The sequence below is a fragment of the Stegostoma tigrinum genome, chromosome 3, assembly GCF_030684315.1.
Source record: "Stegostoma tigrinum isolate sSteTig4 chromosome 3, sSteTig4.hap1, whole genome shotgun sequence".
NCBI classification, from domain to species: Eukaryota; Metazoa; Chordata; class Chondrichthyes; order Orectolobiformes; family Stegostomatidae; genus Stegostoma; species Stegostoma tigrinum.
In genome coordinates this window covers 56,792,464-56,936,642 of record NC_081356.1, presented here as the reverse complement: position 1 = coordinate 56,936,642, position 144,179 = coordinate 56,792,464, and the positions used below count along the sequence as shown (strand labels likewise).

Below are 144,179 nucleotides of genomic sequence, written 5' to 3'. Positions count from 1 at the left end.
TGACAGCGCATGTTACAATTGCAAATGCAGTTGCAAATCAGTGACAGCTGCACAAGAACGTACAATAAGAGTAGGTTACCTATATTAGAAAATTAAAACTACAATGAAAATAACTGGCACTAATACAAAGAATACAACAATAGGATGTATCATTAACTTAATGATTGCCGTGGCTTTTGGAGACCGACATTTAAATATATATATTCCAACCTGATGCATGGTCAAGGCCATGATGGAACCAACAAATCATGCCACCTGACTGAGTCAACCAGAATATTGTCTACATTTTTATTTCAGTTAATCTGTTTTCATAATTTGCTCTATAATTCAGTTTATTCCAGATTCAGGTTCCTTCATTCGTGTTTTTTTTTTAATCCTCTAATTCCCTATCCACAGATCACCTCACCCAATAACAGTAAAATAACATCATACATGGACTCAAAATTTCTCCAGTTCTCTTCATGTATATCTGTCTTGTGGATACTTCTTCCCTATGTTTCCTTCTCACCAATTTTATGAACGATTGTCTCATTGAGTAGTAACCACCTCCAGATGCTAGCACCCCCTTTTGAGCTACAATATACATGGAATCAAACAATACAGCTCTATGTTAATCAGGCTTTACCGTCAGCTTATCCTTCTCATCTTCATTTTACCCCGGCGTTCCCTTACACCAACACTGCCTGAGTCTCAGTTCAGTCTTCTTTCTCATACACTAAATGCTCTAACGCATTACAATTTCACCTACTGGTTTAGCCATACAAATGCTCAAGATAGGATACCTATATGTTATCCAAGAGCCCTTTCACTCAGTCCACTATTACTCCTCCCAGAATCCATATTCTTTCATTTCTGTAACATTTTGACGTATTAGCCGATCACACTTTTTATTTTAATTGTAATTGTTTTAAATCCCCTTCACTAATACTATTTTCATTGTTTTAAAGTCAGTTTCTCTATGAATTTTGTGTCAGTGTCTTATTGTTTAAACTATGTTTTTGTGCTCTTCCAAGCCACACTAGTCCTTTCATCAAGTAGGTGTACATGCCTAAGACCCATTCTTCAGTGCATGTTTTTTGCCATCTCATGTTCATTGCCTCCGGGGTAACATTCACATTTGCACACTTACATTGGTATCCCAAGACCATGCCACGTGTTCTTGACTCCCACATGATATTACCACATGGTCTATATATTTTACTTCTCACTCCATGTATGATCCCTATGTTCTGGGTAGTGATCACAAACATCACCAAGAGAAAATTATCAGTTTTGTACTCTCATCTAAACTTCCTTTTCACTACTGTAAGACTTTAAACTGAATTGCCACTATTATTCTAATTTTTTTGTCTTCTGCCACCAGTCTCCACCCTTAATTTTTTCATCTCATCCAATTTTCCAACTTAACTATTACCAGCATATCTAATTCCAGAGATCTGTAAAGATTTATAGACCATGGAACATAATTTTATAATATTTTAAAACACAAGTTAAACATTTCTGTTTGATTCAGACACAACATACTTTGTTTATTTGCTTTCTAAGATGACCCACTTTTTAAAAATGTTACTTGATGATTAGATATTTGGCATATTGTTGTGTAAAAATTGTCCAAATTCAATATTCTATTTACTCCCTTGAAGCTACTAACCATTTTCGTGCATTGAACCCATTGAGACTGTGTGCATGCGTATTATTATTTCCCAGAATCCCTTCAAATTTTCACATAACTATTCCACTTAATGTTTTAGAATACCCAGCATGTGAGTCTTAACATAAATTGTGTCATGGTGTACTTAAGTGTATCCAGGCTCAGAAGTTTTGAGATTCCTGACACTCTCACTACCATCAATATTTCCACAGTACTTCCCCAACAGTGAAATGTGTTATTGATGAATGGCCTGATGGGTTGGAGGTGTCTAATCCGTCATTGTATTGTGATGTTGAAATTGTGCAAATGGGTTCAGCCTTCAGTATCTCCAATTTCTAAAAAAAACTAACAAGTTCTGTCTGTTCCACAAAAAGCAGAATGGGTTAATTAGTATTAAATACTGTGGATTCAAAGAGGGAATGGAGCATAAACTCCTGCACGTAATTATGTCATCCATCTCGCCTCCTCCTTGAAGGAAGGAAAAGCCCTCCCATTGTCAAATTTGCCTTTCCTAAACTCCTCACCCACAGAGAGCTGTATTTTCAACATTCCAATACTCCTATCACTTGAATCTTATCATCCGGAATTAAAAATTCATTCATGTGTGTCAAAACAATATTTGGAAGTTCAGTCTGGCCAGAAAATGAAATTCCAAGCATTGTAATTTCTGGGATTAAAATCTACTCAATATTCTTTTTGTCTTTATTTTTTCCCAATTAATGTTAATCACCTATGTCCCATTTCAAGAAATGAATTCTTACCATACTTTAAGATACTAATTCAAGATCAATAATTTGTCGCAGATTTTTGCTTTACACAACCATTGATGGTTTCTTAAAAGGACATTACATTAGCCGTACGTGCGCCACACTGAAAGAGGCACACAACATATGTTCAAATCACCAGACATTCCCAAAATTCAAACTAAAATTCAAAGAATCCCCAATTCTCAAGCTCCAGGGAACCAAAAGACACAAGTTGTGCAAGATGACATTTAGCAACCAACAAACAAAGGTGCATTGAAACTAGATTGCACTTCTGTATGCTTGAAAATATTCTGAATGGCATTTTAAGATCATTGTGCGATTATTTCCAACATTGCTCATTAAGAAACGTATGGTCTTGAGCCAATTGATTTTTGTACAGAACGTGGCGTTTCATTGATTTATACTATGTTTCTCGGAATGGAGACCTTTCTTAAGTGAGCTGCACTGGTGCCAGATTGAATCACTTTCAATAATGCAGTTTGTGCCTCTTCTACATTTGCAAAGATTTGGTAGTGATCTTTTCAGTTTTTGGAAAATCAGGAGCAGGAAGAGGAGTACAAGATGCAGTAGCTGGATATCCTTTTTGAGAATATTCCCTTATATTCTTTAGCTCTTTTGATACTAACGGAAGTTGTCTGTTTCAGTTTTGTAATTCCAAAAGTGCAAAGTGTTCATTCTCTGGTACAATAAATGAATCTTTTTTTAAGGTTACCATTTATCACAGTATCAGAAATCTTTCTAAGCCATTCTTTGTTTTGCCCTGATTGAATAGTTTCCACTGGAGAACTGTGTAAGGTCTCGTCTTTCTGTACAGGCTTCTGAATGATGGGTTTGAATTTCTTGACAGGCCCAAACATGTTGGTGTTGGGTTTGATATTGAACCAACCTGTTTGAAAGGAAGGTGAAGGTTCTGACTGCGTTACAAATACTGTTTCAGTAATGGGGAGGGCACAGGAGATATTGTGGGCCACTTTGAGGCACATAAATTATGTGAAATGCAATTACCTTGCTTCATAGCAGTAACATGCCTTTTAACAGAATCTGAAAATCAAGGTGTAATTGGATTATTGCGAAGGTCATAGATGTGTTAACTGACTGATCACATGGAGTACAGGAAATCTTGACATCTTTCATGGAAGGTAAATGCGTTTTACTTTGCAGAATCTGCCTATTTGCAGTGGGAAATTGCTTGTTAGTAGGAAAGGCATACACATCTTTTAACGATTGGACTCTGATTTGGAACAGCTTTAGCTTCCTTGTGTATTATCATTTTTTTCACCATTTTCTGTGTTAGAGTGGAGTGCAAACCCTGTCTTCTATTGGTTTTCCTTTCCTCCCACCATATCGCTCTTGATCTCTCTTACTCATAGAACATAGAACATTACAGCACGGTACAGGCCCTTCGGCCCTCGACGTTGTGCCGACCTGTCATACCAATCTGAAGCCCATCTAACCTGCACTATTCCATGTACGTCCATATGCTTGTCCAAATGCTTTGGAGAGCAGTGTGTTCTCCATATATTGTACATGGCACCCGTAGGTATTCTGTCTATTTCACTCCTTTCTATTCCTGCTTTTAGTAATGCCAGAAATGTTTCCCTTCTGGTTATCTTATGTTTCATCTTCGAACCCACACCATTTCCAACTTGTTGACCCTGTTTGTTGCTTGCTGGGGTGGACTTCACTCTTCCCTTATCAGCCTCCATATTTTCTAACTGGCCTAACAGCAACATACCTATCCCACTGCCTGTCCCCGGGCTGGCAGGGCTAACAGGGCACCTCCCATCCAGCCTGGACCACTTTGCATTAGCTGGCTCCTCATTCCAGCTGTGAAGGGTTCCTGGTCTGGACCCTGAAACTGTGGAGAATACACTTGTGTAGCCGAATTCATCAAATGTTTTATACCTTCTGGTATGCTTTCTCATTTTTCAACATCACCTTCCCAGTCTATTGGGGAAGGGTAGTTGCTTCCTACTGCTAATGTCAGTGTATTCCACCATGATCCAGTTTGCCCTATGTTTTTGAAGATACTATTCACATGTGAATCAACACTTAGTGCTCCCAGATTCCCTCACTCAGTAGCACTCAGCATTAAATGACAGGACCCTGGTCCCATCACTATGCCAACGAAGAGGCCAAGGGTTCGTCCGGCTTCTGCTTAAAGCGTGACCCCAAATCCTGCAAATCAGACATACAGTAATCTCTCACCATTCTTGAATTTTTGTGGGTTCCGTCTTCCTATCTGTTTTGCCGTATTTGTTATTAGGGGTTGTGCTATTAGTACCTTCTCAGTAATGGCTCCAGAGGTGGAGCATCCACTTCCTGGTCTGTTTATTCAGACTCTGAATCAGATGAATACCAAATTTCTCCATCGCAATGGTCGGGGTCCCATTGTGAGGTTGATAATGCACGCACTTTGACAGGGTCAACTTTCCAATTGTGCCAGTTTGCTTTCTTTTTCTGCTGTACTGTCACCAGACAGCATACTAGCTGGTAACAAAGTGTGAAGCTGGATGAATACAGCAGGCCAAGCAGCATCTCAGGAGCACAAAAGCTGACGTTTTGGTGAAGGGTCTAGGCCGGAAACATCAGCTTTTGTGCTCCTGAGATGCTGCTTGGCCTGCTGTGTTCATCCAGCTTCACACTTTGTTATCTTGGATTCTCCAGCATTTCTGCAGTCCCATTATCACAGCATACTAGTTGGTTCTGGCTTTCCTCTGCCTTCTCAGCTCTTTCTTGCACTGTCTTAACTGCTTCTGTTAAAATAATATTTGGCTGTTCTGCTGCTAGCAATGCAGCCTGAAGCTGCCTGTTTTTGGCCTGGCACGCTTCCAATTCCCTTTGAGAATGCAAAGCTGTTATCAACATCCATCCCATTTGCTGTACACTGCCCTTTCTTTTGGGGAAGCTTACTCCTGTAAGTAGTCATGAGCACAGCCTGTATGAATAATCCCCCATTCCTGCGGGGATCCTAACAGTTCTAACAAGTTAGCTACAGACCTAAATCCAGAATCTGCCACATTCCATCCTAGAATACAGAAGGTCTCTGGAGCATTAGGTTGCCTTTCCATTCTCTTATATATTTTCCTGAATCCCATTCCTTGTCACCAAAAATGTCCTGGAACACAACGTGTATCCAAGCGGTTCTTTTCAGATTTAGATAAATGTAATAAGAGAAGGCTTGCCTAACAGCAATTTGCTAAAATATGAATGTTTATTAAGTAATAATAAATTATTATAGTGGTAGTAACAAATGAATAATACATAGAAAAGAAAAGAAGAACAAGTATCATGCCCTTCTAGAAAAAAGCAACAGGTCTCGTGCCCTCCTGCCTATCGGGGGCTTCTCGATGATGGCTGGTTTGGAGGCTTAAGTTCATTCCTGGCACATTCATGAGGTCCCAACATGGAATGAAAGCCTCTCTCTCTTATACAGTGTAACAAACAGCCAGCGCAAAAAAAGCAGATACAAAAAGACAAAACTGCTGGCTGGTACAGAAACACGGGTGGGCAAACAAGCTGCAGGTGTGTCTTTGGCTTGTAAAGGAATGTTCATAGGACTCTTTCAAGGTCATGCAGCTTCTCGAGTATCATCAACAATTTTAGCCCTTCAGCCCATCCTGTACAATCTATTTTCTCATGCAGCTGTCGAATATCATTAACTTTTAGCCCTTCGGCCCATCCTATATGCATTGGTGAAATGACAGTGGTGGGAATGTTGTCCTTCTAAGAAAGGACGGCAGAGTAATGCTCAATTGTGCCACGCCATTTTCCGGGGTGGTGTTTCAAAATTGCTTGCAATCTGCCTGAGCTCAGATCATGTTTTGGTGTGAGATCTGTAGAAAGGAGAAGGACAGAATGTTATATGAGTCTGAGTGACGTGGGCTATGGTGAAATGTTAGTGTAGTATCAAAATGAGAAATCCACTTAAACGGATCTTGATTGTGGGAGCAACTTGGTCATGTTTTATGCTTTTCACAAGCAGTATGGCAAGTTACATGCTAGTTAGCAGTAAATTGCCAATTAAGAGTGATTGTTGCTCTTTATATGCCTCATTTTTAACCCTACACACCTCATTATTATTCAGATTTCTATCTTAATAAACTCAATGACAAAATAGATCAGAAATTTCAGGATGGAAGACATGAGTGGGGGCCTGGTGGATTCAGCTCATTACTTGCTCTGAACAACTTCTATGATGCTCAGCACCAAATTGCACCTCACAGCATGATCCTTGGTCACTAACCCTCATCCATGGGCATTGGTAGCTGTTGGATTATCTAACACTTTACTTGCTTTTACTGGTGATTAAACTAGTATTAGATTTTGTTTCTACTTCCTTTCAGTGGTCTAATCTTCCACGCAATGAGGAATTTCCGCAACTAACAATAGCTGCAGTTGCTGTTGCAGCATCTCCTTGGTGAAATAAATAGACAACTTCACCCTTTCTTCACTTATTTCAAGAAAGGTATGATTCTCTTCTCCCATTATTTGTAGCGTCTCTTTTAAAAGAAATGGCAATTCTGCGTTATCTTTTTGTAGTACTAAGTCTGGAATGTCTGTGCTGGATTCCATGATGAATTTTAATGTCTCTGGTGTCCGATAACTTAAGAATATTTAAAGTCACACACAGAGCTTCACTTAATAAAGAAGTGCTAGGGTAACACCTGTACAGGGTACAGATTGGATAAACATCATGGTAGTATTGAAAAAACTTGGAAAGTGAGGATATGCATCGATGCAAAAGATCTCAATGATGCTTTGAAGAGATCTCACTACTTCATGCTAAGCAGTGAAAAAAATGTTGTCAGACTTATCAAGACAAAGGTCTTTACTGACCGCAATGTGAAGTATGGTTGCTGGCAATTGATGTTAGATGAAGGCAGCAATTTTGTAACTGCATTCCAGACACCATTCAGGAGATATAAGTGATTGTGCATGCTGTTGGTAATTCCAATCTGTGGAATAGGATCAATACATAGCATAAGATAGTCAGTAATCTTATTGGAGCACATGCTTTTGTTGATGATCTACAAATCTATGTATATGGAGATACAATGAATGTATTAGATTATGCTTCAACTCCATATTTCATAAAACCTCATTACAATTATAAGACAATTCGTCAGTGGGGGAACACCTCAGCAGTCAAGCACATTTGACCTCTAATTTTCAGATAGCATCCTCCAAGGTGGACTTTGAGATACACAACAACTTTGCTGAACAAAATTGCTGAGTAGAGGCTGATAGCCAAATTCCATAATCATGAGGACGGCCTTAGCCATGATCTTGGGTTCATATCAGATTACAAGTGACCCCACAACACTGTATGATCCCAAACACACCCACTCACACATGCACACACATACACACACTTACTCACACAAACACACACGCACACACACATGCACACAACTGCACTCTTACACAGACCCTCTCTCACGCACACGCACTTACACATATACTCTGTCACACACATGCACGCTGTCACACTGACACTCTCTGAAGCACAAACACATGCGCAACTCTCTCTCTCTGTCTCTGTCTCTCTCTCTCACACACACACACAAAAGCACCTGAATTATTTCATTAGACAGATTCTAGGCAAGCTCTCAATCCTAACATGCATTGTCGGATCTGAGATGTCACTTCTTGTATGCATTGATAAAACCTTTAAGAATCTCAGGACAATGATGTGAAAGGAATCTAGATTTTGCATTTTAATCAGTAGTCTCCTTCCTATCCAATCAAAGATTCGACAAGGGACAGCCAGTTTTAAGGTTGCTACCTTTCTGCTTATAAATTCTGATTCATGTACCCTGTCTCTCCCTCACTACATCTGAGGAAGGAGCTAGATCTGACAACTTGCATTTTCAAATAAACCTCTTGGACTATTACCTGGTGTTGTATGATTTTTTTTTACCTTGCCTCTTAAATATCTGCAATATTACATAATCAGAATATGGTGCAATTGCTTGATAAAACATGATACATAAATCTGAAGCAAAACTGGACAAGAAAAGATGCATTTGAAGATGGCTGAAGTCGAGCGCAAAGGTGTACGCAGACAACAAAAGGACATTTCCCAGATCCCAGTATGGTAAGAGCTGTAGCAAGGATGCAGTTACCAATGGGACTGAAAGTGGGGCAATTATTTGTTAGATTCATTAACTTCCAAACAAAGTTCTTGCCTCAGCTCTATTTAAGAGAGGCCTGTTGAAAGTGCACAGCTAGTAAGCTGTGTACAGTCAGGGAGGAGAGATCATGTCTAGAGTTAAACACAGCCAGAGTAAATACATTGTTCAGGGAATTTGGAGGCAGCATGGGAATTCAGTGCATAGGGGAAAAGGTGCTTTTTTGTTGGGTTATAGCTTGTAAAGTTTTTTTTTAATGGAATAACTGAAGAGATCATGGCCAAGGGCCCAGCAACAAAAGAATGACATCCCAGGTAAATTTTATATTCATTGGTTGGTAATAGCTACTAATTTGACTATCTTTTATTCGTTATTTTCAGATTGAACGTAAATAAGGGAAATATTTGCACGTTACAAACTAAAAGACCAGCAGGATTTCTTTTTTAAAAATCAAGATCTAAGTAAATTAGGTAGAGATGTAGTGTCAGGCAATGTGTTGCATGATGTGGGGATCTTGTGGACTCCATTGTGGCTCATAGTGACCACATTTGTAGCAAGTTTTGGTTACTTGAGGAACTGTGGTTCAAAATTGATGAGGTCAGAAATCAGACGACATCAGGTTGTAGTCCAACAGGTTTATGTGAAATCACAAGCTTTTCAGAGCATCAGGTGAAGTGAGAGGGAAGCATACAGGCACAGAATTTGTAGGCACAGAGATCAAAGACAGAGAGATCGAAAGATTGTACAAATGGTGTGAGTGGAGTGTCAAATAATAAGTCGCAGCAGGTTATCAAAAGTTCATGTTGCACTACATGTGACCCCACCACACTGTTTTGCATCTGTAAAATCTTCTTTACTGTCCTATTTTGACACCTTCACCTTGTTAAATTGTTATGATCTCTCTACCTTAATTAGTTTGGATTACTTATTACTACGGTTAAACTCTCGGCATGGGAATCTTATACCTATCATGTTATTATAGTCAAGCAGCATCAGGGGAGCAGGAAAGCTACGTTTTGTTTCTGGACCCTTCTTCAGAGAAAGGGATCCTGGAGAAGGGTCCAGACCCGAAAGGTCAGCTTTCCTGCTCCTCTGATGCCGCTTGGCCTGCTGTGTTCATCCAGCTCTACACCTTGTTATCTCAGATTCTCTAGCATCGGCAGTTCCTACTATCTCCGGATGTTATTCTAGTCATTTGATTTGTGACCAGCACCACCTTATTTTTTAATTTTTTTGTAATTATCTGTCTGTTTTATTTAATTAGATTATAGGCCATCCCTTACTTGATGTTCAGCAGCTGACACTTCTACATCAATATACTGTATCTGCTGTTCCCGTTGTGGCCTCCTCTACATCAGGGAAGCCAAACGGAGGCTTGGGGACCACTTTGTGGAACACCTACACTCTGTTTGCAACAAACAACTACACCTACCAGTCGCAAACCATTTCAATTCAACCCCCCCCCCACTCCTCGGACGACATGTCCATCCCGGGCCTCCTGCATTGCCACAATGAAGCTACCTGAAAGATGCAGGAACAGCATCTCATATTTTGCTTGGGAACTCTGCAGCCCTAGGGCTGCAATGTGGATTTCACAAGCTTCAAAATCTCCCCTCCCTCGACCACATGCCAAAACCAGCCAAGCTAGTCCCCGCCTCCCTAACCATTCCTCCCACCTCAAGCCCCACCCCCACCCCCTACCTACTAACCTCATTCTGCCCCCCCACCCGACCTGTCCATCCTCCCTGGACTGACATATCCCCCCCAACTCCCCAACTACATTCACCTTCACTGACTCTAACCTCGCCTCTTTGACCAGTCTATCTTCTCTCATCCTATCTTCTCCTTTATCCAAATTCTATTTGCCTCCCCCATCTCCCTGTTTATTTCAGAATCCTCTTCCCCTCCCCCATTTCTGAAGAAGGGTCCCGACCTCAAACATCAAGCTTTCCTGCTCCTCTGATGCTGCTTGGCCCGCTGTGTTCATCCAAATTCACACTGTGTTATCTCAGATTCTCCAGCATCGGCAGTTCCTACTATCTCTGGAATCAGATGAAGTGGTTTTATAATTGAGTATAAGTAACTACAAAGGCATAAACGAGGAACTGACCAGAGTTGATTGGAAGGGGGCGTCTAGCATACAGCAGCAATGGCAAGAGTTTCTGGGTAATTCAGGAGAAATTCATCGCATGGAAGAAGGAACATACTAAAGGGAGGATAGACAATAGGTGCTGGAGTAGGCCATTCGGCCCTTCGAGCCAGCACCACCATTCATTATGATTATGGCTGATCATCCACAATCAGTATCCTGTTCCTGCCTTATCCCCATAACCCTTGATTCGACTATCTTTAAGAGCTCTATCTATCTCTTTCTTGAAAGTATTCAGACAGTCAGTCTCCACTGCCTTCTGGGGCAGAGCATTCCATATATCCAACACTCTCTGGGTGAAGAAGTTTTACCTCAACTCTGTTCTAAATGGCCTACCCCTTATTTTTAAACTGTGTCCTCTGGTTCTGGACTCACCCATCAGTGGGAACATGCTATTTTATGGTCTTATTGTCTTATTTGTCATCAGAGTGTGAATCTTTATTGAAGGTCACTTCTAAGGATCCGTTGTGATACTGGGGCACAAAACATGAAGCAGCTTTCACGCAATTCAACCAGCAACAACAACACGCACACATCCCATTAAAATGATTGAATGTTTTAATGATTATGGTTGAATGCTTGTGCAGGTTCAGACTAATATGGAACTGACTAGAATGAATTCACATTTTTAGAGCGTCAGAGATCATTTTCTTTGCAGGCCATGCATCTTGGATAAATTTAACTGCAGATGACTGTACAAATGTATTTTTTTGTTTTTTATTTGTTTTTTGAAAAGGTTGATCTTTGGAAAGGTGCAATTTAAAAAATACATGCTTGTGGTTTGCTACAGTTATGCGGCCTCTGTTGTAATCTTTTAATTTTAGAATAAGTAGCCATTAAAGACATGCCATAAACTAAAGATGGCAGATGGAGAATAATCTGAGCAAATGTGAAGTTACTTTCTTTGATAGCAAGAGGAGAAAAGCAGAATTTTTTAAAGGATGTAAAACTTCTAAATGTTGATATTCAGAAAAAAGTTGGTGTATTCATGCAGAAGACAGTAAACATTTATGTAAACAAGCAATTTGGAATGCAAATAGCATGCTGAACTTTACCGCAAATGATTTGAGTTCTGGAACAAAGAAGTCTTGCAATAATTATGCTGAGTGTTGGTGAGATCACACTTAAAATGCTGTGTCAAATTTAGCTTTCATATTTAAGGAAAGACAAACTTACTTTGGAGATGGCACACAAAAGTTCAGTAGATTTGATCATGTGATGTGAATCTTGTTCTATAAGGAAACAGTCCGTGAATTGGGCTTATATTCTCTGGATTTTAGAAGAATGAGAAGTGATCACATCAAAACATAAAAGATTAGCAAACGGCTTGTCAAGGTAGTCACTGAGAAACTGTTTTACTTGGCTAGGTGATCAACACTGGGACATAGTCACAGGATAAAATGCTGACTATTTAGGAATGAGGTGAGGAGAAATCTCTTCACTCAAAGTTGAGAATCTTTTAGAATTCTGTACTCTAGATAGAGTTGTGTAAGTTTCATCATTGAATATATTTACAGCTGATACAAACAGATTTTTGATTTTTCAAGCTAAGAAAATATATGGGGATTGGGAAGGAAAATGGAGTTAAGGCAGATGAAAAATTGTAGTGCATGATGGAGTAGGCTTGAGTAGCCGTATGTCCTACTCCTGCTCCAACTTTCTTTTATAGTAATCAGATATGCTCCTCTGAAATTGATTGAATGATTAATTATTAGAATACATCCATTACAAGAGAAAAAATAAATACACATGTCAACAGAATATCTAGATGTAATCAGGTAGATCCAAATTTTATCCAGATAATTTAGTGAACTTCTTTTCAGGTAAATTATTTGGTGTATTTTATTTTTTTGGCACTATTTATTAAGAAAATCAGTATTATATTTAAATGTGGAAGAATTGTGATTCAAACTGCCTGAGATGTCAAGGCTGACAGCAGTACCTTAGCAGCAGTCAAGGTTTTTACAAGAATTCCAAGCATTTTTTTCTTGCTCAGTGTGTGATGTTATTATTTTGAGAGTCAGTTCCTGAGAGTATTGATTCATATTAGCTTGTAAAGGCAATGTGGACTCTGTGACCAATTGAAAACAGTGGGACTTCACTACTAAGTCTTTGAGCATTTTAGATGGCTTCTATAATTACCTGCTGAATAAGTTATAAATGTAACTGTATCACTATCAGTTTCTTTAGATCCTCAAAGTTATTTTGAGCGTGGGGTTAAAAGGGGAGAGTTTTCATTTGCTACGTTCCCAGAAGTGGGCAGGCACATTTCTAATTGCTGACTTGTATTGTAGGGGGACCTCCTGTTATTTTCCAGTGTTCAAATCTACACACTGGTGCTTCCAAGGGAGTTTGGCCCATGAATGGCAAATCAACAGGTTGTGTTAGGGACTGGTGAGGGGATGGGTTGGGATACTGAATGTCTGACACTGAAGAAGGAAGAAACTACAGCAGTGCCTTAAAGGGGCAATGGCATTTTTTGTGTCTTGCAAGTGCAATGTTTTAAAATTGTTTTTGCTTTAATTTTAAAGATGCAAAAGAGAATACAAAAGACCCTGGAACCAGAAACCTTCTCTTGGAGTCATAGAGTCATACAGCATAGAAATGGATCCTTTGGTCCAACCAATCCAAGCCAAACATAATCCCAAACTAAACTAGTCCCACCTGCCTGCTCCAGTCCCAAATCCCTCTAAACCTTTCCTATCACGTACTTACCCAAATGTGTTTTAAACAATGTAATTGTATCCACATCCACACATCCTCAGGATGTTCATACCACACACAAACCACCCACTGCAAAAAAATTGCCCGTCTTGCCTTTTTTAAATCTATCTCTTCTCACCTTAAAATTGTGCCCTTGGTCTTTAAATCTCCCATCCTAGGGAAAAGACAACCACAATTAACTCTATCTGTACTTTTCATTATTTAAAAACTTCTAGCAGATCGCATCTCAATCTCTGATGCTCAAGTGAGAAAAGTCCCAGCCTATGCAGTTTTTCTTTATAACTCAAACTTTCATACCTGGCAACATCCTGGCAAATTTCTTCTGAACCCTCTCCAGCTTATTAACATCCTCCCTATAACTAGGTGACCAGAACAGGACATAGTATTCCAGAAGAGGCCTCACCAATGTCCTATATAACTTTAACATGACTTCCCAACTCCTATACTCAAAGCAGTGAAGGCTAGTGTGCCAAACGCCTTTTTAACCAAGTAGCATCAGAGGAGCAGGAAAGTTTGATATTTTGGGTTGAGGCCTTTCTTCAGAAATTTCTGGGTTCATTGATTTCTGAAGAAAGATCTCGACCTGAAATGTCAAACTTTCCTGCTCCTCTGATGCTGCTTAGCCTGCTATATTCATCCAGCTTCACACCATGTTATCTCAGATTCTCCAGCATTGGCAGTTTCTACTATCTCTGTAAGCCTTTTTAACCACCCTGTCGACATGTAATGCAAACTTCAAAGAATTATGTACCTGCACGCCTAGGTTCCTCTGTTCTACAACACTACCGAAGGCCCTACCAATAATTTTATAAGCTTTGATTACTGTACCAAAATGCAATACATTGCATTTATCCAAATTGAACTTCATCTGCCATTTTCACCCATTGACCCATTTGAGCAAGATCCCTTTGTAATCTTAGAAAATGTTCTTCACTGTCTGCTATGGCACCAATTTTGTTGCTGTCCGCAAACTTAGTAACTATGCCTTGTATATCCTCATCCAAGCCTGGAGATATTACAAGACGTGAAGATGAAGCCATTTTTGGTGTGAAGGGCATCCTTCTCTGCAACTGTCAGACCTGCTAGGGAAGGTGAACCAGAGCATGTGTTTACAAACTTAGACAGGACTTACATGTAGATGAGCTATACTGCATTGAAGATGTTCAGTCTTATGTTCTTGTATTACAACAACTCATGCTGACACCTAACAAAATCGAATACCCACTTGGAAGAAGGAAAATGGAGGAGTTAGAATACCACCAGGCCTTAAAAAAAATGCCTTGAACTTCCCATCGATTGGCTTTCCCTGCCTGTTGCAGTGTCAAAATCCTGGAACTTGCTTCCTAAGGCAATTTGTGTCAACCATCAGCACCGCAGTGGTTCAAGAAACAGTTCACCTCCACCTTCTCATGGGCAACGAGGGATGGGCAATAAATGCTGGTCAGCAAGCAATGTCCATGTCCCATGAATGACCAAAAAAAAACCTGAACAAGCTATCCCTGCAGGACGACACTCAAAACTGGTTGAGATATCTATCTGTTGTCAGTGTGCACCTCTGGGCTGTGAGATTTTCCATTATTTCCCATTGACACCCTGTCTATTCACTGTAGAATGTCAGCTAGTGGGAACTCAGGATCAGGATTTATGCCATTTAGATTAAACCAGGCTCAGCTTCATTTCGGAAGCAGTCAGTGTGTTTCTCAAGACACAGTCCCAAATCTACTTCAGGAGCCGATGTAGAAATAGGATTTTGAGGGAGCCAGAGGATGTTAAGCGTGGATGAATATTAGTCGTCTTATCTCAATTCAAGGATAATGTCTACTTGGGGTTATGAGTGTCTGTTTTTTATCTTCATTTGATTGTGCAGGTTGATTCTTGAATGTTGCTCTGGTAAGTTATCCCTTGAGATAGTCAGATCTAATCAGCTAGTCAGGTCTAATAAAATGAGGAGATTTGCTGAATTGCTATGATCTTGTAAGTTAGCCCTCCTCACTTCATGTCAAGCTCTATCATTAGGGGAATGGTGGAGTACAGTATTATGAGAATGTCTGCCATGAATATGCGATTGCTTTCAAGGATCTTCAGAACGGCTCCTAAATGAGCCTATAGAGACCATGACCATGCCATGTGATGTTTGGATACAGTCCTCAGCATGATGACACTGAATGCCATCGAGGTTCCAGAAATGCCCATGGAAAGGTAACCACCAGCTCTCCAGCCAATGGATGAGGCCGCACTTACTGTCTTTAAATTCAACTCAGTGTCCAACTGATCACATGCTGAATGAATCAGCAACCCCACCACCAGACATTCTGCCTTATGTCCCAGTTGTTGTGTTGACCCCAGTGGTCATTGGTGGAGGCCTTGGAGGAATTTGGAATCCAGAGGGCAGATACCAAAAGTATCTCTTAAACCATAGCAGGACTGAGCAGTATGCTTTGCCTTTGTTGAAACCACATGCAAATGTAGAACCTGTTGAATGTCTATTGTAGTTCCTAAGGATGCATTGTTGGGACTGACATACATTGCCAAGTTTCATTCCTTTTATTATGACATGTAATTTATTGATCAGTGCAATGTCATGCCCATTGTTTACTGCCAAATACTAACTCACCTTTTCATTCGTTTCATTCCGAATGTCAATACATGATGTGACCCAATAGGATATGTGCATTGGGTGGACACTTGTACTTAGAGCTGCACAGTTCAGAAGATGAGTCTGGTGATACAGTGGCAAGATTTAGTAGTGAAGGCAGGCTGTATTGTTGTCCTGTCTGAATCATCAGTGGCTGACTGTTTGCACTATGAGTAATCCCTTGCAAATATTTATGTAGCTATTCTGGCAATGCTGTCTTTCTTCTATCTCTCTTCTGTCTTTTCAATATTGTCCTCAACTGAAGATGATTGATGAGAGCCTTTTCCTGTTCAACAACAGTCTGTTGTTCAAAGTCGTACAGGACAGAACACATTACTATTATTTTGGAGATCATCACTGGAGTTCTGAAGGATGACTCTCAAACTTATTTAGTCATGTGAAGTATTATTTCAATCTAGTTTTTCGAATGACACACCTGGTTGTTGTATTATATCTTATAATCAGTGTGTCAGTAAACTTAAAGAGATGTTCATGATACTGTAACACAGCATGTGATTTTATGATATAATGGTCTGAAATGTCAACTTACTGGGGATCACTTGAAGAATGAAATTATTGAAGGTGTGATAACAAAGTGTGAAGGTGGATGAACACAGCAGGCCAAGCAGCATCTCAGGAGCACAAAAGCTGATGTTTCGGGCCTAGACCCTTCATCACAGAAGAGGCGTGCTGTGTTGTGTAACTCCTTATTGGATCTCGCAATACCATGTTATCCATGCCTAATTCCTGTTGCTACATAAAATAACATAAACATTGGTACATTAGGTAATTACCCTGCTGGTGGCAAGGCCTGCAATATTGGTTATGTCGCTCTCCCTTGTGCTCGATGAAAACTCTTGTTTGATGTGGGGCTGCTTTAATTGCCACATGTGCACAGTTGATGTAGGGCTATATCTGCCAAAATTCGACTGTGTAGGCTACTGTGAGTGTCTGGTTATCCTGTCTATTGTTATCTCATTTATAGAATTCCCAACACAAGCAATCCATCGAACACTTGCTATGTACATGCTGGAAGGCTCCAGATGGATCTGTTAGTATCCAGGAAAAATCAAAAGCGAGGAAAATTAAAGGCAGTGGTGATTTTTACAACCATAGGCAATACGTTTGTTTAACAAGTCTGCTAACTGACAGGTCCTCATCTTGCAATCTGCCAATCTCTGTCAAATGATTAATGGGGTGTGGAGACTTCATGAATATTTGCATCCACATTGACAATGAAGCCCAGCATGTTCAAAACTCAAAGCTGATGTTATTGGCAGAAGCGATGTACGATCCAACTTGACCTCCTTTTGAAAATTACAGCACCAGAGTTGTCAATCAAATCAATTCTCTCTAAGTGATATCAAGAAATACTGAATGAAATAACAGAAGTATTATGGTGCAGAAGGCAGCCATTCAGCCCATCAGATCTATAGCAACATTTCAATGAACATCATTAACTAATGCCATTCTTCTGCATTTGTTCCATTTCTTTGCATTGGATACAACAAGGATACAGACCTCAACAACATCTTAGTTGTAGTATTGAAGACTTGTGTCTTAGACTAGCCAGAAATGTCTCAACATGAGCTATCACAGCACAGCAGCTACAAGACTAGCATTTAAATGACAAAGTGGAAAATTGCCTGGGCATGTCCTGTCCACAAAAAGCAGGACAAATCTTATTCATCCAATTATTGACTTTCAGAGTCATAGAGCACAGAAACAGACCCTTTAGTCCAACTAGTTCATACTGACCATAATCCCAGACTAAACAAGTTCCACCTGCTGGCCCTTGGCCCATATCCTTCCAAACATTTCTTGTTCATGTACTTATCCAAATGTCATTTAAACATTGTAACTGTATTCACATTCACCACTTCCTCTACAAGTCATTCCACACACAAACCACTCTCCGTGTAACTAAGTTGCCCCTCATGTCTTTTGTCACCTTAAAAGCATTCTCCCTAGTCTTGAAATCCTCCATCCGAGGGAAAGGACAACTGCCATTCACTTTATCTATGCCCCTCATGATTTCATAAATCTCTATAAGGTCACCCCTCAAACTCCTATCCCCTCAAGTTCCCGTGGAAAAGAGTTCCAGCCTATTCAGTCTCTCCTTATAACTCAAACCCTTCATTACTGGCAGCATCCTGGTAACTCTTTTCTGAACTCTCTCCAGCTTACTAATATTGTTCCTATAACAGGGTGACCAAAACTGGAACAGTACTCCAGAAGAGGCTTCACCAACATTCTGTACAACCTCAACCTGATGTCCCAACTTATTAAGAAAGCAATGAGAGGTGTCATCAACCATGCTATCAAGTATCACTTACCTGTAAACTGGTCACCAATACTTACTTTAGATAGGGCTCTTGAGGTACAATAGTAGTGCCCTTACTTTTGAGCCAGGGGACCTAGGTTAAAGTGCCATATGCTCTAGAGATAATAAAATGTTGGAACAGGATAATTAGAAAATAAGGCTCTTGTGGTACAGTGGTAGTGCCCCTACCTCTGGAACAGGAGGCCTGGGTTCAAGTCCAGTCTACTTGAGGGGCATGTTATAACATTTCTGAACAGATTGATTGGAGAAAATATTTACTTATTTTGGGTTCTAGCAGAGCAGCTCAACTCCTATCCGTGTTATAGTCTTGGATCAAACATAGACAAAAGTGCCAATTCACACAAATGAATGAAGTGAGAGTACCTGTCATTGACTTCAAGGCATTACATATCTGAAAATATGCAGCAGGCCTGAAAACATCTGTAGAGTGACAAAAACAAAATGAATATTTTAGGTCTGTGTCCTGAGATCCATCTTCAGAGGTGCAATCTGTTCTGTTGCATGTTTCCAACATGTTCAGTTTTCATTTCAGATTTCCAATATCTGCAGTATTTTAACTTTTTAGTGTGTTAGAAGTCTTCTTTCTAAAAGAATTGCATGAATGTGTTCTAAATGCCAATTCCAAGGATAAAACTGTGGCTAATACAACTCTTAAATATCACTGATTTGCAAAATAATAATGTCACAATTATTTACAATGCTGCGCACTCTGAATTTTGGATTAGGCATTGAAACTATAACAAGTTGGTCATATCTGTTTTAAGCAAACATTTTATTATGAGCCAATATTCCTTGGTTGTTCTGTGAAACTTCTGTTGTTTCCAGGAGTTTCTAAATGTTCTGAAGAGGCAGAACATTAATGTTCCCATGGCTATTATAGCTATGAGTGAGGACAATCAACCTAGATGTTTATCTGCCTCCGGCTCCATTGGGAATTAGCATAAACTGTTATTTTCTAGAATGAAGGTTGATCAATATCCTTATGATTCTGAAAGGATTTATTAAGTTAGACATAGGGATGCTTCTATTTATAGATGAGGTTAAAAACAGGATTCATAATTTTGTGATTTTACAAACAAGTGTAGTAGGGAATTCAGGAGAAACCTCTTTGCTCTGAGAATGGCTAGAATATGGGCTCAGTTACCGTAAGGAACAGCTAAGACAAATACTAGAGACACATATTTGCAGAAAGTTTAAACTTATGAGGCACAAAGAAATAGAAGGATATATTCAGGGGCTCAATGGCCTACTCCTGGTTCATACATTCTTTATTTAGAGGGACATGGTGACAGGGCTAGATTACAAAGGTTCAAAGGTGGCTCGTGTGCATCATACTCTGTTGGATTATTCATGTGCTACAAATGTGACATAGAACTGTCACAAAAATATTAATTTAATAAAACAAACAGTTCAAAACTGTAACATTTGTTTTGCTTTTCACATTATTTTGTGTGATCCCATAAAAAAATTATAGGCCATTTAGTCTTATTTTGGTGGTGGGCAAATTGTTAGAATCAATCCTGAGAAATCGGATAAACTGTCACTTAGAAAGGCACTGGTTAATTATTGAATCATAGAGTTGTACAGCACAGAAATAGACTCTTCAGTTCAACTCATCCATGCCGACCAAATTTCCTAAGTTAACCTAGTCCCATTTGCCAGAATTTGGCCCATATCCCTCCCTTTCTATTCAGATACACATCCAGGTGACTTTTAAATGCTGTAATTTTACCAGCCACCACCACTCCCTCTGGCAGCTCATTCCATACATGCACCACCTTCTGCATGAAAAAGTTGCCCCTTAGGTCTCTTTCATATCTATCCCCTCTCAACCTACACCCTCTAATTTTGGACTCCCTCTCTGGTGAAAAGGCCTTGGCTGTTCACCCTATCCATGCCCTCATATTTTTATAAAGTTCTATTAACATCAGCTTCTGATGCTCCAGGAAAAATAGGCTACATCTATTCAGCATCTCACTATAGCTCAAACCCTCTAGCCCTGGTAACATCCTTGTAAATCTTTTCCAAACTCTTTCAAGTTTCACAACATCTTTCCTATAACAGGGAGATCAGGATTGAATGCAGTATTCCAAAAGTGGCCCAACCAATGTCCTATACAGTCGCAACATGACCTCCTGATTCCTATACTCAATGCACTGACCAATAAAGGCAAGGGCCCTGAATGCCGTGACTCCATGTTCAAAGAATTCTGAACATGTAACACTCTCCAGGACTTTAATACTAAGTGTATAAATGATTTTTACCAAAATCACTTGGTGGCCCATGGTGGTTTTTCGGCCAGGTATGGCCTCAGCATGGGCTTCTAGATTTGAGGCGATTTAGGTCCAGGTGGGTTGGAAGCAAGGTGCCAGTGTGAACTGGGTTGGAAAGATCGTCAGTCTGAACATTTTATTTCTCTATTTTTCTAATTTATTCCAATGGTCTGTAATGCTGGAATTTTTATTTCTGTATTTTTCTAATTTTTTTCCTAAGAACTTGTACTGAAGAATCCATACCTATGTACCTTATAGCTAAGAAGGCACCATAAGTGGGACTTGTAAACTTTTCATATGATAATAAAGCTAATTTAGTTCAATTCAATTCAAAATGCAACACCTCATGCTTATCTAAACTAAACTCTATCTGCCACTCCTTGGCATATTGGACCATCTGATCAAAATCCGTTGTACTCTGAGATAACCTTCTTCACAGTTCATTACACCACCAATTTCAATGTCATCTTGAAACTTACTAACCAGTTTTCCTATATTCGCATCCAACTTATTTATATAAATGACAAAAAACAGTAGGCCCAGCACTAGTGGTTGCAGCACACCACTGGTCACAGTCTGAAAAATAACCTTTTACCACCACCTTCTGTCTCCCACCTTTGAACTAATTTTATCTGCAAATGACTAGTTCTCCCTATTTCCTATGTGATCTAACTTTGCTAATCAGACCACCATGCAGAATCTTGTTGAATGCCTTGCTGAAGTCCATATGGACAATGTCTACTGCTCTTCCTTCCTCAATCTTTTTTGTTTGTTCTTCAAAAAGCCCAAACAACTTATTGAGACACAATTTCCAAGCGCAAAGTCATGGTGATGATTTGTAATCAGTCCTTGCCTTTTCAAATACATGCAGATCCTACCCCTCAGAATCCTTTCCAGCAACTTACCCATCACTAACGTTAGGCTCATCTAAAGCCCAATTGTCTATAGTTGCATAGCTTTTACTTACCACCTTTCTCAAATAATGACACTACATTTACCACTTGCCAGCCTTCCAGTACCTCACCTGTGGCTATTGATGATATAAATATCTCAGCAAGGGGCATTGCAATAATTTTCCTAGCTTCTCACAAAGTTTTGGGAAATGCTTGAACAGGTCCTGGGGATTTATACAACTTTAAGCTTTTTGAAATGTCCATCACCACCTCCCCACTTTCCAAGACATCGCTGTTTATTTCTCTAAGTTCTCGAGCTTCCATATCTTTTTCCACAGTAAGTACTGACCAGTCAGGGATAATCAGCATGGCTTTTTCAATGGAAGTGTATGTCTTACAAATTTTCTTGAAATCTTTGACGAACTGACAGGGAGAGTCAATGAAGGTCGTATAGTAGATGTAGTTGTCTGCATAGATTTTAGTACGGCATTTGACAAAGTCCCACATGGCAGACTAGTCAAAAAAGCAAAAACCCATAGAATACAGGATAATGTGTTGAATTGAATCCAAAGTTGCTTAGTAACAGAGGTCCTAAACCCTTCTTAACAGTACCTGGATCTGCACCTTAAGTGCTGTAAGCTGCAGGGCTATGGGCTGCGAGCAGGAAGATTGGATTAAAAGGAGTGTCTGGGTGTCTTTTGGTCAGCATGGACAAGATGGACCAAATGATCCCCTTCCGTCCTGTATCATTTCTCTGCTTCTGCGATTTTAATACATAACATTATTTCTAAGGTGAAACTTGCGAAGTGCCTGAAAGTAATTGACTCCATCAGATTTCTTGAGGTCAAGGAAGTTGCACTCATTCATTCATTCATTCATTGGCGGTCCCTTGCAGGTCAGGATGACTCTCTTCCCCTCTCAGGGTGAGTCTGTAGGTAGCTGTACAGACTGATGTGGAGTTACTGCGGGCTCTGTTACACTTGGGGCAGGTGGTAGTCTCAGGAAGGGGTGGGTGGGGCATTGATTTGGCAGCATGCTGCTTTCACCTGGTTTCCCTTTTTTCCCGATGGAAAGTCTCAGCGTGCTTGAAACCTTCGCAGACACTCCTTCTCCACTTCGGACAGTTTTGGGCCAGTGATTGCCAGGTGTCTGTAGGAATGCATCACCTCGTCAGTGAGGTCTGAGGGTATCACTGAAGCATTTCCTCTGTCCAGCTGTGGCTCACCTGCCATTTCGAAGCTGGGATTAGAGCACTTACTTTGGAAGTCTTGCATCGGTTATGCAGAAGACATGCTTAGCTTATCGTAGCCAATGGTCAGTGCCTTGATGCTGAGGATGTTGGCCTGGCTGAGGATGCTAGTGTTGGTGCATTTTCCTTAGAATAGATTCACAGAATCTTATGCAGGCAGTGTTGGTGGTACTGCTCTGCTGGCTTGAGGTATCTGCTGTAGACAGTCCTCGTCTCAGAGCCATATAGGACGGTGGGAACCACCACAGCTCTGTAAACCATGATCTTGGTGTCAGACCTGCTGTTGTTGTCCTTGAATACCCTTTTCCTCATTGGCCAAAGACTGTGCTAGCAAACTGGAGGAGATGCTGGATATCTTCTTCAATAGTTGCTTTGGCCGACAGGACACTTCCATGGTATTGGAATTGGTCAACATTCTCTAAGGCATCCCCATGGACCGTGACAGTTGGGGGTGTGCTGTACAATGCCAGGCCAGGTTGGTGGAGGACCTTGATCTTGCGGATGTTCAGGGTGAGACCCATGCTCTCGTATACCTCCGTAAAAGTGTTGACAATGGCCTGCAGCACTTCCTCTGAGATTGCACAAAGGCAAGCATAATTTGCGTTCTGCAACATGATGGCACTGCTCAGGGTGACTTTGGTTTTGGCTTGATGGTAGAGGCTGAATAATTTCCTGCAGGGTCTGTAAGTTAGCTCCACTGCAGCGGGGAACTTGTCGATAGTGAGGTGAAGTGCTGCAGTGAGGTAGGTCAGGGTGATGTCGCAGCCATGCTTCACACTGGTACAAATGGAGAATGGATTGGTGATGGAGTCATTTGTCATTACCACAACTTTCATATCATTGTAGAGCAAGTGAAGGATGGTGATGAGCTTCATGGTGTAACCAAAATGGAAAAGGATGTTCCATAATGCTTCACAATTGATGGTATCAAAGGCTTTTGTAATGTTGAAGAAGGGCACGGTACAGGTGTAGGTTTTTTCTCTGCGTTTGTCCTGCAGCCATCATGCCATGAAAATTATGTCCATTGTACCCCTCCATGGCTGAAAGCCACACTGCAATTCCAGGAGGCCTCAGCCAAGGGAGGAGGACCTTGGTGATGACTTTTCCAACAGTCAACAGTGGGGACATTCTTTTGTAGTTACCACAATTGGACATTTTTTGAAAATCCTCACGACTATTGCAGCTTGGAGCTCTCCTGCAATGCTCTCCTTCTTCCAGACAAGACAGACAGGGCATGTAGCTGCAACAGGAGCTGTCTGTCTCCACACTTCAGTGCCTCTGTAGGGATACTGTCTGTTCCAGCTGCCTTGTTGTTCATAAGCTGCTGGATGGCCTTCTCTATTTGGTGCAGGGCTCGGGTGCTGCTGAGCTCATGATGTGTAGTGTGCTGTGGGATGCATTCAAGGACACTTGGATCAATGACAGACTTGAGGTCTCTGAACTGCTCCCCCCAGCATGGTTTGATGGTTTCTTTATCTTTGATAAGAGTCAATCCATCCTTGGCCAGCAGCTAGGTGGGGCCTTGGATGTTTGGTCCGTAGGTGGGCTTGACAGCACAGAAGAAACCCTGCATATTGTGGTCATTGGCCATTTGTTGGGCCTTCAGTGCTTTCCCCATCAACCACCTATTCTTTATGTCGTGGGTTTGTTGTTGGACCTCGTGCCTGTCCTTTCTCTTCCAAATGCGATTGTTGTTATACATACAGGAATACCATGAGCTTTTGACTTAACAGGTCTTGGATCTCCTGATCATTCTCATCAAACCAGTCTTGGTGTTTCCTGACTGATTGATTGAGTTTTTGCAGGCACTGATCAAGGTGGTCTTGCGGGTGGACAAGATGCTTTTGGAATCTCGTGACTTGGGTCGCTAGGTTTGTAGACAGGAGTTGGTTGTGTGAGGCCGTTTTTTTCCCCAGATCTTTGAGTGTCTCATGTGTTGAACTTTTCACAGCAATGCTTCCACTGTGGCAGAGCTGTATTTACGTTCAGTCTGGCTCAGATCAGGTGATTGCCCAGCAGTCATCAGCTCCAATCATGGCACGAGTGATTTTAATGACTTTCTGATCCCTCACCCCTGATGATGACATAGTCAGGGAGGTGCCATGTTTGGAGCATGGGTGCTGCTGTGTTGTCCGTTTGGTGGAACAATTGGTGGTGAGGAAGTTGTGTTTGCAGCATTTGGTCAAAAGAAGGTTGCTTTTGGAGCTTTGCGTCCCCACTCCCTCTTTTCCTGATTACTTTGCCCCAAAGGTCTGCACTTTTACCAACTCTGGTGTTGAAGTTGCATGTTGTTAGTGGGCACCAAAAGTTGTATCAGTGCAGATACAACATTTGCTAAATGAGGCTAAAACTGAGACAAATGTGGAAGTGGTTAAATGCTCGCATTCAAGGCAGCAGTTTTGGCTGTAGACTGCAGCAAGCACTCAAAGTGAACCCTTTCCAAGAAGGCTGATTCCTGGTGCGATACTTCTTTTATAACTCTGTGTTTCAGGGCATGAAATCAGTCTTTAAATTCAACCAGAGATGTGAGTGATACTGGCTGGATCAGCATTTATTGCCCATTGCTAGTTGCTCTTGAGAAGCTGGTGGTAAGCTGTCTTCTTGAACTGCTGCAGTCCATTTGGTTTAGGTAGACCCACAATGGCAGTGGGGAGGGAGTTTCAGGATTATTTCCAGGTCAGGAGGCTGACTGTCTTGGAGAGGAAGCTGCAGGTGATTGTGTTCCCCTCTGCTGTCATTGTCCTTCTAGATGGAAATGGTCAGGGATTTGGAAGGTGCTTTCTAAGAATCCTTGGTGAATTTCTGCAATGTAGCTTGTAAATGGTACATAAAGAAAACAAAAGAACTGCGGATGCTGTAAATTAGGACCAAAAACGGAAGTTGCTGGAAAAGCTCAGCAGGTCTGGCAGCATCTATGAAGAAAAAATTAGAGCTAATGTTTTGGGCCAGGGTCACCAGACCTGAAACCTTAACTCTGAGTGTTATAAATGGTACACTATGATGCTACTGAGTATCGGTGGTGGAGGGCATGAAATTTTGTGCATGTGGTGCCAATCAAGTAGCCTGCTCTGTTCTGAAAGGTATCAAGCGTCTTGATTATTGTTAATATTGTACAGATCCAGACAAGTAGAGAGATTTTATCACACTCCTCACTTGTGTCTTGTAGATGGCTGACTGCTTTGTCAGCGAATCACTTGCTGTAGGATTCCTAGCCTCCAGTCGGCTCCTGTAGCCAGGGTATTTAAATATATTTTCTACTTCAACTGTTCAGAGATGACATTGCACACCTCTTGAGTACGTGGGACTTAAACCCAGTGTAGGTAGGCCTGTACTACAAGAGTCCTGATGTCACAAACCACAGCATTTATATGGCCAGTCCAGTTAGATTTCTGGTCAATGATAATATCCAGGTTTGATAGTGGGGATTCAGTGATTGTAATTGAGTGTCGTGAAATGATGATTAGATTCTCTCTTGCTGGAAATGGTCATTGCCTGGCATTTCACAGAATCATAGAATCCCTACAGTGCAGAATCAGGCCATTTGGCCCATTGAGTCCACACTGACCCTCTGAAGAGCATCCCACCGCCTACCCTATCCCTATAACCTTGCATTTCCTGTGGTTAATCTACCTAGTTTACACATTCCTTGACTGTGGTCAACTTTTGCATGGCTCATCCACTTAACGTGCACATCTTTTGACTGGGGAGGAACTGGAGCAAACTCATGCAGGTACAGGGAGAATGTGCAAACTTCATCTGGACAGTTGCCCAAGGCTTGAACTGAACCGGGGTTGCTAGTGCTATGAGGTAGCTGTGCTAACCACTGAGCCATTGTGCATTATTTACAAACATTACTTGTCACTTGTTAGCCCAAGTCTGGATATTGTCCATGTTTTATTGCACTTGGATATGAACTGTTTCAGTATCAGAGGAGTCATAAATGGTGCTGAACATTGTGCAATCATTGACAAACAGTCCTACTTCTGACCTTGCGATTGAGGGAAGGTCATTGATGAAGCAGCTGAAGATGGCTGGCATTAGATCCTGAGGAACTCCTGCTGAGACGTCCTGTTGCTGAGATGATGGACATCTTCCACTGTGCCAAGTGGGGGGTGGGGTCACATGTCCTGGAACATGTTTTCGCTAATATTGTAAAAATGTTGTCAGGGCCCAGGGCTATTTGCAGTATCCAATGCTTCTAGCCATTTCTTGTTATCACATGGAACAAATCAAATTCATTAAAGACTGGCATTTGTGATGCAGAGGATGTTTGGAGGAGACCAAGACGGATCATGAGCTCAGCACTGGTGGCTTAAAATTGTTGCAAATCCTTCAGTCTTAGATTTTGCTCCTCTGTTTTTGATGATATTCGTCAAGCTTCTTCTTGCAGTGAGTGAATTGTCCACCACTATTTTTGACTGGATGTGACAGGACTGCAGGGTACAGATCTGATCCATCAGTTGTAAATGCTTTGCTCTGTCATTTGCTGCTTATCCTGTTTGGCATGTAATCATTCTGTTTTGGAGCTTCACCAGGTTGACCCTTCATTTTTAGGGTATGCATGGTGCTGTTCTTAGTATATCTTCCTACATTATACTTTGAACCAGATGATCACCTGGCTTGATGGGGATGGTTGAGCGGAGGAAATGTTGGGCAGTGAGGTTAAAGATTGTGTTGGCACAATGCCACATAACATGATAGTCCTTCTTCATCACATAGAGAGTATTCTCAATGTGGTGATCACTCTTACCAATACTGTCTTGGACAAATGCATCTGTGTCAGACAGATTGGTAAGGATGAGGTCAAGTTTGTTTCTCCCCCTTGTTGGTTCCCTTACCACCACCTGTCAGATTCATTCTAGCAGCTATGTCCAGTTTGGTCAGTAGTGATGCTGCCAACCCTGAGTACATTGTACATCCTTGCAACTCTCAATGGTTCCTACAAATGGTGTATGACGTGGAGGATACTGGTTCATGAGCTGGTGGGTAGGAGCATTACTTGGTCATCAGCAGGTGGTTTCCTTGCCCATGTTTGAACTAGATGGTATGAGACATCATGGGGTCTGGAGTCAACGTTGAGGACTCCTTGGGAAACTACCTCCCTCCTATCTATATATCACCGTGTCCCCATCTCTGCTAGTATGCCCTGCTGGTGGGACAATGCATTCCCAGGAATGGTGATAACATTATCATCATAGAATCCCTACAGTGTAGAAACAGGCCATTCGGTCCAACAGGTCCACCTGCCTCTCCGAACAGCATCCCACCAAGACCCATTTCCTTTGTCTAACTCACCTAACCTAAACATCCCTGGGCACTATGGGTAATTTAGCATGGCCAATCCACCTACCCTGCACATTTTTGGACTGTGGGAGGAAACCAGAGCACCCAGAGGAAACCCAGCAGACACGAGGAGAATGTGCAAACTCCACACAGTCACCCAAGGTTGGAATCGAACTAGGGTCCCTGGTGCTGAGGCAGCAGTGCTAACTACTGAGCCATTGTGCTGCCCATATTCTGGGACGCTAAGAATTGATGCCATGAGTTATGACTGTGTCAGGTATCGATTGTCCGTGAGACAGCTGTCCTAAGTTTGTAACATATAGGCCAGACAATGTAAGGATATTAGCTTCCTTCCCAAAAAGGACATACTGGAACATCCTTTTGGCATCACTTCTAACCAAGGACTTGGTGAAGGTGTGGGACCAGTACATAATGAGGGTAGCAGGAATTCTGCCTTCTGCCATTTTGTGGTCTCACCTATATTTATGTTGCCAGTTTGCAGGGGAATGTTGCTATAATTGTCTGCATGCAACTCTACAAAAACTCCTGAGAAAGGTTCACTGGCGTAACCAGTTTCTGATTTTGATTCACTCTTCTAGACACAAATGCACCAGATAGTTTGGGAATTTTATACCCAAAGTTTCAAAAACAATTTTGTGAAGTAATGAGAACACCATTTCACAGTTAAGTTATATTATTTTTATTTGTTAGAAATTCTATCAGTGTTTGAACATTAATATTTAGACAGCTTGCCACAATTTCCATGTCCCATGATGCAAATGATAAAACACAAAAGGCACGTATTGCATGGAAATTGGAAACAAATTTTGTAATATTTAGAATAGTTGCTTTCATTTTAACACTGTAAAACATCTTCTCCATGTGTACGTTACAATGAAAGTGTGCACTGTAACTGTCTCAATTATGATCCAACATAATGGTATCATTACATATAAACTCTTTAAAAATATACTTCTGTCAAAAGACTTGATGACTACTATATACACTACAAAAATAAATTTTCATATAAATAAATTATATGGCGTACATTTATCTTTGTAACTGAAATGACACAAACCCATCTCTACCAAAATAGGCAGGTGATGAGACCCAGTTTGAATATTTTTACTTTTGCATCCTCATACTAAAATCTACGAATTCTTAATGCAGCTGTTATATATCTTTCCTATTTAGTTATTAACATTAGTAAGCACTTTATACAGATTAAAATCCATTACAAAATAAAACAATGTAACAGAAGAAAAAAAATCCCTGCATTTTTTGTTATAAACTGGCATACGACAAATACTGTAAGAAAACATTCTTATGATACAAAAATATAAATATCACAAAAAAATACATTTTTTCTTAAAAACAATAGTTGCCAGCCACTGAGAAGTTCTCCCTTTGCCAATGTGACTATAGGAGAAAATGTCTACATTGTGCAGAAGCAGCAGACAGTAGGGGAGGGGAGAAGGTACGCATATCTAAATATGCATTTGATAGAATCTGTGCTGGTAAACAAGAGGGAGAAAACACTAATGAGAAATGACAGACGCTCAGGCAGTAGCAGTGGGAAGCCACTCTAAACTGTTAACACAACCTAATATACACCAGGACAGCTGAAGTTATTTTCAATGTACACCATACAGTTTTTGTTGTGGATCCTGGATGATCTAAGGTCAGTCCACCACAAGTGTCACGGTGAACTCTTGGTGAATGTCACATACATTTCTATACCAATAAGTCAACTTTTGTTATGTAAAAGAATGTTCACAATTAGGGTTAACCCTTAGTGTGCTAACGGCAGTAGCTTATTTTAAAGATTAAAATAAAATATATTTCAATCTAAATGCTACGTGACACAATTTGGCATCATCTGTAACTTCAATAGCAAAACAAATGTGACAAAGTAACGAAATAATTCATAAGATTGCTTTTGGCAGTAGTGTGAAATAGATGATCTTGGATCAATCATTTGTTGTACTCCTCTCCTGACCCTCCTTTCTAGGAGAGGTGTGAACTGGGCAGCAGATCTGGATCACCCATTTGACATCACTGGTCAAAAGCCAAAAATAGACCGAAATCCTTCAATAGTGAACATGTGAAGAAACATTTAAAAATTACATGAACATTTGCCATTTTCATCTTCTTGTATTTGCATGGAGATCCTACGTGTGTCACCTTAATGTATATGATAACATTTTTTTTTGAGTAAGTTAACAACTTCATTAAGATAATGCACAGATGGATTTCATGTGAATGTCGGTTTGTTGCAAGTATCACCAATAGCAATTTCATCCCATTAATGATGAACGCATTCACTACCAAAACAAAAGCAAAAGCTAGGTAAGGCCTCTGGACAGTCATTAACAGAACAATGTGGTTCTATTACAAAAGTAATTTGGGTTTTTGAATACTGAATGGAAAGAAAGAACTTACACGTAACTTCCATTTTCTCAGAATGCCCTAAACTGTCTTATAGCCAATGAAGTACTTCTGAGCTACAGACTTCCTACATTATATCAGTAACTATGCTTTTCTTTAAAGGTACATACTTAAGGCTTCTTTGAAAGATTCATAACTTGCATGTCCACTTGATTTGATTTTACTGATGCCAAATGTGTGTACTAGCAGTAGTAGGTGAGTTTAATATTAACATAAAATCAGAATTAAGAGACAGTTTTCTCCCCCTAAAAATTTACACATAAAGTTGGATTGAATTAATGCCTCCCTATCATAAGCTTTCAATGCTGAATGCATATCTTTACAAATATTAAAATCTATACTAAGGAGAACAGTGTCTAAGCTTAATGGTGGGTCATTTTCAAAAATGCATTCTATTTAAGTTGAAAATAAATAAAGAAAAATATAAAAAAACTGCCTCTGTTAGTCTGACAGTTAGAAATTCCAATACAGTTTATCATTCAAAGAACCTGGAGGGTATCAATAAATATACACACTAAGGGTTAAATTAAAACATTACAGACCTGTATAATACACCGAAAGAGTCAACTAATGCTAACAAGGCAATAAAGATTAACGTGCTTTTCTTCATATCTGATAAATTTTAAGAACCACGCATAGCGTGCTTGAAAGTTAACAGTAACATTTTATACTACCACAGGGTTGTGATATGCAAATTTAAAATATTTTAACAAGATGTGTATCTTTACAAAAAGAACTATCACGAGCAATATTTGCATAGAATAATTATACAAGTAAATTATACAATACCTTAAGCAGCAGCAACAAATGCTGACATTTATGACTAGATTGAGCGTAAATGTGGCACAGATACACAGATCAATGTACATAACATATAGATCATACAATATTGTTCCCAATCCATTACAGGAGGTTTTCAACTCCCAAAATTATACTACTTTACATTGTACATTTGTATAATACATGTGTACATCCTTTAAATATTTTAAAGAAGAAATATTTAACAAATATTACAACAGATTAACAGTTGCCGTTAACTGTTTTCCCAGTTCAGTTATTGGGTTTAATAGCCTTAGAGCTTCAAGGATCAGACAATGCAAATGAAGAGTTTTCCAATCTTTGGCCATCTGTGCATCATAAATTCCATATTGGAAAGGGTCAAATTCAATACCATACCATTAGGAATGGATGTTGAGGAAGGTTTCAATAACTGTCCTCATATTTTAGAGAACAACATTTGTGTAAGGACAAGGTGGTTATTTCCATATTACAAAAATGCATCAATTAAAATTTCCATATTTGTCATCTTTTTAAGTCAATCTACAACTAATTAAAACAAATGTAATGGAGTTAGATCAGGATGTAATTTTCTGCCCTTTAAAATATGGCTAAATTTTTCCTCTTCTATGTAACTGAAGGAATTTGACAGGGGTGTGAATGATTCATAGTATTTTAGACAGTAAAGCATCTCTCACTGAATTTCTTAGGAAACGTACCTAATGTGTTTTGTTCCCATTTCGTGGTGTTTCACAATCAACGTCCTGCAACTCTAAAACTTCAACCTTCGAGTTCGTTCTTTCATAATGTGCATTAAAAGGCACATGAGGATCAACAAATGCTCCATCATCAGTTCCACTGTACCCTTCGCGATGTGGGTATCCTCCAAATACTTTGTGGTTGGATATGGGAGGATGCACAGCCACAGTAACTGAGGCTGTGGCGGTCACAGTAGTGATAGGCTGGCAGTATGTAGGTGCTGTAGCACCAGTGGCAGTGAATGTGGGATTTCTAGTCTTATGAGAACAGGATCTATGAGTTGGATGATTCCGATTACCAAGTTTGAAATGCCCTTCACGAGTAGTTTCAAAAGCATCCATGCGTGGTTTGTAAGGAGGCGGTCGAAACCCTTCTCTCGCCTCCAAACTGTGATCTCTACAATTCCGCCAGGATTGTTGATGTTTAACATCCTGTTGAGGAGGTGGCTGTGATCTTGGTTGATGTAATCTGCAATCCGACTGAATAACCTGTAAACAAGGTAAACTATTAGTACTTATCATATCAATTTATTCATTATTACACTGCAGTGTACAAAACAATTTACAACTTAATTAAAAATTTAATTGGTAGTAGACTCGGGATGGACAAAAGTCAAGCATCATGCTTTCATCTTGAAAGATATTTCTTAGAATAAGTAATCTGGGAAAACCATTAACATAGCTGAAAGTTTGAAAAAACAATTCATTTCCAAGGAGAGAGATAATAGTGAGAAAGCCTGGTTGCGAATAGCAAAAAAGAAAAGGCCCTTTAATATTCCTAAAGATTCTTTATTGTTATGTTACAATTTATATCATCACAGAAGATTTCCTTGATCACTATGGAATTTGATTTCTGGAATCACGCAATTGCCTGAAGCAAAACATATGTCCAGAAACCACATCAGTCAATGAACTGACATCAATTTTAAATGTGGTTGCTACATCTTGTCCAACTCCTTTTAGGAGGAGGACTTTGAAGGGAATGTACGTAACATATAATAACTGGAAAGCATTATTAGTGTGCAATTGTTGTTTACAATGTAGGAAATTATATCTGCTATGGAATTGACTGCAATTTTTACCTGTAATAAATCCACTCTAAGTAACAATACATTGTTGCTCTCAAATAATGGTCATATGTCAAACATTGTGGCTATAAAGCAAAAAAAAATGTATTTTGTTGTTACTGTATCATTTTGAATGAAATTAAAGAACTGATGGCTAAACGAAAAATGTTGAAGCTTTAAATACTGGCAAGAAACCTTGCTTTTGAAAAGAAGAACCGGCTTCACTTACTGTAGATCTGGGGAAGACAGGATTCTCAGTTGCTTCCACCATGATTTGGTGGGCTGGTGAAGTTGAGCTGGGGTTGGATCCATAATGCTGAAGCTCTTCGCTGATTCCGGAAACTGTAGTCTGTGAGCTGTATTCAGAATCTGAAGTGTCAGAGCCATTATTTCCTTGCTCAGGGTGAAGGGCGAACCTCACAACTCGAAGTGGTGGCTCCAATGATGGAGTAGGCAACCTGGTTCTCCCATCTAGAGGTGAAACCTATGAATGTGTAAGGAGTAATTAGTCTCACCTAGAATTCACAACATTTTTGTAGTCAGATTCAGCCATTTGAAACATCTGGGTGGTATAATTCTTTTCACACAAAGTGCAGAGGGAGCCTGATGAGAGCTCATTCACTAACATGGCTTTTTGTAACACAGCAACACTGTGACCAGACATTAAACTAGACACAAACAGCATGTGTGTCATGGTCATAGCATTGTAGAATATTTTTTATGATTTGTAAAACCATGGGGAGATTGAAATCTGGGCTGGAGGGGGTCATAAAGGGAATTATCTGAGAAATGAGAAACAAAATAAGGTAAAAACCTGTTAAATCACTTTTACTGACAGGAAATGCAGCTTAAAGATGACATGGTAGCAAAAGTCAGACAAAACAAGGGTTCTTCATTGTGGGAGTGAGTACAGCAGATCTAAAAGTGAGAAGGATGTCTTTACAGGAAGGGGAGAAGTCAGTGTTGTTGAAATGATAATGGTAGGTGAGATTAAGGAGAAAAATGACAGAGATGGATCACAGAATCGCCAGGTGTGTCATGGAAGAAATTATTTTGGAGGGGGAAACGTAGGGTTCTTGTGGCACAGTGGTGATGTCTCTACCTTTATATCTGAGCCAGCAGGTCTAGGTTCAATCCCTATCTGCTTCAGAGGTGTATCATAACAAGTCTAATCAGGTTGATAAACAATGTTGATACATGTGACTGCAGTCCACATAACAATGTGGGTCACTGTTAAATGGCCTTCAGGTAACAAATACTGGCCTTGCCAGTGATGCCCCATTTTTTGTGAAAGAGAAAACACTCTGCAGACAGATGAAGAAAATACAAAGTAATGAGGGATCACAGTGAGCAGCTTGGGGATGTTTAAGGCAAAAGGGAGGGGGATTAGCAGAGCAGCTGCAGTGATGGCTGAGCCACAGTGACAAATAAATCTATAAGCTCTTCTTCCTTAGAATTAAAAGTATGCAGTCACAACGGAAATGCGAAAGAGACTTCATGATTTGCCCCGGTCCCTAGCTTTACCCTAGGTGATCTTGGGAATGATTTTGATGAAAGAAAACAAGACACACTGAATTTTGATATGATGAAACCTATTCTAGCAACTAATCCAAGACTAGCTATGTACCAAATATGCATTTTCTTGCATCCCTCTGAAGTTTTTTCACACTAAGAATAGCTAACCTCAAGTGTTATCCTTAGTTTTTTATTTTCTTGTTTCCTCAACAGTCTTAGCTACTGCTGACCCATAATTGCTTTGGGTTCACCTGGTTGTGGAGTTATGCAAGCAACTGTCACATCAAGGTCTATCCTTCAACAACAGCACAGGCAGTGACCTGTAATCTTCCCTGTTCTTTTGCGGCTCAAATAATAGAGGTACAGACACTCCAATCGGTCTGGCATTAGCCGTATCAATAATGCTGACTTCATCTTGGTTGTACGAGGCTATGGGGTCAAGAAGGAATTCCGTGAACTATGAATCTATTCACCTCAGATGCTTTAGTTCTCAATTTTTTCCTGAAAAAATGGCTCAGATTTCTGTGATTTTTCAAATCCATCATTTGTTCATGCTTGCACCTATTTTGTTTCCTGGTAACATTGACAGTAGTATTAAGTCACCGATTGTGTGTGTCCAGTGCTGTGCATCAAGGGTGTGTGGACTGGAGATAGGACAACACTAGGAATACACTGGTGAATAATTCCTGAAAGCCGGTCCATCATCTACAAAGGCACAAGTTAGGAATGTGATGGAAGACTCCCCAATTTGCCTGGATGGGTGCAACTCCAACAACACTCAATAAGTTTGATACCATCCATGACAAAGCAGCCCACTTACCTGCACCATATCCATTCCCTCCACCACCAACAGTCGGTAGAAGCAGTGTTTACTATCTGCAAGATGCACTGCAAAAGTTCACCAAAGATCCTTCTAAACTTGCATCTAGAAGGACAGTCAGCAGATACATGGGAACACCTCCTGTAAATTCTCCTCCAAGCTGACTTGGAAATATAGCGTCCTTCCTTCACTGTTCTTGGGTCACAATCCTGGAATTTCCTCCCTAACAGCATTATGGGTCTACCTACAGTAAGCGGACTGTCACATTTCAAGAAAGCAGCTCACTAGCACCTTCTCAAGGGCAACTAGAAATGGACAGTAAATATCGACCAGCCAGCAATGCCCACATTCCATGAGTGAATAAAAACAAATTGTCACATGCATTCTCGGACTCTGGTCATTTTAAGCCTGGCTCTGTTAAGAATGCAGAATTGGTGAATTAATTCTTATTTTTCACTTAGAACATCTCAAAGTCCAAACATAGCAGCAACGTCATGAAAATAAGGAAATAAATACCTCAGGATATGGTCCAAAGCAAGAAAGAAGGACTGGAAGTAACACTAATCCATTGAGAACACCCAGAACAGTTAAAATAGCCAGGACTGCAAAGAAGTACCTGTAACAGTTGCAAAGAATAGTGCAATTAATTTTAAGTTGCTCTTTACTCATGCCAAATTAATTGCATTTTAAAAGCCAATTACAACACAAACTTTAGTGTAAATACGGAGAAAATACCTCAGTAATTTTTTGCCTTTTACATCAGTGAGGCTACATCACACATTAGTTGATCAAATAAAGCACAGTACATTAGTTTGTTAATTTTATTGACAAACAAATGTTTACATGGACTGTTATTGATGAATAGTTTGTTACGCATATAGAAAAACATGGAACGTGATCTGAATGACTGAATAAGCCCATACAACATGCACAATGAAAGGGGCCCCATTACCTTAACCCCAGCAGAAGCAAACAAATGAAGTAAAGGGTGCAGAATTTAAACAATTTAGTCTAGGGGCAGGAGAAGCAAAGTCTCAGGCAGTTAATCCACTGTGAAATGCTGCTGCATCTCACAACAGAATCACTAATTAAATCTCAAGTGTATCAAGTAGGCTTTCTCTCACAACACTAATCAAAACTTTCTGCCTATAGACTTCAGAGATTTAGTCTTACTAAATAGTTCGAACTGCAATCCTTTATAAAACATGAACCAACGTTCTGCTGTAAAATGCTGTCCGTTCAATAGAAGATTCTAGCATTGTGTATGATAAGAGCACTCCACACAATAGCACCTCTGCAGTGCAAAATAAATCTTTTGTGGTACAATTTAGCATTATGAATACTCTTGTTTTGCGTCAACCATTTCAAACATAAAAGCCAGAATTTTTGTGAAAAAGTAAAAGCATTCAAGTGGTTGTCGATTCCTACCATTCAAGCCATAACCGGGTGTTTGCATGAATACCAAGGTAAGCTTTAAACTGTTTAAGAGAAGGTCAGTATACAACACAGCTGGGCCTCAGACTAAACTTAAGGACACATTTTTGAGTAATGACTTCAAGGCCACAACCTTGGGCACGTTTTTAATTAACTTGCACAAATAAAGGATTATTCTATTATCTCACTGTACAGCAATGGAACACAGTTACCTTCACTATGCCCAAAAGCACAATGATGCATTTTTATATATGTATTCGTTTGAGCAGCAAACAGTATCTTACTTTTATATTCACAAACTACAGACATTGCACTACTGTCCAAATTTATATTACTATTAAATATTATTTCATATATAAGAAATATGTTAAAGAGTCATTTGTATCCAGTATAGATTTTATTTTAATTTGGATTTCATTTTCAAGGCTGGTAGCAGGAGTTGGCAAAATTACCAATATGGTCTGCTTACCTCAGTAGAAAGTGCCTGCAAGGATGACATTTTCATTGTGGGGTGTGCTGGCTGCTGTAAGCCAGACTACCCATGAAAATATTTGGAGGTAGATGCAAGACTGCCAACTAGAGAGGTGAACTATTTAAAAAGTCCAACTTGGTGATGTATGACTTCTTTTGAAGTTATGGTTATGGTAGTCCTTCAGCTCTCAACCGACTTCCATATGCTCCCCATTCATGCCACACACCCACTCCCTAAGGCCCCACATGCGCCCAGGACAGGCTATGGCAGTTGCATGTTCATTCACCCACTATACACGCGATGAAGTATATAAAGAATGGGCAGGATAGTGATAGTAGGCTGTATAAAACAAAACTTCAAATAAAAAATGCTTTTCATTGATAACTTTCCACTATGTTGAACAAACTCGTTTTCACTGTAACGCAAAGGTGTCAACCATTCAGATCCTCAAATTATTAATACCTGAAACTGTAAGCACTTAAAATCTCTTAACTTTGTGTAAATAGATGTTATGAAATTGACAGCAGAGATCAAGATAGCCAATCAAGCAAAGTCTCAGAAATTCAACTGAGTAATGGAAGTTTGGGCTTTCAGCTAAGAATACATAATGAGGTTTGGCCTTAGAAGTGACAATGTTGGAAACGCAGCTTCCTTTAAGAGTAAACCAAAACAGATTCAATGTTAATTCAAATCAGGTGAGGTATAAAGGAGTTTGTACATGCAAATAGCAAATGTTCTGCATATTACAGCGGTTCACGGACTCCCAGACCAACTGTTTATTTTGCAGCACCATGGAGTCCATGGATCATGTATATATCGATTGTGGACATCTGTACACCCTTTCTAGTTATTTGAACAATCTTTTATTGTGATTTTGGTTGCATTTCTGCCCTGTGCTCCTTCTGTTTGGACATCCAGGGTGGAGGGATGTGTGCAGATCACAGGGCTTCCTTGTGGGTCTGTTCCTGGGCCTGCCAGGTTAGCTGTAAATAGGTCCAGGCAATGGGGTGCGGAGGGGGTCATATCTGCTGAATATCTGCCCTTTATGTTCGTGCCTGGGTGTCCTTGGAGAGGGAGCTGGTGGTGTTCAATGCCCTTAATGCCTTTAGAGAAAGATGGGCACTGTGGGGAATGTAGCGCTTTATTTCTCCATCCAACTACCTTTTGATTTAGTCCCTTCCCACTCTCCTTACCTCTCCCTCACTTTGAGCGTTTTCATTGCCTGCAATGGCCAATGCTTGTAAATTTTTAATTAGCTACGCAGGTGATTACTGGCGATGGTTAATAGATTAAAAAAACCCCACGAAAAAAAAGCAAATGCAGGGCTTTTATGGTAGTGTCCCTACCTCTGAGCCAGAGACCTGGGTTCAAGTCCTACCTGCTCCAGAGATGAGTAATAATATCTTTGAACAAGTTGATTAGAAATATGATAAAATGTGAGGCTGGATGAACACAGCAGGCCAAGCAGCATCTCAGGAGCACAAAAGCTGACGTTTCGGGCCTAGACCCTTCATCAGAGAGGGGGATGGGGGGAGGGAACTGGAATAAATAGGGAGAGAGGGGGAGGCGGACCGAAGATGGAGAGCAAAGAAGATAGGTGGAGAGGGTGTAGGTGGGGAGGTAGGGAGGGGATAGGTCAGTCCAGGGAAGACGGACAGGTCAAGGAGGTGGGATGAGGTTAGTAGGTAGCTGGGGGTGCGGCTGGGGGTGGGAGGAAGGGATGGGTGAGAGGAAGAACCGGTTAGGGAGGCAGAGACAGGTTGGACTGGTTTTGGGATGCAGTGGGTGGGGGGGAAGAGCTGGGCTGGTTGTGTGGTGCAGTGGGGGGAGGGGATGAACTGGGCTGGTTTAGGGATGCAGTGGGGGAAGGGGAGATTTTGAAACTGGTGAAGTCCACATTGATACCATATGGCTGCAGGGTTCCCAGGCGGAATATGAGTTGCTGTTCCTGCAACCTTCGGGTGGCATCATTGTGGCAGTGCAGGAGGCCCATGATGGACATGTCATCAAGAGAATGGGAGGGGGAGTGGAAATGGTTTGCGACTGGGAGGTGCAGTTGTTTGTTGCGAACTGAGCGGAGGTGTTCTGCAAAGCGGTCCCCAAGCCTCCGCTTGGTTTCCCCAATGTAGAGAAAGCCGCACCGGGTACAGTGGATGCAGTATACCACATTGGCAGATGTGCAGGTGAACCTCTGCTTAATGTGGAATGTCATCTTGGGGCCTGGGATGGGGGTGAGGGAGGAGGTGTGGGGACAAGTGTAGCATTTCCTGCGGTTGCAGGGGAAGGTGCCGGGTGTGGTGGGGTTGGAGGGCAGTGTGGAGCGAACAAGGGAGTCACGGAGAGAGTGGTCTCTCCGGAAAGCAGACAGGGGTGGGGATGGAAAAATGTCTTGGGTGGTGGGGTCGGATTGTAAATGGCGGAAGTGTCGGAGGATAATGCGTTGTATCCGGAGGTTGGTAGGGTGGTGTGTGAGAACGAGGGGGATCCTCTTGGGGCGGTTGTGGCGGGGGCGGGGTGTGAGGGATGTGTCGCGGGATATGCGGGAGACGCGGTCAAGGGCGTTCTCAATCACCGTGGGGGGGAAGTTGCGGTCCTTAAAGAACTTGGACATCTGGGATGTGCGGGAGTGGAATGTCTTATCGTGGGAGCAGATGCGGCGGAGGCGGAGGAATTGGGAATAGGGGATGGAGTTTTTGCAGGAGGGTGGGTGGGAGGAGGTGTATTCTAGGTAGCTGTGGGAGTCGGTGGGCTTGAAATGGACATCAGTTACAAGCTGGTTGCCTGAGATGGAGACTGAGAGGTCCAGGAAGGTGAGGGATGTGTTGGAGATGGCCCAGGTGAACTGAAGGTTGGGGTGGAAGGTGTTGGTGAAGTGGATGAACTGTTCGAGCTCCTCTGGGGAGCAAGAGGCGGCGCCGATACAGTCATCAATGTACCGGAGGAAGAGGTGGGGTTTGGGGCCTGTGTAGGTGCGGAAGATGGACTGTTCCACGTAACCTACAAAGAGGCAGGCATAGCTGGGGCCCATGCGGGTGCCCATGGCCACCCCCTTAGTCTGTAGGAAGTGGGAGGAGTCAAAAGAGAAGTTGTTGAGTGTGAGGACGAGTTCCGCTAGGCGGATGAGAGTGTCGGTGGAGGGGGCCTGGTCGGGCCTGCGGGACAGGAAGAAGCGGAGGGCCTTGAGGCCATCTCCATGCGGAATGCAGGTGTACAGGGACTGGACGTCCATGGTGAATATGAGGTGTTGGGGGCCAGGGAATTGGAAGTCCTGGAGGAGGTGGAGGGCGTGGGTGGTGTCACGGACATAGGTGGGGAGTTCCTGGACCAAAGGGGAGAAAATGGAGTCCAGATAGGTGGAGATGAGTTCGGTGGGGCAGGAGCAGGCTGAGACGATGGGTCGACCAGGGCAGGCAGGTTTGTGGATTTTGGGCAACCAGCTTGTAACTGATGTCCATTTCAAGCCCACCGACTCCCACAGCTACCTAGAATACACCTCCTCCCACCCACCCTCCTGCAAAAACTCCATCCCCTATTCCCAATTCCTCCGCCTCCGCCGCATCTGCTCCCACGATAAGACATTCCACTCCCGCACATCCCAGATGTCCAAGTTCTTTAAGGACCGCAACTTCCCCCCCACGGTGATTGAGAACGCCCTTGACCGCGTCTCCCGCATTTCCCGCGACACATCCCTCACACCCCGCCCCCGCCACAACCGCCCCAAGAGGATCCCCCTCGTTCTCACACACCACCCTACCAACCTCCGGATACAACGCATTATCCTCCGACACTTCCGCCATTTACAATCCGACCCCACCACCCAAGACATTTTTCCATCCCCACCCCTGTCTGCTTTCCGGAGAGACCACTCTCTCCGTGACTCCCTTGTTCGCTCCACACTGCCCTCCAACCCCACCACACCCGGCACCTTCCCCTGCAACCGCAGGAAATGCTACACTTGTCCCCACACCTCCTCCCTCACCCCCATCCCAGGCCCCAAGATGACATTCCACATTAAGCAGAGGTTCACCTGCACATCTGCCAATGTGGTATACTGCATCCACTGTACCCGGTGCGGCTTTCTCTACATTGGGGAAACCAAGCGGAGGCTTGGGGACCGCTTTGCAGAACACCTCCGCTCAGTTCGCAACAAACAACTGCACCTCCCAGTCGCAAACCATTTCCACTCCCCCTCCCATTCTCTTGATGACATGTCCATCATGGGCCTCCTGCACTGCCACAATGATGCCACCCGAAGGTTGCAGGAACAGCAACTCATATTCCGCCTGGGAACCCTGCAGCCATATGGTATCAATGTGGACTTCACCAGTTTCAAAATCTCCCCTTCCCCCACTGCATCCCTAAACCAGCCCAGTTCATCCCCTCCCCCCACTGCACCACACAACCAGCCCAGCTCTTCCCCCCCACCCACTGCATCCCAAAACCAGTCCAACCTGTCTCTGCCTCCCTAACCGGTTCTTCCTCTCACCCATCCCTTCCTCCCACCCCCAGCCGCACCCCCAGCTACCTACTAACCTCATCCCACCTCCTTGACCTGTCCGTCTTCCCTGGACTGACCTATCCCCTCCCTACCTACACCCTCTCCACCTATCTTCTTTGCTCTCCATCTTCGGTCCGCCTCCCCCTCTCTCCCTATTTATTCCAGTTCCCTCCCCCCATCCCCCTCTCTGATGAAGGGTCTAGGCCCGAAACGTCAACTTTTGTGCTCCTGAGATGCTGCTTGGCCTGCTGTGTTCATCCAGCCTCACATTTTATCATCTTGGAATCTCCAGCATCTGCAGTTCCCATTATCTCTGATTAGAAATATATTTTTTAAAACCACAAATATGATACTTGGATAAAATGTAACTGATTAATATGTTAAAACACCTTTTCATTCATCATTCAGATAGATTCTCAGTCATCATTTTAAATGCTGTTTCTTTCAGACGTTTGACCAAAAGAAGTATTCACCAGTAAAATGGGGAGATGCAGTCTTCCAGTAATTATCAAAATACTTGAATGATAATTTATTCCCACTTTATTACATCATATTCATACTAATGATTTAATAAAGTCCCATCAATGTTAATGGTTTTACCCCAGTTGGGAAACTGACTTCTGGATAGGAAGAGGATCTTGAAGGGAAGTGGAGAAACTGGTACATGTACTGAATTACATTTTAACCATAAAATATTGGGAATTCTTGCAAAGTCTTCTCTGGCCTGTCAGCATATGGATATCTGAATATCAAGAAGTTTTTAATACAGTGGAAAATTATCAATGGATTATCATTTTAAAAAGTGTTTTTTAAAAAAAATTGACCTCAATGTCATTATAGTATATAGATTCTATACACTGCATAGTCAGTGAATGTGCATGGAAATGACATAACAATCATAAAGGTGTGGATAGAAGAAGATGTAGTGGCATGCTGGGCCTTGGGTTTGGTTGGAAGGGCATAGTTAGGCATGGGGGTAGAGGGTGGCATAAATTGTTTTTCAGGAATGAGTAGGCAGGATGGGGGTGGTGGTGTGGAGGGCACAGCCTGTCATTGTGGACAGGGGCCATAGCTGGTGGTAATTGGTCAATAGTCCTTAGTCTGGCATGGAATACATAAGGAGGATCTTTAGAACTTATCTTTCAAAATGTCTCCTCATGCAGACTATAGGGTGAATTTCCCCAGCTGTAGTTAAAGTGTTCATTGAGTGAGATTCTTGGTACTTAGTCATCTCGTGCTGCACTTACTTGAACTTAGCCACTGCATATTCATTTCAGTGATGATCATGGACTACATATCTCATTACTGCATGCATCACCAACATTTTGCAGCTAAATTACTAGCCGTTCCTCCTGCCCTCCCCACTTTGTACACATGCACTGGGGACCACTGTTCCCTTCAAGCTCCATGCTTGTGGGCCGATTCTGGATCTGGAAGTCACTGCTGTGCATGGTCCGTGGAAGCTTGTGCAGCCAGTGAGAAAACTGAAGGACACTCTGCAGGGCACACCTCACCACCTTTCCTGTAACTGCATCACTTAACTGTTCTTCATCCACTTCCATAATACTCATTCCCTCCTTTTGTTACTTTGCATAAACGGTTCACCCTCAGAATTGATGTTTACACAAAACTGTGGCACTGCCCCCAGCTAATCACAGTCTCCTTTGACCCCACTAAAGTATGTATCCCTTTAGCATTCACAAATGCTTGAAACCCCTGCAGTGTATTTGTCACCTAAGCTATTCACATATGTAACATCTCCACCCTCTTGATTGTTCAACGTTCTCTAACAGGCTGTCTGCCAATTTCCCTACACTAAAAAGCACTAAAGCTCCAGGTAAGCATAAAGTTAAGAAACCAAGCTAACAGCCATAAGATGAATCCTTTATAGATGCATGACCTATATGTGTGTCCCTGTAAACAAAGCAGCCTGGCATGTGGTCCCAAGCTCTAAAGTATAGGCCTGAATGGCTAAGAGCCATGTTCCCTCTAATTTTATCTGCTGCTGAACAGGTCCATACATGGCAGCAACTTCAGGAAATAGAAGTCAATGTGTTTGTGAATAATACAGAAGGTTGGTCTTTTCAAAATAAATACAAAAAAAAAATATATCCATTTAAATTGGTAGTGAAAAATCAGGATCTAGCTGGCTCAGTTGCAGAACTGAACGACATACACTATACAGTATCTAATTCCTGGTCAGTGCTGGGTTTTTAAAATGAATTCATAGAATGTAGGAATCAGTGGCATCACAAATGTTTATTGCAAACTACTTTCTGACCCAGGTCAGATAGTAGTTTGTATATTATAATGTGCTACAATTTGTATAAGTTTATAAAAAGGGAAAAGCATCTCATTCCTGATCGCTGATCAGTGACCTCTGAGAGAAATCTGTGTGTGGAGTTCTCAGGTACAGGACAGGATCAGGCTCTTTTATAATGAGCAGCGTATTCTATTATAATCCTGACTGTTTTTGTTCTGTTTTCAAAAGCCCAAGAACAATACAACACAGGAACAGTCCGTTGATGTTCTAAGCCTGCACTGACACATTTTGCCCTTCCAAACTAAAACTGTCTTCACTTACAGGATCCATATCCCGCTGTGCCTCTCCTATTCATGCATTTGTCCAGGCGTTTCTTGAATGCTGCTATTGTGCATGCTTCCACCACCTCCTCTGGCAGAGTGTCCCAGGCACTCATCACCCTTTGTATGAAAGATCTGACTCGCACATCTCTTTTGAACATCCACCCTGCACCTTGAACTTCTGTCCCCTAGTAACTGACCCCTCAATCCTGGGAAAACGCCACATACTTTCCACTCTATCCATGCCATTCACAATCGCTCCTCAACCTCCTGCGTTCTAGTGAAAACAAACCCAGTCGATCTAACCTTCCTTCATAGCTAAAATCCCTCATACCGGGCAACATCCTGCTTAACCTCTTCTGTACCCTCTCCAAGGCATCCACAACTTTCTGGTAGTGTGGTGAACAGAATGTGCAATATTCCAAGTGTGGCCTAAATAAAGTTCTGTAAAGCTGCAGCATAACTTGCTTATCCTTATACTCAATGCCCCTTCCAATGAAGGAGAGAATGCCACCGACATTTTTTACTACTTATCTACCTGCGCTGCCACCTTCAGTGATCTGTGGACTTGCACATCCAGATCCCTCTGCATACTTATACTCATAAGGGTTTGATCATTCACTGTATAATTTCCATCTGTACCTGACTTTCCAAAATGCATCACCTCACATTTGTTTGGATTAAACTCCATCTGCTATTTTTCTGCCCATGCCTCCAACTGATCTATGTATACCCTGCTGTATCCTCTAACAATACTCTTCACTATCTGCAACTCCACCAATCTTAAAGGCTAATTAGAGCAGCCTTTTCCTCCAAATCATTTATGTAAACAATGAACAGCAAAGGTACCAGCACTGATCCCTGTGAAATACTGCTAGTCACAGACCTCCATTCCGAAAAGCATACATCTACTGCTACCTTCTGTCCCCATGACTAAGCCAGTTCTGTATCCATCTTACCAACTCACCCTGATACCATGTGACTCCACTTTTTGTACCAGTCTGCCATGAGGGGCCTTTTCAAAGGCTTTACTGAAGTCCACGTAGATAATATTAACTGCTTTTCCTTCAATCATCTTCGTCATCTCCTCAAAAAACTCAATGAAGTTAATAAGACACGACCTCCCGCACACAAAACCATGCTGTCTATTGTTAATAAGTCCATCTGTTTCCAAATGCATATAGATCCTGTCATATGTATATGGCCAGTCCAAGACCAGTTCAGTTTTTGGCCAACAGTGATCCTCAGGATGCTAACAGCGGGAGGTTCAGCAATAATGATATTTCATTTTGGAGATGACTCGATTCTCTCTGGTTGGAGATGGTCATTGCCTGGGATATGTATGGTACGAATGTTACTTCTAAAACATGTTAGATAATATGTTACGTTCCATGGCAGATAAGGAAACTCTGTAGTTACAATGAAATGTATAGCTACCACAATGGACAATGCAGCTTAGCTGCCTCGTCAGCAAATTCGGTGTCACTAGTTAAAAACCTGTCAAGGGTACTCATACAGAGCCCATATGGGCTCAGGAGTCCTCTTGGAAAGGCTGTCTGACTGAATGGTTAAGAGAATCTGTTCAAGATACTGATCTTCTAATGTTTACTGATGCAGAGCAGTACAACTATTGTAGCTCAGTTGCAGGGATGGAACAGATATTACAATGTTAGAAATCTGAATCCCGGTCTGAACCTACTTCCAAAATGACCATTACTGGTTTTAATGGAAGCAGAACAGGGAATGAGTAATTAGCTTGCTACAGAGAGGCAACTTAAATATTGAGTATCTTATATTAACAATTACTTTAAAAGTTACCCTGACCAGCTGAGGTTTCAATCCTTGAGAAAGCATCACAAAGGGAAGTGAGGATGCTGGAGCAAGGAGTTAAGTGTTTTATCCAGTTTACTTGCTTCATCAGTCTAATGCCCTGCACAAAATCCCTGATATTCCTAGACTCAACTCCAAAGCTCTTTATCCCTGAACTTGACATCCCCAAATGTTTGAGTTCTGGACTCCCAATTTTTCTTGTCATCACACCGCTCTTGTCCAGCTTTCAACACTGAACTTCCTTCTATCCCCTAGCTCAAGATTCTAACTTCCTATCCCATGAACCTTGCCCAGTTTCCCTCCATTTCCAGGCTGCAGCCCAGCCAAGGGCCAGTTAACCTTTCAATCTGACTGACTGTAACCAAGAAATTAGGTTCGGCTGTTAATTTTGACTGAAACTGCAGAAACCTTTTTCCTACAAGTGACCACCTCCTCAGCCTCTATGTTAGTGTACTGTTCTTCCATGTGTTTGTGATCACCACTTCTTGCTGATTAATACCTGCCCAATAATAATGCTATTGGACTTGCATATCCAAATTAAAGATGGATCTCACTGCCCACCAATAACAAATCATTACAAGGTGAGGGCATTGATGTGGCTGTATTACACAGGCTGATATAACTGCCTGAACAAGAAGGGTGAAAATTGCCCATGTAGATTTGAATGCACAGAGCATCAAATTTACAAGTGGAAAGCGCAGCTCAGTGACCGAAAACAAAAGTACAATAAATAGAACAATTTTCTGTTTTATTTTAATGGCTAAGTATAAAAATAAGGCAATTCTATAGAAAGAACTAGTGGGAAATTCAGTTTAAAATGGTTAACACAACAGCTATGTTCATTAAGATCTATGATCTGACACCAAAGGAACATAATGATTTTGTTGCCCTGTTTCTCCATTGCCCCCCCCCGCCTCTCCCCCACCCAACTCCTTTAAGATGTGAGCTTCAACTTTTGTTGTACATCACAACATCTGTACCATTCTACTTCAAGACTGATGATACTTTGATATAATGATTTTGTTATAATTTATAATAAACCGTTCTACTCTCCTTTGATAAAATGATGAAGCACATTCGTCCGTCTGTAGAATGGAGTAACAGCAAATGATGTGAAATGGTCTCAATCAGTAATCATTATGCACACAGTAGTCAGATGTCAGCAGTCAATTAACTTCCAGCATTAAAAGTTTAGCTCGAAAGTAATTTACAACAAAATTTCACTGACAGATGAATTTAGGGTTTAAAAAGAAATGGTGATGCAGCTCAAAATGAAGGCTGACAGGACAATGAAGAACAGAACTTCTGGCAATAGCCAAAAAAAAAAGCTTCTTACCTGACAATGAAGTCAAATTCAGACCCAGCAAGCATGAGAACTCCAAGAAGAGTTGATACAGCTCCATCTAGTACAGGTGCAAACATGTGCTCCAGAGCAAGAACTGCCCTTCGATTCTTATCTCCAATGGCTGTTAAAAATGCCTGTGGGCAATATGATTAATTCAATCAGACCAGTCTACTGAATCCTATAAAACACTAACCAACAGTTCAGCAGCTGTTCTGATTATGCGTGACAGGCTAAATATTTCAGTTTAATTTTAACCAAGTCTCAAAACTGCTTACTATTTGTTTAACAATTTTCAATGCAAACAAAGTGGATATCCAAGAGATATAGGGGAGATAAAGGGTTTGCATTTATACCACTTTTTTGATATATCTGCACTTGTTTCATTATAGGTACACTAGATGATGGCAAGAGGATCGTTGTGTAAATTCAAACCCATATATATTTGGAAAAATAAAAGCCATTTACGTAAAAGGTATTTCAAGCCTGTTTTATATTACTTATTTATTAGATACACAATGTTTAAATCGATTACCTACATTTTGCTTTTCCAGTCCCCCATCTTACTTTTTCTTCAACATATGAAGCATTAACTAAAATTGATCATTATTTGTGATTTCACAGTTACAATGTTTTTATTAAATTGTTGTTGTTGATGTGTTTTACTTTCAAGTTTATTTCAAATATTGCCAGTTACTTAACTGGTTGAGTTTGTGTACTCAGAACACCACACTTCAAAAGATCAGATGCCCTTTTCTTGTCCTAATAAGTTCTGATCTATCTGAAGTCAGTCCAGACCAAAAAGCAGCCAACAACCTTATGGATTAGAATTTAGAGTTTAGGGTACATTTAATTGAGTATGAAGGTGGTGGATGGGGAATGTCAATTTCTTGCATCCACCTTGACAAGGTCAGAGCTGATCTATGGCCAGCCTTTCTACATCTTTACCAAGTGAAATCTTTAAGCAGGCAATTAATGCCCAATTAAGGCCCTCATTCTGCCATAGTACTTTAACCCACAGATGTAGAAATGAAACTATGAAGTTTATATGCAGCTTTTACAATGATTCATTGCAGTTATGTTCAAATTAAAATATTAATTAATTATTTGCAAATAAATCATAAGATCCTTAGATGTACTCAAATCTTGAAAATATAGTTTTGTTGTTTTTCTCAGAGAATTTAGAAAAGTTGTGTGCATTTCTTACATTCTGTTTTGAGAAATGGAAAAGTGAAAGAAGTTTAAAAACAGAACTTGCTGGAAAAGTTCAGCTGGTCAGGCAACGTCTGGGAAGAAAAATCAAAGTTAACGTTTTGCATCTGGTGACCCTTCCTCAGAACAACAAATGATGTTTCCTCAGTTCTGAGGAAGGGTCACCGGGCCCAAAGAGTTAACTCTGATTTTTCTTCAAAGATGCTGCCAGACCTCCTGCGCTTTTCCAGCAACTTCTGTTTATGTTCCGGATTTACGCATTTGCAATTCTTTTGGTTTTTATTAAGTGAAAGATGGTTTTTGTTTACATACCAGAGCAACATGAACAGTGAATTCCACCCCTATTCCAACAGAGGCAATGAGGATTACTACAGGAACTGCGCTCAGCTTTATCCCAATAAGGCCCATCATTCCAAAAAGTTCCACGGTCATCAGTGCTAGGATTAATACCTAAATGGGGTTAAAACAACCCATCTCTATGTCAAAATAAGGCTCCTTTTCCTCCAGCAAGTTAACTCATTCTTACAAAGAAAACAGAAACATTTATTTCTAGGTGTTTCAAAAAGTGAAATTGAAAGAAGAAATTTTAAACTGTTCCAGGAAGAGACATACTAAAATTATAATTCTGTTTTTACATTAGTAATAGCTTGTAACCAGATAGTTGAAGGAACTCTCTGCATGAATCAGCTGGACATTGTCACACTGTAATATATATTACAACATTACAAAGTGAGTCATAGAATCATACAGCTATACAGCATGGAGACCCTTCCGTCCAAGTCTTCCATGTCGATCCGATATCCTAAATTAAATCTAGTTCCCTTTGCCAGATATCCCTCTAAACCACACCTATTCATATACCCATCCAGATGTCTTTTAAATGTAATTGTACAAGCCTCCACCTCTTCCTCTGGCAGTTCATTAAAACATACACCACACTGTTTGAATAAGTTGCTCCTTAGGTGCCTTTTAAATCTTTTCTGTCTCCCTTTAAATCTATGCCCTCTAGTTTTGGACTCTGCAACCCTGGGGGAAAGACCTTGGATTCGTCCTATCCACGCACAAGGTCCTCCCTCAGCCTCAGATGCTCCAGATAAAATAGCCCCAGGCCTATTCAGCCTCCCCCTGTAGCTCAAACCTTTCAACTTTGGCAACATTTTTATAAATCTTTTCTGAACCCTTTCAAGTTTCACAACATCCTTCCTTTAGCAGCGAGACCAGAATTGAACTCAGTATTCCAGAAGTGGCCTAACCAATGTCCTGTACAGCCGCAAGAGGACCTCCCAACTCCTATACTCAATGCACTGACCCATAAAGGTAAACATACCAAATGTCTTCTTCACTATCCTGTCTACCTGTGACTCTACATTCGAAGAACCATGAACCTGCACTCTGAGTCTCTCTATTCAGTAACACTTCCCAGGACCTTACCATGAAGTGTGCAATTTCTGCCCTGATTTGCCTTTCCATAATGCAGCACCTCACATTATTCTAAATTAAACTCCAACTGCTATTCCTCGGCCCATTGGCCCATCTGATTAAGGCTCCATTGTACTCTGAGATAACCTTCTTTGATGTCCACTGAAACTCCAATTTTACTGTCGTCTGCAAACTTACTAGCCATATCTCCTATGTTCATATCCAAGTCATTTATATAAATGACAAAAAGCAGTGAACCCTTCCATGATAACGAACGTTTCAAAATTATATTTCACTCTCATTTAGCAACAATAACCTGAAATGATATCAAGAGTTAACTTATTGAACTTTATTATAAAGTTATAAAGTTTATTATTCAAATAAAAACTGATATTTAGCCAAAGAAGAGACAATTCAAGGAGTAAGAGGAGATAGGCACGCTGAGAGGTTTAGGGAGTGCCTAGTGCCTCAACAACTGAAACCACAAGTGATAAGGTGAGGTGAAGGAAATGGGGCACCTGTAAGATGGCGCAGTTCTTGGAAACAAGGTTTCTAGAAAACTGGAACAAGTTACAGAGATAGCATGAAGGCAACTGTATATCAGATTGATAATTTTTAATTTCATGCATTTGTAGACCTGGAGCCATTGTGGGTCAATGAGCAATAGGGTAGTGTGGATGACAGGCAGTAGAGCATTTGGTAAGATTCTACTTATGGGGAATAGAAGGCCAACCAAGACAGCACTGAAATTGTTCAGTCTGGATCTGATTAAAGTATGAATTGGAGTTAGCATCACATGGGCCGAGGCAGGAGCAGAAATGAAATATCAAAGACGTGGAAGCTGATGCTCTTTGTGATAGAGGTGTTATGGAGTCAGATGTTCAGCTCAGATGACTAGGAAATGAAGACTGTGAGCCTGGTGTCTTCAATAAATATGCAGAAACTAATACTGTCTACAAATAACATTAAAGTTGAGAAACAGGGCTGAACTAATGATAAATCTCTGGAGAACGTCAGAAGTAACACAGTAAGGTCTGGAAGAAAATGGTGAAGAAGTTCCTAGGGTTAAAATGAGATAGTTAAGGGGGGACCAAGAGACAGCAGTTCCATTCATCTTCAGAGAGGAGAACAGGATTTGAAGGAGGATATTGCGATCAACCACATCAAAGCTGCACAGAGGTTGAGAAGAATACACTATGGCCACACTAACTCAGAATATCACATCTGACTTGTTTAAAGTCATTTCAACGCTGTGGCATTGTATGAAGAGGCTGAGGAAGAAAGCTGGATTATTCTGCACAGTTCTGCAGGAACCCTAAATAAATGACAATGAGTCTGAGGTCGGCCAAAACTGTCGAAGGCTATTACCATCTGATGAGTGTCAGATTGTAGTGACTCTCTTTTTCTTCAGAAAATCTGAATGATTGACCTTTTTACCATCAAACAATTAAAAATGAGGCAAATCATGACTATTTTTTCATCCAGCTATAAAAGTTAATGGGAAAAGGAAAAAATAGAAGCACTAACTGGTAAGTTTTACAACGAATTCTGCAGTGGAACATAAAACCAGCACTGATTTTTTTTTCAGGTTCTGACCAAGTAACCTATGTGAAAGTAATCTCTGTCTGGTGTGAAATAGCTTTAAGCTTTAATGAAATTTGAAGTAATATCCTAATTCACTCAAACAATCCATCCAGCAAAACATGTCGCAGACTAAACACTTTGCTTCATGAAACATGTTTACTTACACAAAGTTTGCAATTCAGTCCCAGTTAATTGGTTCACATCTGGTATTATTTTGAATAACTTTGCATGTTTTGTGCAATTTTACTGCTACTCTGAAATTAGTGAAAGCAACAGCAATGTATCTTGCATAGATTTTGTAACATACATGTCAGCAAGTTATCCAAAACAATAAAGACTTTCTTTTCATTCAAATTCTAACTTGCTTATAAGACTTTTTCCCACTGTTTAAAATTTTCACTGTCGTCATCTTTGCATGCCGAATAAACATTTCATGAATGATGTCACAGGCGTACCCCACCAGAGGCCCAGACATAAACAAAACTTTCCCGAATAAAGAAAGAGCTATACCAAAAGGAATTCAGCAGCAATAAAGCTCATGGTAAACTTACAATGATCCCAGCCGTCCATGGGTTCAGAAGGAAAAGCGCACACGCCAGAAAAGTGCAAGCCAAGACCACGCTGATGGCCAGCAGCAGCCAATGTCGGAGCCCAACATATTGTTCCCAAAAGAGGAATGGGTATCCATTTGGATAACTGGCAAGTCCTTGGTTAGTAAAGTTACTGCAGATATTTCTGACTTTTTCAATAGCTTCCACAAAGTCTGAAGTCTCATGCAGTCCGTTGAGGTAGAAAGGAAACTGGGCGTATTCAATAGGCTCAGCAGCTGGAACTAAGCATAAAATAAACCAATTTAATAACTTCTGCTTTCATTATTTGTACAGATTGTGTGATCGGCAATTGATAACGAATTGATTCAGACTTATTGTATATCAGAATTAGTTAATCAATACACTTGTTGAAACTATAATGATACAACTATTCTCATCGTTCTGACAGGAAGATCCAGATTCAATGACTGGCCAATGCTCCTAAGCCAATCTTATCCATGAAATATCTATGTGATTTCTCATACAGGAAGAACTAGGCATGACTGTAATCTTTAATATAAATAAATAATGATCACTTTGAAGCAGTCAATACTTCCAGGAGAGAAGGGAAAATAAATACTCACAATGGGGATGAAATCATGCGATGTTCAAAATAAGTGGTAATTGATTAGGAAAGGAAAACTGGGACCCGCAAAGGATGGAATTAAATGTTGCAGTAGACACCCTGTCCACTGGCTAGAAAACCAGTTGAAATCGCTCCATGACTATTTATAGAAGGCCCGGTGGAAGTTAGTGTCAAATTGGGTACATACCTCCCTGTTTCAGGGCTTCTCACCTTGTGTGAGGGGGCAGCTTGTCAAGAAATTCTAGCACCTGACAGGTACTTCACCTGAGAAATAGCAGCTAATCAGAGCCAGTTCTGCACTGTAGACTTGACTGGGGATTGCCAATGGAGTCTCAGGAATAAAGTGACTGGGATGAATTTGCTGAGCTCAGCTAGAGAGGTGTAGCGAGTTGGAAGGAGCGAAGAGGTCATGAGAGAGGAAGAAGAATCACTCTGAGTTCCTTTGTTTCAGCCAGGGGATGCCATGGGCATGAATATTCTGGTTATTCATGGTGTAAGAGTATGCCTGACTCCTCCAGTGTAAATATCAGTGGTTGCAGGATCACACCTGGAAGTGGCCACGTGAGGGTTTCAATTAATATCAGGTCATCCATCTTCCTGCCTGACTACATACCCACCCCCACAGCCTCCAAACACACTCCCTAGATAGCGTTAAAATTCATCCAATATTTCTTTTTTAATTAATAGGACTGTGCTAAGCAAATTGCTGTTATAAAAGAAAGGTAATTTTATGTTTCTGATTTAAAAAATACTAATAATAGAGAAAATTTTTCACGAGATGAAATATATGTAGTTCCATCAAATGAAATTGAAACAATATAAAAAACATTATGCTACAACGCTTTTCACATGCTACAAAAAAATGTAGCTAAGCATACTGCAAATAAAACCTATCATTTCATCTGTTTCCAAATTAATTTTGCACATTAACAGCCCAAATTAGTCAGAAAACAATTCAAAAACAACACCAACGTAACAAGCATAGTATTCCATAAATTATCCACAAAACTGTGATTTGAATCCATATTTAAAAATTTACATCTGGATGACCTTGGTGGCATAAAATGTAAAGAATATTCAGACCCAATTAACTGGTGAAAATAAGTACAATTTTGCATATGACCTCAAAGCATGCATTTAAAAACAAAATCTAAAATCACTATATCTGAAGGTTCAAAAGTACTTTTCAGTGAGTGACTTTCCTTTCTTTTAAAGCAAGACTTTCCTCAAAAAAACTCAACAAAACCAGCATTTAGTTTTTGCTGCTGTGTGTTCCAGACCCTGCAGGGTCATTCAACAGACTTGCTAAACATGATTTGCCCTATTATAATCTCAACTATAAATTTTCATTAAGACAAGACTTGGCTGGCTGCCACCAGGCTCCAGGGTTTGGAATACAGTGCAGTTTCATTATCCAATCACATTTTCAGGAGCCCATTTCACAGACCAATAACAGCAACGAGCTGGCAGTCACATAACTGAATCCTGAATGGAAATTAAATCAATCCAAGTTCCCTCCTTGAGACATAAAGGACCCCCTCCTGGCCAATATGCCACAGAATTATTGTGATGAAGCACAGGTGTGCAACAACCCACATACTGGTATCATATCATTGACTAACGGGTATGCAAAATCGATGCAGTTTCTGAAGGAAGTGAAATGCACCTTTTCTATGGGAAATAAAACGAATTCTAGAAAAATTACTTATACAGCATTTTCTTTCACATAACCGTCAGCTTTATTTTCATACGGGGGAGAGGGATAAGATAGAATTTCATTCTATGAAATGCGTAGATTATAGCACCAGGACTATTGCTGTAATACTTTAACTGTACATTCAGTTTAAATAATCCAAGTTAAAGACATTACACTGCATTTTGCAAACAACTGTTTAGAGTATAATGCATGCTCTTAAAGATATTCTGTTTTTGATAAAAGGTTGAAATTTTATATTATTTCTTCTAAGTGCTGACTTTCAGCAAGGCTTACAAATTATTCTAACTAAATGCATTTTTAAAAAAGGAATAATTGATATGAATGGAAGCAATTCTAGAAAATCATTAACTACTCTGTAGTCTAATGTACATTAGTGCGAATTACTTTTTCTTTACTAATTTCCACTGATTTTCCACTAATCTCCCTACTCTAGGCTGAAAGATCTTTTGTAAAAGAATTCTGGTCCATTTCCATCACTATTACAAAAATCCTGCTTAGCTTCAATGGTTCTTCATTGGCTGTCAAGGCTCTGACACCACAGGCTGTATTTCTCAGCCCTGAACAACGTGGCTGAATCAGTTGGGAAATGTGGCAAGATCAGAAAAAATGAGATTCTCGACGCTGATTCTCAAAGTCAGATCTGGAACAAAGCGTGGGACATGCTTCTGAACTGCACACGCTACACCAATGTCACAATAAAATCAAGTGCCAGCAGCTTGCTTAGTAAACACGCTGCAATTGCTTCTGCCAAATGGCCATGTGTCACAGTTTGAAGGGAGTAGTCTTTGGTAAAATAAAGCCGTCAATTAGGGGGTTCCACAATAGTCAGTCTATGGCAGCATCCAATCTCAGTCCGGGGTTTGGACTTGGTTAAACAGCTGGTTGGAGCAGTCACTGTTAGGGGTAACTTATCCCTACAGCCTGGAAATTGGATGTGGTCATTCCTGGGGGCTAGTTCCATGAAAAGTCAGGGCTGTTATCAGGGGCCACTATTATGGTAGGAAGGTTGAGGAGCATGAATGTGGGGTGTGAAAGAAGTATTTTGGGATGCAGAGGGGACAACAATTATGAGGCAGGGGAGGAAAATCAACACCTAAAGTCGGGGGGGGGGGGGAGGGGGAAGATGCTAGTGTATTGGATGACATCAGTTACTTATGTGTGGGGTGGGTGTTCTTCAATGGTGACTCCATCATGCCAACTTCCACAAGGGCATAAGTGAAGCACCATAGTTAGCATGACTAAGCTGTGGGGCCAGGGCCAGGGCTCAGGGGGTAATGTTGAAAAGAGATTGGATGTAATTTAAAGATTTGTGTAAGAATACGTGGAATCATGGTATTGAGAGGGTTGACAAAGACTGCGAGGAAGAAATAGGGGCCCTTGACTGTCAGGCTGAGTCTGCAACTCACGTGGCCAAACGTAACTGGTGTTTCCATTTATCTTCATTGAATCATAAATATACGATGAAAATGGAAATTGTCTGTGGTCACTTAAGGAGTGTGCGAGTAGGTGTTTTGTTTTTCAGTCTGCACACATGGGCTTTAGCTGTGAACAATGTGAAGCCCTTTAAGGGGCAACTGCGTTAATTAGGCACATAACCTTGAACTGTGTAGTGTGTCTGTAATCATAATACGCTGCACATGAAATACACAAAACATCCAACTATGTGGGATACAAATCTTGGTCACAAACAATAGCAGAACAAAATTTACAAAGACAAAGACAATCTAAGCTCTCAAAGACTGCATGCGAGCAAGAAGCTGATTTCCTGCTACCTTGAACTGTAAGAATTCACCTATATGTTTTTATATGCAATTTTATATGTTGCCTTTCTTGAAAGATATGGGGGAACAACTCATTGTTTCAACACACTTACAATCTCCTTTTGTATTTACACAGGGTGATTGGTACTGCATACATACAAGTAAAGTCCCCTATGGTGAAATTCCATAGAGAGGCATTCCATGGCCCATCTTACTGGAGTTCTCCATGTCCCATTGTGTGGAAGACCATCACAATCTGTCATTTGTGTGTGATATGAATGCTAACTGTTTATATTATTCAGCATCTGTTCTGTTTCTGACATTCCCCACGCAGGTTCATTGGAAGCACAACCAAAGGATCAGGCCAGAGCAGATGTCATTGCAGCCTCGCAGCCACAGTGACAAAGATACTGAGAATTTGAGGAGGAACACATGTGTCAGCGAACCCCAGACCAGCAGCAACTTCCAGTGCTGATAAATAGCCTCTACATGAAGAAGTCAGAGCTGGAGTTGCCCTCAGAGTGTGGAGGAGGTACAGGAGGTCCAGTGATTTACTGTCCTCATTTGTATTTTCTCCAAATGAGCAAGGATCATTGTCACCAGAGACAGAGGATACCCTGGGCACAATCACAGAATTGCATCAACTGTTGGAGCTGCAACCTGAAGCGGTGGATGGCCATTCTGTCCCAGCAGCAATCAAGGTGACAGCCGTGCTAAACTTTTACGCAACCGTCTCCTTCTAAGAAACCACTGTGTGGAATCTCTCAATCCACAAAAAAAAATCAAGGCTCTTACAAATGTAATTTGTGCCAGATCATACCACTTGATCTTCTTTCCCCAAACAGCAGCCTTTGCTAACACAGCTGCTTCTCCCAGCTGCAAGATGCTGTGGACGGTAAGTATGTGTGTTCTGGGTATCCATTTCAAAATGTAGCCAACTTCACTGACTGAACAGGATTCCATTCCATCAAAATACAAGTCATATGTGATCGTCAATATCACATCTTAGAAGTCTGTTCCAGGTACCCTGGAAGTGCAATGATGCCTGTATCCTTCAGAACTCTCATGTTTCTGCTACATTTTAAGGATTATTACTGTCACACACAGGCTACTCTCTGTGACCTTGGTTGATGACTCCGCTAAACAATCCCCTGACTGAGGCCAAGCATAGATCAAATGCAACCTTTTCATCCACGAGAGCTATGGCCTTCTGAAGATGAGGTTTGAATACTTAGATCAGTCTAAGGGGATCTTGTAGTACAATCCAGAGTGTGCCACATAATCCTAGCTGCTAAGCTCTGCACAACTGATGCAGACCAAAAGGGAATGTGATGGACACAGAAGACTGGGACAGCTCTCCCAACTCTTTAGAGGTGGCAGATGAAGACACTGAGCAGAAGGAATGTCACCTTTACCATGGTAGGGCACTGCAGCATCAGGTGCAGACAGGACTTAATTGACATCCGGTTCCAATAGAAATGGGCTGGGTGAAGTGATCATTTATTGACTGTAAACTTGTTGCTGGAAAGGCAACTGTAGGTTCTCAGAAGCAAATGCAGTGTGTTTTTGTTTATGTTTTCACTTTTGTTCAACTAAATTCTACTGTGTTCAGACATATGAAAATTTTTCAGCATGTGATGCTCCCGCAATGAACAATGAAAAAACTTTATGTTGCTCAGGGCAAAGAGCAGCATCCCTTCAAACAGACTTGTAGCATGCTATGGCCCTAAGAATGGGTAACCTTTCTAGTTTGATTCTTGCAGCTTCAGTTACAAAGACAGTCGATCAGACAGGTGATTGTTATGTATATAGTTGGTGTGTGCTGCCCCTTTAAGAGAGTTGATCAGGTGACTCAGAGGCAGGATATAGGTGAGGCAGTCTAAACCTAACTGTAGAACTGAGAAAACACATAATTAAAGTATGCCCTGTACAAGTTTATCCTCATCTCGTGAAACATTTATGGTTCTAGTGAACCACAAACATAATAGTGATGATGTAAAATAGTAATACATGTAGGAATGTGAGCTTCTGTTTCCACTGAAGTGTAATCTGTGCGACCTGTGTGCTCTCTGAATCTGTTCTTTCTTGTCTCTCTCTCCCCCTAAGTATACTTTGAAGAACAACTCCTGCCTAGCAGCATAGCTGGGCTTCAAAATGGCACAGACAGGGGAAATCCCATGAGATTCCCCACAATGGCAAGCACTTCAGCCATTGGTGAGAGCTTGATAGCATAAGCAGGGCACCATAGATAAATAATGTGGCAAGAAGTGGAGAATTATTTGAAATAACCTGCTAGACATAATTGAGAGAAACCTTTCATGAAACACCCCGAATATGATATTTAGCTGATTTTTGGTAAAGTTTAGCCCCACATTTTCTGCTTATGTGCAGAGTTAAATGTGGAATGATTCTGACAGCACAATGTCATGACTAAAATCCTACGAAATAGACTGTTCACCTAATCCTGTTAGTTCCCTGCCTGGGGGGTTAGGTTAAAATTAACCTCATCATCCTCAATACTGGAAACATAAGACATGTCAAGAGCAAAAGAATTTACGAAGTGGGTAATTTAAAGAATCTGTTATTTTGTTGTCAACTGTTGATCCATGGAATTGAGACGGTTTCAACTGCTATTAATTTGTATTTCATTAAATATGTAATAAAATATTTCTACTGACTGAAAACTACAGTGAAGAATTATAGGCGACCTGAAATACTGACATGATTGCAGCCACATATTTGACTTCATGAAATCTTATTTTACATGTTTCAAAGAACAAAATAGAAATGCTTCAGTTCAATCCTCACAAAGTACAGGACAAATTATGATTATTTAGATTCACATGATGGAGTACAATTGGGTGGAATGCAAGATAAGGTAAAACTGTTTATCATATATAACAAGACAAGACTACTAAAAACAGTATATAAGTTAAGATGCTTATGGTGAATGATAAATTAGGCTTGTATAAAATACACAACTATATATAACAGATCGATGCACAAATCAAATGCTGTTTTTTATGGATTTTCTCTTGATATACCTTGATTTCATTTCCCATTATTTTCATTTGGTATTGATGCTAAAAAGGAGTACTTGAAGCACATCACTTTTTCTAAACTGTCAATAAAAACTGATTTTAAAAGACTATTTCTAATCAATCTGGTCAGAGATGTTATTACACACTTCTGGAACAGGTGGGACTTGAACCCAAACCTAAGGCAATTAATTATAAATATGCTAGTGAAAGTATTTTGAATTAAGAAATTAATTGAAACAGTTGAAAGAAGGGAAAGCAGTAGGCTTACTTCTGAGTGCAGTTTCTGGCCTGTCATCTGTCTTGTCATGAACCCATTCTGGAGGGTGTGGCCGGATGTTGGCTTGAGAGGCAGCATACGCCACAGGGTCATTACTGACCCAGGCAGTCAGGTAGATGTAAAAAGCATTTGGGTTGATGATTCTGTCAGCACTCACTAGGCGTTGTTTAGTCAACTGTAACCAGATGAAAAATTATTTTGAACACAGGAATTTTTGTTGCTCTTTTATCAATGTGCCTCATTGCCACAGAGCAAAAAAAAACAACAGGTTTGAAGATACTGCTTGAGCAACACAACTTGCCTTCACACTTCACACAAACAATGAATCTCAATTTTTATTTCAATTCGAAGCTAAAATAAATGTTAGAAATACTTCACTATGCAGCAAATTCCCTTTAGAATTTTAAGTATCTAAAGAAACAATATAAAAGTTAGAATAACAAAAAAGAGAGAGAAAAAAAACTTGGCACGAGTCCCTGTGCACAGTTAACCTCTGTTGTTAACACTGAAGGAAATGCCACCCAGCAAATGGAGGAGAGCTATAAAAATAAAACAACATCTGTACAAATTTTGCTAGCACTTGCTTCTCCTGACCTGTGTATATTCGGAAAATGCAACATGCCAAGAAACAGACAGAAGCGAGATCCTGGCTGGGTCACCAGGGGGGCAATCATCTTTTGAGTGTTCATCTTGGTTAAGAAGCAGAATACACTATAGTGTCACAAAGAATAAATTTACTGTTGCCAATTTTTGCACGTTTTGGTGGAGGTCTGAAAGGTTAAATGTTAAATTAAATTCAAGGAAAATATGTATTTTGAAGCTTTTAAGCATGCTGGCCATGCTCCCATTTCAGATCGTTTTGAATGAAATGAAACACAACTGTGACAGAAGTACAAAAAAAATTTGATTTGCAGGCTCTGGATTCAATTAATCCACAGGATACTCAGCAACTGTATGTCTTCAGTTGTATCTGGAATCAAACAGTGCAGCTAGCAACCCCTGCGGGCATGGCACACTTTTCTCCCTCCCAGGCACAGGAAATTACATCAGAAGTTACAGTCCAACACTTCATCCCAAAAGCTACACCTAGTAAAGAATGAACTACTGTATTTAAAGCTTACCAGGGTAAATACTCATTCAGAGTAATTCTACATTAGACTTTTGTGACATTTCTTTCAGTGTTAACGGGTATGCTATAGTCTGCAGTAAACCAACATGTTTTACACCACATAATAACTTTAAACAATGTACTCTGTAAAACTGTCATCTTGAATATGACGGGTAAGGTAGAGAATAAGCAGAACTACTCTCAGCACATTATTGATGGGATTCTGCCAAAAAAAAGGAAAAAAAGACAAATGGCTTGAACAAGAACCTAATTGCTTTTTCAGTGCTCGGTACCATTCCACTGAGATTTCACATTTGTAATGAAGGCAGACAAATAAAAATTGTAATTCTGTAACTTTATGTGCAGAAGCCATGTGGAGAAATAACGTATTACAACAAAGGGGGCCACTAAAATGTTTGAGGAATTTTGGGTTCACACTCAGCAACTCAGGAGACAAAAGAAATTCAGCGATTTTCTCACTCATCGACAAAACAGGCGTTGATGTCTTAAAAAAGTTCTTACCTGACTTAAGTCAGTTGGCCTATGCCTGTTGCCAGTCTGAATTAGCAACTTGTATGCCAGAACACCATCATCAGAACCATTTTTATAACTGTTGTGAGTAATCTTCCCAGCTTGCCATTCCCTGTCAAAAGTGTCTTGCAGACCTGATGAGATAGGAGGGGTTTTTTTTATAAATGGCCAAGTTAAACTCCAAAGCACTTTTGTTAACTGCCACATACTCTATTAAAACTCGAGATGTGCTTTTACAGAATAGTAGGCATATGAGGTACAGAGTCATCATAGAGATCTACAGCAGAGAAAAAAGCCCTTCGGCCCACTGGATCTGTGCCAGTCGAAAACAACCAGCTAACCATTCTAATCCCTCCACTATGAGCACACTGATGGAAAATATTTGAAAGTGGGCATCAATTTTCTGAAACATTCTTCTTTTTGCTTTGGAAAATAGTTTAGAAATTTTTGTCAGTGGTAAAACTTATTCAATTTAGAAGATAAAACAAATATATCACTCAACCAGAGAAAGTAGGAACTGTCGATGATGAAGTCTGAGATAACAAGGTGTAGAAGCTGGATGAACGCAACAAATCAGGCAGCATCAGAGGAGCAGGAACGCTGACGTTTCTGGTCTGGACCCTTCTTCAGAAATGTCAACTTTCCTGCTCATCTGATGCTGCCTGGCCTGTTGTGTTCATCCAGCTCTACACCTTGTTATATCATTCAGCCATATTAGTCACAAAGGTCAGAGATTTGATTCTCATTGAAATGCCTGTTTGTATGTATAAACTTGTCCACACTAAATGCTTCTCTATTTTCAAGCTCACCTAAGAAAGTGCACTTACATTTGCAACAATAGAGTGTTTGAGGTGGTATTCACCACTGCCCCACCCCCGATTTGAATTGCTGTCTGCTTGTCTTTAGGTAAGAAATTGACAGATAGCAGTTGAAAATTGCCCCCACAGCTCCCAAGGCCAAAAAGGTTGGGTAGGCTGATCAGGATTCTTGTTCTTAATTGTTGTACAGCAAACACTACAATAAACAGCATTTGTATAAATTCAAACTTTGAACAGCTTGGACTGGATTGTGATGCCTCTTGTGAATGAATAATTTGTGAGGCACTTATCAGACACATGCATCAAAACTGACCATGAACTGTAGCCACGACAGATCATTTTGCTAAAGAGATGGAAATGTTGATTACTGTAGCATTATTACAACACAGATGCATATTAGTTCCCCGATACGAACAATACATTTAGCTAAAGACAGTTGTTGATTTTGTAGGGATGGAGAGCCTGGGAGAAGAAGTTCCAGTAAAATAACAGAATTATTGGCAGAAAAAGAATTTTCAGAGATATTTGATATTAGATAAGGCAAATTCGTACTGCAGCAAGTTGGTTTGGTAGCCTGCTGCGCTCACAGTGGAGGGTCTCAAGTTTATGACCGACGCTCTACACGTAGAGAGCTTTGTGTCTCAGTTGGAATGTTTTGAAAAAAGTGTAGACTAGCAGCGAGGCGTTCTCGCTTCCCAAAAGAGCACTGAGGAGGCAATGCATGTCACAGAGCATTGGTGGAGAGGGAAGCCTGTCTCAGCCATCAACATATCCAATCTTTATTTAGGTTGTTGGCAGGGAGTGAAATTGTTGCTCATTTAAAGAAACAAAAAGGAGAGAAATAAAGTAACAGATTAGGAAATAAAGATCCACTGAAATTTATACAAAAAGCATTATAGAGAAAAACACCATAACTTGAATTAAAAAAAAGGGTCAAAATATAGGACAAAACTGAGTTGGATGCTGAACAAAAAAAAAAGACTAGGGAGGGTGATTAAAACCTTGCTGAAGATGGATTTTGAAGGAATTTATAAAAAGAAAGAGAGAGGAAAATACATTTGCAGAGAGGTGCAGAAATTTAGGAACTTAATCTCATGTCTGGGGTGTTAAATTTGCCAAGCAAATCATTAAATATAAGTACTTTATAGTCTCATGAAACTCTTACACTGATATTTTAATACAGGTATTATTCTGTTGTTTTACAGAACTTAATAGTTCTCCTAAAATAGCAAGAACAGAATTATTGACAAATAATATTAAAATTCACTTTATTCAATTTCAAACCCATTGATACCAAAGTATTTCTACTGCACCAAAAGTTTAAAGGCTCAAAATTTAGAAGCTAAAGTTCCAAATTTAACCCAATCAAGCTGGCAGAATTATTGCCAAAACATGCCCCATCCCGACACACCCCTGCCGACTCCACCATTATAACTTGGCTGAAGCAGAGTGCAGGCTGCCTGCCCCAAAAGAACAAGGCTATTTTCAAAGTGCACTGTTTTGTCAAAGTTATATTATTGAGCATGCTTTCCAACATAGCTACAGCTGTGGAGAACCACACAGTTTACGCCCAGTCAGTGAAACCAGGCAGGAGATACAAGAACTTTAGCCAAGATTGGTAAGTGAGTTTCTCATCTGCAGTTTGTGATCCAATGCCCAACAATATTTTCTTATCCCCCTTTTACATGTTGTCTTCTAGGGAATCACCTCAATGGGAGAGAGTTGACTGTCTGAACCCCCACGTCCATGTGAAACTTCACTGCTGCCCAGTAGCTTTGGAGGGTATTGCCCACTGCACTTGGCTCTCGCACACCAGTGAAATGAGTGATTGGCTACCTGCTTAAGCCTCCTGTGCCAAATCAAATTTATCCTTAAAAATCTTTAAGCCCCCTCCTCATTCGCTTGCTTGAAGATGCCTATTACAAGAAATCCCTGATAATTAAACTTGTAACTGTGTATAATATGAATACAATATTAATGGTAATCTTTTCTAATAGCAATATTACACAACCAAATTCCGTGGAAAAGACTAGAGGAAAATATGTTCAGCACAGAGAGAAAACAGTATGAACACACAAGTTAAAAAATAAAAGGAACTCAGCCGTTCCTTGAGCACAGCATGAGTTAGCACTGTGTCCTCAATTCATTCCATCTGTTTGACTTGGGCAGCACTTACAAGTCGTGAGATCTGTTGCCAGCACGTGTAAAGATCACAGCCAACACCTATTCATTCTCAACTGTGATTTTTCTCTGCACCCTTTTATAAAGCATGGAAGATCGCTTGCTGTTCCAAGCAGGTAATTTGGATCAGATTTGGAACAGGAAGCCACAACGCTGTACAACGAGCCTCGGTATGAGCAGATGACAAACCACATACCCTGACGTTCAGACCCACCTCACAGCTGCACTGAAGTTGTAATCAAAACCATCATTACAGATCTGATAGGTTAACTACAGCTGTAAGGAGATAAGGCTAAAGAAGCCAGGCACAAATGCCACTGCCTAAGGGCTGAATTTGCTCATTCCAGTTTTGAAAAAAATCTCCCACATAGGCCTGCAGATATCAACTTAAAACAAACTGGTTTGAAACAATGGCAGCAGCTTCAAAAACACACACTGCACACCTGCCAAACTTGATACACATTCCCTGGCCCAGCTTGGAATGAAGAAGAACCAATTTGTAAATACTACCTAGGTGGTTTCAAAGCACTCTACTCAATGTGGCCTTCGCTTGCACGCATGTTTTCTAAGCTTTGTTTCCCTAAACAATGATTATTCAACTGGATTATCTTCTAACCCATCAACACAAACACTAAATGCCACCAAAGTAATGAACTTTATAATTAATCGATAACAAAATACACTAATTTACAGAATTTAAATACTAACTGCGCACAGCTTTTAAAATTTTTATTTTAGAACAAAGAACACAGGAAACAAAATTTTGCCAAATTTTACAATATAGAGTAGAAATTATGTAGTGTTTCGTATTGTCCACCTCAATTCATAAGTTCACAAAGTTAACGTTCTCCTTGACCCGAATTGCTAATGGATCCCCACTACAAGTCATTCCTTATTATGCTTCTGATACCTGCTCAATGTGACCGTTTTGCTGTGGGATCAGACTCTGCTATGCACATCTATCAGTACTTCCCGATATGGTAAACAATCATGATACAGAATTCCTTCCAAAAATCACAGATTAGTCCAAAGCTGAATTAAAGCTGTCACATCATATACAACCCAAAAGTGGTTGAGAGAAGTGAATCAGAGATTGGAACAGAATGATTCTGGAGATATCAATGGGAATGCAAATATCATGGTGGCAAAAAAGACAAACTTTCCCAGACTTAAGTACAAAAATAACAGATCTGCATCCTTTCAATAGCCTTCATCATAACAGTTGGGCCTGAGCTGAACCTCAGTTCATGAATGCACATATGCATGTACACACTCTGAGAAGCAACTTCTGGCTGATCTTTATTTCCAGACTTCTCAGATTGGGAGTGCTGAGGTGAAGTGCAGCAACCCCGCACTGCAAATGATTTCACTTATAGTGATCGCTGATGAAATTTTTAAACTAAAATTCATAATTCAACATGCAATTATCTACAATATGTTAAAACTAAACATTGCAATTAATGGATTTGATACACTGTCTCTGGGAGAAATACAGGCATGACACTCCTTGACTGAACCACTTCTGATACATCTTGCAGAATACTTGTAACAGAGGGCACCCTAGATGTGCCCCTTGTTGCATAGCAAACTATTACTACCGGGCGATTCAGGAAGTCTTTTTCCACCCACAAATTTGGGTAAACAGTAGAACTCTCTGGTGGGGGCATCTCAGCACTTGTACTAAAATGTGCCAATCCCCTGCAGATTGTTTGGCACAAATGCACTGCAAACAATTTCAATTAAGATTCTAAATGACTGACCAGGGCACATTTCTGTTCCTGAAAAGGCTCATTACAATTTTATCATATGTATACACACGTACATTGTTAAATTGTTATTCTTCTAGATGAGCTTCAAAAAAAATGACACTTAATGGACCTGCAATAACTTCCATTTATATAATTATTTTAACATAAAAAGACAAATGGAGGTGTTTCACAACGATATAAATAGACTAAAAATATGACGTATAAATACCAATTTAGTGCTCCTCTTCAGCACCAAAGAAATGTTAATAAATACTCTCTCATTTTCTGTTGTGTTTTAATGAAACAACGACTAGGGTACATATGATATTTTTACTTATGTAAAATAATCTGATGTTTTAAAAGATGAGGACAGGATTGTTGTTCTTACCTTTAAGCCAGTCATGAAAATAGTGCAGCCACATGTTTGGAAGCTCTTCATTATCTTCCAATAAAATAAATTTCACATTTCTGAAGCTTTTGTGGAGATAATACAGCAGGTGTTGAGCATTGGGATAGTCTATTTTTTGTTTAGTTACGATGTACATATTATAGAAAGAGAAGTACTTAAACTGTGCTGCGATGAAGTCATATTCTCGAGTTTCACGCGGTACAATGTCAGTAAGATCCAGCCCATCTCTGACTGTTGTGGTTCCATACAGACTGATCCCAAGTAAACCCAAAAAAAGCATTGTGACCACAATCTATGTTATAAAAGATAAAAAAAAAGGAACAGTCAGGTTGAGAACTGAAAAAAATTCACAAGGCTTAAACATGGAAAGCGCTGCACAAGAATAATTAAGTAAAACACTCGGTGATAGCCGAAGTAAACAATCTGATCATGAAGAATCACCAGTATTAATTGTTAAGAAATCTCACAAGTGAGTTTGGCAGATGATATTGAGCAGAGCTAATGTTATTATTTTACAGATGCACCAATGCAAGGACAAATGCAATAGCTTAAGGGAACTTATAACTAACATTATCATAGGTTTTAATATTGTAGAGTCAAATCATAGCACAATCTAGAATTGTAACTGCAACTGTACATACACTTTACATGTTTTTTAAATCAAATTTTACTGTATAAATTGCAAAAAGCAGTGTTTTCTGTACATTTGGAAATGGAATATTGTGACTCATTTTGTATTATACATTATACATATGCATATATTCTGTCTTGTGAGAGAATAGTTAGATCTTAGTGGTCAACTCTGCATTCAGAATCGCCAGATACGGTTCGACATTCTATTCTGGCATAGCAGTCTCTGTAACGTTTGCTGCATTGGAAGACAGCAGGATTAGAAGGTACACAATTTGCTGGCTTGTACATAACTTGCAGCCTTCTTCTTGACCAGTTGAGCTTTTCATTTCTCCTCACCTCTTTAAATGACCATATAGGTACCCAAGGAGGTCACTTGGCCTATCATATCCTTGGCCCATTCCCTTCCCCTTTCTGCTAATTTTTTCCCTGAACTTTACAAGTATCAATCTATTCCCTCTTCATTGGCCAAAAAGAATTCTGCTTCAAATGCTATTTCTGGTGGAGCATTTTATGTCCCAACAACTTTGTGAAAAATCTCCTCAATTCCATTCATAACCATGTTAAATTCATATATAAAAATTGAAAGAGTTCCAGATGCTGAATATCAGAAACAAAAACAGAAATTGCTGGGAACGCTCTGGCAGCATTTGTGGAAAGAAATCAGAGTTAACATTTCAGGTCCAGTGACTGAAACGTGTTTGTGTTAAACTTATATACGTTTATCAGTGAATTAAGAACCACATGCATAACAAACCTCCTATTCCAATAAAGATTTGTATACCTAAATATTTGCTTTACCCTTTAAAGTGTTACAGTTTCATACACTTCTACTCCTCATTCCTCTTAAAATGTATAACTAACATTTCACTGCATTAAATTCAATCTGACAACCATCCATTCAAATTCTTGATTTGTCTGTATCTTCCTGAAGCTGCTTACAGTTTCAACCACTGTTAAACCTGGTCCTGTTTTTGTAGTACCTGCAAAGTTTATCATTATCCCAACTCCCCGGCTGCAGAGTCTACCTGACTTCGATTAGATTGAGAAATTAGATGATTCTCTCTGCCAGGTTGCAAAATTATACTCAGAAGTTGAATGTAAGTACTTTCTCATGACATTGGCCTAAATAGCATTTCAGCCAACAGTAAACAGAGGAAACTGCTGTGGCTCTAATACTCACCTTTGTTGTCCGCTTTAGCAACAATGGTGCGTAATGCTTCTTAGCAAAAGAAGAGAGAGTCCATTTAGTGCAGGGTGGATCTACACAGTTAATATTGGGGTCTGTAAACTGGGAGAGAAGATCCCGTGTTGAGCTAGCAGTCTCTGGGCTCTGAGAGCTAAGTGAATCCTGTGTAGTTGTGGTGACTGGTTGAACTGATATTTCAGATCGAGGCTCAGCAGTTGTATAATAAGCTTGGGTGTGAGGATTGTACTCCGTGCGTAACTGGACAGTAGATTGCATGGTAATCTGAGTCTCATGGGTAAAATTCTGATTGATGTATGGTGGTGGTTGGCAAGGATGGTTGTCATTGGTACCTCTACATGCTTGTGACTCTATCTGAATCACTCGGTTGGCACAAGGACTGAAAAAAAGAGAACAAACATTTACAAGATGGCAGTGTGAAACTGACACTCATTTTAATCCTGCAAATTGTTCATTGTTGTATCTCAACATTTACAACTTTCATTCTGCATGTAATTCAAGCGATCATCAAATATGCAAACAAGCCAGCCCTAGTACACTGCAGTCTGGACTTTTCCATATGGACATGTGTTTTATCCTTATCAACCTGACAATAAACTCACTGTAGTGGTTACTGTCGACCAGAATGTGAATAAAAATAATCCAATCCAGTTGGAAATAAATTGCACAAAACAAAGAAAAATTCTCCAAAATCTGGCCCCCTTTTCTGACCTACTGAAAACAAGTAACATTCCTGTTATTTTGCATGATGTGAGAAACACACAGTAACCTACCATCCTATCGGCATTGTTGCAAAAGGAAGCCTTAGTCATGCTAATGCTGAGAAGAACAGTTTCACTTATCAAAGGTAGGCCCTGAGCCATCTGTAAACTAGTATTTGAATATTTACCACCAATTACTTTGTATCTGTCCACATATAAGCTGTGCATGGTATGTGCCTGCCCTTTGTCATAAAGACTGACTGCAGACTAAATTCTTACCTAGTATTTTGAATTTCTGATAGCGGTATTGATATTTTTTCTTCAGCGTCAACAAGAAATCCTATTAACTTTTCAGATAGTATTATTAAATGTGTGTTTTGTAAAATGGGATGAAATTTGCTAGCATTTAAATATGAATAGACGTAGTCAGTTCTACCAAAATCCATGGGAAAATCTGTAATTGTCTCCTACAGACCATAACTTTCTAATTTATCTTTTACTTTTCCAGAGGCAAAGAACGTTTATTGCTTTTCAAACAATTCTGCTTCTAGTAAATTATCCAGTCAAAAAGAGTCATAAAACTCATTCTTATCCCAGTTCTTGAGAAAAGCAGTGCTGCAAAGCTGTGGGGTCTTTTATTCACATACCACAGGACCGTTAGAAGATGTACAAAAGTCAGCTTTTCAATTGGCCCATACCTTGTAAAACAGCAGAGGATGTCGAGTCTCCTGTCTTCCCTGCGGTAGAGGTCCATGCTGAGAATAGCAGGGAAGATGAGCAGAACCATGGCAAAGTTAAATACCACAACAACAGCAGCCTGGAAATGAAAATTAAAGATAGCCCTTTAGAGAAAATAGCTAAACAAATAGACTGTGGAAACATTTCTGAAAGTATTTGACACTCACTTAACAATATTAAGTAATCACAGTGTTAATATTATAACATTATGATACATTAAAGAGAGAAAAAAAAGTTCACATTACTCTTGGTGGGGAGAGGAAGTGTTTCACACAATTACCTAACATAAATAAACAATTAATTAATGTCTAATCACAAGCCCTTTGTAAAAGCTTTTAACTTTTCCACAAAAGTTCTTAATGTCATTTTGTAATTATGTAAAACATAATTGTCAATTTTCTTTCAAGACGTTTTAATTAAAAGTCTCCATTCTTCTAATATATTTTTGAGAAAGATGAAGTGTCAGCAGTTTTGCCATGCGTTGCTCACACATTTTATAGTACTGTGCTTCACCTAAATCAATGGACCCCTGTGTGTGAGTTTGTAACTCATACAGCATTTATCAAAAAGAACAAAGACTGCAGCACACCGCAACTAAACAATGAGGTCAGCAGTGAAAAGTTCTCACCAATAAGTGCAAAAGCTGTATCCTGAGAAATCTGAAATAGTTACGTTATCCTTTGCTAATTATACAGGTTGCCAAAACCAAAACCTCAAAATTGTATTACAATCCAGTATTTGCATGGCTTAAGTAAGAATAAAATTATGTTTATAAAAACAGAGGTGCGTGTTAAATGATCATTATAAAGAATCATCTTTTGGTCATTCATAAATTTGAAAAATATTTTCCAGTTTTAAACAATTATATTTTACAAAACTAATTCAAAGTAAAATGAGTAAATCCTTTAGATATGATTTCCAAAAGAACATCATAACTCTGAAATTCAGTATTTAAAGCATTTTTTAAAACTATTATTGAAATTGGTCAAACAATTCAAAATGTATCATCAATAGTTCATAGTGAAGTTGGTTACTTTATGCTAAGGTTAAAAAGAATAAAAGCCTGTGCATGTGGTACATAATGAGAATTCAGCACAGTAGGGGCCCAGTCCAAGGTACATGCTGTATCCACCATTCCAGGCCACCCAGAGAGAGTGGATGTAATGCATAGCCAGAGGTGATGAACAGATGATGAGGTCTGTCATCCACAGTTCCTACCTTATTTCTGCCAGATTGCTACAGTGCTAGATTTTCCCTTTATTGCCCTTTTCAATACCTAGTTCCAAATTGCTGCAACAGCTTTTCTTCAGAGTAAAAGGTAAGCGTCTACAAAGGTTGAAGAATTGGGAAAAGAGGGTAGCTATATAGGCCACTTACTCAAGCTACAGCAACTGTGCCAAGAAGTTAATTTTTTTCCTTTTCCATACACTAATGTTTTCTAAGTAAACATTTTTCATTCTAGATAACTAAATATGCCTTGATGTATTTAAATGTTCTTCAGCCAGTCATTACAGGTCTGTGCAAGTTTCACAAAATTGCTAACTTACATCTGATTACCTTAATATACACTGTTTGTCAACTGTGACATCAAGGCTAATCAAATTTAGATTTGTGACTTGACCAACAATTTAGAAGACGAAAACTATGCCAAACATTCCAGGAAAAATAACAGGAAAAAAAAGGAAAGAAGAAACCGTTGACATGTGAGACTGAAAGCAGACTGCATTTGCAAGAGCTAATCAGGAAACCATTTATTCTCCCTCAGCGACTGGATTGGCTTACAGATACTGGGGCCTCAAAAGACGCGGATACTTTGATAATTATCTCACACTGTCTTAAGAGAAAGGTCAAATTCAACTCCCTTTCTGAACACATAAATCAACTAGAATTCTTCTTTTTAAAATGTCAAACCAATCTGAAGAAATGAGGAAAGCCTCACATCTGAGTAAACTTGAATACTCAATGCTAATCGAATCCTTTGCAAACCAATCAAACTGATCTGAGCAGGTGATAGGGGAACTGAATGTTATACTACCAAGGAAGTAAGTTGAGAGGGTGAGAATTTGCTTCTGTACTTTCTACATTGATATCCACTTTAAATTGGTATTTAGAAAACATATAGTTTTCCAAATATTTTCTCATCTTCTCTATTTAGAACCTATTACTGTAACCAAATGTCATTTCTAGCTTCAAAGTGCTGCTCTTATGGCAATATCTAGCTGCTGAAATTATTAACTCAGATATCAAGAAAAATTACAACACTTTACTTCCGCTGGGGAGGTTATAGGTCAAGCAGCATGAAAAATGAGTGGAGACACAGGTTACAAAAAGCAAAATTACTCTTTTGAAATAGTACAGTTTATCTGCACTGCAGAGGTTAGCTGACCTCATAAATTGTCTTCATGTTAAGCTGAAGCAATTATGTCTCCAGTCAGCAATACTGAAAAAAAAATCTGTCTTCATTTTACTAAAATCAGCTAGCCTGCGGTAGTTAATTATTGATATGGGAAAAATTCTACCCAAAATAAGCTTATTATCATGTGTCATTTGTGCACACATTTATAATAGGATCAATGTCAATTAATTAAGCTCCTTTACTGGACTTGATCCAGGATAAGTATTAAGCATTTAGATTAGTCCTTTGAAGATTTTTGAAGTATAAAGTTCACTTTAATGGCTACATTCTACTCCTACTTTATAACTGAAACTGCAGAACTCATTTTAACTTGCCTGTGTAGCAATAAAAGTAACTGCAGCCTTATATACAGAAAGCCTCAAAAGTACTAAATTATTTCACAAGGAATTTTGCTTCCAGCGTTTATAGTTTTGACAAGCAAGGCACTATTATAAATGCCATTAAATACTGGCCACCTTTAAATCGAAAAGGATTTACCACTTTCATGACAATTGTAGATATGCACCAGAAATATTTTCTCCAACAACTAGGATACTACAATTAGCTACAGGACAATGGCACCTCTAACATTCTCCCAAGAGACATCTCAGTGACAACGGTGTGCATATCAGCTATATTTCGTCAATCACCACTTTGATAATCCTCATTTTACTATAATAACAGTATTGCTGACAAAGTAAGAATCACACATATCATTTCATTAAAATATAATTTTCATACATAACTTCTGAGAGCACACTTTATTTCCAAAATAATGTAACACGTAGCTCACCCAGTAGCAATGGCAATGACTCTTCTCAAAAAAACAAAGAACTGAATGATACTGTTTCACTTACTTGTAAGGAGAATGCTCTTAAGGCAGGGATAGGTATTAAAGCAGCCATGAAAAAGGCAGTCACATTGCTAATGGAGGTAAGGGCCACACTTGCTCCAGTTCTCTTTAGACATTCTCCTGTTCGGTCCTGTAGTGGCGAAGAATAGGAGGAAGGAAATCAAAAAAAGGTTTTTGATGGCTATTTCTATAAGACATCAGGTGGTACAAAAATCTAAACAAAAAAAAGTTTTTCTGGATACATGGATAAAGTTTACTAGTACTGTTCATAGGAAGTAACATCAGTGAATGAGAGTAGTTTAGATTACCATCTTGGCTACAGACATTGCCAACAGTACACAAATACTACATCAATTACAATCAACTTCCAACTTTGGAACTGCTAATCTTTCTTTTCCCCTGAGTTGAAATACTATTCAACTTAACCTTCTGAATTCTTCACTGACATTGCTGTACCAAAAATATATCCTCTTTCTGGTTAGTAAAATTGGGCATTCGGACAACAGCTCATAAAAATAACAACAAATTTCCTTTTATTAAGGAACATAGTAACCTCTTCATTATGCTAGCAAATCATGGCATGCAGAACAGCAGTCTCCAACTCCTCCACACTATAAAACAGTTAACTTCTTTAGGGTGATCTGTTAAATCTTCTACTCACAAAATGCACCACAACACTATTGTGCTGGAGAAGAATAGTGGGCATTTTTTCATCAAAGCTGAACGATCTCTGTTTTTGATACAGCTATTCCTGCATTATACTCATATTTCAGCTGATAATATATCTGCAGGGCAACACACAGTGACACTCCTTTATTTAAAAAAAGGGTGCAGCAATATAATGCTGGACCACACATTGAGTTAGTCTGTCATTCAAAACCAGAGGGATAATGTTTTCTCACCAAAGGGAACTGTTTACCTTTTGATTTAAAGCACATAAAAGCTTCAACAGAATGAGACAGTCAAAATGCTTTAAGCGTGCTAACAAAGACACTGGGAACTATAAAGTCAGAATATTGCGTGTTAGGAGTTGCGGGTGGGCAATTGCAGCTGGGTGAGAGTGGGGGTTTGTGGTTGGTGATGGGAAGAATGTTAAGCAAATACAGGTTTCTGTCACATTATCAGTGAACCCCAGAAGTCTATACCCAGGTTACAGGCATATACGTGAGGTTTGTTAAATACTGATTGAAGTCCTGGCAAGTACCTCCTATTTGGATTATGCTCCACTTTTTAATCCCTGATTGCAAATAAATCTAGTTTAAAAAATGACACCTGCTCTGAAATGTTATTAAATGTAGCACCAAAGAAATTCCAATGGAAAAAAAATTGAAATACAAATAAGATTACTTGCCAGCTTCCCTGAAATTAACTTCTTATTTTTACCTCAAATGGAATCTTTTTATTATGTCCCGTTTCACTGAATGCATGTGCCAAAAGGAAGATATCATCCACTCCCACACCAAGGGCAAGAAAAGGCAAAACCTGCAGAAAAAGATTATCTGAATTTAACAAATAAGTATCTCAGATATGGAATTAAAAATGTTCTTATTAAAGCAGTTGCTAATGAAGTACCTAAAATCATTGTTGCTGCAGTGACTATAGTAAACAACTGTCAAAAATATTTTTCATTTGCTTTTCATCCTATGAAGCACTTGCAATGTTTAATTCTGTGAAAAATCTAACAAAGTCCCAGGGAACAAAATTTTGACTGGTCTGCTTCACTGGCAGAGAGATAGCAGAGGAGGCTGTTTTTGCTGATACAAAGAGCCTTTAACCCCATCTCACATTGCGAAGAGACAGTATAGGCTGGGCAGGCCACTGCCAACTTGCACATTATAGTAGACTCCACTCTGACGTGGCCACAGATGGGTCTAAAGACACCCTGCTTTATTATGTCTTAGGCTCACACAGGTAGCAGAATTTAAAAAGAAACAGTCAATGCTTTTCACCTCTAAGAGAAGACTTTAATTAAAATTCAGTACCTTTGCTTGGTAAAGGTTTGGTAGCTTTTTGAAGGTCTAAAATCTAACAGCTCTCAACTGTCCAGGAAATTTCCTACACATGACCTAACGAAATGGGATAGGAGTGGACATGGATTGTAGATGTACCCACAGCCTCCCATACCTGAAATATGGGACGGAATCTCAGATGGACCATGTTCCACCCCATTTCCTGGCCTTCAGTCCGGAGATCCACTGGGGTTCCTTAATATTTAAGTATTAAGAATAAGTACTTAGAGACATCAGTCTTCGCTACAGGTGCTATATAAGTGAAAGTTGTTGCTGTAGTAAAAGTAGTGACATTAACCTTTATAATCTATATGAAAACTTAAGGCCATCTATTTCATTAGTACTTAGTTCATTTCATTTCTTCATGCAACATCCATACATTCTTAACTTATAAGTCAAGATCAGGAAATTAAATGTTGAGATCAGATTTCTAATTACAAATTAATTACCATAAAGACTGTGCTTTAAGTCAGTGACTGTTCTGTCAGTGCTCAATTGTTCAATGAACAACACACAATGTCATTAAAATATCCAATGCAATTGGAGATTGTTATGTTTAATTTGCTGATGAAACAAATTACTGATGGTTACCAGTAACAGCAAACCTATAACAATGCATCTTGATGTACTCCATAGGTAATCAAGGTACAGGTAAAGCATCAAGGAAGCTGGAGTCATCCATGGCTGACTCGTTTAATGGTCTAATATGTCTCCAGTTGATAACCAACTCCATACAATTTTAGTCGTTAGACTGCTCTGTGTTCAGGTCTAATTCAGGGAGATTAGTGATTACACTATAGTTTCCATAGTTTACAAGAATAATTTTGGCTCTATTGTTTTGTGGCACTAAACTAGATTCATCAACAATTAGGCTTACTATTTTGCTCTCAAACTTAATGTTGCCTAGTTTGTTCATATAAATGCTGTAACTGGCTTATGGATGTTGCTGTCCCGGAATCCAAATTAAACATGCATTAGAATAAACATTCTGAAAAATGTCTTGGAAAAGACATGGCATCAAGAGGATACTTCTGGCAAAATGGTTTTGACAATGCAAAATCAAGCATTTATAATTTTGACAGTCTTGGTTTGGAGCTCAGATATGAAAATTAAAATGACGTAAAATTAAGTTCAGAAAAGCTGGCTATGTTGTGATCCAGGAGGCAAGAAGTAAGAGTTTGAATATTTCTTGGTTCAATTGTTTTGAGAAAGAGCTTGAAGAAGTGGGATCTAATTTCCAGGGCTGTTTAATTGATTCTTTGGGGCTTTGTTTGATTGCTTTTAATTAAACAGAGAGCAGTCCTCTAACCCTCACCCTCTCAAAATCATCATAATTCCTGCATGACAATCATTGCTCTACCACCCGTCCTCCACGAATCCTCATTCCCTCCATGTCCAACTATGGCCCATCCACGTCCTTTCAGCTAGTATACTGCTTCATTGTGCATTACTGAGAAACAGCTCCGATATCTATTAATCTGGTGAAATATTTGTACTAAGTCTAAAAACCTTGCTGGATTGACAGTATTTTTCTCTTGGATCTATTTCTCAATTGTTCAATGTTTATCTCATAAATTCAAGAAGAGTCAAGTACTTGTAGTTTCTGCTTTTAATATTTTAAAGTTCTGGTTGATTAGCACTTTTGTACAATCATGGTAAAAGGGGTGTTTAAAGAATATTGTGAATGAATCATATTTTAATGTTTTCTCACATACAGCATTACCTGTAGGTGAGAAAATTCAGCTAAAGGTGTGGTGGTGATTCTGTTTCATGGCCTCTGATCCTCCATGGCCTGGAATGGCTTTTCATACATGTTGAGCATGTTTCCCATGGAATCATGTGGCCAGAAGTCTGGAAGCCCTTACCACTGGTGAGACCTCACAACTCACATGCCTTTGGTGTCATATTTAAAAGCCCAGTTATACCACTGCGGATGTTGAAATTCGGGAACTTCCTCTCAAATGGCTGTGCTTGATTTTGAAAATGTGCTTACTCCACGAAAGAAATCTAGAGATACTGGTGGACAGGGTAGTGGAGAGCAGGGCAGTCCTTTTTCCTGTTGGATGCCAAAGAATGCCATACTAACAGATTTGGCAGTCCTGGATATACAATGCAGACCAAGGCCAGTTCTGCATTAAAAAATGTCAGCCATGCATCGAAGAAGGTCAATAATTTGCCGTGCTCCACAAGGGTAACTGCTGTGTTTCTTCTACCTCATAGTCACAAGGTTTGCACTCACTTGAATTCTGCCACTGCATACACATCACACATAGGCTCGTGTTCTATACCTCTCAGTATGTTATGCATCATGCCCACTCAACAGCTGACATGCATCTCCTCCTCCCAAAGTACGAATCCTGTGTGCCTTCTACAGTTCCTACTCACTCAGTGGTAACAGATCATTACAGGTCCTGCTCAAGGACAACATTCTGGGGAAGGTGGGACCTGTACAAGAAGGACGGGTTGCATCTGAACTGGAAGGGGACCAATGTCCTGGGTGGAAGGTTTGCTCGAGTAGTTCGAGAGGGTTTAAACTAGTATGGCAGGGGGGTGGGAACCTGAGCTGTATACCAGAGGTGAGCATTGATGCAGGTGAGGCAGTAGCAAGAAGTAGACCAGCTAGTGGGAAGGATTTTCCTGGGAAGGAACCAAGGCATCGGTTAAAGTGTGTTTGCTTTAATGCAAGGAGTATCAGGAATAAAAGTGATGAACTTAGAGCATGGATCAGTACCTGGTGCTATGATGTTGTGGCCATAACAGAGACATGGGTTTCTCATGGGCAGGAATGGTTGCTGGATGTTCCAGGGTTTAGAACATTTAAAAAGAATAGGGAGGGGGGGAAAAAGAGGAGGGGGTGTAGCACTACTAATCAGAGAGGGTATCACAGCTACAGAAGCTTCCTTTGTCGAGGAAGATCTGCCTACTGAGTCAGTATGGGTGGAAATTAGGAACAGCAAGGGAGTAGTCACCTCGTTAGGGGTTTACTACAGGCCCCCCAATAGCAGCAGGGAGATTGAAGAAAGCATAGGTCGACAGATTTTGGAAAAGTGTGCACGCAGTAGGGTTGTTGTAATGGGTGACTTTAACTTTCCTAATATTGATTGGAACCTCCTTCGAGCAGAAGATTTGAATGGAGCTGTTTTTGTAAGGTGTGTTCAGGAGGGTTTCCTAACGCAATACGTTGACAGGCCGACGAGGGGAGAGGCCATTCTAGACTTGGTGCTCGGAAACGAGCCGGGGCAGGTATCAGATCTTGTGGTGGGAGAGCATTTTGGTGATAGTGACCATAACTGCCTCACATTCTACATAGCTATGGAGAAGGAGAGGATTAGGCAGAATGGGAGGATATTTAATTGGGGAAGAGGAAACTATGATGCGAATAGACATGAGTTAGGAAGCATGGACTGGGAGCAGTTGTTCCATGGTAAGGGAACTATAGACATGTGGAGACGGTTTAAGGAACAGTTGTTGGGAGTGATGAGTAAATATGTCCCTCTGAGACAGGCAAGAAGGGGTAAGATTAAGGAACCTTGGATGACGAGAGCGGTGGAGCTTCTAGTGAAAAGGAAGAAGGTAGCTTACATAAGGTGGAGGAAGCTAGGGTCAAGTTCAGCTAGAGAGGATTACATGCAGGCAAGGAAGGAGCTCAAAAATGGTCTGAGGAGAGCCAGGAGGGGGCACGAGAAAGGCTTGGCAGAAGGAATCCGGGAAAACACAAAGGCATTTTACACTTACGTGAGGAATAAGAGAATGGTCAAAGAAAGAGTAGGGCCGATCAGGGATAGCATAGGGAACTTGTGTGTGGAGCCTGAGGAGGTAGGGGAAGCCCTAAATGAGTTTTTTGCTTCTGTCTTTACGAAAGAAACTAACTTTGTAGTGAATGAAACCTTTGAAGAGCAGGTGTGCATGCTGGAATGGATAGAGATAGACGAAGCTGATGTGCTGAAAATTTTGTCAAACATTAAGATTGACAAGTCGCCAGGCCCGGATCAGATTTGTCCTCGGCTGCTTTGGGAAGCGAGAAATGCAATTGCTTCGCCACTTGCGAAGATCTTTGCATCATCGCTCTCCACTGGAGTCGTACCTGAGGACTGGAGAGAGGCAAATGTAATTCCTCTCTTCAACAAAGGAAATAGGGAAATCCCCGGCAATTATAGACCGGTAAGTCTCACGTCTGTCGTCTGCAAGGTGTTAGAAAGGATTCTGAGGGATAAGATTTATGACCATCTGGAAGAGCATGGCTTGATCAAATACAGTCAACACGGCTTTGTGAGGGGTAGGTCATGCCTTACAAACCTTATCGAGTTTTTTGAGGATGTGACTAGAAAGGTTGATGAGGGTCGAGCTGTGGATGTGGTGTATATGGACTTCAGTAAGGCATTTGATAAGGTTCCCCATGGTAGGCTCATTCAGAAGGTCAGGAGGAATGGGATACAGGGGAACTTAGCTGCTTGGATACAGAATTGGCTGGCCAACAGAAGACAGCGAGTGGTAGTAGAAGGAAAATATTCTGCCTGGAAGTCAGTGGTGAGTGGAGTTCCACAGGGCTCTGTCCTTGGGCCTCTACTGTTTGTAATTTTTATTAATGACTTGGACGAGGGAATTGAAGGATAGGTCAGCAAGTTTGCAGACGACACAAAGGTCGGAGGTGTCGTTGACAGTGTAGAGGGCTGTTGTAGGCTGCAGTGGGACATTGACAGGATGCAGAGATGGGCTGAGAGGTGGCAGATGGAGTTCAACCTGGATAAATGCGAGGTGATGCATTTTGGAAGGTCGAATTTGAAACCTGAGTACAGGATTAAGGATAGGATTCTTGGCAGCGTGGAGGAACAGAGGGATCTTGGTGTGCAGATACATAGATCCCTTAAAATGGCCACCCAAGTGGACAGGGTTGTTAAGAAAGCATATGGTGTTTTGGCTTTCATTAACAGGGGGATTGAGTTTAAGAGTCGTGAGATCTTGTTGCAGCTCTATAAAACTTTGGTTAGACCGCACTTGGAATACTGCGTCCAGTTCTGGGCGCCCTATTATAGGAAAGATGTGGATGCTTTGGAGAGGGTTCAGAGGAGGTTTACCAGGATGCTGCCTGGACTGGAGGGCTTATCTTATGAAGAGAGGTTGACTGAGCTCGGTCTCTTTTCATTGGAGAAAAGGAGGAGGAGAGGGGACCTAATTGAGGTATACAAGATAATGAGAGGCATAGATAGAGTTGATAGCCAGAGACTATTTCCCAGGGCAGAAATGGCTAGCACGAGGGGTCATAGTTTTAAGCTGGTTGGTGGAAAGTATCGAGGGGATGTCAGAGGCAGGTTCTTTACGCAGAGAGTTGTGAGAGCATGGAATGCGTTGCCAGCAGCAGTTGTGGAAGCAAGGTCATTGGGGTCATTTAAGAGACTGCTGGACATGTATATGGTCACAGAAATTTGAGGGTGCATACATGAGGATCAATGGTCGGCACAACATTGTGGGCTGAAGGGCCTGTTCTGTGCTGTACTGTTCTATGTTCTATTAACTGCTCTATCAACCTCAATCTGTCAGTTTCTTTCATTACTGAATAATCTAGACCATTCCTCAAGACTAATGTCTCAACGGCATCTCTACTGACCTATCTGTAATGCCCAGACTGCTGTCATTGACCTACAGCATTTGAAGTTGGTCAAACCCTTGCAGTGTTAATTAAATGAGGTCTTTAATTAATTGTGGAGGTACTTTCAGACAGACAATGGTCACTCTTCACCTACTAAGGATTCTTCTCCTTGACTTTTACACATCACCATTTGTTTGAAGCATATGTGGTGTGTATGCCACCGAGTTTTATGGGATTAAGACCTTTGAACTTTGATGAAAATTGCGAGTGCAGGAAATGGGACCAGGAGTACTGGAAACAGATCCCAGCCACAATTTTACAGGTCTGAGGAGTCTCTCTAACTCTGCAAAAATCTAGCCCAACATTACTCAAGAAAATACTCTGACCATTGTGTATTAACCAGCATCCCATTTAATCCTTTTCCCTGAACAAATATTTGAAAGTGATTACACAGTGTGGAGCTGGAGGAACACAACAGGCCAGGCAGCATCAGAGGAGTAGGCAAGTTGACGTTTTGGGTTGGGACCCTACTTCAGAAATAGGGAAGGGGAAGGGAGCTTAGAAATAGATAGAAAGAGAAGGGGTGGGGCTGGGGAAGGTAGGTGGGATGGTGATAGGTGAATGTAGGTAAGGAGTGGTGGGTATTGGTCTGTGAGGTGGGAGGGGCAGATAGGTGGGAGAGAAGATGGACAGGTTACATCAGGCGGAGATGAGAGGGAGGGATGGTCATGGGGTGGGGAGACTTAGAAACTAGTAAAGTCCATGTTTAGGCCATCGGGCTGTAGGCTCCTGAGGCAGAATATGAGGTGTTGCTCCTCCATTTTCAGGGTGGCGTCATTGAGAGACTGGAGGAGGCCCAGGATGGACCTGTTGCCTAGGGAGTGGGAGGGGGAATTGAAGTGGTTTGCGACTGGGAGGTGGTGTTGTTGTTTGTCACGAACAGAGCGCAGATGCTCTACAAAATGGTGTCCGAGCCTCCTCTTGGTCTCACCGATGTAGAGGAGGCCGCATCTGGAGCAGTGGATGCAGTAAACTACGTTAACCAATGTGCAGTTGAACCCCCGTCTAATGCGAAAGGATTGTTTTGTGCCTTGACAGGACGTGAGGGGAGAGGTGTAGGGGCAGGTGTAGCACTTCCTGATGTTGGGAGAAAGGTGCCAGGGGTGGTGGGGCTAGTGGGAAGTGTGAAGCAGATGGGGGAGTCGTAGAGAGAGCGGTCTCTCTGGAAGGCAGATGTGGGTGGGGAGGGAAATAGATCTTTGGTTGTGAGGTCGGATTGTAGGTAGCAGAAGTGGCAGGGAATGATACGTTGGATGCGGAGGTTTGTGGGATGATACGAGAGGACAAGGTGGATTCTGTTTGTATTTTTATTGGTGAGAGAATATGTGAGGGCAGAGTTGCAGGAAACGTGAGAGATGCGGTTGAGGGCATTTTTGATCACCAGAGGGATAAACTTGTGGTCCTTGAAATAAGAGGACATTTGAGATGTTTAGGAGTGGAAAGCCCCATCTTGGGAGCAGACACACAGAGAAGGCAGAGGAATTGGGTGTAGGGGTTTGCATTCTTGCAGGAAGATGTGTGAGCGGAGGTGTAGTCTAGGCAGCTGTGGGCTTGAAATAGATGCTGGTTTCAAGGCGGTCAGCAGAGATGGAGACAGGGAGGTCCACAAAAGAGAGAGAGGTATCAGAGATGGTCTGGGAGAACTTGAGGTTGGGGTGGAAAGTGTTAGTGAAGTTGATGAACTGTTCAAACTCCTCATGGGAGCACGAGGCAGCACCAGTACAGACATCGATATAGCAGAGGAAGATGTGGGGGGTAGCGCCAGTGTAGCTGCGGAAGAGTGACTGTTCCATGTATCCTACGAAGAGGCAGGCATAGCTTTGAGCCATGCAAGTTCCCATGGCCACTCCTTTAGTCAATAGGAAGTGGGAGGAATTGAAGGATAAGTTATTAAGGACAAATTTGGTTAAGCGGAAGAGGGTGTCAGTAGAGGGGGACTGGTTGGGCCTGGTGGAGAGGAAAGAATGGAGGGCTTTTAGGCCATCTGCATGGGGATACACATGTACAGGGATTGGATGTCCATAATGAAGATGAGGTGTTGGAGGCCAGGGAATTGGAAGTCTTGGAGAAGGTGGAGGATGTGGGTGGTGTCCTGGACATAGGTGGGGAGTTTCTGGGCTGGGGTGGGGCGGAAATTGGGTTGAGATAAGTGGAGATAAGTTCAGCGAGGCAGGAGCAGGTAGAGACAATGGGTCAGCCAGGGCAGTTGGGATCGTGGATTTTGAGAAGGAGATAGACGAGCAGTGCAGGGTTGGGGAACGATGAGGTTGGAGGCCGTGGGTGGGAGGTCACTTGAGGTTAAGAATGGCCTGAGAGATGATGTTTCGATGGTCAGGGGTGGGGTCATGATCAAGGGAGCGGTAGGAAGTGATGTCAAAGAGTTGGTGCCTGGCCTTGGCAATGTAAAGGTCAGTGCGCCAGAGCACTACTGCGCCTCCCTTGTCCATGTTCTGTAGGGGAGAGGTTGGAGTGAGTGAGATAGGTGGAGAGATTGAGGCGATCGATGTCGTGATGGCAGCTGGAGATAAAGAGGTTGAGGGAGAGTAGGCGGCCTTGGGGTGGTCTCGAGGAGGATGGGGTGTGGTCAAGGCAGGAATTGGGGTCTGAAGAGGGTTTAGAATCATGGCTAAAGAAACAGGCGCGGAAGCGGAGATGACATAAAAAGTGTTTGATGTCCAAACGTGAGTGGAATTCATTGATATGTTGGCTTAGGGGAATGAAGGTGAGTCCTTTACTGAGGACTGACCGTTTGTTCTCAGTGAGGGGGTGATCTGGCGGTGGGGTGGGGGAAATGGTGAATACCCAGCAGGGTTTGGGGCTGGAACTGGGTGTAGAGCTAGTGGCTGGGTTGGAGCTGGGTGTGGAGGCGGAGTTAGTGACGTCGGCAGTAGATGGGGCGATCTCGGCGTCGTTATAACTTTCTCTAAAGGCCTGAACAAGTCATTCAACATTTAGCTAACATTTTTGGGTCATATCCACCATCTCTTAGAAATGGCAATATTTTCAGGGCCCCTTTTAAATATTTTTTTCTTAGTTAAGGCATTAAAAAAAAATCAAGAAGTCCCAGAATCTTCCAGTCAGTCAGGCATTAAAATAAATGCACTGATTGAAATTTAGAATACTCTGTTGAAGTTCAACTGGTTAAGAGAACTGAAAAAGAAAAATGCCGTTTATCCCCTACACTTTGCTCTGGGAACTGATTGTTCACAGACCTTGATGAAGACATCATCATAATACTATCTGACTTAATCTTAAAATTCAACAAAATCTGTGGGTCATAAGGAGGATAAATTACCTCTCTTTTGATGGATAACACAACAAATAGCATCATGTAAAACAGTACAATGAAGAAGATAGCTTTTTTTCCTTCAGTACAAAGGAATTGATTTTACATTGTACCTGAGTTGTTGCAGCATTAAAGGAAATTCCAATCAAAGAGCACAGGCCCAATCCTGCAGCCACTGACAGTGCAACCAACAAGACGCCTGCCAGCCCGACAGCACCCTGGGACTTGGCGGAGTCCCACCGTAGCATGGTTAAACAGGCATAGGCAAGCTGCAAGCAGAACAAAGGAGAAGACAAGCATTAAAATCCAATTTTTCTTTATGTTTTCCAAACAAAGAATTATTTTAATGCAACTTAAAATAAAACAAGGAATTCATGCATTCGTCCCACTCAAATGCATGTGTGCTATGAACTGTGACAATTTTATGAAGGTCTGATCAATTAGTTCTTAGATAACAACTTTGCAATGTTGTTTTTCATTGTTTAATTTTGCTAATGCTATTATGTCCACAGCTGCCATCTCAGATGCATAGAACACCTTACCATAAGAAGATAGCCACCAGCCACTCGTATAACACTGACACTCGAAAATGACTTGAGGATGTCCTCAAGGGTTGTAGTAGAGAATGAAAGAACCTTCTGGGTCGAATTCTGTAAAACACTTTGATGGACAACCTAGAAAAAAGAAATTAGCTTTTAAAATAAATATTCATTTGATTGCCTTTAGGAATTTTTTAGTGCAAATGTATCTAAATTTAATAGTTTTTGTAGAACAGTATCAACAAGAGACATAAAGATGACCAGATGAATTAATAATTAATCAATTAAGATTGAAGATTTCTAGCCTTCCTATAGCCTATGTCATAATTTTTTAATTTTAGCTAAGGTACACAGTAACATCGGAAATTGAGCTAAGTTATTTCATGCTTCTTTGTTGTATTTGCACTGAATTACTGAACTTCTGCTATTCAGACACTTATGAACCTCCTATTCTGCTTATATGTAAAACTATCTCAGATTCTCCACTAGCCAAATTCCAGCACCCCACACCCCGTTCCAAAGTAAAAGTCACCACATCGCGATTCATCAGGTTCTTCTTCAGCCAAAAAAAACAAAAAAAAAATCATGGCTTCTCATTCATGCTTCAATGACTGGCCAGCACACAGGGTCACGGGCTGCTTCAGAAAGGTCACTGCCCGGGAAACAAATGCCAGATGATGTCACCTGACCCTACCAATGGGACTGCAGCTGTGAGCAGATTCTGTGCCTAGCTAATGTTTTCCAGACACCTTTTTTAATAAACAGAGTAACAATCACAGTGGGCGACTGTTGCTCAGTTCAGTGTAGCCTTTGTTTGTTTCCATATTATGTTTGTAAATGCAGCTGAAAACAAATGTTATTATAAAGTTTGGTTGAAGTATTAACACAATGTTTGTCTGTATGAAAAATGCAATCTCCACAGGTAGTACTGCAAAAATAACGCTGTACCAATGATTCCGAATCCCAACAGGTTTATCTCAAATCAGGCGCTGCATAGCGTAATTTTTTTTGTAGGCTGGGAAAGCAAAGACAGACAGAAGCAGGCTTCACTGCAGGAAACCACATCTGGAGGCTAAATAGACCATTCAACAGACACATCCTCCCTATTACACACAGCCTTATAAGCAAAGTTTTCTAAACATTGAAATGAACTTATTCCAACTAGTTAAAAAGAAAAACAAATACACAAAAACAATAATGCTAAATATGACTTTACTTATTCAGAATAACTTGGAATTATCAAATGATGGTTTGCAATGTATATGGAAAACTTACAGTTCTTGAATAAATGTTTCAAAGCACTTCATACATAATATATAGCCTGAAGCAGTGTCAGTTGTTATGTGGGGCAAATACATCAGTCTCATAAATAGATGGATGGCCACAATATTATACAGTGTATGTATATTGTGGTAGTTAACCCCTTCCTTAGATCCTAAACTATTACTTGTATACTAGTCCAACATACTGGTCTCCCCTTACAAACAAAAGCACCTTTAATTTACTTTTCTCCCCATTTTACCTCAACATATTTCCTTTGCCAGGCCTCTAGAATCGCTGCAGCTTTGTCCAGGTTCCAGTTGATATCCGAAACGTAGTAATAATCCTTGAAGTGCTCATACATCTGCTTGGGGGTCATTAACTGAAACATAGTCTGAAAAGCCTGGGCACTGAACAGAGGCGGAGAGAGATGGGGGATGGGAAAAAATAAACATTATCAGGAAGAGAACTCAGTTTACAAAGTCATAAATGAAATACTCACGAGCTCTCAGCTATTTTTTCACCTTCTAAAAACATTACTTTTATTAAGCTGAGCCACCATTTAAGTGAATGAACTTCTGAATAAACACAATGCGCCAGTCCGTTGCTTTGTATTAAGAGAATACTTTTTGTTTTGAAAGAGTCCTATTTTGTTGATTAGTTGATTGAGTCATGTATAACAAAGTTGAATACCACTTGAAATCATTTGGAAACTTTATCGAGGTCTGTTTAGCAGCCCATATGCTCAAGGCAGGAAGCTATAACTGTGCTTTTCATGATTGTTAACAAAGGTAGTTGTATCATGGTGGACTGATGAAAAAATTTGGGAATCAAGCAGGGTAAAAGTAGGCAGTACCATTTTACTACACTCCAAATCAAAACACTGCCTTTCTGGACTAAAGAAATCTGTGAATAGGATTATAGATTGCCACTGAAAATGCTGGATAAAGCAACAGGTCTGGCAGCATCTATGGAAATTCTCTCTTCACAGATGCTACCAGACCTGCTGAGTTTCTCCAGCATTTTCTATCTTTGTTTCAGACTTCCAGTGCAGTATGTTGCTTTAATTTAAGGATTATGGACTGCTCCCTTTCTCAGTTTAATGGAAATTTGCCCACAAATGATAGTTCAGTGGCTTTAAATAACATTAAACATTCTGAACCAGACTCAAGTACTGGTCCACACCGAATTAACCTTCCTTGTTTAAATCATACATTACTTAAAAATACATTCAAATTTGCCTATCCAAGCAGTTCCATACATTAGAGGAAACAAGGCCATTTTAAAACAGCTCATTTAAATAGCTGTGTCTTTACAAAAAATTGCTTTCCCAAGACCCTTCAGTAGTTTAAAAAGGTCCATATTGCAAACTATCAAGATTCCACGCTTCAACTTGATAAAAAAAGTTTCCCTTCCCAACTGATCACTCAGTGAATATCTGCTGTAAGGGGAGGAGGTTCTGAAACACACTAACAGGTTCAGAATGAGGAGACAGGGCAGCTAGAGGCCTTCAGTTCCTCATTGCCAACAGTACCAATGCAGAAACAATGAGGGAGCCTGGGCGTAGATGAGTGAGGTAGAAGTTGGAGGGATGGGTGTAGGGGGACAGGGGACAGCATTCACAGGAAGAGCGCTGCGAGAAGAAAGTAGTAGGGTGGATGTCATCAATTTTAACAGGGGCCTGGTTCTCAATGGCTACTCTCCACTCTGTACTGATGCTGGTAATCTTGTACTTTACCCAAGATCATCTACCCACACTCCGGAAACAATCTCATAAATTAGCCGTGGCCAAAGGATCCTTGGTTAGGTTTCAATTTTGTGCTGTTCTCCCTCTCAATTGCTAGACATTGAAATTAGACTGACTGTAACTTGGTTTGAATTGATTTCAACTCTAGTCTGGTTTGGTCATTTACCTGTATAGTATTCCACTGCTGTTTTTTGTGGTACCCCCTAATATTAGCTCCTCTTGCCAATGCATGTACTTTCTGGACAAGCCGTGGCAACCACCACTTAATACCCGGGCAATATCTAATGGCTGAAAATATAGAGAGCATCATTACTGGATAACATCCATATAATAAATAATCAGTAACAACAGAGTTTTTGAGTTTCCACACTCTTTCAATTGATAATAGACACACTTTTAATTAACACTTAAAGAAGCTAAAGTTGCCAACATCAGCATTTCAGAATGAAATCTCAGAAGTAATTTCTATGGGTATGAATCTGAATTTAGGTAGAAGGATTACATTTTAATACTTACTGTCGTTGAGTTTTTATTCGGGGCAGTAAGTGGACAATCTGGATCTGCAGGGTTCAGGCATGGACGATCCATGTAACCACGTCCAACTTCAGCCTTGTTCAGCATCTCCTCCCAACCACCCACTTCATACTTCAGATTCTTTAACTCCTCCAGAAATTCTAAAGGATCAAGATTTGTCCATTGCAACTGCAGTTTACCTCTGTCAAAACAAAATAACATTTTTAATTTAAAAACTAACATGTAAAAGGGTAACTGCTAAGGGGAGTTGCAATGGGTGGGCTTTTGTTGGGGGTCAAGATCTCTGCCTCCTCACCACCACAAACTGCACTGCCTCCTTCTCAGCCCCCATCCCCTGACAGAGGAGGTCAGTGGACTCATGGACAAAGTGGTTGGAGAAATAGTTCTACTTGGGAATCCCGCAGCCCAATGGTATCAATGTGGATTTCACAAGCTTCAAAATCTCCCCTTCCCCCCCCACCGCAACCCAAAACCAGCCCAGCTCATCCCCGCCTCCCTAACCTGTTCTTCCTCTTACCTATCCCCTCCTCCCACCTCAAGACACACCCCCATTTCCTACCTACTAATCTCATCCTGCCCCCTTGACCTGTCCTGTCCCCCCTGGACTGACCTATCTCCTCCCTAAGTCCCCACCTACACTCACCTTTACTGGCTCCATCCCTGCCTCTTTAACTTGTCTATCTCCTCTCCACCCATCTTCTCCTCTATCTATCTTTGATCTGCCTCCCCCGCTCTCCCTAGTTATTTCAGAGCCCCCTTCCTGTCCTCCATTTCTGATGAAGGGTCTAGGCCCAAAACGTCAGCTTTCCTGCTTCTCTGATGCTGCTTGGCCTGCTGCGTTCATCCAACTCTACAACTTGTTATCTTGGATTCTCCAGCATCTGCAGTTCCTATTATCTTGGAGAAATAGTTAAGGTTGGTATGTGGAAGACCTGGCATTACACCGAATTTTATATGCCCATCACCACTAAACCTGTGGGTGGAGTGGGTAGATTTCCAGCCCATTATGTAACTAGCTTCACAATTCATTGAAAACAGATGGTTAGTGTCTATCATGAGCCATGAATTACATAACTGATACGCAGTTGGCCATAAATTTTGGCTAGAACTTTGTTCTTGTGGTGGAGATCTGCCAACATGTTGTGACCCCATTTTAGCTGTCCGTGGGATCCTGAAACACATTTTATGGAGCCAGAGGACAGGTAATTGATTGGTTAACACTGGGGTGGGCACCCATCAGACCGATCCACCCAGCTGTAGGTCAAATGGTCAGCAGCCTCATTGACAGAACAGGTATGGTGGTCACTGCTGGAACTGCAAGTGGATAAAGAGGATAGTACCAAAGGATGAATTCTACCCGACCAGGCAGGTGGATTTGGGGGGCAATAGCAGCAGTCATGCAGACCCTGATGAGGTCATAGCTGGGAGATGCACGACTTGGTGAGATCAGCTGCGAGCACTGATGGTGGGGAGCGCATGCCAGGCCCAACTGAGCGTCTGAACGGATGCAGTCCCAACTCCACTCACAAACCACTGAAACCACTGCAAGACTATAATGGTTTTACTTGGCAGTTTTGCCTTATGACAGAGGGCTCACCTGCCACTGTTAAACTGCCAGTGGCAGGCGGATGTGAGGCAGATTGGTCCTTAAATGGCTCAATTGGTCTCCGGTTAGGAAAGGTACCTGCCACCTTCTCAGCTATTGGCAAGTTGGCAGTGTAGTGGAAAAGTAGTAGTGACAGTATAGTAGTGATTCCACCCCTATTCCCTCACCATCTTCCAGCACTCCCATCTCCCTGCTAGTAAAATCCAACCTACTAGCATACACTCATTGGGCCGCATGGTCTATTGTTTTGTGCTATAAATATTCAGTAAGCTTGTTTAATATGATACTACTTAGCATCAAATATCCATGCAATGAATACAAATATTTTACTATTTAGGCTAGATATTCCTGTGAAGAGAGGGTAACAAATTTTTTTTTGCTAAAGCCAGATATTTGCTTTCTCCTTACAGTGATAGAAATTAAGTTAAAATGTGCAATTTTTATAGGAGCCATTTTTGTGGATAGCCCACTGAACCATTTCACATTCTCACTGCAGTCCACTGGTAGCTCCAGAACTACAGAAATGAAGAAAAATTGAAATTATGTAACATTGCTGGGATATAAAAAGTGAAAAATCATTGATATATTTGCAACTTTCGCAGCCTTAAATGAGGATTGCCACACCAGATATTGGGAAATTGGTGTATGGATTTTCCATTCAGGGGGTTTAACTTCAACTGACAGGCAAAAAAAACTGGTGGCACAGTATCAACCGCTGATTATACACTCAGCTCAGTCTTTCTTTCCACTGAAGTGAATAGGAAAACTCTAAGATGTATACGAGTGACTAATTCACAATACTGAACTCATCCTCTAATGGGGAAACTTGAAGTCTATCCCAACAACTTCTGCTTTAAGTCAGTAAGAAATTTAACTTTGTCTCCTATCAATTTAATTGAAGTTTAACATACAGAGGTCTATAACTTTCAATCATAAAATTTCATGAAGATTTAGAATGATATGCAAAGAGTTGTTGGAGGGAATCCCCAGGGACAGGATTTACATGTATTTGGAAAGGCCAAGACTGATTAGGAATAGTCAAATTGGCTTTGTGCATAGGAAATCGTGTCTCACTAACTCAGTTGAGTTTTGTGAAGTAGTACCGAAGAGGATTGATGAGGACAGCATTGTGGACATGTTCTATATGGACTTCAGTAAGGTATGTGACAAGGTTTTTCATGGTAGGCCAGTTTGCAACGTCAGATCACATGAAATACAAGGTGAAATGGCTCGAAGGTAGAAGACAGAGGGTTGTGGTGGAGGATTGCTTTTCAGACTGGAGGCCTGTGACTAGCGGTGTGCCACAAGGATTAGTACTGGGTCCACTGTTTTTCATCATTTATATAAATGATTTGGGTGTGAACATGGTTGGTAAATTTGCAGATGACGCTAAAATTGGAGGTGTAGTGGACAGCGAAAAAGGTTACCTCAGAGTACAATGACATCTTGATCAGATGGGCCAATGGGCCATGGAGTGGCAAATGGAGTCTAACTTAGACAAATGTGAGGTGCTGCATTTTGGAAATACAAATCAGGGCAGGACTTATATGCTGAACAAAGAGACCTAGGAGTGTAGTTTCATAGTTCCATGAAAATGGAGTTGCATGTATATGGGATAGTGAAGAAGGCATTTGCTACGCTTGCATTTATTCGTCAATGCATTAAGTATAGGAGTTGGGCGGTCATGTTGCAGCTATACAGGATACTGGTTAGGCCACTTTTGGAGCACTTTGTGCAATTCTGGTCTCCTTGCTATAGGAAGGATACTGTGAAACTCTAAATGGTTCGGAAATGATTTACAAGGATGTTGCTAGGGTTGGATTTATAGGGAGAGGCTGAATAGGCAGGGTCAATTTTCACTGGAGAGTTGGAGGCTGAGTGGTCATCTTATAAAGATTTATAAAATCATGACAGGCATGTATAGGGTGCATAGGTAAGGTATCTACCCCAGGGTGGAGGAGACCAAAACTACAGGACATAGGTTTAAAGTGAGGGGAGAAAGATTTAAAAGGGGCCTAAACAAGTGACCTTTTCATGTAGAGACAGTGTTGTTGTATGGAATCATCTGCCAGAGAGAGTGGTGGAGGCTGGTACAACATTTAAAAGGCATCTGAATGGGTATATGAATAGGAGGGTTGAGAGGGGTATGGGCCAAATGCCAGAAAATGGGGCCAGATTTATTTAGAATATCTGGTTGGCATGGACGACTTGGACCGAAGAGTCTGCTTCAATGCCGCATATCTATATGTTCTATGACTCTACCCATCTGCATAAAAATCATTAATCCAATACATTCTTTAAAGATAAAGTTACAATTTTAATTTTTATAAAGTTCACCAGTGCACAATGTAGTAAAAAGTGATTTTTTTTGGGAGGATTAGCGATGTTGGAAGTTAGTATCCAATATTCAATACTTTGGTGTTCCATTTATAATGTTCGTCAAACAGGAGGCTGAAAGGAATCCCAGCAGAAGTACAAAAATTCAGAGGGAAGAACATACCTAGGTTATCTCTAGCACCTCCTGGCGGTTAGCAAAAGCACTGGAGAGCTGTGAGCCAACCCCAAGTTGGTGTCAGGCTGGATAGGTATTGAGAATAAAATACAAAAAGCAAAGGATAACTTGCTCAAAGATCCTCACAAAAATTAAGGATTTTGCAAATGGGGCTCAAAATAAGTACTCATATAATATGGAGATAATGCAGTGGAATAAAGACACTATCATATTGTTTTGGTTTTTTGTAGATCAGAAATATATAAACAGCAAGTAAGTTAAATGCCCTTCCAAATAACTGAATATTTTTCTTTCCCTAGTTATTTACTTCTGTTTAATTTAAAGAAACATATTTTACTAGATGTCCTCTTCCAAACTTTGCCTCTGTTACTTTGATTGATACTGTCAGATAAATTACCATTTAACATGAATGTGCTGACAGTCTGTGCCTACTGAGACGTTTCCACTGTTAAAACATGATGTCATTTTTTTCCATATTAACAGGATAAGAAATTAGCATTTGGCGGCATCAAAAGATTGTGACATAATGTCTGATTACAGTCCTCCTGTATTATAATAACAGTTCTTCTACTTGAATCAATCATAATACCTGACCTTTATTGCCACTAATGATACCTTATTCCTTTATGCACTTTGACAACCTGGCAAATGACCAACATACCCCCTTTTGAATTTCTTCCTGGTGCTGACAGACTGGAGAGGCTTTTGGCTGGCTTATTTTGTGGTTCAAACCACATTGTATCTGCTTAACCAGGCTTGAGTCATTATTTCAATTCTCCCAACCAGAAAACACAAAACCCTTATTTACAATTCCATTTTTATATTATCAATTCCATGTCTCCCACCCACCCTTCCAAGAAACCTCAAAGCACTCAGAGACAAAAAAATAGCTCATGATTCGTGTTAGGATCATGATCCTATAAATCTACATAATGTTCCACGTGAAAATGCTGAATGTATGTGACTGATAACCAGTCACATGTGAGAAAATATGTTTTACTATTCCCCTGATAATTGATGTCAGCAGGCAAAAATCTCCATTGATTATTGTGAATGATGGTAGAGCAGAGATTCATCGCACCCATTGTTTAGCTGTAGGAACAGTATGAAAGGATCAAAGGATAGGAAAGTACTGATGCTGATTTTAGGTGTGCATGACCAAATCAAGCAACAAAGAGATTTAAGTCTGGCTAGAAACTGTTTTTTTTCTCAGTAATCTTAAGTGGGCAAGCTGCTGGCTTCTGCTGCTACTCAACAGGTAGCTTACCCATTTGAAAAAAAAAATCGGGCTGCCTGATTCACTGGAAGCAGCTTGAAAGTTAAGTTCCAAGATGTGAGCTCGGGCAAGTGGTTCAGGGAAACAGATGTGGAGCAGCAATTGGACATTGTAGAATTAGTGGAACACTCCTGTTCCACCTGGTTCAAACAATGACCACTGAAGAATCTAGAGAACAGCCTGTTCAAACTCTGTCATAATCAATTCCTGCACAAATTCCTAAAACAATTATTAAACATATAAATGTAAGGTGGTTCCTGTGGACACTTAAAAATTCTGCTTACCCATAACTGAGCTGAATGTTTTTCAGGGATTTACACACAGGATACTGGTCTCCAAATTGGATATTGTTGTATGCATTATGTGTGTCATGGTGCAATTTCTATTCCTACCTCTCTTAAAAAAATACAGAAAGCCGTTGCTAAGGAAATACTAAGAGCACTCGACATACTGAAAATCTTAAACTAATAAAATCTCAAAAGTTTTCAAGTTCCTGACTATTACAATGGTGAAGGAGCTTTTTATTATTCTGCTTTGATGTATATAGGCAATGCATTATCTTGCAATTAGCTTTGCATATTTAAACTAGAAGGATAAACGTAAGAAGCATCACAGGAAATATTTTCTAACAGTCTTAAACTTGATTTACTTACGGCAGATAGACTGTTCCCAGCTGTAACTTAGCACCTTCCCAGAAACAATCCAAAGGTGTGATTATTACACAAGGATACAATTTTTCAATAAGCTGGTAAAAACAGAAACATGGCATCACACATAGTTCAATAAATATAGCAAACATCAAAACATCAAACAAATCAAAGGTGAAAGATTACTTTGTTTATTGGAATATACTTTTGATTTTAAGAACGTCTATTAATTTTAAGTGGGATCTGAACTCACCTGATCCATCCAACCAGTTTCTGTCACAAGTGCTCCTGATTTATAACATAAGTTGTCCAAGGTCCACTGTCTGAACAAAATTAGAAACAAGATCATCATGTGAAAAAGACATAGTTAAAAAAGTGCATTGACACAAGAAAAAGAAATTGCAAGAAGGTCAAGTTACAATTCAAAAAGACGACTGGACCAGACTTAACAGATCTGAAAAAAAAGGTATCGTGCACTGGTCTACATTAAAGGCTCAAATGCCTATAGAAAGCAAACATTTCATTTGATTTTGATTAAAAAAATGTTCACAAAAAAAACTTAGATAGTACTTAGAGGTACAACTAAATCAATGTCACTTACTTGTTGTACAAATAAACTTGTACTCTGCTGGCATTAAATGCAGAGTTAAGATGCTGTTGCAGCGCTTCAACCGTTAGAACACTAGCACCTTCCTCAGGAGATGTCTGAATCATGATCTGAGGATTGAACATGGCTTCCTCCCCTATCTTCTGTCGTGTGTATGATAATTCTTGACTCACTCTTCCACCAACTGAGGAAGAAAGGGTATTTTTCAGTTATTGTTACCAATGTGCTTCCAATGATAGTGATTTGACGCAAAACTTCTCTACAAATTCATGATTTCTTAACAAATCCGACATAAAAATTGACTTGCATGAAATACATATTTTCACTGAAACTTCCACTTTTTTTTTAAACTCTCAAATCAGTATGTCAGTATATCTTTGCCAGAAGACTGGAAGTTGGCTAACTTGAAAGGGCTCAGAAAAAATTTACAAAAATGTTGCCAATAGTGGAGGGTTTGAGGGTTTGCCAATAGTGGAGCTATGTGGAGAGGCTGAATAGGCTGGTGCTATTTTCCCTGGAGCGGCAAAGGCTGAGGGGTGACCTTATAGAAATTCATAAAATCATGAGGGACATGGATTGGGTGAATAGTCAAGGTGTTGTCCAAAGGGTAGGGGAGTCCAAAACTAAGGGCATAGGTTTAAAGTGACAGTAAGATTTAAAAGGGACCTAAAAGGCAATGTTTTCATGCAGTAAATAGTGTGTGTATGGAATGAACATGGCGGAGTTGGACCGAAAGATCTGTTTCTGTGCTGTACATTTCTCTGACTCTATGACCAATGTCCTTTTGAGCTGAAACACAAAATCAGTGCAGTGGTACACAGAAGCTACAAGAGTTCATCCCTTAAAGGAGAACACACTTTCAAACTTACACTGACAAAATCAAGGATAGATGGCTTAAGGTGGCACCTCAATATAGATTATTCACTGCACCTTTACTAAATTACAACTGTTCAAATAATGCATGCACTTCTAATTTACAAAATAAGTAATAGATGACCTCAAGAAAAGAGCTCTAAAGATCTTGCTTGCCATTGGCAAGGAAGGACTTCACAAACTTAAGACATGTGGTCTTTGCATGGACAATCAGAAAAATCCAGAGAAGATCTAAAATATTCTTGAAAATCAGATGAAGGTACACATTAATTTCAGGAACTCAAGTCATATAGACTGCAACCCAACAGTCTATTAAACAATTTCAGAAGACATCACAGCAAAGGGCATGAGTGAGACATGCTGTAAATGGAACTACAGAGTGTCTCACTGAACTAGTCCTTACCTCTGCCCCAGTATAAGCATTTAAAGAAGGGACTTTTAGCAGGAGAAAGAGCCATGCCATTGGTGCATTACTTAAGGATGGATACAAGTTGAAAGCCAGTGTCAGATGAACTAAAATTACATGCTTTAGGTACAGCCTACACTATTGTTTTGGTTTGAAAAGTGTACTAAACTAACAAAATCTGTAATAGGGGTGGACCTTTGGACCTAACCAAAAGATATCCAACTTTTCTAGATATCTGTAAAGCATGTTCCACCAAAGGACATTGGTGGGCAATTGGCATGCATGTGAAAGAAATCTCGTTCCAAAGGCCAGACCACACCCTAGATCAAAACAGTAGTGGAGTCAGCAACAAGATGGCACAAAACCACAACATAGGCAAGTGTAAAGAAGATACAGAAATGCAAACACGTAAGTCAGGTTCAGAACCAGCAGGAGGAAGGCAAATTTTGGAAGATGACAAAGTTTTCCTTATTGTTAACCGTACACACTGTGTCAATAGTACACAAGGTAATTATAATATTTTAACCATTATGATCATCTTGTATTGAAGCAGGACAACAAATATTAAAAACCAAAATTGAGACAGTAGCTACTGTCAACATATTATCACTACGACTCCTGAAAGACATGCTACCTCACCAAATGGCAGTTTATTTGATGTCTGTGTAGAGCCTGAGAGAATGTACCACAACATATTAAGGATTATTGATTCCACATACTGGCAGAAGCCAGAAATCCAGCAGTGACAGGGCTACCACCACACACAGACTGGAGTATAGTTGCAATACAAGATTTAACCTGTGGTGAAAAAGACCATAATCAAATCAGTCAGCAATCTCAAATGTCTGGACCCAGAAGTACCTGATGCAAACAGAAATTTTAAGAGTGATTCAGTGTCGCACCTTAAAAATGATGCAATCCCATTTACTGATCCTCCAAGAAATGCACACACATTCAGAAGACATGTTGAGCAGAAATGAAGGGGAAGCAACAAAATGCCGTAGCTCCATCACATATTCTGCAACATAAGAGTACACCAAGAACCAAGGCACTTCAAAAGATGTCCACACAAAATACTGATGTTGGAAGAATTTAGTTCTAAATTTTCCAAAGCAATTTTTTTCAAGTCAGATGCAAAGCATGGATTTTTGTCTGCTCATTTCGCTGAAGAATTCACAAAATTTGAATGTTAGTGTTGCTGATGGTGAGAATCTGGGCTATCAGTTAGGCACGACATATTCCAACAATACATAGATGGGATCATTGGTAACATACCTGGTTGTATTTGTATTGCTGAAGATATCCTATATATGGGTAGGATACAGACAGGGTACGACTACATTGATGTCTACCAGTGACAGCCCTATGATGACAAAGATTCAATTTTAACAGAGTGAATTGCTAAGCCAATGGCATCATAATAATTTTCTTTTGGTCCATTTTACACACTCTGTCCAGATTCCAGTAAAGTCGCAGATATTAAACAAATGCCTATGCCACAGAATAAAGAGGATCTTCAACATTAACTCTGATTTTTAAACTTCCTCTCACTTAATATTCCCAAGTTAGAAAAGTTCTTGACACTGAGGGATTTCCTCAGTAGTGATTCACTGTTAAGTGGCAACATTATCACTGATTCACAGAATCCCTATAGTATGGAAGCAGGTCATTCAGTCCATTGAGTCACACTGACCCACAAAAGAGCATCCCCTCCAGCCCAACATCCTACCCCATCTCTTTAGCCCTGCATTTCCCATGGCCAATCCATCCAGCCTACACATCCCTTGACACCATGGGCAATTTTGCCTAGCCAATCCACTTTAGATTAGATTAGATTCCCTACAGTGTGGAAACAGGCCCTTCAGCCCAACAAGTCTACACTGCCCCTTGAAGCATCCCACCCAGACCGATCCCCCTATAACCCACACACCCCTGAACACTATCGGCAGTAGCATGGCCGATCCACCTAGCCCGCACATCTTTGGACTGTGGGAGGTAACTGGTGCACCTGGAGGAAAATCGACACAGACACAGGGAGAAAGACAGCAATAACTGATGTACAAACAAGTAGGGAAATATCAAAACTGGGCACTGGCCAGAATATGAGAGTTAGAAATAGAAATACAAATACTTGGATACTAGCAAATGTTTCTAGAATATACAACCAACTAGGTCATATAAAATTATTACTGATTATAGTGCTCCATTGCAAAAGAACAGAAACCTGCTCAGGCCAATGTATAACACACTAATCACGCACAAAGAGAATGAAGAATACTTTGATACTGATGGTTCTGTGATCACGTTCAGTAACATCTACCTGCAGCAAAACAATCAATGTGTGAAACAAGTGCAACAGAAAATGACACATATCTTTCCGGATGCATATATGATTAGCAGTTTAGGACAAGTTGTCAAAACTCCAAAACATTACAGTGAACTTTATAACGTTATTCCTTGAAACATTTTCTTTGTATACTCATTGAATTGATAATATGCACTTATGTACAACCAACTATAATTGCATGTAATCAGTTTTTATCTTTTGAAAGATGAGATGTTCTGTTATGTCCTATAAATCAGTGTACCTTTAAGAGACATGTTCACAATATCATCCTGTATTATAGCAAGTGACCTGAGTATGAAACTCTTGGAGTCCACCTGGTCTTGGATCACTTGAATCATGACACTATACTGGAAAAGCATGCTGCTTTGTTGTACGTTGCAGCTTAACATTGGCCCAACCACTTCTGTGCCTGCAAAAGGTAATGCTTGTACATAATAGTTGTAATAAAACTCTGTTTGATCCTTAAATACTACAATATTCATGCCGAGTTAATTATGATAATTTTAAGCATTTCTGCATCAAGTAAAACACCCTGCTGGAGACAAACTCAACTGCACTCTTTTCTTCATATGTGCGTCACAATACTTAATGTGCTATTAATCATGAAGTGTTTTGTCTTATCTAATTTCATACGGCACTATTTTTTAAAAGAATAAAGTTAAGCACAAAGAAAATAAGCACATTTGTAAAAGTTGTTGATAGTAGGAGTTATTTTCATCACAATTCTAGGAGTTGGTATTGTGTTGAAGTAGGTTGTTCAAGGAAAGAATCTTCTCATGTGCTGGTCGATAAAAACAAGTTTAGAATACAACACCACAGGAATTTAAGTCTAACCATTAACTATTATATATATAGTAGAGCTCTACCATCACTTATCATTACCTATTTCTGAAATAACTCGTTCCATAAAAATTAAAAGACAGGAAAATTAAAATCAGGCAATCTAATACTCAAACAAATTTGACTTCAATTTGCACAATTAACTAAATGATTCATTTACTATCTTCTGGCTTCCCAGTATCTGTTAATATTCTTCTTTGTATAATTCACAAGCATTTCATGATTGTACTTTCCAAGACACTGCCAGGTAGATGTCTGTCCCTATTTATAGCAACACAAGAGTGTTGCAATAGTGTTCCAGGTGTCAAAACCCTGGAACTCCCTAACAGCACTGTGGATCAAACCACAGCAAAAGGATTGTAGGTGGTTCACCACCAGGTTCTCAAGGTCAACTAGGGGTGGGCAATACATACTGGCACAGGCAGTGACACTCACATACCATGAATCAATAAAAATTACAGCAAACTGAACTTGGAAATTAATAAACATTCTGAAAAAAAGTGTCCATTAAAACTATGCTGTTAGTTACTGTGATAATAAAATGTGAGGCTGGATGAACACAGCAGGCCAAGCAGCATCTCAGGAGCACAAAAGCTGACGTTTCGGGCCTAGACCCTTCATCAGAGAGGGGGATGGGGAGAGGGAAGTGGAATAAATAGGGAGAGAGGGGGAGGTGGACCGAAGATGGAGAGTAAAGAAGATAGGTGGAGAGAGTATAGGTGGGGAGGTAGGGAGGGGATAGGTCAGTCCAGGGAAGACGGACAGGTCAAGCGGGTGGGATGAGGTTAGTAGGTAGATGGGGTGCGGCTTGGGGTGGGAGGAAGGGATGGGTGAGAGGAAGAATCGGTTAGGGAGGCAGAGACAGGTTGGACTGGTTTTGGGGTGCAGTGGGTGGGGGGGGGGGGGGAAGAGCTGGGATGGTTGTGTGGTGCAGTTGGGGGAGGGGACGAACTGGGCTGGTTTAGGGATGCAGTTGGGGAAGGGGAGATCTTGAAACTGGTGAAGTCCACATTGATACCATTAGGCTGCAGGGTTCCCAGGCGGAATATGAGTTGCTGTTCCTGCAACCTTCGGGTGGCATCATTGTGGCAGTGCAGGAGGCCCATGATGGACATGTCATCGAAAGAATGGGAGGGGGAGTGGAAATGGTTTGCGACTGGGAGGTGCAGTTGTTTGTTGCGAACTGTTAGAATACACCTCCTCCCACCCACCCTCCTGCAAAAATTCCATCCCCTCCGCCTCCGCCGCATCTGCTCCCACGATAAGACATTCCACTCCCGCACATCCCAGATGTCCAAGTTCTTCACGGACCACAACTTTCCCCCCACAGTGATCGAGAACGCCCTTGACCGCGTCTCCCGTATTTCCCGCAACACATCCCTCACACCCCGCCCCCGCCACACCCGCCCAAAGAGGATCCCCTTCGTTCTCACACACCACCCTACCAACCTCCGGATACAACGCATCATCCTCCGACACTTCCGCCATTTACAATCCGACCCCACCACCCAAGACATTTTTCCATCCCCACCCCTGTCTGCTTTCCGGAGAGACCATTCTCTCTGTGACTCCCTTGTTCGCTCCACACTGCCCTCCAACCCCACCACACCCGGCACATTCCCCTGCAACTGCAGGAAATGCTACACTTGCCCCCACACCACCTCCCTCACCCCTATCAGGCCCCAAGATGACAATCCACATTAAGCAGAGGTTCACCTGCACATCTGCCAATGTGGTATACTGCATCCACTGTACCCGGTGTGGCTTCTTCTACATTGGGGAAACCAAGCGGAGGCTTGGAGACCGCTTTGCAGAACACCGCCGCTCAGTTCGCAATAAACAACTGCACCTCCCAATCGCAAACCATTTCCACTCCCCCTCCCATTCTTTAGATGACATGTCCATCATGGGCCTCCTGCACTGCCACAATGATGCCACCCGAAGGTTGCAGGAACAGCAACTCATATTCCGCCTGGGAACCCTGCAGCCTAATGGTATCAATGTGGACTTCACCAGTTTCAAGATCTCCCCTTCCCCAACTGCATCCCTAAACCAGCCCAGTTCGTCCCCTCCCCCCACTGCACCACACAACCATCCCAGCTCTTCCCCCCCACCCACTGCACCCCAAAACCAGTCCAACCTGTCTCTGCCTCCCTAACCGATTCTTCCTCTCACCCATCCCTTCCTCCCACCCCAAGCCGCACCCCATCTACCTACTAACCTCATCCCACCTCCTTGACCTGTCCGTCTTCCCTGGACTGACCTATCCCCTCCCTACCTCCCCACCTATACTCTCTCCACCTATCTTCTTTACTCTCCATCTTCGGTCCACCTCCCCCTCTCTCCCTATTTATTCCACTTCCCTCTCCCCATCCCCCTCTCTGATGAAGGGTCTAGGCCCGAAACGTCAGCTTTTGTGCTCCTGAGATGCTGCTTGGCCTGCTGTGTTCATCCAGCCTCACATTTTATTATCTTGGAATTCTCCAGCATCTGCAGTTCCCATTATCTCTGTTAGTTACTGTGATGCATTTCTATTTCATAGCAATTAATTATAGAAATATTTCTACATATTACATGTTTTCTTCTACATTTTAATTATTAAATTTTCGTTGCAAGTGTGCATATTATTATGTACACATGCATGTGTGTAAGGGAATCATGCAAGCAGTGTGGTTGCATTTTAAAGTTTTGCATTGCTGAGATGATGGTTCCTACCCGTAGCTTCGAAATACTTCTCCTCAACAATATGGATTTAAGTTTATAATGCACAGGACTTTGGAACATAAGTTTTTTTTTATCTCAACATTAAAAAGCTTGTGTAATTATGAGTTCTAGTTCTTGTCACATTTTATAAGGACACATTTAAATTAAAAATGTATTCATAAATATTTACAACATTAATTTGCAATTTAACTATTTGACTGTCAGTTTCATTTAGAATCTATCAAAATATTTATTAAATGAGTTGTTTGTCAATTTATTCTTAGTAACTGAAATTTATAATATCCAAACAGTTTTAAACAAAATATTACAATAAATAACAATTACATGATTAGATTTATCATTCATTTTGTATCTTAATGTTTTCTGTCAAGGTCTCACTACAGTACCTTAAAAATCAAGCTTGGACTTGATTCTAACATCGAAAAAAATTGTACACAGCTTCCAACCACAACTACACAGACTGGATATGTACTGTTCACAGAATTTCCAATTATATGTTAGAAGCAGAAAGGCAAATCCTTTCATTATGAAAAGTTATGTGAGATCCTCTTTTAAAGTGAAGGTTAATTGTTTATTTTGGGCAGGTTTAATATAAAGAACTAACAACTTTTTAAAATATTTAATAATTAATAATTAATTGAGAACTCAGTTTAATTTTCTAAAGCAGTTGTGGCCTGCTTGGTGCATTTTTATACACTCAGAACAGGTTATTATTAAGAATAGGTTTATTTTATTTTTTTCCCCCCCAATTGCTACCAACTTTGGGACCTTCACAGCAATGGTTCAAGATCCCAAGACCTATTGTAATGTTCTGAGAACACTCCTCCCACAGAATCTCTTCTTTTAGAACTTCCAAATTCTGAATCCCTGTCCAAAAATTTTCCTGGATCATGAAACTCCACCATATTAATATCTAATTATGGGTTTCTCCCAATTCTGTTCTGATAATAATATTACTTGAAATAACATGCCTATTCATATAAAACATCTGACCGAGTGTAATGTCATGTTGGACATGCTTGCATAATTTTAAAGTTGCCCTAGTGTATTAGCTTAGACTCTATTCAGTTTAACGACATTATAAGAAGTTCCTTTATTTGCTCTCTGCCAAAATTTTAAAAGTTTGCACTTATTTGTAAATACTTTTATTACTACTGAGAACTTAAAAACAGTCATACCAAAATCTATCGTGCATATTATACATCCGGTCTTAATAGTATCTTCTGTTGTTAAAAATGGTTACATTAAAGATCGTATTTTGAAATATTCACGTGTTATGCTTGAGAATAAAGATTTGACAGCAAAATGCTAGAGGACCTTATATTAAGAAATGTACAAAGTGCATTCTGCAGGACAGAAACAAAAAACGTCAGCACTAAACAACACAAGAGTTTTTAGCACATATGTGACATTAGATAGTTAGAGATTTTGGCAAACGCTCAAGTTTAAAAAAAGAGAGATAACAGATTAAAATCCTGAAAAATAAGAATACTAATTGTCTATTTTTTGAAAAACAAGTGTGAAAGGATTAAAAGATTATCTCCATATCCATAAATAATTTATTCATTATGTTAAATGATAGGGTAATTCACACCTAGACCAGGTATGATAAGATCTAATTGTATTTCATTTCAAATGAAGCTTAGTTGTGTATTACAAAATAACAGTATAATATAGGACATTAAATGAACTTTACTGCAACATTAAAATAGCAGAAATTTTCTAGAAATAAATAATAAATAACAACACTTCTGATTTTAGGATAATAGATTAGTAATGTATAAATCATATGAAAATTACTGCTACTCCTTAATTTGCTGTTCATTTATGGGTATTTTGGCTATAGATCAAATATTCCCACAGCCTGTACATAGTTCATATGTACCTGTAGTCTGAATAAACACTACCAAAGAACGCAATGGGTCAAATTAACTTATTAAAAATGCCATTCAAATAGTCTTCTGTATCTCATCAAACTCTGAGAACAATGAGACCGTTTATGTCCTTGACCAAAGCACCATGATTTTGGCAGTGAAACCAGACTCCCTCAAATGTTCACTAGAATAAATGGGCTACTTACAATATGTTTATTGATAATCATTTATATTGTGTACTTGTGCAAATGCTGCAACAAAATTGACAAGTCTCTTTTTCCAAATAGAAAAAAAGTTGTACAATTCTAATGCTTTTTGAATGTTTTCCTGCCTAAATACAGCATGGGAAAGATAATGCAAATTAATTGTTCTGCTAGAAAAATATAACTACTTTGCACCAAACATGTCTGTGAATATTATACCAAGGACACTCGTACTTATTGATCATTTGGCCAATATTAGAAAATAAAGTCCTGCAAATTATCCCAAGAACAAATGATTAATGTAAGCAAAATGAGGTAAAGATACTCAACAATCAGTATTATAAATTACTTTCTTTTACATCAAATCTAAATTACTGTAGAAGCCTAGGAAGTAATTTAATGCACTACATGCTATTATTTCCCATCACGACAACTACTTCCTGGTTCTCATTAATCACAATGTTGTGGAACTTACACCACACGCTTTCTACTCTCAACCTGATTTTTCAACTTTATAAAAAACAAAGCTTTGAACAGTGAAGCAATCAACAATGTACAAAAGAAGCCCAAAATGATCCACTTACACAGTTCATTAACAATCATCAGCACAAAGCTTCCATTACTCCAGCAATGAGACAGTCTATACCAGTGTTAAGTATCAGTACAGCTGTAACATTTTGCAGCCACTATCACCCTAATCAAAGAGCTGAAAAAGGAGAGGCCCTGACATCCATGCAGATAAAGTAATACTTAATAAGATTTGTTAAATCCCCACCAGGGTCAAGACAAAAAAAAAGAACTTTACTAACTTTAGAAGCCTTTCATTCAATAGCAAAGGGACTCTATTAGGAATTCTTGTCTAAGATGATATTTCCTTTTGGGATCAATGGTATTTAACACTAATTTGCATCAAAGCCAAATCCTGACCAAGACAAATAAGGCATTCTTCATCATTTCTCAAACTGGTCAACTGTTTACTATCAACACTAGTTTTTATTTCCCAAACAAGCTCCTGTCAAATTCCATTAAAGGTCTTAAAGGCATGGTTTGCTGATCTATGTCTTATGACGTTGCCGCAACACTTGAAAAAGACAACAGTAAGTCCCACCATCAACGGTTCCATTTGAACTTACTACAAGTATGAAGCAAACGTTTCATTCTACACCCTAGGTCCATCAGCTTTCGAGATTATCAGTGTTTACAAGATACAGGATTGCTCAATAGGTGTTCACAGGTCAGCATTTTTGTATCAATTCCTAATTGTCTTTAAGAAGGTGGAAGTCAACCACCTTTTTGATGTATTGGCACCTATATATGGTTGTGGTTCACCCATACGATGGTGAATATGACCATAGCCACATCATCACTTAGGTGACTATGATGTTGAATCCAGAACAGATATCTGTTTTTGGATCAACAGTACAGATTTTGTAACATGGAATGTAGAAATATTGCCATTGCATGACACAGACGTAAACCTTAACGTAAAATGATTGCAACAGCTTTAAAACCTGTGGCAGTACAGAAGTTGCTAATTATATATAAATATAAAACGCAAGGTGAGGTTAATTGGATGTTACAAAATTATGAGATAGTATGAATGGTCAGCAATACTCTGAAGCCCTAGAGTCTCTCATTTAACCCAATCAATTAGTATTCAATATGAAAATATTATAGGTTACATTTGGATAATGAACTGATTAAAAAAAAAGTAGGAGCAAATTATTGCAAATGCCAGATCTGCACTGAAAACAAAAAGTGCTGGAGATCACAGTGGGTCACAGCATCCATGGAGAGAAAGCAAGGTAACATTTTGAGTTTAGATGGCTCTTTACCAGAGATAGTAGGAACTGCAGAAGCTGGAGAATCTGAGATAACACGGTGTAGAGCTGGATGAACACAGCAGGCTAAGCAGCATCAGAGGAGCAGGAGGGCTGACGTTTTGGGCCAGAAGGGTCTAAGCCCGAAACATCAGCCTTCCTGCTCCTCTGATGCTGCTTAGCCTGCTGTGTTCATCCAGCTCTACATCTTGTTGACTCTTTATCAGAGCTCTTTTTAGTGATAAAAACAAAGCTTTGATAAACTAGTGACTGAATAATAAAGAGGTGTCAACTTTGCAATGTCATCCTTACTAACACATAGGGGTTAAGTGTCAAAACTGGGGGGGGCTGTTTCGCAGATAATAAAGTGTGAAGCTGGATGAACATAGCAGGCCAAGCAGCATCTCAGGAGCACAAAAGCTGACGTTTCGGGCCTAGACCCTTCATCAGAGTTAGTCAAGCAACAGCCTGGCATATTCATGCTCACAGAATCATTCCTTACAGACAATATCCCAAACACTGCCATCACCATCCCTGGATAGGTCCTGCAAAACTGGCATTGCGGCACAGTTATATACAGTCAGGAGGCAGTTGCAACTGGGTGTCCTTAATGTTGAGTTCAGACCTCATGAAGTCTCATGGCTTCAAGTTAAACACGGGCATGGCAATCTACTGCTGATGACTACGTATCACTCTCCCTTGCTAACTAAATCAGTACTCCTCCATGTTAGAGGAAGCACTGAATGTGCCAAGTGTGCAAAATATACTCTGATTGGGGAATTTCAATGTCCATAACCAAGGGTGTCTCAGCAATAGCACCACTGATTTAGCTGGTCAGGTTCCAAAAGGACGCAATGGCTAGACTGGGTCTTTAGCAGGTGGTGAAGGAACCAAAGGGAAAAAAACATACTTGACCCCATCCTTACAAATCCGCCAGCTGCAAATGCCACACAGTCCTTGTGAAGACAAAGTCCCACCCTCACTTTAAGAATTCCCTCCATCGTACTGTGTGGCACTATGACCATGGTAAATGGGACAGACTTCAAACAGATCTAGCAACTTAACACTGGGTAGCCTTGATGGTTTTGGGCCATCAACAGCAACAGAATTGTATTGCGGCACAATCTGGAACTTCATGGCCCAGCATATACCCCAATTAATCACTACCATCAAGCTAGGGGGTCAACCCTGGTTCAATGAATAAGGCAAGGAGGGCATAACAGGTGCAGCACCAGGAATACCTAAACATTAGGTGTTAACCTGGTGAAGCTAACAAACAGGACTACTTGTGTGGCAAACAACATAAGTAGCAAGTGATAGATACAGCTAAGCAATCTAACAACCAGTGGATCATATCAAAGCTCTGCAGTCCTGCTACATCCAGTCATGAATGGTAGTAAACATTTAACAACTCACTCCATGAGGTGGCTCCACAAATATTCTCATCCTTAATGATGAAATAGTCCAACACATCAGTACGAAAGATAAGGCTAAAGCATTCGCAGCAATCTTCAGCCAAACGTGCCAAGTGAATGATATATCTTGATCTCCTCCAGTGGTCGCCAGCATCTCAGATAGTAGCCTTCAGCCAATTTGATTCATTCCACAAGATATCAAGAAATGGTTGGAGGCACTGGATTCTGCAAAGGCTATGTACTCTGACAACATTCTAACAGTGCTCATCAAGATTTATGCTCCAGAATTTGCCAATCCACTAGCCAAGCTCTTCTAATGCAGTTACAACACTGGTACCTCGCCAACAAAGTGGAAAATTGCTCAAGCATGCCCTGAACATAAAAAGCAGGACAAATCCAACCCAGCCAATTTAACACCCCATCAGTTGATTCTCGATCATCAGTAAAGTGATGGAAGGTGGCATCCACAGCGCCATCAAGCATTACCTGCTCATCAATAACTTATTAGGTGATGCCCAGTTTGGGTTCCACCAGAGCCACTCAACCTCCTGACCTCATCACAGCCTTGGCTCAAACACCGACAAAAAGTGCTGAATTCCAAGGATGGGGTAAGATTGACTGCCTTGACATCAAGGCTGCATTCAACAGAATGTGGAATCAAGGAGCCCAAGCAAGACTGGAATCAATGGGTATCAAGGGCAAACTCTCCAATCGTTTGAGTCATGCCTGGTATCTAGGAAATAATTATGTTTGTTGGAGGCCAGTCATCTCAGCAGGAGTTCTTCAGGGTAGCATCCAAGGCCCAATCATCTTCAGCGGCTTCGTCAATGGCCTTCCCTCCATTATAAAGTCAGAAATTGAGATGTTCACCAATGATTGCACAATGTTTAGCAGCACTCATGGCTCCTCAGATACTGAAACATTACATGTTTAAAAACAACAAGATTTCGACAATAACCAGGCTCGAGGTGACAAGTAACATTCGACCATTTCCAATAAGAGACATCAACATCACTTGACATTCAATAGTGTTACCATCACCAAAATCTGTCCACTACCAACATCCCTGGAGTTACCATTGACCAGAAACTCAACTGGATTTACCAAAATCACAGTGGCTAGAACATCAGGTTAGAGGCTAGGAATACCATGGTGAATAACCTACTGCCTGACTCCCCGAAACCTGCCCATCATCTACAAGGCACAGGTCAGGAACATAATGGAACATTTCCTAGTTGTCTGGATGCATGTAACTCCAACAGCATTCCAGAAACTTTTTTTCAAAATTCATTCACGTGGATGAAGGTGTCGCTAGCCAGTTCAGAATCAACCACATTGCTGTGGATCTGGAGTCATATGTAGGCCAACCAGAAAGAATGGTAGTTTCCTTCCCTCAAGGACATTAGTGAATCACTTGGGTTTATTCTCATGATCAGATTCTTAATTTCAGATATTTATTGAATTCAAATTCCACCATCTACCATGGCAAGATATGAACCTAGGTCCTCAGAACATTACCTGGGTCTCTGGATTAACAATCTAGCGATAATACCTCTAGACCATTGCTTCCCCTTGACACCATCCAGGATAAAGTGGTCTGCTTGAGTGGTATCATGTCCACAAGCATTCACTCCCTTGACTACTGATGGTCAGTAACAGCAGTGTGTGCTAGTTACAAGATGCACGGCTGAAATTCACCAAAGGTCCTTAGAGATAGAACCATCCAAATCCACAATCACTTTCACCTAGAAGGACAAGGGCAGCAGATATATTACAACACCACCACCTGCAAATTTTCCGCCAAGCCACTCACCATCCTGACTTGGAAATATATCTGTCACTCGGTGAAAATCCTGGAATTACTTCCCTAAGGGCATTGTGGGTCAACCTACAGCACACAGACTGCATTGGTTCAAGACAGTAGGTCACCACCATTTTCTCAAGAGCAACCAGGGATAGGCATAAATGTTGGTCAGTCAGCAACACCTATGTCCCACGAGTGAATAAAGAATTCTCCTCTTTTTCAGTCTTGCCAAATCGATTAAAGGCTGGAAAATGCAACAATTTGGCCACTTTGGTCTAACATCAATTTGAGCACAGAACATGTACAGTCTTAGAGAGGAAACAGATACACAGCCCATTATTGTATGCAATAACAATTTAAGCATAATTACATTTCAGTTCCAAATGTTCAACAATAGGGCAAACATGTGAAGACATCAAGACCTCAACACCCAAAGATCTTTGAGTAAGATCAATGTTTAGCATTTAGTGATATAGAAATGAAAGTCATACAGTACTGAAAGTACAGTTTTTAGAGCATATATTGACAACTTAAATCATTAAGTATATTTGTCAAATGACTTCTGTTCAAGAGTAACATAATACATGTATAACTGCAGTATTAATTTTGAGTTGTCCACTAAGGAAGTCTGATAGACTGTATTACATAGATACTGCAATAACATGTATTTTCTTTACAAATGGTACGAATAAAAAATTTTTACTTTTGTTTTTAATCAGGTTTCAATACAGCATTGTGTAAAACCCGTAAACTGCAAATTTATGCGACATAGTTTTATTTACTTCTTGCACTGAGTGTTGAATTCTTTTAAATTTGAAATGGGATGCTGCAATAATGAATGTGGGAGCACAGTGAAATTTACATTTTCACAAAACATTAATTTGAGATGAACTTGTATTATTTACTTAAGAAAGAAAAGAAGTGCTTTAAGTTGATGCAGATGTTACACTAACCAGTTATTTTATAGTTCCATCACACACATTTGCTTTATGTGCATTAATTTAAACTATGTCACAACTGCAACATTTTCAATCACACTACTGAACAACATTCATGTTTGAAGCAAGCTAAGAGGAACTTAGCGATAGCCACTGGCAATTTACAGAAATTAGATTAATTTCTAATGTCACCAGATTATACATACTTTGCTCAGTGACAAGGTTCTGAGATTCTTCAGTGCATTTTATTTTATTAAGATTTTATTGCCACATGCTATTCAATAAAGATGAAGTCACCATAGTCCCACAGAACCAGAAAGTTGTTCCCTCTTTAGAGTGAGATGTCTGCTGGTCAGTGACTATATAGGATGCAGGAGCAAAAGCAAGCCATTCAGCCCATTGAATTAACAAAAAAAAAAATCACCTAGTCTTCTTAAACAACATCTTCCAAACCCATGAGCTCTATCTACCATCTCAAAAGACAAAGGCAATGGATCTTCCATCCTGACTTGGAACTTTTTTGTTGTTCCTTTATTGTTTCTGGGTCAAAATCCTGGTGCTCTGTCAATACAGCAAAATTAGTGTATCTACACAACATCCCATCTTTCTTCCTTTCCTGACATGGTCAACTCTCTCGTAATGCCTTTCAGTCCAGGGTTAGGAACACTACCACTGTGCCACAAGAAGGCCTAAGTAAGGAGGTCATCCCAGGGTGGACTCAAACTACCAACATTCGTTAACAACCAAATTCACTGAACAACTCCATCACAGAGACTGATAACAGTGCCTTATATTTTTCCCTTGCTCACAGGCTAGGGGTAGGAACATTATCATTGTGCCACAAGAGGGGCCAGGGAAAATATTTTTCATTTCTTTTTCCAAATCATCCATTTTTTAAAAAATATATAGTGAGACAGAAGAATGAAGACACCATTGTGAATAAATATATACTACATATATTTTCTCCACCACCAGGAAAACTGAGTGGCCAACTGAATATTTATAAGAAAGCCTGTAATGTACAATGAGGGGGAATAGCGTGGGGTGGGTTAAGGGAATGGGAGAAGGGTGTGTGGAGGAGGAAGGGAACTAAGCCAAGATGGAATTGGAGTGGGAAATAAACCACTGTATTCCCCCATAGTGTGAGAGCATTGATGGACACGGCATCACGATTCCAAGGTAACATCTGAAATTTCTACACGATACCAATTGTTATTAATATTCTAATATCTAGCAAGTCAACCTTCATGTCAACCATTAATGTAACTCCAATAAATAATATATCTTGATATAGGTATTAATCAGTGTTCAAAGAAACTCTATAAATAAATATTGCAGTCAAATTTTCCTTCAAGAAGTTGCAAAAATATGATAGGGTGTCAAATCAGACATCTGTAAATGTTAGATAACAAGGTGTAGAGCTGGATGAACACAGTAGGCCAAACAGCAGCATAGGAGCAGGAAAGCTGACGTTTTGGGCCTAGACCCTTCTTCAGAAATGGGTGAGGGGAAGGAGATTCTGAAATAAATAGGGAGAGAGGGGGAGGCAGATAGAAGATGGATAGAGGAGAAGATAGGTGGAGAGGAGACAGACAGGTCAAAGGGGTGGGAATGGAACCAGTAAAGGTGAGTGTAGGTGGGGAGTTAGGGAGGAGATAGGTCAGGTCAGGGAGGACGGACAGGTCAAGGGGATGGGAAGAGGTTAGTAGGTAGGAGATTGGGGTGTGGCCTGAGGTGGGAGGAGGGGATAGATAGAAGGACAGGTTAGGGAGGCAGGGACGAGCTGGGCTGGTTTTGGGATGCGGTGGGGGGAGGGGAGATTTTGAAGCTTGTGAAGTCCACATTGATACTATTAGGCTGTAGGGTTCCCAAGCGGAATACGAGTCGCTGTTCCTGCAACCTTTGGGTAGCATCATTGTAGCACTGCAGGAGGCTCAGGATGGGCATGTTGTCTGCAGAATGGGAGGGGCAGTTGAAATGGTTTGCGACTAGGAGGTGTAGTTGTTTAGTGCGAACCGAGCGGAGGTGTTCTGCAAAGCGGTCTCCAATATCTCTAAATGTTATTGTATTTGGAAATATAGACTCGTATGGGTTGCAACAAGGCTTCCCTGTTTCCATTACTACTGGATAAATGCATTGTAGATTGGCTATAGTTTACTGAAATGATTTACCACCATTTGCAGCCATCAAGTTTTACAGAAAACTAATCTGCATTTCTGCAGAACTTCAGAACTACTCTGAAGAAACTTTCTGCTGAGTATGATCAGGTCAGATTAACATTTCCCAGTGTATGAAGCTCAAAAAATATCACTGTCTTCCCTTACAATGACTTATCCAAAAAGTGTGTCTTTTCTATTAGGTACAGCCAAGAAAGCCCCCTGTTTATTACGGTACAAGCTGACTGTTGGCCAATATACTGCAATCATCTCTTTTATTCTGTGGGTGGTGCTATTTGATATTTAAATGTTTCAACTCAGTCAGCTTTGTATACTGAATTTTATTTGTACAATAATCGACAAGACCAGGAGAAACTTTCTGCCACCCACATTCACATAAGCCATTTTAAGAAGAAAATTATTAATCGAAAGAATTCTCAATTTCAGCTATATCAAATGGAAAAAATTGGTTATCGACATAGTTGGAAAAAGAAAAAAAAATAAAAAACTAATCCACACTCAGTCATTTCTGCTGTCTGGCCAGCAACAGCACTGGCGTTATCAAATCGTGCACTTGGTAGCATGATACATACAGGTGATAAAATCTCCCAAATAGCCATGAGAAATATACATTTCATAGTCAGTGCCTCCTGGTAACACATTCTGCTTCATCTTTACTAACTGAGGCTTCAGATACAGGAATACAAATCTTTTCTGGTTATTAAGATGACAGCATCATTGGCTGTGCTGGCATTTACTGCCTATTCCTAGTTGCCTACATGGTAGTTAAGAGTCAACTAAATTGCTGTGGATCTTGAGTCACAAACAGGCCAGATGTGGTAAGGACAGCAGATTTCTTTCCCTGTAGGACATGGGTGAAACAGTTGCATTTATTCAACTGACAATGGTGTTATGGTCGCCATTGGGCTAGTACTTTTTTAAAATACAATTCAAATTTCACCATCTAGCATGTTCAGATTTGAACTCGTCACCAGAAATTTACCTCTGTTTCTAGATTATTACCCTACTGGCATTACTACCATGCCACAGCATCCCCTCTTACTAATGGTACTGTCATAACAAATGTAATTGAAGTCAAGAATCTTAGACTTGTTCTGCCAACATAAGCTGGAGAGCATGGGAAGTGATAAAGCTCCCAACTCTTAACCCTATTGAAATTTGCACGTAAGGACTGGATAATTGATTTGAATTCATATTGAGAATACCTTGGCCATGATGGTGCATAGAAGCTTGCCAGAGGATGGATTGTGGGAAAAGCTGGTACGAGCAAGTCAGTCACTGTCAATAATCAAAAAAGCCCAAAGCTAGTTATGCTATAGGACTGCCGATAGAGAACAAGGCTGGAGCTAAGCCTGGATTCTGATAGGTCACAATTATGAAAATAGCCACACCTGTACACTTATGTTCATCCCAGCTGTTGGCTTGTTCAGTGGTTGGAACTATATCCACTTATCTCCTCTGCTACCAATGTTTGTCAACCAGAAGAACTACCAGAAGACAAAACCGAGAATGGGATTCTAGCATCCCGGAGTCCTGAAGGATGTCCTATATCAGTGAGGTTATTGTGCTTGATTCCCAGCCCAGGAGCACACTTTAGTTAGGTTTGGAACCACAGTCTTCCACTAAGACAATATGAAAATGGAAAGCATCAACTTTTACTATCTTTGCAAAGACTTTGATCTGGTTCACTAAAGCATCACACATGAACCAGCTTTACTCTAGTCAAAAGCACCACTAAGTTACTGTGTCTCAACTGTTTCAAAATAGATACTGTTTCAGCTTTCTCCCTGGGAAGAGAGAAATCATTCTGGATACTGTTCTATGGATATGAACAACCTCTGGTACCATACATGAGTGTCATCAGGCTCTTCAAAATGAACATGTAGCTAATTGGCCCACAGTCTGCTCATTCCTAGTTGCCCTTGAGAAGGTGCCTTTTTGAATTGCTGCAGTCTATCTGGTATAGGTAGACCCTCAATGCTATTAGGGTGGGAATTCCAGGATTTTGATGCAGCAACAGTTACGGAATGGTGATATATATCAAAGTCAGGACGGTGAATGGTTTGGAGGGAAAGTGGAAGTGGGTGGTGTTCCCTGATCAAGAGGAAACTTGGGTTGATCAGTTTTTTGCTATCTTAAACTGTTGGTTTGAAGAACTACATCAACGCTTGATGAACTGGATCACTTATCTCAACACAGGTCAGATGTGAAAGCTTGGTCTGTATGGCTGTGCATCCCAATGTTCATTGCACATTACTACTGCAAGAAGCTGGAACTGTAAATGACAATTTGTAGAATTCAACTTTTACAGCTTTGTTTAATGTAAACTTGAACCGTAAATGGCTACATTAGATCAGAGGCTAAGAATTCTGCAGAGACTATCTCATCTCCTAATTCTCTGGTGTCTATTCATATCATAAAAGGCACTTTTAGTGTGATGGAATATTGTCTATTTGCTTGAATGAAGATGAGACAAGAATATACAGGAGCTGAATTAGACCGTTCTCCCCATCAAGTCTGCTCCATCATTTGATTGTGGCTGATATGATTCTCAATGCTATTCTCCTGGTTTCTCCTTGTAACCCTTGATCCTCTTACTAATGAAAAAACTATCTATTTCTGTCTTAGTGGCTTGGACTCCAGTGTTCTGCTGCAACGAGTTTCACAGATTCACTACCTTCTGGCCAAAGAAATTCCTCCTTATCTCATTTCTAAAAGGTCATCCCATCACTCTGCAGCTATCCCCTCAGGTCCGAGTCTTACCTTCTAATGAAAGCATTTTCTCCACTTCTACCCCATCTAGGCCTCTCAGAATTCGGTACATTTCAAAGAGATCTCTCCCTCATCTTTCTAAACTCCACTGAGTACAGACCCAGAGTCCTCAACCGTGCCTCATTTGACAAGCTCTTCCATCTCCAGGATCATTCCTGTAAACCGCACCTTGATCCCCTCCAATGCTACTACATCCTTCCTTAGATATGCAGCCCAAAACTGCTTGCAATGCCAAATACAATCTGACCAGAATGTTATACAGATTCAGCAATACATCTCTGCGCTTGTATTCCAATCCTCTTGAAATGATGTTAATATTGTATTTGCCTTGCTAACTGCCAACTGAATCTGTATATTAAGCTTAAGAGAAAGCTGAACTAGGAACCCCAAAACTCTGTGTTTCAGGCTTCTGAAACATTTACCTATTTAGAAAATAGTCTACCCCTCTATTTTTCCTACCAGTATTTTAAGTTGCAATCAGATCCTGTCACATCCATCTAAACTTCATCAATTACAGACCCATAGTCCTCAATCTTTCCTCACATGATGAGCCCTTCATCTCCAGGAACATTCTTGTAAACCTCCTCTGGGTCCTCTCCAACACCAGGTACCGGGCCCAAAACTGCTCACAATATTCAAAACACAGTGTGGCCACAGCCTTATGCAGCCCCAGAAGCACATCTCTGCACTTGCGTTCTAGCCCTCTTGAAATGAATGCTAACACTGCATTTGCCTTCCTAATTGCCAGATAATCCTACATACAACATTTTCACAGAGAGGGCAGTGTGTACATGGAATGAACTGCCAGAGAAAGTGGTAGATGCACGTATAGTTACAACATTTAGAAGTCATTTGGACAAGGACATGAAAAGGAAATTAGCAGAATCGATGCCAAACACAGGCAAATGGGACTAGTTTAGCTTGGGATGCTTTGTCAGTATGAATGAGTTGGACCAAATAGTCTGTCTCTGTGCTGTATGACACTATGTTAACTGACAAAGAATACCAAATCAGGGAATCAAAGCCTCTTTGAGCTACAGATCTGTGAAGGCTTTTCCCATTTTTAAAATATTTTACGCCCGTAAGGTCCCTACCAAAGTACATAACTTCATATTTTCCCATACTGTATTCCACCTGCCACTTCCCTGGCCTGTCCAAGTCCTTCTGTGGCCTCTCTGCGTCTTCAATATTACCTATCACTTCACCCATCTTTGCATCATTTGCAAACTTAGAAACAATGCCCTCAGTTCCTTTGTACAGATCATCAATATATAATATGAATAGTTTGGTCCCAACACTGACCCCTGCAGAACTTGTCACCGGCTACCATCCTGAAAAAGACCCGTTTACTACCACTCTCTCCTTTCTGCCAAATAATTCTAACAGTTTGTCACGCATGATAGATTTCACAGAATCCCTCCAGTGTGGAAACAGGACATTCGGCCCAAAAAGTCCACAATGATCCCCCAAAGAGCATTCCACCCTGACTACCCTTACCCCTTCATTTCCCCATGTCTAACCGAAACATTCCTGGATACAAGGGGACATTTAACATGGCCAATCTACCTAGCCTGCACATCTTTGGACTGTGGGAGGAAACCGTACCACTCGAAAGAAACGCACACAGACACGGTGAGAATGCGGAAACTCCACATGGACAGTCGCCCAAGGACAGAATTGAACCCAGATCCCTGGCACTGAGAGGCAGCAGTGCTAATCACTGAGCCACCGTGCCACCCCAAAAACACAGCTCTGTGATGACCGGGAATCAAACCTGGTTCAATTGCTTGCAAGGTAGCTATGCTCACCACTACACTACCATCAAATCGGCCTTGACGATCTTGACAAAACCATGCTGACTCAGCCCCATTTTCACGAGGCACATCCAAGTACTCTGCAACTTCATCCTTCATAATGAATTCTAAAATCTTACCAATAACCAATGTCACAGTAACCAACCCATAGCTTTCTGTCTTCTGCTTCCCTCCTTTCTTAAACATTGTTACATTAGCCATTTTCCAATCCTCGGGGACCCTCCCCGACTCCAACAATTCCCGAAAGGTCAACACTAATTCCTCCACAACGTCCTCAGCCATCCCCTTTAGAAACATGGGATGTAGTCCATCTGGTTTGGGTGATATATCCACCTTCAGATTTTTCAGCTTCCCTAGCACCTACCTCCTCCTTAGTGAAGGTCACTACACTCACCTCTGCCATCTGACTCTCTTGAAGTTCTGGTGTCTTCCACCATGAAGGCTGATGCAAAGTTCCTCTGCCATTTGTTGAGTCCCCTTTACTACTTCACCAGCATCATTTTCCAGCCATCCAATGTCTACTCTTGCCTCACGCTTACCTTTTTGATCTCTAAAGTAAAACTGCAATCTTCTTTTATATACCTACTAGCTTCCCCTCCACCCTTATTGCTTCCCTTTAATCTTCACCACATTATACGCTTTTTCTTTTGCTTTTATGCTGTCCCTGACTTCCCTTGTTAGCCTTGGTTGCCTCATCCACCCCTTAGTATATTTCTTCTTCCTTGGGATGAATTTCTGCTGTGCCTCCCGAATTATCTCCTGCCATTGCTGTTCCATTGTTTTCCCTGCTAGGTTCCCCTTCCAATTAACTCTGGCCAGCTCATCCCTCACGTCTTTGTAGTTACCTTTAGTTAATTGTAATATTGTTACATCCGATTCAAGTTTCTCCTACTCAAACTGCAGGGTGAATTCCACTTTATTCAGGTCATTGTACCCTCAGGGTTCCTTCATCTTAAGCTCCCTCATCAAGTCTGCCTCATTACACATTACCAGATCCAGAAATGCCAGTTCCTTAGTCGACTCTATCACAAGCTGCTTCAAACAAAAACATCTTGAAGGCATTCCAGGAATTCCTTTCCTTGGGGGTCCGCTACCAATCTGATTTTTCCAGCCTACCTGCATATTGAGGTCCTGCATGATTATGAATGCAGCTGTAACAGCAGTTAAAGAGCTTAACACCATCCAAGATGCAGTGACAGTGGAAATGTCATTGGACTAGCAATCAGAACCTCAAGCTAATGTTCAGGGGACATGGAAAATTTCACCCACTATAACAGATCGTGAAATTTGAATGAAATAAAATCCTGGAATAAACAGCTGACTTGGTGGCGACTACACTAAAATTATCAATGTTGTAAAAAACTATTTGATTCACTAATGCTCTTTAGAGAAGGAAATCTTGTCTCCTTATCTGATCAGACCTGGTTGTGACTCCTGGCCTACAGTGACTCTTAGCCTCACCCTCTGGATGATTATAGATTGGCTATAAATGCTAGCCTAGCCAACAATGCCCACACCCCATGAGCGAATTTGTAAAAAAGAACAAAACTGCCTATTTGATTGACATTATAATCCTTCAACATCCAACATTCACTATACTGCAATGATAGTCAAGTTTTCTACGTCAGTCCCTTTCAAACCGACTAGACGGACTAGGGCAGCAGATGCATGGGAATGACACCATATGCACATGCTCCTCCAAATATCAGACCATATTGACTATATCCCTATTCCTTCAGTATTGCCTGGCCAAAGTCCTGGAATTCCCTTCCCAACAACATTATGAGTTCCCAACATTCCAAGAACTTCAGTCATTCAATAAAGCAGCTTGTTACTACCTTCTGAAGGGCAATTGAGGATGAGCATTAAATGCTTCCTTGGCCAGCAGCACACATATCATGAATAAATAAGAAAAATCACATTTGTAAAACATTGCAAAATTTTAAATTTTGACTATCCTCTTTCAAAGATACATGTGGATTTATGTTGGCAAAATTTAATGATGACTTTCACACAAAAGGAATCAAAACTGAATTTCAAAGTATAAAAAGAATTCCTGAAACATCTACATGACTAGTCTTAATACATGGCATGTATGGGCATATTCAAGCTGACAAAAGAAACTGCAAATGCATTACATTGCCATTACATTCAATTTTGTTGCATCAGACCAACTCCACTTCTCTTATCTATATTCTGTAAAAGCTGACATCACTGATCGGTTTTGAGTAGAGCTCACCTCAAGGCAACAAAGTTTCTTTCACTGGTTTTCCACTGTAGGCCACCTGGGGCAAACACAATGGCCGCCCCCAGCTTCACACATGCTTCTCAGTCTGTATGGAACAGCATTTTGGAGTGATTTATAACCAACACTTTTCCTTTTGCATCTCTGCAGGGAAACACACATCACTGGGGGCCCACTTTCATGATTTTGTTGCGACTAGGATTAGCTGGATTAGGGGCCGACTCATAAGGACCCCCTGCAGACACAAGGAAGTTTCATCACAGGGTCAGTGTGATGTTAACTATACTTGACTAACAACGCAAGTCTACCATAAAAGGTACAAAACCAAAAACTGATGAAACAATTTATAGGAAATGAAATTTACAGGATTCTTTCAAATATTCAAGTATCTCCCCTTTGATGTTACTTTTTCTCTTTCCGGAGATAATAGGAACTTTGGAAATACATTTAGTAACCGAATTTAAAAAAAAACTTACACAAATCTAGCCCTTTTATATTCCAAAAGATCACATCTCATGATATATTAGAGGTGACACTCATTCAGTTTTACCACCAAAAATTGACACCCTTGCACATGGAAGGGAAGTTTTAAAGAACTAATACTTAAATGTCTATCGGTAGTTGTACATTTCCCTGCAAACTAACTACAATAGGTACTCCCATAAGTATTCTACAAATTTAAGAAATTTTTTTATTAAACCAAAATGGGTGCATGGGCATAGAAATTCTGATGAGGAATAGCTAACGTCAACAAATACATAAATGCACCAAAGATAGAAAAAACTAAAATCAAACCAGCTAATGAAAATAGAAACTTTTAGAGAAATGTTGATGTTTTATTAAAGCCTTATCTGTTATATTCCTCTCTTCTCCTTCTTTCTTCTGTTTCGTGCATTCACTATCAAAAGAAAGGGGGTAAGCAATGGAGGCTTTGACCTGCAGCTGTAACACAATACTTTCACACAGCCCTGTCGACCCCCTGACATAAATTTTACACCGCAGCTGGCATTTACACACTTAGCATTTCCATATGTATAGCTTGGTCTGTGCTAATTATGCTAATCACCTGTCTAACTCTCCGCTGCGAAAAATGGTTGTATTTAGCAGTCCACTGCCTACAAATACAGCTTACTGTGTGGCTGAAATGTACATTCAGACAACCCTGAATGGCAAGATTTTTCCACGTTGCTGGCTTCATTCAGGCTGCAGAAAAATTTATTCAAGTCAACTGGTTTCGGCCTGCAACAAAAAAGTTACGAGAAAAAAGTGAGTGTGTTCCTGCCCTAACATTCTAAGTCTGCTTGCAAGCAAAATGATAAATCAATTGGTGTGAGAAACAAAAAGAGAAGAGATATATTTTGCAAGCCATGTGAAACAGTAGCTTTAAAAAAGAAAAAAAACACTAGATCCACCCATTTCTTCCCAAGATCTCCAGAAAACCAGCATTTGTTTTTTTTATTAAAACAATAAAACTAGTGATAAAAGATGATAGAAAAAAATCTCCATTACTTCATATGGAACAAAATGAACCACTCTTGAACAATAAAATCAGTTTGGACTGGTCAAAGAAACTGTGAAACAATCACCTTTAGAATGCCCTGGGAAAAGGCAACTTAACAAATTTTGAAGAAAAACTTTTACACTAATAACCTAAAATTTCAGAATTCGTTAAAGAATACATCATACAAAAACATGTATAGATGTTATTTAAAGATGTTTACATTCCAAATTGAATTTTGTTTTACTAAGGGGCATCCAAGATGAAAGGCAATGAGATTTTGATCAGCTTAGACCTGAGTTATACCCATGTCTGAAAATTATGTAGATGTTTAGAGAAATGTGCTGTTTTTTGATACATGTATATGCCCATACATTTTTCAATCCTGATTTTTTTATGCATTACAAGCTAATTAAAACAATGAGATAATTGCATCTGACCCAGATTTTACTGGATTTTGAATTCAGTTGCAGTTCTTTGGCAGTGCAGGGCCTACAATAATTCAAATGTTCACTGTCAGTTTTGTTCCAAAACCTGGCTCAGCAGCCAAAACAGAAATAACACTACAAATACTGTGGTCATTTCACAGCAGAGAGAATTTTTAAGTGTGGGAGGGGGTGTGGGGGAAGAGGGATGGAGGTTTAGACCACCCTGCTTCCATGGCACAGTATTCTGTTTACATTGCAGTGCTTGATTGTGTAATACATATGGCATTTTGGGCAGGATCCCTTAGCCTTGGGCCAAAAGCTTTTTAACAATACTATTTTAAAAGCTGTACGCTAGCCATTTATTTCTTTTTCTTTTTGCAGTAATTTTATTTGGATATTTATCACCAAATGCAATGATAGCATCAACCATTTTGCTTTCCTTTCCATAAACAATGGTATTAAACTACTTTTTAATCTAATTAAATCATAAACAGAGACTGTACAGTTTAATCTACATACATAGTAAGCCAATCTGTTGACATAATTCATTCTCAAAGTGCAACAAGACATAATTAACCAATTCATTTCATGTTTCACCAGCAACCTCACCATAAGGTCAAAATTATTTGGACAAAATTAATCCCTAAGCAGGACAATAAAAACAGAACAAAAAAAAACCTAATCTCAATGTTTCGATTTGAGATCAGTTTCAGCCAAAATGAAGCTCATATTCTAGTGGACATAGTCTACCAGCAGGTCACAGAGAGGTCAGCTTTGAAGGAGAAATCCAAGTGAAATATAAACATGGCATCGTGGAAACCAGACAAATCTCCTATAGCTTCGTCCAGCCAGCACTAATCTAGGCATCAGCTGTGGAGCATAATCTAAACAAATGGATCACTCAGTTCATACATCTGGAAGCTGTCTTATTTTAGTCTTCAAGCATTGATATGCACAATTTAAATACTGGTCCAATATGCAAACTATTTTTTACATGATTGAGGGTCAGAACTTTCAATCTTGAAATCTGCACCGCACTGCATCTATGCCATCCTATATTGTCCAATGCTGTAAGGAATGCTTCGCATGTGTCAGAGAAGATGCTTTTTATTAAAATGCATGTTATGCAACAAGTAATACTTGGCAACAATATATTATTAATGTGGATTCTTTTTTTCTTTTTTTAAAAAGTGATGTTTCTGTCAGGCTAAATGCAACTGCAATTACCTGAATTTTAGAATAATGCAAAATACGTAACACCGGTGTAATACCTGTTTATGTAAATATGTTAATATTAAAAGGTGTCTTTGTTTATCGATTAACATTAAGGGAAGTGATATATGATGAATAGGTGTTTTAATTTGATATTATCTTGTGAAGAACAAGAATTGAACCTCATAATGCTGTTTTAATGTGGGGGTCAGTGGGGGGGGGGGGAAGAGTGGGATAGTGTTTAATTTAGTAGACTTTATGGAATTTTAATTTCAAAGTTATACTTTATTCATAAAAGTCTTTATATACATACAGTCACGAGAGCAGTTTGAGTCTGTACACAGACTTTACATATTAGAACAAACAACCTTATACAAAACTATATTTACGCACATTCGAAGCACTGGGACCATCCATTAACTGAATGGACCCCCACTGTACTTTGGCCAAAAGACCTTAGACAATGGTTTTTCCCCACACCGTGTCTTGGCAGCAATTGTCCCAAGCTTTACAGCTTTCCTCAGCACATAATCCTGGATCTTGGGATCTGCCAGTCTGTAATACTCGGTTGAGATCAACTTCTTGCTCTGGAAGCCCTAACAAGTTTTAGGCAGACCAAAGAATATCTTTCACGGAGTCAATGGCCCTACGGGTGCAGATGATGTTTGTCTCGGCGTGCATCCTGTAGAGTGCAGAGTCCTGCATCATGGAGCTGCTCAAGGCAAAACTTGACAAAAGCCACTCTCTATTAAGTCTTTCCCCAAACTTCCTTTGGGAGCAGAAGGTACAGCTATGCCTTGACTGCTTCAAGAGCAGCACGTGGTGGCGCAGAGAGTTTGGTCATACATGAAGGATTTCACAGTTAGTGCCCTGCTCACCATCAGCCAAGTGATGTCTTGGTGCCTGGTTCAGTTGACTTTATGGTTGGTATGTGGTTCGGAATAGCATCATTAGTACAGATTCAATTTCTATCCCAATTGAGGTAGAGTTCTCACCAACCACCTCACAGTATCTGTAAGTGTGGAAGACTGAAGAAAACTGCCAAGAAAATGGCCCACAATGCAAAATACAGTCACAGAGTCTTAACAGTTTGGAAACAGATCCTTCGGTCCAACCAGTCCATACCAACCATAATCCCAAAATAACTAGTTCAACCTGCCTGCTCCTGGCCCTAAATGTTTTTTAAACATTGTAATTGTACCCATATTCACCACTTCAGGAAGTTCATTCCACACACAAGCCACCCTCTGTTTGTAAAAAAAAACAGCAGTTAATGGAGTCAACGACCTGCCTTTGGGCACAGCACTGGTGATGGGGCTGTAATTTAATGGAAGATGATGCATCCACATTTCACAATGATATTAAAGTTGGTATTTTAATCTTGAAACCAAAATAAAACTTACTAATACCAATTACTAATAATGCTACATTATTACTGAAAAAATACATTTTGTTGAAGCTTTTCACCTTGTGTTCATCAGAATTCACAAAAATTACCAAAGTAAAGGAAACGGAAAGGATAATGTTGAATGGATGACAAGTTGACTCTGACTGGTGATGAAATGCACCAGTTATTAATGCATGCGGGAACATGTTGATCATAAACAAACAGGTAACAGAGCAGAAGACCTGTTATTGGCAAGCTGAAAACTAAGCAACTAAGCACAGTGGCTCAGTGGCTACCACTGCTGCCTCACAGTGCCAGGGGCCTGGGTTCAATTCCCCCTCAAGCAACTGTGTGGAGTTTACACATTCTCCCCGTCTCTGCATCGGCTTCCTCACTCAGTCCAAAGATGTGCAGATTGGGTGGATTGGCCATGCTAAATTGCCCATCGTGTTCAGGGATGTGTAGGTTTAGGTGGGTTTGGGGAAAGGGTCTGGGTGGGATGCTCTGAGGGTCAGTATGGTCTTATTGGGTGGAAGGGCCTGTTTCCACACTGTAGGGATTCTGTGGGCTGTGGACAAATCTTTGGGGTAACGGCAATGGTTATGTGAAAAAATTTGACTAAATTGAGAACAAATGGGAAATTCTGCAGACACATCTTACTCAAAGGAGAGGTCCAGAGTTTGAACTTGCTGCTGTAGAGAGGGAGTGAAAGGGCAATTACAGATGTGTTTAAGATAAAGATTGACAAGCATATGTGAGTGAAAAGGAATAGAGGTTTCTGATGATATGTATAGATGCAGGAAAAATGGAAGGAAGCTCAAGTGCAGCACAAATGCTGATTTGGTTGTACTGAGTGGTCTTTTCTTGTGCCATTTTTTGAATATAATCAAAATTAAAAGCACTTTGCTTATATCAGTGAATACAATCAATAGTAAAAGGGTTATTTCGTTAACAAGTCCAAAAGAGGGTAAAGCAGTAGCCAAACCTCAACAATCAAATGAATCTTTCCACATGAACTTCCAATGGTGTGGACTGTAATTTATTTTTCAGAACGTGTATGTTTATTCCAGTAGTTACTGAAATGGTTAATGACCATTTAAAATGATAATTTTTTTTGAAAAAGATAACATTTCATATGGCTAGAATACAATTTTTAGAACTGTCTGTTATTGAAGGTTGACTGAAGTGTTGGTCATTACTTCAACCAAAGGTTCTCTAGGCTAAAAGGGGTTTTGCACTGAGGTCACTCCTACAGAACTAGAAATGTGGAAAAATGAACCTTCAAAATGACAACAGAAATCAATAATACAGAACTCATCTGTATGAGCTGTGAATTATTAGGGAAAATGAAAAGAAATGTTGAGTAGCAGCTTTACAACTGTGCATTGTTCAATACCATATTGTAATAACAGATTTTTCAGTATCTTTCACATTATGAAACTTTCAAAGATGGTTTATTGTGTGTTGGGAGTCTGAAATCTCCAATACAAGGAATATGCCTTTGAGAAAGCGGTTGAAGTCTATGATATACTTACAGAATTACTGTGATGATATCACATGATATTATTCAGGTTGAATGTGAAATAATGGACAATTTTAGATGAATTGTTATAAATCCTTGCAAACTTTTATCTTCTGAAATTTGCTTAATATTCAAAACAATTCATTCTACTAATTACAGATCACTGTGAGTCCATAATTTGATGTTTGGAAACCATATCTCCAGAAAGAAAACTTACATCTTTTTTTACAACACATCATTTTGGATGTTCTGTGCAATGTTTTCTTTGTTTGTCCAGTAGATAATCTTCTAAATTTAGGAGTCACCTCTTTGCATTCCAGGAACCTAAGCCTTTTTCATAATCTGATTAAAATTAGGACACACCCTTTTACCACCTTTGGGCAGCACGGTGGCTCAGTGGTTAGCACTGCAGCCTCACAGCACCAGGGACCTGGGGTGACTGTGTGGAGTTTGCATATTCTCCCCGTGTCTGCGAGGGTTTCCTCCGGGTGCTCTGGTTTCATCCCACAGTCCAAAGATGTGCAAGCTAGGTGGATCGGCCATGCTAAATTGCCCATAGTGTTCAGGGTGTGTGGGATGCTTCAAGGGGCGGTGTGGACTTGTTGGACCGAAGGGCCTGTTTCCACACTGTAGGGAATCTAAATCTAATCTTCAGATTATGGAATTTGTTGAAGTCCATTTTGTTTGACAAGTTTGAGGTAGATGTGATTTAGGTCATTAAAATGATTAAATAGAATGTTCATCACACAATCAGACTATTGCACTTCAATCGTTAGTGAAGAGTCACCGGATATAATTAAACGTTAACAAGCCTAAAATAAGTCCAAAGAACAGAAGACAGCCCCATCATTCAAAGCATGTTAGATATGTGAAAATAAAAAATAATGAATGGGTACCTGGATTGGGCAGCACACCAACTGAAGGCTACAAAAGTATGTAGATACTGAAGTCATAAGGTACAGTTACCCAATATGAACTAAAATGAATTGCACTCAAGTTTGTTGTGATCCATAGAGATTTACGTATACCCACTGGGACAACTCAATTCAATTTCTAAACTAAACTTTAGTGGATTAAGAGGTGTAGAAGTTAATGAGCTCAGACCCCAGTATTTTGGACAGCGAGTGTATTAGCTAGCATCAAGCACCTGGTGAGAAAAGGAACTTCCTAGGTTTATGTAATATTGTAACAGCTCTGCTTAAGATAGAATATTGGAAGCATTCATGTTTGCTGCACACCAGCTACACACAACTTTTTTGCTTATGTGGTAGCTACTTAAATGGGAATGGAATTACCAATATTACCTTTCTTTCAATTTTGATTTGCTGTGCGTCAATTTTTGGTAGTGGTAAATTAATTTATTTTTGTTCTGATAGTCTATTTTGTCATTGGTGTAAACTCAGTGAGCCAATCTTTTGAAGAGCATCTCACCCAGGCCCACCCCCACCCCCATTTACCATGGCTAATCCACCGAGTCTGCACATCCCTGGACTCAACAGTGCAATTTTGGCTTGGCGAATCCACCTAATCTTTGCACTGTGAGGAAATCAGAGTTTCCTGGAGGAAACCCATACATATGTGGGGACAACATGCAAATGCACACAGTCACCCAACGCTGGACTCTAACCTGGGTCCCTGCCACTGTGAAGCAGCAATGCTGCCCCATATTGCACATAGGAAGAATTTAGAATGCAGATATCCAAATTGTCAAAGCCCTTTTTTACATGAAGAATTAAGAATATGCAACAAAAACAGAAATTGCTAGAAAAGCTCAGCAGGTCTGGCAGTATCTGTGGAGAGGTTTTCCTGCAATTTCTGTTTTTGTTTCTGATTTACAGCATACGCAGTTCTTTTGTTTTTTTTATTAAGATTATTCACTATGGGTGTGAATGCTCAAATACATTTTAAGTATGGAGGTGTAGTCACATGGAAAATTAAAGCAGCTAGGAAGAAAAAAAAACTTAAAATATGGTGTATTATACAAGGACAATGGATGGAACATCTGTGATGGACAAGGTGGTCTTTGTCTCATTTTGACCGTTCCTTTCTTTCAAACCTGTTCCCAGAGTTTGGTATTTTGTACTTGCAATCATAGACAACTTACTGCAAATCTGAATCCTTTTATAAGTGTTGAACTAATTAGATTATTTTACTATTTAGTTCAAAACAGCGATTGCCAAACAGTGCTGTCATTGCTGAATTACTTGTTAAGTATACAGCAAGAGAAAATGAACAGTAAGTCAATAAATGCAGATAAACTTCAAAAACTTCTGCTGTTGTTAACTTTGTTGATCAAAGTTGAAATTTTGTTTTATTATATTTATAATCCATTATGATTTATTGGAAGAAAATATATTTGTCTGCATCTTGTTCAATGCAAAATGGCATGGTGTGGCTTACTACCCAAAGGCACAATACAGGAAACACATTTTACTTTAACAGCAAGTTTTTTTTGCCAAGAAAATATTAAACATTGTTGTATTAACCCAAACACTGACCAATATTTTTGGTTCTTTTGTCGATTAACAAGGCAGTTTGCACTGACTATTTCAATTGGATACATGATCTGAATAAGCTGTAGGAAGGTGTCAATGGTGCCAAACACTGTGTAAACTTAGTGATGGTCCAATGTGCCTAATTACTGTTTTTACTGACCAACAGAAAGACCAACTGTAAAAGAAAATGTCTTTATGACTATGAACACCATTCCAATAACAAACAATATTTCAGATTTTTCCTAGAAAGTACCTGCCAATCATGCTAGAAGTAGGAGTAAAGTTTTGGCTGGTAACCATCCTGTACTGCTCAAGTGTATCTGCTGGTGAATAAACTGAGGAGCAAAGAAATAATTATATTACTGAAGTTGGAAATAAGAGTGAAGGTGCAGAAGGCTAAGTGAATAAAATAAGACAGAATGGTATGCATCTTTTAACATAATTACAAACATTGTATTTTTGGAATAATGTTAATATTTTGTTTATAAATAAGCCTCACATTTAAATCCATAATTTTGTATATGGAAAGACATAGTTCTACGTAATAAAGTACAATTTATTAACTTCTTAAGAACCATATTGCAACTTATAAGAGCTGGTTTTCTCCTAACAGAAATTTACAAAATGCATTTGTGTTTAGTGAAAGTCACAGTTCTTTGCAAATTGGAATCTCTGAAGACTTGATCTTAATATACACATTTCACAGTGTAATAAAAGATTCACACATATCCTGCACCCATTATTAATAAGAATACAGCATATAATTAAAGATATCTACAGGTGTTCCGAAGAAAAAATGGGCAATGAAGTTGGCTAAATTTTCATGTCTACAATTTCAAGTACATTTTTAAAATGAAACTCATTCTTGTCAGCAAGGTATATTTACTGCATTTCACTAGCATCTGGTAACAAATCAATATTTTTCAGCAATAGATAAAATTAATTTTACAAAAACTAAATACTTCAAAATTCTTTTGAATGCACAATTTATGGGAAGAAAAACGATTGCCAAACTGTCATTAGTTATGATAACCCCAATCATGTACACAGTTAAACCTTGGCAAACCAAGTAAACAGATCAGTACAAAGACGCCCCCCACACTAACGCTAATTGCTCTATTAGTCTGTTCAGCTCCTCAGTCTGCTTTCCCTTCTGTTTATACATTTAACCAAAGAAATATGCAACTGCTGTTCATTTAGTTTATTTGTGCAAAGCCCATGTTCATGACCAAAGTGTAACACACTCCACTGAGAACACACACAGCTACACGAGAACCCCGCTGTTGTCAACCGTTTATGGAGGGGGAGGAAAGACAGATGGACAAAGCAGTATGTGAAGCAAATGAGAAATCAAAATCATTTTTTAAAAAGGCAACAATAAAACAAACTGCAAATACAAATAATAACATATAGGAATAGCCACAAAAATAGCATGTTGCAATTTGCACAGGGAAGCACAAAGTTAATTATTTACTTTCATTGTTTCATTAGATTTTATCAATACTAATGAACCGTAAAACACTTCCCAAACGGTTGCTTAATTTAATACAAAATGTTTAATAATTTCAAAGAAAAAATATTTTCCCAACACAATAAGCATAATCTTACACTCTGCTTTTAGTCAGAAATTACCAAGAGAAACATTTGAAGGCATTGAGACAAAAAATGTTTTTACTTCTCCCACCCAAACAATAAAAACTGTTCATTTGCAGTACTAAAAGCTCACTAAATGCACTTCAGATCGTGAACTGCTCACGCATCAATTAACAATTCACCATTTTTGCCCCATTGTTTTTGACTACCAGAATGCAGATCAAACTTCACAAAATCTTTCTTAATTGAACTTAGTTTCTTCCCACAGAATAAAAACACGATTTACAGAAAACTTTTTTTTAATGCAATACTAACTGCAATTATATTAAACATACGTCACCACCCGCTAGGTTACATTAATCTACTTTGCAAACATGCGTTCCAGTCTGTACGACTTCACATTTGCCTGAGACAAATGTTTTTTTGAGAGTTGAAAGCTGTCCAAAACAGGACCACACACACACACACACACCCTCAGTCACAGAGAACTGCACTGATCACATTCTGCTGCTGGGGGCACTCACAAAATGGCGGCTTTGACAAGCTCGACTTCACAAAAACGTTTTAATACCCCCTCCTCCCCGAAACAATACGCCACAAATCACTATCATCACCCTTAACTCCAGACCCAGCAAGGTTTACGCAAATGTAGAAATTTATCATTATGGATTACAATGAGTTCTTTGTAATCTTTCCTTGGCCCTTGGCCAAATAGCTGTACAATAAACAATCCCATTTTGGCATGATGTTTCTTCAGCCCCCTCCTTTTTTAAATAGCGCATTTATTGTCTATTTTGAAGCTTGATTCTGTGACAAAAATTCGCGGGAAAGTTTGCCCTTACCTTCTACCCACAGCTCCTCGACATCGGTTTCCAGATCAGCAGCCCTTAATCCCACTGCAAAAGCCCCGAATATCAGCAGGCCCACAACGAGGAACTTTCCGCAGTTCTTTTGAATGTAACAGCCCAGTTTAAATAACAGTTTTTGAAACTTAGCTCGAAGCCACAGCGGTGCTTTCCTTCCAGTAGCCTTTCCCTAAAATAAAGACCAGAAGAGACAATTGAGGAGAGAACACACCGAACAATCGCATCCTTAAAGAGACAACACTCCATCTCCGAGCATTTCTAGTTACCGACTGTGTTTCTTTTTTTAAAGTAAACTTTTGCAGTATAAGTTAACCTACAATTCGGCAAATCTTTTATCTTCAAAACACACACTGACTCAAAGTATGACGTTGCTAAACGTGACGGCAAATCTCTACAGCGACTGTCATCCATCTGCCTGAGGAAAATACCATTGCAATCCACTTAACGTGGTGACAGGAGATAGTGAGGGGTGAAATACGGACGTTGCAGAAGGAATAACTGCTCATGGTTTGGTTTTTAGAAAATGAAATAAAGTAGACAAAAAATGCACATACTTTTTTGTTGGGGTGATTTAAACCCCAAATTGATTAAAGTGTTAAGTTTTACCAATCAGCACTTTAAATATAACACCCACATTTGTAGAGTCAACATTTAATGGGATATGTTAGCAAATAGTCCATCCACGTGGTTGCTCTGCTGAAACATCATAAGCCAGAGTAATTCATTTCCATAGCAGTATCAGGACGCTGTGATCTGAATTAGGAAGTGAAGCAGCCATCTGAGACTTTCGACAATATTTGCGAACGGAAGAGGGCAGCCACATGGATTTCAGTTTAGAACCCTACTCCAGCAGATACCATCACTTAAAGAATGTTTCGCTTCTCGTGTACTTGAAAACTTAAAAACACACAGCCTGGAGCTTTCTGTCTCGTGTTTTTTTTCAAGAGAAGTAATCAGGATCCTCTTCAGTTTGAAGTATTTATATGCAAAAAATGGCGTTAAGAGACAAGAAATCCCCCCCCCCCCCCCCCGCACCAGCACACACACACACACACACATCTAAGTGTGTCGATGTTCCGTGCTAATAGTGCTACGGCAGCTCTGGAAACACCGTTGTGAGAACAGAGCTTTGTTTACTCTCACTTAAAACTTTCATTTTTCTGGAACTTGGGCTGCGTTCGACTCCCACACTACAGCTTAAGGATAATAATGGGAACCGTAAAAGGCTCCCGATGCACAAAATAGGGGGGGAAAGGAAGGTTTCACAAACTGGAAATGCACCTTTGAGATCTGATCCAACGCAAAGGCAGCATCGCAATAGCTCGGCCGTTCCAGATAATCTAAAACCGCTGTCGGATGCCGCAGGTTTCTCCTCCTCCTGTTTTGCTGAACATGGTCCTGCTCTGTCCTTCGGCGCTCCGCAGTGTTAACAGCCGAGGCCATGTTGCGGATGGGACTGAGCTAGTATCTTTACACACCGTCTTAGTTCCCACCAAACGGTCACTTTAATCCTCAGCAAAGTAGATTCTGTCTGGCAAACTTCATACTCCTCGTAGCGATGGCGAGTCAAAGTTTGCGCCTTCCATTCCCACATTTCGCGATCTGGGGGATCCTGGCGATCTTCTACATTCACGGCGAACTGCGCGTTTTAAAAGAGACCGGAGAGGGGAACTTGAAAGCGTTCACCTTCTTCCAGAGACTCGGAAGTTTACCCGTACCGATCACTCGCTTGGACCATTCTGTGCACCAGGCCCTGTAACTCTGTGAGCCTTGATTCAATAGAAAAAAAGCCTCTCTCTCCATTTAGGGGGGGAAGGAAAGCAAAACCCGCCTCCAGGACCGTCAGATGGCTGGGAGAAGGCTTGTATTGCTTGTCTCTGATTGGCTGGGGAAGGCAGAAATTACTCAGCAAACACGACTATTATTAGCTGCTTAGCAACAGCTCACCAAAGTAGAGAGACCACCCAGGCTGTGAATGCATCCATCCCACTTCAGGGGAGCCGCAGTTCGCCTGAAAGAAATCATAGCTCTCCACTCCCGTCTCCTTCTCTTTGCACGCATTCGATTAAAAACAAGAGTTTATATGTAAAGATACAACGCTAGGATTTTTTTAATATAGTGATACATTGGAATTTCTGTAGTGCACACAGGGGCCGATTCTGGCGAGGAGACTGAACTTTTAGAGGCACTTGCTTCTTGCTTAAATGAAAATCCTTTAGCGGCATCTTGGCCTCAAGTTGTAACAAATGCTGGGAGGTCTCAGTTGATTTACCAGCTTGCACAAATAATGACAGTGCCTGGATCGTGCAGTAGGACGTGTCAAGATTTTTTCTGTGCGTGCATTCACTCGAAATCTTAATAGCCGTTTTTCTCAACCCATAAATGAAAAAAAACAAAATAAACTTATTTTTGAAAAATCACGCGGAGTATATGGGCAAGTTATCTGGCGAGGCAAAAATAAAGTTTGCAAACTTCATGGAATTTTTTTTGTAACCACGGGGATTTCAGATGCAAATAAGGTTATCGCTGACTTTAAATCTCCCACATCCCTTGCAGGCGCCCCCGCACAAACCACACACACATTTCCAGCTTATTCATTGAGAGATAGTGGAGTTTCACTGGGTGTCATGTGACCGACGTACCCAGGGCGACGCGCTGCAACAATGTGGGAATGGTTGTATTGCAGTAGTAGCACTGGAAGAAAACAAAACCCTCAGTGGTCCTGTCAAACTCCATCAGGATCAATGTGATTTGCATGGCTAATTAACAGACTTCTGTTAATTTCTGGAAGGGAAGGAGGTGACTGGAGAAGGAAACCTGCTAAGCTGAATTTCATCTTTATGTGCGCTAGCGCGTAAAGGATTTGTGACAAGCCGGCATTCACAACGAGATCTGCCCATTCGTCGTTACCCAATACTGTACCAATTACTCGAGCTCCGGATGGAAGTTTGAGGACACATAGTCCATTTAAGAAGTAATTTCAATCCTCCATTCACTCAGAGTCACAATTAGTATTTCAAGGCCTTGAGCTGGGCTCGTTGAAATGTATTATGTTGTCGAGCGCAATATGTTACGTGAGACCACAACATGTTAAGCAAATTGAAGTCTGTTCCGAATAACAGTGCATAATCACGGTAACCAGGAATCACTTGGAGTGTAGGATCTAAATAACGAGCCTGTGGGTAATGCAAATAGTAAATCAGGTGCACCTACAGAATCCTTTATTCCGCGTATCCAACGTTTTCAGACGAGATCAAAGGAAAGTGGATTTACATAAACACCAAAGGAGAAATTTAACTTAACCGCAAAAGTTGCAGTTTATAAATTCATAATACACACGCGCTGATTATTATTAATTGATCATGCTTTCTATAATAAAGCATAATTTAATCCGATATTGACTATCAATCGATCCCATTACAGGACGAATGTTCACGTTTCGCATTCGAATTCATAAGCATGTTTTGGGAAATGTAAACCGCATTGAGGACTATTCTAAATGGCTAACATTACTTATAAGTGTTACTTCTTCAGTTTTTTTCAGTTGTACGTGAACTATTACCTGTGGGTTATCAAGCAGTTGTCCATCTCAGTGTACTTCGGCTGTACTTAAATCAAATACACAGATATGTGGTAAAAATAGTATCTTCTTAGATTAAAATTACGATTGGTATTAGGGCAGGAAAAAAGGTTCCAATTATGAATAAATAATATGCAAGCGCATATACATACACTTTTCCTATGACCAATATGCCAGCTGCAATGCAACATATTGTTCACCGTTTTGTAATGAATGCATTTATATGGTTGTACCTCTCCCGAATCACATTTTATGCTACGCCCCCTTAGAGGCCACAATAGGTACTACAAAGAATTATACTGAAGATAGATTAGTTGGTCGAAATACAGACTAAGGTCCGAATTAACACCTTTTTTCATATAGCTGTTTCTGTTCAAAATGGGTTCTATATTTTCTAGATATGTACACATAATATTCTACTATGTTGTGTACGTTAGGGTGTTACTTTCCTGTTTAGAGTAACATTTTTAAATGTCGTCCCAAAAAATGAAGAATGAAAAGCAAGGTAACAAAGTGTGGAGCTGGATGAACACAGCAGGCCAAGCAGCATCTCAGGAGCCCAAAAGCTGACGTTTCGGGCCTAGACCCTTCATTAGAGCTCTCTGATGAAGGGTCTAGGCCCGAAACGTCAGCTTTTGTGCTCCTGAGATGCTGCTTGGCCTGTTGTGTTCATCCAGCTCCACACTTTGTTATCTTGGATTCTCCAGCATCTGCAGTTCCCATTATCAAGAATGAAAAGCAATTTTGTTTCAGAGATAGCAGGAACTACAGATGCTGGAGAATCTGATATAACAAGGTGTAGGGCTGGATGAATACAACAGGCCAAGCAGCATCACAGGAGCAGGAAGGCTGGCTTCGCAGTTGCTTCCTGCTCGCCTGATGCTGCTTGGCCTGCTGTGTTCATCCAGCTCTACACCTTGTTATCTCTAATGAAAAGTAATAATCAGTTTCAACTTACAGTAAATATCAACACATCTTAACTGATACTTTTCCACATTTAATAGTATCACTTAAATTTAAAAGGAACACGATCCTTTTAACTGGATGTCTTTTTTCTGCGGATTTCAATCCATGTACAAAATATATCTTACATCGGAACTGTGAAGGAAAGAATATCATATTTCGTGATCTGTATCATCAAGCTTCTATCTATTTAATGCTTAATAAGATTAACTAGAAAATTCATAATGATTGAACCAGAAAAAGCATTATTGACCTAAACGAGACATGCATTTGCCATTTTAACATTACAAAATTATCAGAACGGAAAGTCTGACCCGTGAGGTTTTTAAACAGTTCCTGAGAAAAAACAACTTATTTTCATGAACCTATTTACAAACTTACTAGTGTACACATCTGTGACATGTAGAACCGTTGGTTTATGATAAAACTTAATGGACCTATGTGATCAAGGGCACGTTTTGACAAATGGTTTCAGGCGCAATTACAGTTCTTTCTCAAATTTATCAGAAATTGTTGTTCTAGCTGAAAGATGAAAAAAATTTAAAAAGGAGACTATACATCGAAATCCGGTGTTTCGTGGTGAATTGCTTTAAGTGCAAATATATTGGATGAAGTATCTTTGGCAATATAATTGCCTTGCTTCTGTATGGCTGGAGAAAAAGTGTGAGCACAATCTCAACTTGGGTGGTCAGCTATGGATGTCCTCAATTCGCCTCATTGCTAATGCATGTGAGTGTTCCATTCCGAAGCGATAATGTTGTTCGTAATCAATCCAGCCTTATTTACATTTGGAAGCATTGTTGTCTTTAATATGCATGTCTTGCTCATGCAAACGACGCTCGACGCCCGGTTGGGTTAACTTCAACAAATCACTAAAGGTCTCCTCATAATGGTCAGAATCGTTTTTTTCCCAAATGGATTTAATCAATTTTATTGTCAATTGGGTTTTGCAGAATACAGCTAGCAAGTTAGTGTGACTTTCCTGCGTTTGACCCTTCCTTTCAGTAATGGCCTTTATTAACAGGATTTCCGTATATTTAATCAACCACCCTTCAAGCATGAATAGGGTACCTATATTTTACGTTATCTGCACTTTTAACTTCACTGTTATTTTTAATTTACCATTATGGTTAGATGGGAGAGATATATAAAGTCTAAATACTGAATTGTTGGACAATCCTTCTTTGACCATTTTGCTAATTAAAGTTTCAATAAGGATGCACATTTTTATACTCTTCAATGTATTTAATAACCTATTCAATTATGTATATTTAAGTAAAATGGTGAAGATTATGAAATATATGTTATTTCAGCCGTTTCCTTTACAGTCTATTTAGCCATACATATATTTGGCACGGCTTTCCGTTCCTCTATTCGCGCTGTCATCATTCTGTTGATTTCAAAGGATTTCCATTAATAGCTCCTTATAAAGAGACAATGTCAGCAGGTATGCATTATGCCACATTTAGAGAGCGCATCTCCCATCAGGCTCTTCTAAGACCAACATTTTAACTCCAGGATTTAAAGACGCCACCCACTTCTAAGCAATTCTGGCGCCAACGGAATAAAAAACCGTAAGCCTACTATGAAACACTCAATGATTGACATGGATCATCCATCCTATTTTCAATTCCAATAAAAAATCCAATTTTCCATATCGTTTCCAAAGTCGGGCCAACTGATTCCTTGGGCCTTCTGATTTAACTACCAGTTTTAAATTAAAACAATTTCAAACGGATACAATTTATTTCCATTTCAGTTTCTCATACGTTAGTTTTATTCCTGAAACACAAAATGATGAACGTTATGGATCACCTTAACTCATCTGAGAGCGCAACATATTTTCAATGTAATTGTTTGTGTCAGATCTAATTAATAAAGATTGATCAGATTGTGAAAAATATTTGCAGATTTTTTTCTTTGAACCGTTTTTAGTTGACAGGGATTTTCATCTGAAGTAGATATTGTCCACCATTGAGCTGTAACCTTCAAACACAGTGCACAGTAGCTTTTCTTGTAACTCGTTTCAAACAGTCAAACTCCCACCACTAGCACCCAGTTCTGTCACCACCACCCGTGCACCACCCCCCCACACACAAACTTTTCCCACACACGATGGGGGTAAAGCACTGCTCACAAAATCTGTCAAAATAATGCAACTAATTACCCCTGATCGAGCTGAGAGAGAAGTGGATCGCATGCTGCCCAGAGCATGGACACCGAATTAGTGATACAGCACATTGGCAAACGTACACTGACAAACATACGCACAATTTTTGCTTTTGAGTAAGTAAATTTAATCATTTCAAAGGCCATTCATTTGACAACCTAGCATCACGTCTTGTCGAACACGATTGGCGACACGATCCTTTGACCTGCCGTTGTAGCAACAAATTTATTAGATATATAGGCGTAAGAAATGAAAGGAAGTAAAACAATTCCGCCTCATTGTGCTCACCCTTTGACTCTGCTAATCCGGTTTACACCTCACGCCTACATCACTCAATAGGACCATTACGGGCAAAAATAAAGGGGGGGGGGGGGGGAATGCTGCTGATGTCTGATGTTTAAGTGAAAATGAGAAAGATTAAGACATTTCTTTACAGACTGCGATTGTGGTTGAAGAATTTTTTGTAAAGTGTCACGCTTTAAATATAATGATCTGGTTTCACTTTGTATTGTCTACTTTGATATTCTTTTATAAATGCTTTTCATCAGTGAGTATACACTTCAGTTTATGCCTCCCATGTTTATATCACTTTTATAGACGGGCTAACTCGGTTTGATTTTGAGTTTAAATAGCATAAAAATGTTAAACGTGCTTGACGTAAAACAAACTGGTACAATATTCTTGGGCATCGTATAAATCGGAAATGAGTTAACGAAACAACAGTTTTCGGCACACTTCATCACTTAAAGTACAGTTGGAGAAAATCTACATGTCTTTTTTAATCATACTAGGAGACAGCAGTAATCAGAGATTTTTTGTCTCAGAGATGGGTCTCTACTGAAATTGCACTGAACGGAAGCTGGGGCGACCCCTCAGACCGTGAAAATAGGTTACAGGGATCCTAAGGACCCCTAACTCTGTCAGCGTTTCCAACAACTACCCCGCCTGTTCAGAAACTAACCAAGCCTAACAGTGTATTCGGAATACAATGAGAAATCACCTCAGATACATATCGATGTTGTTATGCCACCCAACTATAATAATGCCACTATTAGATCCAGCAGCACTGCTGCTGAATTAACTATATCAGTAACACAAGTCCGTGCTATCTGCCAAGAGTTCACCCCAAGAGCATTGCTGTCTCTTTTTTCATCAAAGGTAATTTCACTCACCATCTTCCTCGAGGCTCCCCTGTGTGACCGGACTAAGTCTTGCTTTGCGTTTTAATTTCGGGAGCTACACGATGTTATCTTTCACAGGTTTTAAGAAGTGATTTTAAAGGAACAGGGAGTGTAATAATCCTGCTAGGTTGCAGTCATTCTGCTGTGTGCTGGAAGGTCTCACAATTACATGCCTGTTTCTATTAAGCAGCGCGATCCTCGAGGTGGGTGGTCTGCTCTCAATAGGCAGGACCTGTCACCGTCACGTGATTGCCCTTGCGCACCCCCCCGCACAATAAACTAAACTTAAATCTAAACGAAACTAGCATGCTATCAGTGCTGTGTAAACAGCCAGCAAAGCACAAATCATGAGGAACTACGTATCCAGTTGCTGTGAAATCCATACGCAGCTCTCCAAACTCCTGACAACTAAAACAGGACAGATTTATCCATTGCACGAAATTATGAGAAGCAATTCTTTGTGTGAGGAGATAATAACTAGTACCAAACTGAATGGCAAAACAATTGTCACTTCGACGTGACTCGGTTTGAAAAGATGAAGTTACACGGCTACATTTCTTTACATCAGCACATTTATGTGAGACAGTCATTTTAACTAATTTCTTCTCATACATAGCAGTTCAAACTCCCCAAAAATGTTTGCCGAAAATAGATTGCAATCCATCTCAATCAAATGCAAAGTGATCAGCCCAATTCCTGAAATTGCATTAGGTGTGAATTGTCATCACACTATGCTGGGATAGATTTCAACAGAGGTATTTCAATTCCTTTTACGTTAAAGATTATCATTATTTTATCGTATAATAATTCTTAATATTGATTAAGAACAGTAACACGAGGCGAGAAGAGATGACTAAGAGTGATTGGGATGAGAATGCAAGATTCAAGACAACAAGGAATAAAGTACGTGTGACAATGGGATCAACAGGGGCAAAAAGATGTGAATGTGTGAGAAAAAGAGATACAGGAAGAGAACGAGACACCAAACAACAATACGTGAAAAGTAGAAAAATAGTGTCAGCAATAATTAGACGTCAAGGCAGAAGGTTGAGTGAAAGACAGAAACATAACAGAAACACTGTCAGAAACATGTCAAATATAGTTAAAGTGAATGCATTTGTGCATAGGGATGATAAGAGAATTAAACACAAGGGTCCAGGTCGAAAAGGCATTTTCGAATAGATAAAAACATCTATATGTAACATGCGATTATTTATTTTATTTGGTTATAAAAAATGAAGGTTGGTTTATACCCACGTGCAACAGCAAGAAATTTGGGCTAATTGCAGGGCAGCCGTTCGTGATTGTTTTGCCCTGCGAATTCCACGGTGTATGAGAAATCACACAATTTTGCCCTGCGAGTTCCACGGTGTATGAGAAATCACACAACACAGACTTCTGTCGCTTTGCGAATTTGGTCTATGCTGAGCAGCAATCAATAATGCCAACTCAATTCATCACAATAAAGTTAATAGAATGAGGATAAAACAGCCAACGACCTAATTTACTGTTAGAGAAGATTTTATCTTATTGAAAAGTAAACCGTTATTACTACTTCATAACTTTACATTATTAATTCACTTATGGAGAAGTCTTTTCATCCTCGAAGCTGAGAATGCTTCAAACATGACAGAAAATATTTTGGGTTATTTGAATTGCGTCTTTCCTGGAGAACGAGAAGACAGAGCTGGAAGACAATGGAAAAAAAAGTATTCTAACACTAATGAAATGCGTCTGTTCTAATTGTACGAACCCAGTGTCCTGAAAAAAAAGGGATTTTCTTGTTTTAATTTGGCAGTATTATTTTGCACAGTCGGTTCCAAGCCAGGTTAATAGATTTTGTGACATTTCATTAAAGTAACTTTAAACATCTTACTGCTAGTAAAAACGAACAGCAGTTTTAATATCTGTCACAGAATGTTTCCCAGTCGCAGACGCGCGGATTCAATGGCCAAATGGCAAGATTTTGTAGCAACAGCGCAGCGGGTAATTGACAGGGAAGATACCGAGTTACTGCCACACGGGGAACAAAAATGAAGCCGTTCTCCTTTTCGATACCAGTAACACTAACTGTATTTTATTGCAATTCCGTACTGTTTGAATAGATGGCGACCACTTGAACTAAATGGGCGGAAGCCTGCCATTGCTACCAATACGTCCTCGGGTCCGGAAGCAAAAGCTGGCTTTGGGCTTTCACCCCGAGCATGAAGCACATGGCAGTAGAGTCACTGGCTGGTGATAGTGGGAACTGCCGATGCTGGAGTCTGAGATAACAAGGTGTAGAGCCGGATGAACACAGCAGGCCAAGCAGCATCAGAGAAGCAGGAAAGCTGCCGTTTCGGGTCTGGACCCTTCAGAAAATGAAGAATTTCTGATTTTCTGAAGAAGGGTCCAGACCTGAAACGTCAACTTTCCTGCTCCTCTCATGTTGCCTGGTCTGCTGTGTTCATCCAGCTCCACACCTTATTGTCACCGACTGGTGGGTACTTTGCAAACTGATAGAAATATTATTTCCTTGAGAATGTAACACAACAAGTTCAATTAATCGAGCTAAAAAGTATCATTTACCTCGCCCCTTCCCCGCAAATAGACATTGTTCTTAGTCAAAAGCTCCGAACTGTTATATTAAAATATCGCGGGGTGCCATATTTGCAATTCACTCATATGTCCAATAATAATGTATCAGTCCATCAGTCCACCAATCATACGGAGAATTGAAATAAACACGGTAAGAACATCATGTAAGAAGTTAAGTTCCAGCATCTTGTTCCTTAAAGTGTAATCTTGAATTCTGGGAGCCATGGTAGCAGTGGCAGGTCTGTGCGTAAAAAGACAAACATTGTAAAAGAATGTAATGCTGAATCAGATGGAAAACTATCAACCCCATGGAGTGTCAGGGAGCAACTGTGTGAAATGTGTGAGAATGATGCGGCAGACGTATTACTAAATACACAGCTCCATCTCAAGATATTTGGAAGGCGGGTGTGGTAGACACCTTTGAGAAGTTTAAATAAAAGTATGGACTGACATTCAGCAGCTTTCTAAAAGACAGTGGTGTAGAAGGAAAGGTCAGATAAATCCCCAAACGGATAAGAGAGAAAGGATTTCATTTGTTTAACAACTGAGAGCTGAATGAAGATGAAAACAGGAGCTCAAACAACATTTTTGAAAACATCAGTACATTTCTCTAGCCAAAGTCAAATCATGGGATATACTGATGTGAAGCAGAATCAGGCGAACCTATTGACAATTTCCTAATAAGACTGAAAAGTACAGCCTGAAAGTTACTTCAAAGACACTGACGTAAGGTGCCAAATCAGCTAATTTAGGGTTCTACCCACCATGAAGTATAAAGTGATTTAATCGAAAGACCAGGGCCAAAACAATGCTGACTACAGACACTACCAGAGTACATGAAGCCATGAATAGACTGAAACCAATACACCCATACCTTGGAAGATGACAACAGCTTTGAGAACATAACAAGAAATAAGAGACATATAATTGTGCGAAATGTTTGGATGCAACAGTTTCCAGAGAAAAGAAATTCATGCAGCCATTCAAACCAACAAGAAGGTGAAAAATGAATGCACAGCCACATAGCTGAAGCAGAAACTTGATACTAGAACACAGAGTAACATCACACTGGTTATATTTAACCAGAAGATCTTCCCTGAAAGTTTGAAGGAAAATGATTATCCAAGGAAAGGTGCTTCAAAATTGAGCAGGTAATGCATACAGGGGATTGGGGATTCAACATCCAGAAAGAACCCAAATCAGAAAGATACACCTGATGGGAAGGATGTTAACTTATTGTTTTATGTCACTGAAACAGATGACCTGCTATCCTGGGTTTGAGTAGATGCGAAGAACTGCAGTTTACCTGAGTAAGTGATGAGATGAATAATTTAAGTATAAAGACCTATCACCTAATAATCATGACATGACGAAACTGATGAAAATGAGGGATAAGGCCATCAAAAAACCTCTCCTCAAGTGATCCAGGGAAAACCTGTTAGAATACATCAGACACAGACAACAATGCACAGTATTGGTCTATCTACAATGGCATCTCATGAGTAATGTTGTTCCACTCGTCAGATCCAGGATAATCATACTAAAAATAATGCAGGAAATTTTTTTTCCAGAAGCTAGATAAAACTTTGTGGGAATGAAGAAGTGTAAGCTCAGAGACAGACTAGTTGCAAACTTGAGTGGAAACAAGACAATGAAAGAATAATGTTGATATGCAACATATGTCAGAAGTGCAGAAATACATAGCAGATGATAGTATCATCCAGATATGACATACTATGGGAACTGATTTCTTCATACAATTAAGAATGACATCATACAGTTGCACACTATTAGTTAAAGCTTCCTTTTCAGATAGGTGAAAAATTGACATCTACAACAATCACCTCAGCAGTATAAACATTGTTCATCAAGCAAGAGAATCTGCAAAGAATAGTATGTGACAATGGCACCCAATTCACCTCTAGAGAAATTAAGTAATTCACTGAACAATACAGGTTCAACATTATGACCTCATCACCATGTTAACCAAAGTGACATGGATTTATAGAAAGACATGTCGAGAGAACCCTCACAGAATGCCAGGAGACAATAGCAGGTCTTATTGTCACTCTGATTTATACCTGTCAAAGTTGACATGAAACTGTTTGCAGAGTGGTTGAATGGAAAAATCTGTTAGACAGTTGTACAAAACGAGATCATTGCTTTGACTGACCAGAGGAAGTAAGAGAACAGCTCATTTGATGCACATTTAGTCGGAGATCATGACTCAAACAAGTATGCTCACATTTTTCTGTCAACCTGAGCTGTTGAAAAGACAAACTGTACACATATATGTTCCAATATTGAAAATCTAGAGCCCAGCAAATATCGTTGGTAAAGCTGAGGTAATATATAGATCATTGGGATTGAAAACAGTAAGCAAATGAGGAGAAGCATGGGCCACATTAACCTTACACTCAAGTTGAAAATCAAAAAAAACTTCAATAGTAGCATCATCAACAAAGCAGTACAATATCAAAAATATCACCAGCAAATGACACAACATTAGCACCATCAAACACTATTCCTAGAACATGAGGAACATACACTTACACACTTGCCTGTGCCAAGTTACCTGTGAGATTGATGAATGCCAAATCTAAGTGATAATGTGAATAAGATTTTGTGAAGAAAAAACAGCTACAAAAGATCCTTAAGGTGTTCAGTTTACTTATGGGTCAACTGGTGATCTTATTTCGCTTAGAGAAAACGTTAATGATTAGATCTGTTATATTGAGGAGCATTTCTCTTTAAGAAAGTGGACATTATATTGTTAAATCATTCATAAATGACTTAGGAAATAATTAAGTTTTAAATAATATATTCTAGGGTTCAACTGCACTGCATTCTTGTGCTGAATAATAATATATCTGCCTATTATTTCACAAAGAACAAGGAAAACTTTCAGAAATAACCTTGATGATGCTGTGACATTTGAGTCTAAACGTGTGATTATTTTGAATTCTGAGAGCCAGAATTAAAAGCAGACTGTCAGAATCAAGTAAACAAATATGGAGATAAAGTGACAAATCAATCTGGCAGTTGCCTTCAAACACATTCCAGAGCAGGTTTTGTTTTTCTGGATAATCCATATAAATATTGGCCTGAATGCCTGCTTCCCTCCTGCAGTTACTACCTTGTGCAAGTGTCTTTGGACAGGAAGCATGTAATGTGTGCTGGCATGATTGATGCTTTCCAGTACGGCTGGGCATGTGGGGCACTGTAAGTGTACCAACATCCCTGGGAATATTACTTTAATTTTGATTTGTTACACTCCTCTAAATAGTTTCTTTTATTGTTAAAGTACAACAATCGTGCCCCTTTCACAGGCTTACTTAGCCCCTGGTTATTTGCATCCTTCTTGTTGCTTCAAAGGAGAGACAAATGTTGGCCTTCAGTTAGTCTATCAGATATAAATGTACTGTGTTAGGTTTCACAGTCATCAAAAGACATGATAGAAGAAATTTTTAACAGTGCCTAACTTAAAAAGGAAAAAAAATTCAGATGTAGAGGAAACTGAAACTAAAGTACTACATGTATCGAAAACTAGTATGTACTCTATCTCTTCTTCTTAGAAGAAAGAGGTAGCTGTTGACTCAATTTAACCAAAAAAGGTCAGTTAGATGATCCTGAA

At 40.1% G+C, this 144,179-nt stretch overlaps 1 protein-coding gene across 3 annotated transcripts; it reads right to left on the bottom strand.

Annotated features, from left to right (window-relative positions):
* Positions 1–28,810: 28,810 nt before the first annotated feature.
* Positions 28,811–138,113, bottom strand: ptch1 (patched 1). 3 transcript variants are annotated; one of them, XM_048527258.2, is made up of 23 exons: positions 137,960–138,113; positions 130,051–130,243; positions 94,816–95,005; positions 94,468–94,537; positions 94,221–94,312; positions 88,156–88,354; positions 87,806–87,927; positions 86,155–86,302; positions 84,636–84,767; positions 84,207–84,362; positions 74,535–74,633; positions 73,156–73,281; positions 69,864–69,982; positions 68,441–68,843; positions 66,607–66,919; positions 61,463–61,605; positions 59,824–60,007; positions 52,413–52,693; positions 49,171–49,308; positions 47,641–47,783; positions 36,004–36,103; positions 33,382–33,636; positions 28,811–32,574 (listed from the first exon to the last, which is right to left on the bottom strand). In XM_048527258.2, exons 1-23 carry the CDS (start codon positions 137,960–137,962, stop codon positions 32,047–32,049), a joined length of 4,137 nt encoding a protein of 1,378 aa, XP_048383215.1. In that variant the 5' UTR covers positions 137,963–138,113; the 3' UTR covers positions 28,811–32,046. The 3 variants fall into 3 exon arrangements, with proteins under 3 accessions (XP_048383215.1, XP_048383214.1, XP_048383216.1); XM_048527257.2 differs by lacking the exon at positions 137,960–138,113 and adding an exon at positions 131,356–131,909; XM_048527259.2 differs by lacking the exon at positions 137,960–138,113 and adding an exon at positions 130,392–130,483.
* Between the last annotated feature and the right edge of the window lie 6,066 nt (positions 138,114–144,179).

What these genes read in the sequence shown, in the direction of transcription:
- ptch1 (XM_048527257.2), bottom strand. Translation starts at nt 131,517, where the DNA reads ATGGCCTCGGCTGTTAACACTGCGGAGCGCCGAAGGACAGAGCAGGAC. An exon ending in CGAATAAAAACTCAACGACA is followed by an intron (nt 87,928 to 88,155) that starts GTAAGTATTAAA and finishes CTATATTTTCAG; the next exon opens with CCATTAGATATTGCCCGGGT. An exon ending in TTTTCATGACTGGCTTAAAG is followed by an intron (nt 61,606 to 66,606) that starts GTAAGAACAACA and finishes CTATCTCATCAG; the next exon opens with GTCTGCAAGACACTTTTGAC.